This window comes from Thunnus thynnus, chromosome 17, assembly GCF_963924715.1.
Source record: "Thunnus thynnus chromosome 17, fThuThy2.1, whole genome shotgun sequence".
Lineage (NCBI taxonomy): Eukaryota > Metazoa > Chordata > Actinopteri > Scombriformes > Scombridae > Thunnus > Thunnus thynnus.
In genome coordinates, this window is record NC_089533.1 from 1,235,417 (window position 1) to 1,348,073 (window position 112,657).

The 112,657-nt window shown below is 38.6% G+C and overlaps 1 protein-coding gene across 1 annotated transcript; it reads right to left on the reverse strand.

Annotated features, from left to right (window-relative positions):
* Positions 1 to 8,625: 8,625 nt before the first annotated feature.
* LOC137168309 (syntaxin-1B) lies at positions 8,626 to 79,205 on the reverse strand. Its single transcript, XM_067570851.1, has 10 exons — positions 78,546 to 79,205; positions 46,138 to 46,212; positions 41,323 to 41,422; positions 31,547 to 31,621; positions 27,198 to 27,271; positions 24,232 to 24,340; positions 23,167 to 23,240; positions 21,255 to 21,392; positions 21,060 to 21,170; positions 8,626 to 19,419 (listed from the first exon to the last, which is right to left on the reverse strand). The coding sequence occupies exons 1-10, from the start codon at positions 78,573 to 78,575 to the stop codon at positions 19,339 to 19,341; spliced, it is 867 nt and encodes a 288-aa protein (XP_067426952.1). The 5' UTR covers positions 78,576 to 79,205; the 3' UTR covers positions 8,626 to 19,338.
* Between the last annotated feature and the right edge of the window lie 33,452 nt (positions 79,206 to 112,657).

The window sequence follows — 112,657 nt, forward strand, 5'->3', positions numbered from 1 at the left end:
TCATTGTGTGTTTCTTTCAGGGACAAAGCTGATGTCGGGAGCCATGTAGTTTTGTCTCTGAGGAAACTCACTAAAAACAGACTTCAGGTTGGTCATGAAGCAGCCTGCAGACCAGCAACATCCTCATCAGACGAGTTTGTGACGTCAGTGATTTATCTCTCGTCTGTCTTCTTCATCACCTCGTATTTGTTTTAATAATAATAATAATGGATTACATTTATATAGCGCTTTATCTTGATACCCAAAGCGCTTCACAGTGAAGGAGCGAAACTCAACTCAACCATTACCAATGTGTAGCACCCAGCCGGGTGATGCACGGCAGCCATTTTGCGGCAGAAACGCTCACCACAAATCAATATTTGTGTATTCAGTTTGTTTTTTTAAGGCACCTGTATTTTCTGATGCTGTGCCTCTCACAAAAACATAGTTAAAGGGTTGTGGTGCAAACGTAAGAGAAGTAGAATTTTCAAAAAGTAATGATGTGATGATTATGTGTCCTCTCTGCTTTCACACGGTCACAATCTGCAGGAGTTTCCATTTCAAAGGCAGTCATTGTGACGGCCATTTTGTGTCCCTTCCTCAAACCTACATTTGTAAGTAACGCATTCATCAAAGAAAGAAATTCTCATAACTACAACTTACTTCACATAATTACAAGATCTTCATCTTATGAGAAAACAATGTTGTAATTACAAGATATATATCTGATAATTATGAGATGGTTGTGTTGTAATGAGTAATGAGATCTTTTCTCATCATTGTGAAATCCAGATCTCATAATTATGAGAAACTTAAGATCTCATACAATGAAATTTTACCGTAGTTATGAGACAAACAATTCCATAATTATGAAAAACTTTTTTGTAATTATGAGAAAAACAACTTCACAATTATGAGAAAACTTTCTTGTAATTATGAGGAAAAAACTACTTCATAACTATGAGAAAACTAAAACTTCTTGTACTTATAAGAATGATAATTTAATAATTAAAGGAAAACATCAATGTAATTATGGGAAAAATGGTTTCAGAATATAAGAAAACCTTTTTGTAACTATGTGAAAAACTGAAACTTAATTAGCACTATTTCAGAAAACGTTCTCATCATGACAATGAAAAAGATTCATGTATTGTTTCAAATATTTTCTTGTATTCATAAATTTAAAAAAAATCTCATCACAAGATTTTTTCTCATCATTGAGATCCAGATTTTTTCACATAATTATGAGAAAGAATTGTCATAATCATGATATGATGATACAGTTTTAATCATAATTCTAAGTATTTTTATAATTATAATTTTTTCTCATTCCCATAACTACAAAAAAGTATTGTTCTACAAGATACAATAATAATGACAATGTGTTTTTTGTAATTATGGGAAAACCTTCTAACTCTAACTAATAGATGTATTTTATACTTTTTTTATATTCACATCTCATAGATATGAGAAACTAAGTCATAATTGAGACGAAATCTCTCATAAAATCCGTGTCTCATCATCATTTTCTCATAATTATGAGAAATTATAAGAACTTTTTGTCATAATTATCAGGATCTGGCATTTAGGAGTTAACAGCGTTTTAATTAAGATTGTCAATTAATCTCCAATTAATTTCTCTTTGGTGAATTCAATGTGCTTCTGTACATTCATAACATCACAGAATTTGGGATATTGTGGCGAGAAACCAAGAAATTCACAAAGCTCTTTGGCCACAAAAACACAAAGCTTATATTAATTAAAGCACATTTGACTAGATGTATTTAATTAGAGAAACCAGAATCATCTAGTTTGTTTCAGTTGGGGATGCAAAATGGCGCAGAAGAAAGCGATGTGTAGAAACATAGCAGTAGATCCTTGGTGCTGTTTGGTTAGATGAAGTATCGTCATTGTACCTCTGTATCATAACCTCTATATGAGCTTTTATATACAAACAGATAACTGTAGAATGCCTTTGTTTCTATCAGCGTGTAATGAACTGATGTTAGTGAGATGGACAAGCTTTGTGGAAGAAGCTGTTGGTGAGAAATGGTCTGAAAGTGTCGCTGAGAAAGAAAATTTCCAGCCTAAAACATTGAAACATTACTTCCATGTTAAATAAACACCCTTCTTTAGAAAAATCCTCTGCAAATGTTTCCTCTTCTTGGTGGTTGTCAAACCGAACATTCCTGCAGACTCGGAGAAATAAAAGAACAAGTTGTGTGACTTTTACTCAGAAAGTTTTGGCTATTTTAGTGACAAATTTCTGTATTTGTGTTTAAATTCTTTGCTTTTCTCAATAGTTTGAAGTGGGCGGGGCTCAGTCATGAAGTGTGAGCAGCTGCTGGTTCCTGAAATCTTTTTCCTCATTTTATATTCTCATTTCAAATATTTCTGTAATCGATCTCTTCGATGTGACTGAGCAGAGAAACTCAGGACTCTCCCGGATGACGTAACACTCCTACAGGTTTATATTCTGACACTAGATTACATTGTTTACACTCCATTTCTGAGAAATAACGTTTAATCTGTGATTTTGGCAGATGGCTAAGAATACTACAGTTTCCTTGAGCCTCAGCTGCCGTTGCTTTGGAGAAGAAGCCATGGGTGCGAATCAGAGCGTGATGAATACAAAATGCTTTGTTGCTAAAGCTGTAAACAAAAAGTGTCACCATGGTTACTGAATTCACTCAGAGTGACCCAGAAATTGAAAGTGAACTGATTTAATCTGCAGATTGTAAAATCAGTTTTCTCAACATCGTGATCTTTAGCTTCTATCAGCTGTTAGCAGTGCACTTGACCAAATTTTAAGCTCAGTGATTGGCTGTTTCTTGCTGAAATGCACCTTGGGAGTCGTAGTTAATTTCTACCCTGAAATTTTTATGTTCACAGTCTTGTAGCTTTGACTTTCTACAAAAGGACCAGATATTTTCTAACACAGCTGTTCATCTTTTGTTCTGGTGATTCAACCTGGAGATTTTCATGTTGATCAAACTGTAGTCACTGATGTCGTCTATGAAAAACATGGATGGCATTTTTACTCATTTTTACTGAAATATCTCCTCCCACTTCACACTTCTGTTCACATCTAGCAACATCTGAATCTGAATGTTGTGACGTTTTTTTTGGTTGTTGCTTATTCATGTAACATTAACACTATGCAACATGACGTCATGAATATTAACTGTTAAAACAGAAATATATATATACATATATATATATATATATATATGTGTGTATATTTATATATATATATATATATATATATATACATATATACATATATATATATATACATGACACCTTTTCTCATACCCAAAACAAGACAAAAGACAAAACAAAACCCAAATAAAATAATAACAGAAAAATTAAAAGAAATAGCCTAATATTGATAATTATAATTATTATTATAATATGCTAGCTGGTTATTGTTGCTAAGAGTGCTTCATAATAATAATAATAATAACAATAATAATAATAAACCTTATTTATATAGCACTTTCTTAACAATGTTACAAAGTGCTTTACAGAAGAAAATAACCAAACAAGGCCGATAAAAGTAAGGTAAAGAGGAGCACAGAGGTAACAATAGAAGAAGCACTGTAATAGTAATAATAAAACAATAAAATGCAAAGAAGTAAAAAACAATAAAAAGAATAAGACCAGTTAATAGGTGTAAAAACAGTAGTGAAAATATATCAAACATTTCCAAAAGCTTTCACAAAGAAAAAAAGTTTTAAGAGCAGTTTTAATAGAACGTAGAGACTTAGTGTGTCTGAGTTCAGAAGGCAAGGAGTTCCAGAGTGTAGAGGCGCTAACGGCAAAAGCCTGATCACCCTTTGTCACAAGCTGTGACCTGGGAGTGACCAACACGGCTCCATCTGCGGATCTTAAGGGTCGAGGGGGCACATACCAGGTCAATAATGCAGATATGTAACTAGGAGCAAGGCTGTTTAACGCCTTAAAGGTAAGTAATACAATTTTAAAATCAATGTGAAAGCTAACTGGGGACCAGTGTAGGGAGGCAAGCACAGGGGTAACATGCTCCTACCTATTTGTCCCAGTAATGAGATGAGCAGCAGCATTTTGGACCAACAGGAGATGGTGAAGGGAGTCCTGGCTGATACGTGAATAAAGTGTGATGCAGTAATCAAGCCGAGGTAAAAGCATGTATAATTTTTTGAAGATCTGCAAAAGATATAAATGACCTAATTTTAGAGATGATCTTCAACTGGAAGAAACACAACTTGACAACATTTTTGACTTGGTTATCAAAACAGTGGTTAGAATCAAATATTATCTTCAGATTCCCAGCAGCCTGTGTAATGTTGTTTGACAGATCGCCAAGGTTTGCTCCAAAAGAGCTGACAGAATTTGGGGAACCAAACAGAATGACTTCAGACTTGTCATCATTACATTTAAGAAAACTTTGGGACATCCAGGATTTAATGTCAGAGAAGGCAAAATTTAAGTTTGACTAGGCTGCTTGAATCTGAGTGTTTTAATGGTAAGTATAACAACGTGTCATCAGCATAAAAGCACATCATGATTCTGAATAAGTTGGCCAAGGGGCAGCATGTATAAGGAAAACAGAAGGGGGTCAAGAACTGAGCCTTGAGGAACCCCACAGTTAAAGTGAGCCTTTGTGGAGGTGGAGTTACCCAGAAAGACAGAAAGAGATATGTACGTAATAAACTAATAAAGAGCCGGGCCCTTGATGCCAACCTAAGTCCTCCAACCCATGGAGGATACTGTGGTCGACAATGTCAAATGCAGCATTTAAATCTAAAAGGACTAAGGTCAAGCAGTCACCTCTCTCTGCAGCTAGAAGTAGCTCATTAGTTACCTTAACAAGGACTGTCTCGGTACTGTGAAATGCTCTGAAACCAGACTGGAAGCAGTTAAAAACACAAATGCTATTGATAAAAGAAATCCTCTCTCTTCTCCAGAACCTTGGATAAAAAAAGACAGTTTGGAGATGGGTCTGTAGTTGTTTAAGAACTGAGGGTCCAAATTGGGTTTTTTAAGCAGAGGGTGGACAATGGTATGCTTAAAACTATCAGGAAAAGAACCGGAGATCAGGGAATTCTTATAATATGTGCAGGATAACAGGACTAACAGTGGGAAATACCTCCTTAAGCAGCTTGGTGGGGATGGTGTCTAAGGTGCAGGAGGAAGAGTTCATGTTCAACTCTGATATTAAAATGGGTTGAAACTGAGAATGCAGGGGGCAGGCTGGATTTGGGACCTGATATCCCAAATGTAGGGTTTATAACTTAAAGAGAAAGAAAGAAAAGAGAAGAATGAATAAACTAAATATGATAATATTTTTAAAAAAGAAAAAGAAAAAAGTGGTACTGAGGGACCGACAGACAGGCTCTAAACTCATTTATGCCTCATTCACTAACAACAACAACATGAACTTGAGGAAACATCCACCAAGAATAAAAACGTTTTTTATTCCCGTGTGAACAGAGTTGAATTTTTTCGTACAGTTTGCTGTTTCACTAAAAACAAAAAGAGAAACCTGTGAGAGAGGAGCTGTGTACTCAGCTGTTTATTAGAAGCTGCTGTCTGTCTGCTTTTTGTGCTTCTGTCACTTTGCTCTGTGTCTGCGTTTTTATAAATAAATCCTGTTTCTACATCGTCTCCTGCTCTGTGTCCACTGAGTGAATTCTGCTTTGTCACAACTCTGGTCACATAACCAGCAGTGTTGAAGTAACTAAATACATTTACTCAAATACTGTACTTAAGTACAGTATTGAGGTACTTGTGTAACAGAGTTAAAAAAGGCACTTTAATGATCCTTAATTCCACTTTGTGTTTGTAAATTTTATCTTAATGTGTAATTTTTATTTACTGTTTTATTAATGTTTCTTGTGGAAACTGTCTTGCTGCACATCGCCCCTTCTGTCCCTCACGGTCCAGGTATCATCGGATAATTCGTGATTCATTTGTAATTCAAAAACCAAAAAACGGTAAATCTGTTATTTGCAACGGTCGCTGAGGATCATGGGTAGGCTAATGTAGCCGCTTCCGCTATTGTACAAAACTGACAAAAATACTTGATTTCTAAACAAAAATTGCTCGGTCTTTTGAATTTGGTTTTCTGGATTTTCGTTGGGAAACATAAAAGGAATAGATCACGTGATTTTGTTTTTCATTTTTGGTTTAAAATGAAAAAAGGAAAAAACCATGTGACTTCTGTTTTTGGTTTCAAACACAAAGACGAATTGGCTTGATGTCCGCAGACCTGCTGGATATTCAATCCAAAAAGGAAAAACGATAAAACCAATCGGCAAAAACCAAAAACGGGCCGGGTTAGATTGGTTTTTCGTTATTTGATTCTGACACCAAAAATGTTTTCCGTTTTTTGTTTTGAAACAAATAACAGATTTACAGTTTTTCGGTTTTTAAATTACAAATGAATTACGAATTATCCGATGATACCTGGACCCCTCACATTGCTGTTTTGCGTTGCTGAGGGTAAGTTGCTGCTGCTGCTATTTTATTGTTTTCGTTGGAAATTGAACCGTTTATGTTGTAACATTTAATGCATGTTGTTTACTGTCAATACTATTACGTTACCTAGCTGTTTCATGTTGTTTTGACTGCTAATATGAGTTTTGTAGATGTTTCATTTAACTTTCTTGGCGCCATTTGTATCACGGTGGGCTGCCCTGCGTCATGTAGTCAACGTAGCGCTGCAGAGATTTTAGCATCTATTTCCGAGTGTAAATTATTTTGCATGTTTAGGAGCAGATGTGCAGCAGAGAGCAGAAGGCAAATGATATGTGTAACATTGTCTTCTGCAGGTATGTGCCTTGTTTTTTCTCAAATGTTATAATTTTTGTTGTCTCTGTTTAATCACCCGACCCCATGTAGTTGTTTACTTTACCCACCAGGTGGTGCTGTTTGTCTTTCTGTATGTTGTTTTTATTGGTTCAAATTTATGTTGTGAAGAGGAGAAAGTTCAGACTTTGTTGTTATAATTCAGGACAAAGAAAAGGAAGAAAGAAGAGTTTCCTGTCAATTTTAATGGCTCTTGGTTAGACGTTTCCCCATATTACTGTGTTGATCTGTGTAGGTGTGGTAATACCCAATTAACGTATTTTTATACTTTATTTTGGGAAATATAATGAAGTCACACATTGCTGTTTTGCATTGCTGAGGGAGCAGATGTGCAGCAGAGACCAGAAGGCAAATTATGTTACATTATCTTCTGCAGGAGCTAATAAAAAGGCTGGAAAGCAATGAGTCTTCTCATTACCTGCCCAAAGCACATCTGTTACACTTGTACTTTACTTGAGTATTTCCATGTGATGCTACTTTCTACATTTCAGAGGGAAATATTGTACTTTCTACTCCACTACATTTATTTGACAGCTTTAGTTACTTTTCAGATGAAGATTTGACACAATGGATAATATAACAAGCTTTTAAAATACAACACATTGTTAAAGATGAAACCAGTGGTTTCCAACCTTTTTGGCTTTTGACGTCTTACAAAAAGCAGTGTGTAGTCGGGGTCACATTTCACATGTCTATGAGTTGTTAACAGCTCCACCAAATAGTGATTTTTCCCTCTAAACTTCTCACATGCTTTCATTTCAATAAATGTTCAAATGATCCAATATTTCAGCAAAAATCAAAGATTAGAGAAAAAGTCCAAAAACTGAAAACACATTTGTGTATCAGAACTTTGTTTTTTCTTCTTTCCTCTCCCATTAATCATCTCACCACCCCTCAGATTTATCTGCTGACCCTTTGGAGGGGCCCGACCCCTAGGTTGGGAACCACTGGACTAAACTAGCTAACTGTATATAAAGTAGTGTAAACTAGCTCCACCTCCAGCAGCTACAACAGTAACATGCTGCTCTAACACTGATGCTTCACTATTAATAATCTAATGATGTCATATATAATAATATATCAGTCAGAGGGACCAAACCACTACTTTTACTGCAATACTTTAACTACATCAAGCTCATAATACTTATGTACTTTTACTGCAATACTTTAACTACATCAAGCTCATAATACTTATGTACTTTTACTGCAATACTTTAACTACATCAAGCTCATAATACTTATGTACTTTTACTGCAATACTTTAACTACATCAAGCTCATAATACTTATGTACTTTTACTGCAATACTTTAACTACATCAAGTTCATAATACTTATGTACTTTAACTGCAATACTTTAACTACATCAGGCTCATAATACTTATGTACTTTTACTTAAGTAGGATTTTTCATGCAGGACTTTTACTTGTAATGGAGTATTTTTTCATTGCTGTATTGGTATTTTTACTTAAGTAAAGGATCCGAGTACTTCTTCCACCACTGAAGTATCTGCTAGAGGACATCAATCAACAGATCTGGCCTAGGGGGCGCTCTAAGCGAAGTCTGTCAGTGTTCATGTGTTACCACATGTTGTTTTTTATTTGAGAGTTTACTGAAACTAGAAGCAGCAGGAGAAAGACGAGGACTTGATTAGAAAAGAGAATGAGAGTGATTGAAAACACACAAAGCAATAAAGATCCCATCAGGCAAGAAGAGTACACTGAACAATCCTTTTCTTTATTCATTTTTTGTTATCATTTCAATATGTCTGTCAGGGTTTGTTTTTTTTTTTAAAGTTTTTATTTTAAATTAAAATTTTGACACACTTATAAAAGACAGCATCTGCATAGAGTTGTCATCTTAAAGATCCATGAAGAGAGAGAGAGAGGGAGTGGGGAGAGAGAGCAAGAGAGAGAGAAGGGGGGAGAGAGTTGGGGGGGGAGGGGAGAGAAAGGGAGGAAGATGGGTAAAGAAGGGGGTAGGGGGAATACTGGCACGTCACATGAACTAAACAGAACAGCCAACAGCAGTACGAGAGAGGGGGGAGGAGGAGGAGGGAGACGGGGTTGGAGGGGATGGAGGGGGGGGGGGGGATCAGGAGGGGGAGGGTGTTTTTTCTGAGTGGGGGGGGGATGGGAGGGGAGGGGGGGGGACAGATCGCTTTTACATTACACTACGCACACATACACACACACAAAAAAAACGGGACACAAGTTGCATTTCCGGTCAAAGTTGCGTCTGAAGAGCGATGGCTCTGTCCTCTGTGTTTTTAAATTTTGGAAATATTTTTTCTAACCTCACATCTCCTGCCTGCCGTCTCCCCCAGAGACAGCTTCTATCTGTTTTTTTCCCCTGACAAACTTTTAAGGTTTTACTGTTTTTGGGTCTGCAGAAAGTGTCTGTGACCTCGGTTCCTGCAGGAGGTCTGAGCTGGTCGGCCGGGCCTGAACGCCTCTGCATGGAAAGAAAGCCCTTGTTTCTCTGAATATTGCACGCTTTGTTACGGTAGGCCTGTGTGAGGCTAGAGACTGGGCCCAAAATGAGGTGGTGACTCTGGGGTGGGGGGTGTGGGGGGGGTGTTCCTCAAATACATCGAAGATGTAAAACTGCATTCAGACTAAATTCACAGACCTGAGCTACTTCCTGCAGTCTGACCAGGTAAAACTGAGCTTTTGTAGCTCAGATCTGTTTGTTGCAAAGATTTTAAGATCACATTTTTTTTGGTTGACCTTCGACTGTTCTTTTGCACTTCGACACCTTTGAGAAACTAAAGTCAAGACCTCCTCCAGGAACCCGGTGAGGACTAAATGCTGGAAACAGCCACAAAGAAGGAAGACTGTGGTGGCATGTCGAGGTATGTCCGGAGGATGAAGTGGATGCAGTAACACAGAAGGATGATTTAAAAAAAAACAACATTTTAAGGCTAATGATCTTGTTAGGGACTAAGACCATGTTAGCCTTGAGACACCAAAATGGGATCTAGATCTTTCTATGGCTGCATCACCTCTGACGGGTTCAGATTGCAGTTTGGTTGCTGCTGACATGGACACAAAATAAATGAGATCTTGTGTGCTTGTGTCAATTACAGACGAAGACTAAGGCTGATTTTATACCTCTAAAAGCAACTCATTAAAAGATCTCAATTGACCCAAAACCATTTAGTCACAGGGAATCTGACACTTCTTTGTCATGGATATTCAATTTCTGCACCCTGTGAGAACTGCTACTGCCAATCAAACTGTTAGCAGCTAGCAAGTTGATGTTAGTGAAGGCTAATTGGGCGTTTGCATCTCAGGATCTGGCTACTTACTGGTACTGCAAGTCCTTTTTGTAGGACTGGGCGCAGGCTGAACTCTGGGGAAGCAGACGGGTAAACAGATGGAGTTTTAGGTCTGCAGTTTGGCTCGCTAGCTGTGGTTGAGAGACATAGAGTCAAACAGAGAGAGAGAGAGAGTTCGGAAACCGCTAACAGGGCTTCTGAAGTGATCGGGGGGTGTGGCCAAGAAAGCCCTGGAGGCGGGGTTAGTTTTCCTAATATGGAGGGAAGCACTTTCATCAGAGGAGCCAGTGGGTGGAGCCTCTGGAACTGGGGTGATGAACAGAGGTGTGGTTGTGGCCGCGTTTACACCACAAAGACAAAAGGTCTTTTCATTTCCATAGACAGACGTGAAGAGACTCGAGTCACAAAAAAACAGCTACGACGTTGCGTCTTTCAGCGGGTGCATTACTTCTAAGAACAACAGTGCACTTTTTTTTGTGAGATTCAGCCGGCTGGTGTAAACGCAGCGTCTGAACTGAGCATGGTGGACAATGATGCTGGAAGCTATGTTTCTCTTTCTCTCTGTTTTTCACCCACAAGGACAGAATAAAGGACTGTCTGATGGGAGGCGGAGGGGATGGCGGCGGTGGAGGTGAAGACGGCAGATGTCGGGGAAGCGAAAGTGGCAAAAAAAAGGACAGAGATCGAACTACTTGTCAACTTTGACGGGAATAAATATCTCAGTAGATTTATACATAGACATGCAAGTCATTTTTTCTCTCTTTGAAGTTATTTACAATAATTACATAACACAAAGAATCCAGTTTCAGTTTGACAAAATTGCGAGCATTCAATATTCAATATTACTACTATTATTTATGATAACATAACTCCTTTTGTACTTCTTTAAATCATTGCTATTATAGAATCGTCATTACCTCCCTTTTTTAAAGTTTTTATGTTTGATCACTTTGTGTGAAGCCGTTCGTTCTCCCTCTGGGTTTTTGCAAATGTTTTACTGCATTTTTATTCGTCATTTATGGTAGTAATAATAATAATAATAATAATAACAATAATAATGATAACAATGTTATTTAAGTGTCTTTCCTACTTGCTATGGTAGAGACCATGTGGGCATGGTCTATCTTTGTGACCCCTCCCCCTTACTCGTCCCACCTCTCCGACTAGGGAAAAAAACACTGATACAAACCAAATACTGTCTCGTACGATGAAGAGCAGAAAGACAAAGGGGTGGAGCGTCAAATAAATCATCATCAGAAACAACAATTAATATCAAGTCGCAGCTGCTACTGCTGACAAGGGCAGATTGAAGCCACGACAAACAAACAAACAAACATTTTTGTCTTTAACATCATCCAGAATAGGGCACTGAACAGGTTTTGGTTTTTGAAAATTGTTTCAGGAAGACAAAAATCATCGCAGAGAAGAGTTTAATCGTCCGACAACAGAGGAACAAAAAAGGAACGACTAACTTGGATCCTCACTCTTTGAACTTGGTGTCTGCTGAGTACAAACTTGGAAGACAGACACCCGTCTGCAGTCGCTGTGCTGCTGGTTCACACTGAAAAATCAATTTGCAGAAGTAACTGTAGAGCATGTTGTGCACGCACACTTTTTTATGTTTAAAATGACCCCAAACTACAGGAATTACGAGTCATTTTTCTATATGTGTGTGTGTGAAACAACACGCTAATTTACTTCCACATGCAGGCTAATGGCTAACGGCTAACGGTAGGTCAATCTTTGGAGTCTTCGTGTCGCACCCAAACTCTCTCCAGATGATTTTTTCCTGCTTTCCGTACCCCGCTCCGACAAAAACTGTACACAGCCAATAGAAGCAGTAATGGCTACGAAGCCACATACAGTTATAGAAATGCAGTATGTTGGTGTAAGATTTATATATATATATATTCTTGCCTATATATGTGACTTCAGTTGACAAGGCCTCAGTCCTTCCTCACACACCGGAAAATGCTCACTGCAGGTTTATGGCTAGCAAGCGCTAGACTCAGCTAGATGAAGATGATTCGTCACCCCCAATCTTTTCCCTGTCACTGCAAAATATCCATTATCTCTACTGCACATGTACAACGGTAATTTTCAAGCAGAAATGCACATTGGTATTAGAAGAACTATTTCATTATGAATTTACTCATAATCGAGTGCTCACTGACAGCTGATTACCAAAAAACGGACACAAAAATGGTGCCAAGCTGCACAGGTTGTTATAAGTCCACTTACAGAAATAACAACTCTGAAATCGACATATGTCTTTGATTGATGTTACAAATGTTTAGCTAACTGCTCCTAGCAACCGCTAACACAGCTGCTGGGGAAATAACTCCCTCCCAGAACAGAAAACATGAACACAAGTCAGAATAATGAAGTGAAAATGAAACGGCAACAGTTAATGTGAGCTTGCTAGCGATGCAGGTCTGAAGTTTGAGGGATTAAATAAATTAACGTCCCCTTTGATAATCTAGCTATCTAGCTTTTGTTGGCTTTTGTCAAAGTGTAGAGTACAGTAGAGGTAATGAGTCAGAGGGGAAAAAAGTGAGTAGTAATATTTCAGTCAGGATGATCACGGAGAGGAGAATTACAACATGGTTAGCTGGCACTACTTCATAACTCTCCTGACCGTTACTTTTGTGAAAATCATAGTCATTTGCACAGATAAACAAAAACAATTCAGGTTTTGGTTGGTTGGATTTGACCCGTCGGCCAAGATACTTTATGTCTGGCTAGCTAGCAAAACCTTAAAACCTGCAGGGTAGTATTGATCCAGTGGTGTGAACACAGAGACTGGTAAACAAGCTGTACAGAAAATAACGACACCAAAATAAGAAAAACAGCAATTAATAAAAAGAATAAGAAAGCACCACTGTTGTCTCCGTATATGCCTCAAGTGGAAGAGAAGCGTACATATGCTAATTTTTTCACAGATGATTATGCGTCATATTTTTCCACTAATCAGACCACATACATCTAGAGGTGGAAAGGAAAGGAAAGGGTGGTGGAGGCAGACGTTGTTGTGGCTTGAGATAACTATCGGACAGGTTTGACAGTTTGATTGGTGGACAGACCAACATGTAGTGAGGGCTGGTGTTGGTGGGCAGGGGGGCTGGGCTTTTGTTTCAATAGTAACGGTAGCATTTTTTATTTTTACTTTTTTTACCATTTGTGACGAACATCTCAGTGTAAACTCGACTTGCGTTGTGCTCTTTAATATTAGCGGCAAAGAATTTGAGAACACATGAGGGGAGGGCAAAAAACGCTTTGGTTTGAATTTTAATAAATATAATAACAATAACAGTGATCATGGCATCCATAAATATGTCTGATCTCTCATCTCTTCCCATCGGTCACAACTTTCACAAAAAAAACCCCCAAAAAACAAAGTGGAATTTGTCAAACAGCTGCAACCCGTGGACCTGCGATCGGATACTTCGCACATCAAAACACACTCATGCTGCTCCGACTCAAACAAACACACACATTCACACATCTATGCACCAATCTTGTTTCACTGAAGAGGAAGGGAGGCATGCTGCACACACACAAGGCCGGGTGGAGGGGCGACGGGAGGGTAGCCCACAGGTAAAAGTTTTCAGACTTATAGTCTGTGGGGACTGTTCCTTCACTAAAACACAACACTATGCAACCATGAAGGCAAACAAGCACAGAGATCAGTGGATAACGGTGGTGTGCAACCTAGCGGGAGGTTTGGAGGTTGACGTCAGGAGTTGGGGGGGGAAAGCAGGATGTCTGAAGTCGATGGCAGCTTATTTGAAAGTTTTATCTTTCACAGGTTCACATTTGAATATCAACCCGCTCTTTGAACAAAATGCCTTAAAAATCCAGTAACTGCTCCAACAATGTGTTACAAACAAAGCATGTGTGGTTGGCTGTTAATGCCAACAGTTATTTAACTCTTAAAAAAAGTAGGAACGAGTAAATTAGTTAGCTAATGCGCTAACCAAAGACAGGTCCGATGAGCGGTAAAGTGCACAACATGGAGGGCAGATTGGGGGTGGGGTACAAAAAACACCATCATGCAAACTCCACAACGCTTTGCATGCCTTTTTTATTATTATTATTATCATTATTACACACAACGGGATGGGTGGGGTCTGCTGGGGAAGGGACGGAGCAGACTCCCGATGCTCAACGTCGTCTTTTTGTACAACCAAACAACTACAGCACAAACAGGAAGAGGGAAGACGACAAGACGGGGGGGCCGAATATTTGGACAAACCTCATGACGACAATATTTTCCAACTTTAACTAACTGTAACCATTCTGCCTCTGCGGCCACATGGTTTTGTAATGTTTGTCCTCGCTTTCTTTCCAAAGAAGATGGTGGCAGGGCCTTGATGAATGGCTGCCAAACAGGAACAGGAACTTCACAGAAAACACACACACACACACACACACACACACACACACACACACACACATGGCAAATAAACATTGGTGTCAACAAGCAGGCTGGTGCTACGACGGCATCCTCACACCACAATCACCACCGCCTAACCCTTGCAAGACTACCGCAACGACCGTGACGTCACCATCGACCATCGAGAATGTGTAACCGAATGAAATATTGTGTGGTTGACTTGATGATGTAACTGGTAGAGAATGAGCGGAGCATTGTGATTGGTGGAGGTAAAATGTATTGACTTTCAAAGCAGCCAACAGGCAAGTCAGTTTAGTTTCCCAGATGATCAATTCCCTAAACACACATTTGAAATTTCCACAATGAAGCAGAACTTTAAAATAGACCAAAGACTTCTGGGAAATGTAGTTAAGACGAGCACACTTGGGTTTAATGTACAGGGGGGGAAATATCTGATATTTAATCCATTTGTGGACAGATTTGATGTTTGAACTACAATCTAAAAACCACCACTTAGAAATCACCCATAAAGACAGAATGTAGCCATGAACAACACAACAGCAGAGAAAAGTGCTAAAATATTCTAAATCTACTGACAATTCATTTGAACAAACATCTATTGGATTTTGCTGCTTGGAGGGGTTGGGGGTGTTTGCTAAGCTTTGGTGAACACAGAAGTTAGTTTTGGTTTTGGGAAGTCAAAAAATAAAATAACAACTCCCACCTTCATTCTTCTCCAAACCTGAAGCTAAAAATCCTTGCCCCTTTTTTCATCTAGCGACTATACAACATCACAGACATCTACAGCTAACAGTGCTAACTACTACAACGTCAGAGAAAACACACATATTCAACGAAGCAACTTCCTCATGTCTTCTCCTCATCCAGGCAGCCAGAAGTATCGTTACCCGAGACAAAGCAGCTAGCATGATCTGGCATTATGCATATATTGTTAGTCACGCCGTGGGTACGATTGTTGGCTAACGATTCTTGTCAAACACCACGTCATATTAGCTTCTAGTCAGAGTGTAGCCTTCCAGAGCAATAGAGTTGTGAAGTGATATTTCTGTACTGATGATTCAACCAGGTGAGTTTCTTAAAGTGCTAAAACTGTCGGGCACCTAAAGAGAAAAATAAATGACAGGACTTTCACTCACCCAAAGTCACTTTTTCACAACTCTATAGCTTCGAATTGGGGGAAGAATTTAGACACAGCTAGCTAGCGAAACAGTTTTTCTGCCAAATACACTGCACCATAACAAACTGACTGTATTGCTTTGACACCAAGTGTAGTGTAGGCTGATTTTGTGGAGTTAAAGGTGGTTATTTGTGGCTGTTGTTACCCTGACAGTGATTGTAGTATAGCTGTGCAGGATCGTCCAGCGGAGGCCTCAACAGAGGCAGATCTTCCTCCGTATCACAGAGCCTGTACCGACGAACCTTCCCCCTTAAAACCCCCCGATCTAAAGCCAGAGTCACAATACTGCGTAGTAACTTTCAACACATCCGTGTGTCCAGTTTGGAGCAACATACGACACATTAACAGCAACAAAACAAAACATGCTTTCACTAACATATATAGTGTTGAAATGTAACACACATGTACAGTATGTTGCAGTGTTGGGGATAGATAACACATTATTACTTATTTGTTTTTAAAGAGTTTCTAATTCAAGTTAGCATATTATTTATTATCTCTCACAGCAGAAGTACAGTAATAGTTGTGTTCTAACATGTAGACATATTGCTAACTGCTGAAGCTAACACAATTAGAGATACACTACAGTGAGTACATTTTAAAACAACAATCAAGTATAAATTTAGATGATTTACTTTCTGTATATTAAGTGGAAAAGAGCAAAAGAAAAATGCTAAAATCAGCTAGTTTGACAAAATACTAGCAAGCTATTATTACTAGCAATTTCTGAAACTTTTGACCATCATCAGCAGACTGAATTTGCAAAGTAAGCTCATTGAACTAACTCCTTCTGCTGATGAAGACCATGATATGTGGTTGACTGCTCTGGGAAAAGCTAGTAAGTAAACCTTGTTTTAAGATTATTTTGTCAAACCATTATTTCCACAAACTTTCTGTCTGGTTTGATTCTGTCCCCAACACTGAATCTGGACACACGGAAAATGTCTTTCAAATGAAAAATCTCCAACAAGCAGCTTCTACACGGTCTACACGTAAAAACACAAGCTAACATTACTATAGCATGCTAAGCGACGGAGTCTAACAATAGCGCTGGCGTGTAATACAAGAAAGTTAAAAGTGTGCGTTGAGCGGGAATTTCCAGTGTGTCTGTGTGAAACGTTAAATGTAATATATGAGGCGGTCACGCATGTGCTATGTTGTGGATGCAGGTGAATGTGTGTGCGTCACACCATCCACAGAGAAAATCCACCAATAGGAAAAGCCTCTCCTGCTCAGTAGCACCTGTGTAACGCAGGCATTTAAATAGTGTGAATTAAATATCACAATCCTCAAACACACACACACACACACATACACACATACACACTCATACACCTGGACGGATGCAGGGAGGACACAGGCGAATGCATCAGACTAAACAGGAACTGCTAAAAGATGTCCGGCCGATACGTCACAGGACACGTCACGCACGCACTAAAACAGCAGCACCACGAACAACGAAGCAACACACGTTCCCCATTAAAAACCAAAAAGCAACGACATCACTGCAACACTTAGGTAACCAGGGCACGCCAGCGTCTTCAGGGTTTAATACGTTTTCTGTCTCATTTGTTGTCTCGCTTGTTTGTTAGTTTTATAATGTTTTGGTCGATTTTTTCTTCTTTACTTTTTAATGTGTTCTCTTCATTTTTTAGAATCTTCCAGAAGAACAGTTGTGACAGCTTGGAGATGACAGCCGGCCTTGACCAAGATATCTCTACGGAGATCAGTGTGATGAGCCTTTTTGCGAGACTCTCAACAGACCGCTACGACCTACAAGGAGGAGCCGAGCTAGCAATACTGCTAGAGAGCTAATCTGCTCGCATATTTATGACTAGCTGTAGGTTTGACAATCCTGTTTTACAAGTTTTTATTGGAAAAAATGGTACAATGGACACATTTCGGTAGGAAATTATTATCGACAATTACGTTAGTATGAGCTGTGTCCTCTTCGTTATCTGATATTTCTGATATTATGAGCGGCTGGAAGTCTTCAGATGGGCGACAGACCAAGTTCTGTGAGGAAAGATTCTGCAATAACACAGCTGTCATATACTGAAAACATATTTTGGAGGGAGGTTAGCTTGCTACATGTCTGTTACTCTTATAATCATAGTTTTTATATTTTAAAAATTCTTGCATCCTTCAAATAACAATTTGGTTGATTGCCCACTTTACAGCAGTTTTTGTCTTTGCTGCTGAAAGTTTTGCTAATATTAGCTAGCAGGGCTATCAAAAAGTATCGTCTGTCACCTTGCAGGTCGTAGCTGTCCGTCAAGAGTCTTCAGAGTCTTTTGGTGCAGTAACGTGAATCCTCAATCCTCATTGGCTATCTCAGGTGGGGGAGGCGGGACGAGTCGTCTTCCTCTTATCTAAACTGCATAGATTGACTGTCCATCTCCTCCCACCCTACTCCTACCCCACCGTCCTTCCCACCTTTCACCTGTCAGTCAAATGTCACATTTTCTGCCGCTGGCCGATTGAATTCAGCAGGAAAACCAGAGGCCCTCCCTCCCCCTGCTCTTTGGTTGGATGGGTGTGACAAGAAGGGGAGGTTGTTGTCATGGAAACCTGCCACATTGCGAGGATACCCCCCCCCCCCCCCAACCAATCAGCTATCTGTCAACTCAGCAAGTAGCATGTCATGCGCTTTCCTCACTGGTTTATAAACAGCATGTGGCAGGTTGGGCTTGCCGTTCTAAGCTAATTTTAATAGGCTGACTGAGGTGAATGACAGGAGTGAGCAAACCAATGAGAGGTGGTCTAAAGAGGCGGCTGAGCCAAAGGCGAGGGAGGCCCCTCCCTCCCAGAAACAAGGGGACAAAGTTGGTTCTAGAGCGCGAGGGTGCTTGTCCTGTGGGACAGCGTTACCAACAAACGTTCCGGAATCACTGGCAGCGTTCCGGAACGTTCCGGAGTCACTGACAGCGTTCCGGAACCTCCCTCTGTTCTCGTCTGCGCTCCGGAGCCCTTCGGTTCCGGAACGCAACGCTGCAGTTCTAGAGCTGCCGGAATATTCTGGCGGAGCTGTGGTCGGATGATTCCCAGCACGTTTATTAAGAATGTGTTCTTAAGAACCTCTTAACAGGAAATAAATGTAAGAAACTACCGAACAGGATTGGTTCTAGAGCGCTCGCCCCACAGAACTCCCACCCAGCAGCGGTCACCATCACTGTCCTCGGAGACTCCCGAAAAACGAAAGAAACGGTTAAAAAATAAGAAAAAAAGGCAAAACAAACAAACAAACAAACAAACATGTCATATTATAGGTCATAATTTTTTACAGGTAGCTAACCCATGTGTTGCTTCATATGTTCAATACATTTACATGTACATCTGTAATAAATAGTAGGTTTATTTGTACCCTCTTTTTGTATATGTTATGTATTTAAGTCAGCTATATGTGATGGCGTTTTTATTGTGTTTTTTTTTTGTCTTTGTTTTTTGAACCCCACCCAACCCCGTGGTGTTTCCTCTTTTCTGTGATTGGATTGTTATCTCTTCCTAGCTGATTGGTTATCTGTCTTGCATTTGTGTTTCAAGTTTTTGTGTTGTTGTCGTCGTTGGTGTTTGTTTTCTCTGCTGGCTGTCGGTCGGTCGGTGTCAGTCGTCACAGCGGCAGGCGGCGGAGCGTCTTAGAAGCCCAGCGTGCCGCCGATGGTCGACGCCAGGACCACGCCCAGGATGACGCAGCAGATGATGATCATGATCTTCTTCTGCAGGGTGACAGGAGAGACGCACAGGTTGGTAAAGACAGAACAACAGAGCAGAGTTCATCTTATAATTTGACTGTAGTGTCTTAATGTGACCAGTATAGCATCTTTTTACACTTTTACTATGTAATTAGTCAAAAGAATTCAACATTTTGGGAAATACACTTACTGTATATAGTATAGGAAAATCATTTTACACAGAAAAACAAATAAAATAAAAGCAACTTATGCAAAACATTCTTTCTGAATGAGCAGGCATTGTCCAAATACTTGCACAGTTTGTGTTTGCATAATTTAAATGTCTTCCATTAAAAAGTAATCTTTTGAACAATCTCTTTGTGATGTTTTCATACAAAAAAAGAACAAAACAAAATATGTTTCATTTTCTGCTTCTTTTCTGCAACTTTCCAGATGTAATGTAAGATACCACATCTCTGTTGGCACAAAGAGATCTTTTCTTTTTATTTTATAAAAAATGATTTCAAATTGTCGGACAGCTGTGGACTATAAAAGTATGTTTTTATGGAGAAGTCTGTGTATGTGCTTGGTCCAACTAAAGCCCAACAAACTGTTATGCTCTCCATGATTTTTATGGACCAATCTTGGAGATGGAATATGGGAAGACACCCTTAACTTCAGCCAGCAGCATTTAACCAACAGCCAACAACTACTGTATTTTTCATTAAAGAGTGGCTTCATGGCTTTGTTTGGGTGGCAAGACAGAAATTCAATTAAAAGTGCAAATTAAAAATAAAATCAAGAGCAGAACCTAAGTAATCTGTCTGCAGGAATGATTAAATTGAGGGCGGTGTGTGCACGCTATAAAGCTGTTTGACATCAATAATTCTTATTTACACAAAGATTCAGAATTTCACTATTTAATGTGCCTTTAGCATCAGTTTCAATTATAACCCACAAGTCATTAACATTAGCATTAGCTTGGTGTCTTTTGCTCTCATTAGCGGCTAAAGTATTGTTTTTGTCAAAACAAACTTGCAGCACTGATATGCCTCCTACAAAACGGGATGGACATAAGGAGATTTTTTTTACAAAGAGTCAAGAGCTAAATAGTGTCAACAGTAGCTACATGTTTGTTAGCTTTCTTTACTTAAATAATTAACAGTGCTACTAGCTAACCAGCTAATGTTAGCCCTGAGTTTAAAGCCTTTCCACTCACATTTTCTTGTTCAATATTGGTATTAAATTCAATATAGTGTTAACAAGTGTCATTCAGTTATAGTTGTAGATAGTTACTGATAGGGAGGTGGTTTGACCATAAACATAGAAGCCAAAGCAAACGATTATTGCTAGCAACTTGGTTTAGTGTGAACATCAACATATGCATTGTGAAACTTTGCCTGAGTGCACACTAATTATTAAATTGAGAGCACAAATTAAGTGATCTTCTTAATAATACCTCCTGGGCTCCATAGGATTGTGGACCTTGTATCTAAATATCCAAATACGTATCAATTCGTCTGAGTGGAAGTGATAAACACTTATTAATTCAAATATCAGAATAAGTGGTTCAACAAAGATGAACCTCACCCAAATTTTTACAGCAATGCTCTCTGGGAGTTGTATTTCTGGACACAGATCTTTGAATTTATTACCTTTATATTAAAATTTTAACATTTTGTTACCTTGCGAGCCTGGCTCTGGTATTTGACAGCCTTCTTGGTGTCGGAAACGGCTCGCTCCACGTAGTCGACGGAGTGTTCCACGTTGTACTCAATTCTGTCTATCATCTCTCCCTAAAAACCAACGTACATTGTAAAGTTCAACATCAAAACAATCACTACTACTTTCTAATTATTTTCTGTTCTCCCGTCACGTACCTGGCTCTCGACCAGCATGGCCATGTCGACGAACATGTCGTGCAGCTCGCGGATGCTGTTTTCCAGCTTGATGATCTCAGTGTGTCGGGTCTCGATCTCGTTCAGGGCCTGCTTGGTCATCTGAGAGTCCATTTTGATCTGCAGGGGAGGACGGTTTATAACACAAACATTGTTTGACTCGGACAGTTTTGTCATACCCACCACTCTGCTGCTGAGATTTTTTTCTCAAATTTTGCAAAGTTAAACCACCATCAATTAAACTCGACACTTCCTGCAGGGTTTGTGCTATTTGAGCCTCTGAAGGCTCAAAAAATCTTTGCAGAAACTGTTGAGTTTCATTGATGGTAGCTTAACTGCCATCATAAAAAAGCAAAGTGGCAGGAAAATAAATAGCGAATAATGAATGAGAACTTCTCATCTGTCCATTTCTGAACAGGCTTATAAAGGATTTTGGGAGTTGGTTTGAGTTGCTGACAATACCAAAGCCAGAATTTTAGAAAAGAAATACGCAAGTCCCCTTATTTAATAAATGCTTTATAATTCACTATAATGAAGTTGTTAGCAGATATAAGTGTTTATTAACGTATTAACTAAAACTCCTTCTGTGGACAACCAGAAGTGTTTCTGTATAAACAGATAATAAATGAAAATATTGAAAACAGCTAATATTAGCCCTAATGATAGCTGTAATAATATAAAATGTCTTCATAGGAGTCAAATACTTAATAAACCCTTAAAAATGTCAATTATAGTGTGTTATAAGACTTTTATTTAATTGTTATATACTGATTAGAAATACTTAATAGTAAAAACAAAAAGTCCAAATTTCCTAGTGGAATGCCTCCCATCTAAAAAAATTATATTTTAAAAAATTAACTACATTTCATAATTTTGTTATTCATGTAACCGAATTATATTTTTCATACATTTTTACCTCCCTCCATCATAACCTGGTACCAGGTATGTTTTTAGAATATTAAAACTGTCAGCCTTTAAAAACCCAACATGTTAATTTGTAATGTATATAATTGTAATTTTGAGAATAAAGTTGTCATTTAAAAAAAAAAAAAAATTCTAGAGCAAAGTTGTAAGTTTTTAATAAAATATTTTGGGAACAAAGTTGTAACCTTTTGAGTCAAAATATTTCAAGAACAAAGTAACTTTTAGATGAAAAGTTGTCATATTTCGAGAAAAAAAGTATGTTCTTGTCAATGTAAACTCTTCATGTCATTATATTACTGAGGACATGACCTCGCTGTTCTCAATGGTAGCTGTGGCCCTGGTTGCTGATTACCAAAAATAAATACGTCTTAAAGATTAAAACTCAGGTTCATGTTCTGGTGTTTCTGGCTGAAAAGTCTTTTGCCCTTTGACGTCCAGTTTTTACTGAGCGTTGGGAAGTAACTGACTGACTTACCTGCTCACAGAGAGAATTAACACCAGGTGTAAATCGTGTTTTTACTGACCTCCACTGGTTGAAGTGTACTGGTCGGTACACTGTGACATCACAGGTGGGTGTGGTTTCAACCAGAGCAGCTCAGTGAAACATTTTGATTTTCAGCTCAGTGTTAAGTCACAGCACTGACCACAACATCAGGTCACATGACACTCGAGTCATGTGACCTCAGCTTTGGCCAGTGGCAGCGGCGCCCGCAAAATATGTGAGCCTTTAATTTGAAGGACCAGATCATAACGTGAGGTAACTCCTTCAAAATAAAAGCTCCTGTGGCGCAGCGGCTGGTGTCTCACTCCTCCTCCCATCATCCCCCCTTTGGTCATGTGACACTGGCCGTATTCACTTGATGTCTCAGCGCACCTCGTGGCCATTTTGCATCCCACTCATTAACAGATGCAGCATGGCGCAGGTTAAAGTGACCCGTGGCTACAGCCAAGGCTCAGGTGCGGTGCTTACATCATCGGTGAAGATGGCCAGCTTGCCACTCTCCAACATATCCTCCAGCTCCTCGTTGGTGGTGGTTCTTCCAGCTGCAGACAGAACAGACAAACACAGAGATGGTTTAGTGCTGAACACCTGAAGAGTCACCTGAGTGACATGGTACATCATGTGACTAGATTGGAGCTGATGTTGATGATGACACCGACATGGGTTCTTGTCCCTTTAGGATCTGTGGTTATTACATTACAATAATCTAAAATAGTACCCAGACTAGTGGAGGAGATGGACTGGGTGTGTGTGTGTGTACATGTATCCCTCATGTTGTGGGGACTTCAGTTTACACAGTCACATGTGGGGACTCGCCTCCCTTTAGGGGACAAAACTCAAGTCCTCATAATGTAAATAATGAATTTTAGGGTGAAGACTTGGTTTAAAGGTAAGGGTAGGATAAGTCTCCAGGAAATGAATGTAAGTCAGTGTAATGTCCTCTGAAGTGATGGAAACACGACTGTGTGTGTGTGATTTGAAGGTCAGCGCTCCACTGCCGAGAAATAAAAAGCTGCACTGTCTCTGCAGTCGGTCTGCTGGTGTGTGTTTATCTGTCTGCATCAGCTCAATGTGTGTGTTTGTTTGTGTGTATTCTGCCTATTAGTCTAATTTGCTGTGTGTGTGTGTGTTACTACGATGTTTATCTGTCGACTGAGTCAACCTCGTTTATTATTTACAAGATGGACGAGTACAAACTGGAATCAGTTCAGACATTTTCTACCTGACAACCAGGAAAAAGATTGAACAGTTTGTTGTTTTGTATTAGATTCAGTTTGATGTTCTTCAGACTGAACAGGATGAAATCTGCTGGTAATGAATTCAACATGTCTCTAACCCTAAAAATGATGTTTATATACCTCTGATACCGCAGTTTGTAGGTGGAAGCAAAACATTAAGAAAGAAAGAAGAAAAAAAAACCTGCAATATGTCAAAGTTGTAATATTCAGAATAAAAAAAGTCATAAGATTATGAGAACAAGTTGTAATATTTTAAGCTGCTTGGTGTTTGTATGTGGTGTGTTTGTGTACTCACTGATCTCCAGCTGTCTCTGGATGCGGTCCTTGCAGCGGTCGCGGTACTTGGACTGCGTGGTGTTGTACTCAGTCATCACCTCCACAAACTTGCGTGACAGCGTTGAGTGCTGCAGGACGACAAGACGGAGAGAAAACACAAAGAGAGAGAGAGAAGACGTTAAACTCTGTCATCTATCAAGAAGGAAGGAGACTGATGGAGAAGTGTCTTCATATACAGTACAACTCGTTATAAAAAATGATGATTACACTGTGTATGAGTGTTACTATTTAATCTAGATCATGATGAATTGTTCCTGTCTTGTACTGCAACTCTGCAACATCAACAGACTCATCAGCTCAGGTTAAAGGAAGTCCAGTATTATATTTGTAAAGAGGAAGATGTAGAAATTAAAACTCGTTGGAGAAAGGGTGAGACATGTCATCTGGGGGTCAGATGGCTCCTGGACAGGAGAACTGAAAACAGCCATGATGTTATCTATAAGTCTGTATTTGATAGATTAAGAAAAGAACTGCAACGCCCCACTTAAGGTGTATAAAACCCTGTTATAGGTGTTTCTCCACTGGGAGCCTTTTTCTTTGTAACCTGTGAAAGAAAATTAAATAGTAGTTTATCATTTTATAAATCTTTTGTATAGATGTTACAAATGTTTTCAAACTAAAGAGTCAATGTTTGTTATCAACTGAATGTGATGTAATGTCATTGTCATTTTGGGGACACATGTTGGTGAAGAAATCCTGCTCCTAGTCTAGTTGAACTCTTGAACCTGTTTCTATCTGAGGGTTGCTTGCTGACCTCTGGGGTTAACTAGAGATATCTTTGTCTTAAGCCTGCTGTTTTAGAGACCATACTTGTTTGTAAGAAGGTGTAACGGTTTGTGGAAGTGTCCGTTTAGGGACCAGACTGTTTGTAGCTTTGCTTCTGGAGACGTATAAAGCTGTCTAGTTTGAGTTCACAATCTTTAGGGAAAGGACCAGCTGAACAACAAGCTTTCTCTCCAAAAATACAAGATGATTGTGTTTTTGTTTGTGTTTGGACATTTGTATAATTGTTACTGATGATATGATGGACTGTACAGTGTTTACAACTTCAACAAGTAACAATGTTTAATGCTTTCTTTATGTCTCCATGTGCCTCTTTCCACAACAAACCTCATCCTGTGTGTTGTATTGTGAAATTTGTCTCTATTGTTTAATGGTCATTAAGAAGAAATTTATTTAACACAACTAATTTGCTTATTAAGAATTAAACAAACACAAAAAATCAATATAATAACCAGCAAAAACACACACACATACGCAGAGTTCTCCCAAAATCCCAAAACACTACACAACATGAAATTAAATTAATTAACAACTGCCAGACAGAATAAAATGATGTTGATAATATTGCTGATAAACTAAAAAAAAAGGTAGAAGAAAGAATAAATAATTGAGAACAAAAATAGTAAAAAGAGATGAAGGTAAATAAGAGTCCAAAATAAGCAATATTTCAGGTAAACAAGCAAAGAACTGAGTGAGTCTGATGATGTTATGAATATAAAAGCACGTCTCCCAAAGACAAAAAGTTAAAGAAAATACATTAAAAACCAAAAAGCAAACAATAAAAAATGTCTCCTGTTGTTCAGATTAGACTCCCAGAACACATCTACAGAAATGACACATTGAAAGGATGAAACTGATATCAGCATGATGTGTAACAGGAAACAAAAGCTGTGAGACTGTTTTTTAAAACAATTAATTGAGTCTGGAATTAGTTTTATTTATAATAAAATCAATACGAGTCTGAAAGGAGAAGTATTTAAATAGATCAACTGCTATCAAACATGATGTATTTATCTTTTATATTGATAAAAATGGCTCCATGTGTAAATTATTAACGAGCTGATGTGTTTGTGTTGTTATCTCGTTGTGTAAGCTGCCGGAGCTGCAGTTCTCGTCTCCACCACCGAGAGGCAGCAGAGAGCGGAGCGGTGCTGAGGAGAGGCGAGGCAGCAGCCAATGACAGAGCAGAATACTGCAGGGTCACATCAGACAGAAACACGACATGTGTGCATTTTTTTCTGTTCATGTGTGTCCAATCACACGCTGAAGCTCTGCACATGCTCAATAGAGGAAAACAACTCAAAACCTTCAAAATCATTTTTTATAAAAAGAAGCTGTTTGATGTGTTTAATGTTGTCGGGACATTTGAGTTCTTTTGATGATTGATCTGTTGTATCAGTGAGTCAGAAAACTTCAGATGAGCAGTGATAGTTTTAGATTAAAGTGATGAAATATGACAATCAGGTTTTAATTTGTGAAGATTGAATTAATCTTTAAACTGAGACAGAATTATTTTGCACAAAAAAGTACAAAAAACAAGAAATGAAAGTATTTATTTTTCTGTTTTCCTCACAAGAAAATAAGAAATAAGAGAATCAGGTGTTAAAGAGAGATGAACACAAACTAAAGTATCTACTGTATAAACTCTAAACAAAAGAAAGAAAAGGTACAATTTTATTTAAATTAAAAAATATATATAGTAAAATACTAAATGTCAAAAGTTGTTTCTTGTTGTTACTAGATTGTGTTGTGATAATTGATTTAAAGGTTGAGTTTGGGGAATTTAACTTAATTTATATAAACAGTAAAATATAAAAAGGGGACAAGAAAAGAAAAAACTATTGGTATAAAAAAGTCAACACAGAAAAATAATAATTTTAAAAAAGTTGTTTTTAGCTGAGTTGTAAGTCATCATGTTGTGTTGTGATAATTGATTTAAGGGCTGAGTTTCTTCTCCTGTAGCGGCTTTAAAATAAAAACTTTGGTCATGACTGAACATTTAAATGTTCATATTTTTACTGCAACATGATATAAAATAAAAAATGAAACCTTCATGTAGTTGTTAACGAGCAAATATCGTGCAGTAAGATCCAACAAACAGGATCAGAGTCACACAGACAGGAACACCTGGACCGGACTCACCTGTGTCTTGCGGATCCTGAGGTCCGCTGATGATCTGTTGAGACCTTCTTCCTGCTCGATGCTCTGCTCGATTGCTGCAGGAAGACACACAAACACACACAAACACACACAAACACACACAAACACGATCAGTCACATAGAGTCACAGTAAAACATCTGATGTTCATCCACAGAGTGATTATTTAATCTCAGATTGTTTTATTTTAATTCTCTTTTTAGGAGCATGAAGAAAATTTAAATCATCCGGTAAAAAACAACCTTCATCTTGAATCGTAGCTTTGCCTTCACCTCCCTCCTCTGCTTTATATCTCAGTGTTTAACCTGCCTGCCGCCCACCTGCGTCTCCGAGGAGACGACAGATGAAGGTGAAACACAACATCTCATCATCGCACGGCTGAAGCTTTAATACTTTATTATTCAACCAGGGAGATGCAGGTTAATAATGTGAGCGGAGATTCTCGTCTCAGGACCCCTAAAGATCAGCGAGATCACTGCGCTGCTTCAGGAAGACGAGAGTCAGCAGGAAGGACGAAGACGACGCTTTATAAAGTCCAGGAACAACTTCCAGATGAGTTCTGTGTTGTTTTTAAGTTGATATCAGTTCAAGCAAACAAAAAAAAAAGGTCCCTGAACGCCTCCTAAAGGTGCAAACCTTACAACAGTCTCCTGTTTGCTGGAGAGTGAGTAACAGCTCCAACATGAACAGACTCGGACTCTATGGATGAGGGAATAAATCTCCATCAGCAGCCCAGCGAGAGATTTAAAATTCTACTTCCAGCCAATCAAAACTCTAAATTAGACTGAATGACTCCCTTTATAATAACGCTGCGTCCGTCTGAACTCTGACACGTCTGTCGGTACGACTGTGACCTCCTGACCTTTTCTGTAGCGTCGCCATCAGGACAAACTCAGACGGCGGTTATTTGGTCCGACAGCCTCAGACCGAGACGACGAGCGTCTCTGGAAGCTCGTTAAGAAAAGTGTGATATAAATAAAGATTATTAATAAAGTCGACGCTCGGCAGGTGACGTCCTGTGAGGTCAAGCTGAAGAAACTGCTGCTGCTAATGAACTCATCAGCTGGAACTGTGTGTGTGTGTGTGTGTGTGTGTGTGTGTGTGTGTGTGTTGGGTTTGGGTGCCATGGTAACGGGCTGCAGGTCTGTCCTGGTGCGTCACGTGACTCCATGATGTCGGCTTGTCTCCAGTGAGTGATGACATGAACTGAAACGCTTATATAATGTTTTCCACTGTGTATATGTGTGTGTGTGTGTGTGTGTGTGTGTGTGTGTGTTTCCTGGCTCGTGGCCCAGCTGCTCTCTGCTGGATCCACGATGACTCAGCAAAAATCACACAGCAGTGATGGTGTGTGTGTGTGTTTGTGTGACAGTGAGATGAAAACTGGGTGAGTAAGCAACAGATTGCGAGTCCTCATGTGTGTGTGTGTGTGTGTTGTGTGTGTGTGTGTGTGTGTGTGTGTGTGTGTGTGTGTGTGTGTGTGTGTGTGTGTTTGTGTGTGTGTGTGTGTTTGTGTGTGTGTGTGTGTGTGTGTGTCTTCAGCATCTTTAGCTCCAAAAAAACAAACTGATATTTGTTTGTTCTTACATAAAAATCTGTTTGTGAGACCAAGAAGAAGCAACATGCAGCGTCCTGTGTGATACATTTTAAAGGACACATATTTCCAGCTTTATATTTATATTCTGGGGCTCTGCTGGAATATATATATAAATATATGATTAACGATTAAAAACTCCTTATTTATCTTCTACTGGTCCTTTATGCCACCTGCTTCAGATGTTATTGTTCCATTAAATGGCTGTTATCAGTTGTCACTGGGACCAGTAGATTTGAGGTATTACGGCTGTAATCTGCTCAGCAGGCCGTTATCGTCTGTTGGTAAACTGAAGGTCACCTTTGAGTGACAGACGCCATCTAGCGGCCGTAGTAATTACAACGCCGGGAAGTGACGTGGTTCAGATGACATCGATATAAGCTCACTTCCTTATGTGGAGGATACGGGACGGTTGGATGGACAGTTAGAGGAGCGACTGTCGGAGACGACTGTTCACGTCTCGTTTCAACCGGACATTTTTACCACAGACCTGAACCACAGCGCTGTCACACCATAACACCTAATGGTTTTGTAAAGGAGTAGTATGTTACAGTTGATCTCCCACCAGTATCTGCCACGTGGAAGTGATACCAGTCATTTAATGGGCTGTTAACATCTTCTACTGGTCCTTTATGCAGCCCCTCAGTTCAGCCTCTGTCTGAAACAGGCCGTTTTAGCTCCTGTCTCTTTAAGGCCCCGCCTCCTGATGAGCCCACTCTGTTCTGATTGGTCAGCTTCAGGAAGCTTCCTCCGGCTCCGGAGGCTACGTAAACAAACTATAGTAGCAGGATTTCACTTCTTCTTCTCCTTCTTTACTCCAAATGTCAACTTCTCAAATCCATCCGTACATGTTGGAGCTGAATCACATCTGGAAGTTTTTATTTCAAAGTGAATCTCTCAGTTTTTTCCTTCTGCTGCATTTTATCAGCTCAGAGTGAAATTTGACTTTAGTGCAGTGTCGGAGCTAGATATTACTGGCAAGTGTCAACGTAGTTGTGCATGGTGAAAGTTAAACCAAAATCACAAAAATAGTGCATTCTCTACACTTTCCTAATAATCAAACAAAAAATACAATGATAGATCACTTAGCTGTAAATAAAAGCTTGGACAAGCACGTTTTACTGAAACGTTTGAATGAAAACACTGATGAGAGAAAACACATGCTTTTATACAAGTAAGGGGGCACTGCGCCCTGGTGCCCCCTCGTGAAGCCGACTCTGCTTTAGTGTGAAAATGTTTTTACTAATCTGACAGATGGAAAAATGCTGACAGCAACACGTCGGCCTGTTTGAACCAATCAGATGTGGTGCTGTAACGTCGGCTGCAGGTCGTCGGACGTGTTTTAACACCACGTTTGTTCACATTGAGACAAACAGTCTCGATTGAAGTCATGTGAATCAGCTGTTAGCAGTGTAACCGTCATACTGAAGAATCTCTGCAGTTACCGGCAGATTGTAAACGATGACATCATCAAAGAGGAAACTGTGTCACTGGGTGGTAAAGAGTTAATACAGAGATATTGATTATAGATACTTTAAATGAATCAATCAGTACGTCTTCTTATCTCCACAGATTAAACTCGGACCTGGTGAAAACCACTTTTTTAAGAATGTAAACGCGCCCTCGGTACTGTGGGCGGAGCCTGTCTGCCCCCCCCACCACCCCTACAGTAGACACACTGCAGCTTGCGTGTGAGTGTGTGTGTGAGTGTGTGTGAGTGTGTGTGTGTGTGAGAGGACAATAACAGTCGTGCCTCGTGGGGATTCCAATTATAGCTTTATCTCCACCATCACCACTATTCTCAGACTGCATATGTACAGTGTGTGTGTGTGTGTGTGTGTGTGTGTGTGTGTGTGTGTGTGTGTGTGTTCACCCTTTCACACACGTGTATTAACATAATGTGTGTATGTACATGTGTCTGCAGGCCTGTTAGCGTGTGTGTGTGTGTGTGTGTGTGTAGTCCAACCTCTGGCTGTTCACATTAAAGCAGTGATGTCCTTGAACCCTCAGCATGAACCACCGCTGCTGCACGACTGTGTGTGTGTGTGTGTGTGTGTGTGTGTGTGTGTGTGCGTGACGCTGTCGCAGCGATTACAGCTTGATAAATCACTGGGACTGTTTTTCTGAATATTTTTCTTGTTCTGAAGGTCGACGTGCGTTCTCGTCCCGTCACAGGAATACCGTAAATCCTCTAATAAAAGTCAGATCAAAATAAACACCCTGAGGGAGGCGGAGTCACCTGCGCCGTGATGTCAAACTCACCGCCGGCGGCGCTGTAGTGACGAGGACGGAGCGGCTACGTTACCCTCAGAGAGACGGGAGTGAAACGATTGTTTTTACCTACAATTTTGAAATTTTACATCATAATTAAAGTATGAATTATTGCTGGCTGATCAATAGTTGTATTTATTTAAAGGTGCACATGGTTTGCATTGTCTTTGTACAAGGCAGGATTAATGTACACACATATTTACAAATATAAAAATATTTTAATTAGAATAAAAAAAATCAATTTGGTAATAAAATAGAACAAGCTACATAGATTTCTGTGAAGAAAACAACCACATTTTATTGTTATTTTTAAAGTTTATATCTTTTTCTATCTATTTATTTTTCAGTTTTCCTCTTTTAACTGTCCAGACAGGTATGAACAGTGAGTTGGATAAAATGTGGATCTATTAGACGTTCAGTCGTACTGTTGAATCGTCAGTGAGACGCGTTTAGGTGCGTCGATGTTACCTTTTAATTTTGAGCGAACTTTATTGGCTGTCTTCTTGATGTCAGCTGTGAGGTCCTCCAGCTCCTGCTTGGTCTCTGGAAAAAAAGGGAAAAATAAAACGAGTCAGTTAACAAGCTGGAAAAACGTTTACCGTAAGTTCTCTAATAGAGGCCTTTATTTGAGGACAGGCTTCTATTAGAGACATCTCCACTTCCTGATGTGCGTTTCTCCATCAGTGCAACGAGATTCATGTCAGACCCTGAAACGCTTCCTCGAAATGATCAAAGTCGTTTCATTGATACTTTTCTGATCTTGACGGTGTGAAGAGTCGATGCAGTAAAATACAGAATAATTCACATTATTAGTCACTATAGTACAAATAAAAATAAACAATCAGGTAAAAGTTTGGATTATTTTCATTATCAATTAATCTATCGATTATTTCCTCGATTAATCATAAAATATCAATTACAGTTCGTCAGAATCAACAGAGACATCAGACAAAACACAAAATATATTCAGTTTGCTGTAATTTATCACAAATAAAAGCTTCAAATTATCACATTTTAGAAGTTGAAACCAGCAAATTTTCAGTATTTCTGATTAAAAAATGACTAAAACAACTATCAGATAATCAAAAAAGCTGCTGATTAATTTCCTGTTGATCAACTAAATGTTGCAGCTCATTAAAATAACAATATAACTACATCAAGCTCATAATACTGATGTACTTTTACTGTAGTAGGATTTTTCATGCAGGACTTTTACTGGTAATAGAGTATTTTTACTTGCTGTATTAGTATTTTTACTGCAGTAAAGCATCTGTTTATCTCCTAATATTCAACAATCATAGATGGAAACCAACATTCACGTTTTCTTTTGACCATTTTCTAGTAATTCAGATAAATTTTAGCAACATTTTGCTGCATAAAAAACTAAAGGAGACGACGATGACTGGACTTTAATATGAAAATGAAATAAAAGCAGAGGAATGAGGACGATGTGGTGATTATAAATGAAGAAGAGAAGCGATGTGAGGTGCGTGTTTGATGATGTGTGTGTGTGCAGGAACAAGTAACATCACATCATGTCAGCCATGTTGGAGGAGGAGGGGTGAGTGTGCTGCTGCAGTAGTGCAGCTCAGATTTACGAGCGCTGCAGTGCCATTCAGACGCTGCAATCAGCCTTTCTACCTCTGACTCACCCTGCTCTCTCCGTCTGACCGCCTCCTTCATCCTCTCTTCCCCTCACAGCACGCTCTGTTAGCATGCTAAAGCTCAGTCATGATACCACAACGGAAATAACAAAAATAGATTTTATTCCAGGGAACATGAGTTAGTTGAGTTTTTTGTTTTAGTATTTTTTAAATTTATATATATATTTTTTGAAATTCTTGGGATTTTTGTCCCTTCATGTCACCATTACTGAAGGGATTTAAGAAAGTGTTAAATACAACACAGTTTACTGGTCCTGGTTATATGATGTCTTCTGTGGCCTGATGATGTCATAGTGATGTCATCAGCAGTGGTGGAGGAAGTATAAGTACAAATACAGCAATGTAAAAATACTCCATTACAAGTACAAGTCCTGCATGAAAAATCCTCCTACAGTAAAAGTACATAAGTATTATGAGCTTGATGTAGTTAAAGTATTGCAGTAAAAGTACATAAGTATTATGAGCTTGATGTAGTTAAAGTATTGCAGTAAAAGTACATAAGTATTATGAGCTTGATGTAGTTAAAGTATTGCAGTAAAAGTACATAAGTATTATGAGCTTGATGTAGTTAAAGTATTGCAGTAAAAGTACATAAGTATTATGAGCTTGATGTAGTTAAAGTATTGCAGTAAAAGTAGTGGTTTGGTCCCTCTGACTGATATATTATTATATATGACATCATTAGATTATTAATAGTGAAGCATCAGTGTTAGAGCAGCATGTTACTGTTGTAGCTGCTGGAGGTGGAGCTAGTTTACACTACTTTATATACAGTTAGCTAGTTTAGTCCAGTGGTTCCCAACCTAGGGGTCGGGCCCCTCCAAAGGGTCAGCAGATAAATCTGAGGGGTGGTGAGATGATTAATGGGAGAGGAAAGAAGAAAAAACAAAGTTCTGATACACAAATCTGTTTTCAGTTTTTGGACTTTTTCTCTAATCTTTGATTTTTGCTGAAATATTGGATCATTTGAACATTTATTGAAATGAAAGCATGTGAGAAGTTTAGAGGGAAAAATCACTATTTGGTGGAGCTGTTAACAACTCATAGACATGTGAAATGTGACCCCGACTACACACTGCTTTTTGTAAGACGTCAAAAGACAAAAAGGTTGGAAACCACTGGTTTCATCTTTAACAATGTGTTGTATTTTAAAAGCTTGTTATATTATCCATTGTGTCAAATCTTCATCTGAAAAGTAACTAAAGCTGTCAAATAAATGTAGTGGAGTAGAAAGTACAATATTTCCCTCTGAAATGTAGAAAGTAGCATCACATGGAAATACTCAAGTAAAGTACAAGTACCTCAAAACTGTACTTTAAGTGCAGTACTTGAGTAAATGTACTTAGTTACTTTCCAGCACTGGTCATCATGCATGGAGAAAACTAATTTATAACAGAAAGTTTGTGTTACAGACTGGAGGTTTGGAGTCGACAGATGTTGAAAGACACTATTCAGGTGCATTATGGGAAATGTAGGATCCAGTGTTTTTGACCCAAACTACAGCCTAAAAATCAGAATCCCTCCATCTCTGCTTCATAGATGATCTTTGTGAGTCCTTCCTTCTTCCTTTTTTATTTTTATTTTACTAAACAAGTAGCAGTGGTAGCTAGCATGTTCTCCCTCTTTGCTAAAATGAATCCACAGTGTTGTTTCCACCAGCTCCGCCCAGCTAATTTGCATATTGATCACAATCACAGTGTGGGCATAACTGAGATAATGAGAACACAGTGTAACAGTGTAAATGTAAAGACTCGGATGTCTTTATCAGATACTGATCACATGATGACACCAGGTGGAGACGAAAGCCTCAGACTCTGTTCAGGTTGTTGATGTTCATCACAGCCAGACCTGATGATTTGATTGGTGGAACGCCTCCGTTAACCAATTAGCATTAATAAGCTGATAATGAACGATGCAATTTCACCTGATATCAACACACACACACACACACACACACACACTCACACACACTCTCTCTCTCTCTCTCTCTGCTTAATGTGGGACTGACAGTGAGGCAGATTTAGTATTTGTGAGAGATTTATGAGTATTTTAATTTTTGTAATTTCTAATTTTTTAAATTTTTTAATACTGATGTTATTTTCCTAATGCTAACATTACTTTTTATGCTGCTGACGTTACATTTTTATTGCTAACATTACTTCTTTTTAATACTGATGTAACGTTTCTAATGATAACATTAGTTTTTAAATGCTAACATTACTTTTTTCAGTGCTAATGTTACTTTTTTAATGCTAACATTACTTCTTTAACGCTAACTTTCCTTTGTTTGCTAACATTACTCTTTATAGTGCTAACATTAGTTTTTTTTAATGCTAACATAACTTTTAATGGTAACATTACTTTTTAAAATGCTAATATTGTTTCTTTGATGCTACCTTTCCTTTTAACGCTAACATAACTTTTCTTCAATGCTAACATAACCTTTTAACGCTAACATTCCATCTTTAATGCTAACTTTCCTATATTTTGCTAACATTACTTTTTTAATGCTAACATTACTTTTTTTTTTTTAAAAATGCTAATGTAGCTTGGAGCTGCTAGCCTCAGCAGAGATGAGGAGCAGACTGCAGTATTTGTGTATTTTGTTTTATGTCTGTGAAGCACTTAAACTAGTAAACTTGTTTTTGAAAAGTGCAATATAAATAAAGTTTATTATTATTATTATTACTATTACAGAGATCTGGTGACCTCACTTCTTTCACTCCAGCGTTTTGTCTATTTTTCCTCTTCCTGATGAAAATGGAAATCTTGTTTATTGACTTCTGTGAAACCATTGAAAGGTTTGGCTGCTGACATGATGAACAGCCGATGAGATAAAGAGTCGGTGAAATATAATGAGGCCATGGATGTATAAAGAGAAGAGAAGAAGATGTATAAAGAGAAGAGAAGAAGATGTATAAAGAGAAGTTCTCTTTATACATCCATGAATGAAGCGAGGATGAAGAGGAGAGTCTTCATGAATGGCTGTGGTTTGGAAGCAGAGCTACAGCTCTCACTACAACTCCCATCATGCATTATTCAGGCAGGAATACTGGGATGCATTTTGTATGACGGTCGGAGAGCGAGTCGACCCAGAACTGAGGAGAAGAAGAAGAAGAAGAAGAAGAAGAGACAGCTTTTCAGCAGGAGGAGGAAGAAGAGTCTGAATGTCGACTCAGATCCTCATGAAGAGACGTTTTTACACAGAAAGATTTGTTGCTTTTTTATCATAGTTTCATCTCACATTTTTAATTTAATCTCCTCTGAATTTCATTATTTTTCTCTTTAAATCTGATTTAATCTCGACTGATTTCTTTTAATCTGATGTCATTTCATGTTAATGTTTCATCACATTCTTTGTGTCTTTGAACATTTTAGCTTTCATTTTAGTTTTTCATGATCATATTTTGTATTTTGAAACTGTTTTTATGTGCGTGTGAATGAATCATTCGTATTTCCAACCTGCCTCAGATGTTCTGAGGGATGATTAACATTTTATTTACACATTCAGAAACAGACAGACGTCACTCACATGTCCTCAGTGGTTAACCTCCTCGTTAACTGGGCTTCATGCAGATTAAATACGTCAACCAGACGAGGACGGACTTCAGTTTCAGCATGCAACAGAAAAACACCACGACAAAGGAGGGAGAGGAGGTGAAAGAAAAGATGGAGAAAGAAAAGAGAGAGGAAGGAAGGAAGCGGAGGGCGAGAGGAATAAAGACAAAGATAAAAGGAAAACATCGGAGAAAAAACAAAAAGAAAAAATAAACATCATATGTCATGCAACAGAAGAGAAAACATCATGCAGGAACGTCAAATCAAATCCTGACATCATGCAGAACAAACAGAAAACTGTCTGACAATAAAATCAAATGACAGACGACAACAGAGAAACTCCTCGGGTCTCAGATTCCAGTCTGAAGGATTATGATGTGGTGACACCTGACAAAAATACCATAAAAATAATCTTAAACCAAAACAGCGCAGAGAAAAACGTCCAAATGTGACGACTGTGGTGTCAAACTAATGTGATGTTATGAGGAGCGTTTTTTCATCTTTAAGAGGATTTATGGACGTTTCATCCATGATGGACGTCAGAGATATTGTCGGAAAGTCTAAATCATACATCAGTGTGATGTTTGTTGTTGATTTGATCATCAGGCCGATATCGTGTAGTCTGACCCGACATTAGCGCCACTTAATGCCGATCCGATGAACTGCAGCTCATTTACATTTCTAGTCTCAGTAAATACCACGTTAAATTAAAAAAACTGCAGTAATGCAAAATTTTGGCCCTGATGGTAAATTGTGAAAGATTTGATAAATATTCCCAGAACTTCTACTTTACTTTCTAAATGCTAACATTATTTTTTTACACTAACATTACTTCCATGTTAATGTTACTTTTCTAATGCTAATGTTACTTTTTTAAGCTAACATTACTTTTTTAAGCTAACATTACTTTTTTAAGCTAACATTACTTTTTCAAGCTAACATTATTTTTTTACACTAACATTACTTCCATGCTAATGTTACTTTTCTAATGCTAATGTTACTTTTTTAAGCTAACATTACTTTTTTTAAGCTACCATTATTTTTAAAATGCTAATGTTAGTTACTGTTCATGCTCATGTTGACATCACTTTTTGTAAAGAAACACTGAATGTAAACAGAACTTTTGTTTGTCTGTCCAGTGAATCCTGTGTGTTTACAACAGTCAACTATTTCCTAATTAATGTTGCTGTAATGTTTATGTTATGTAATCTTGGTTTCAGTTCACTGTCATACGCTCTCAAATCAACTCACAGATAAATATTTATTTGACAACAATAAAAGTTAATTTAAGACTGCAGCGAGTCCTCACATACAATGAAACTGTGGAGGATAAAAACACAATAAGGCTAAAAGTTTATTTCCATTGTGCTTCTCTCACATGAAATAACAAAACTCCTCAGTCTGCTGCTTCAGAGATCCTGGACTCTGTGTTGCTAATTTAACTCTTTAATGTAAAAGGAAAAACATTTATAAACTACTTGAGACTTTAATGAAACACGTGTCTGTGCTGGTTTTAGAGTTTTATTGGTGTTTTGCGGTCTGTGAATCCTTCCTGCCGGAGCTTCAGTGACACTGAAGAAGGCTGCTGCTGACACATCATGTCACTAACGTACGAGTGGTTGTCACTGAATGAAATGTGGAATCTTCATTTAGTGCCAAGTATAGTGCAGTCTTAAAGGTCATTCATCACTACAGTCAAAACGATTTAGACACAACAGCCGACTGATTAAATAGATATAAATAAAAAGCAAAGTTTAACCATTTAACCTCATTTCAGCTTAACTTGGTACAAAATTACACAACAGAATATTTATGAAAACTCTAATTCATCAATTCAATATAATTATCGTCAAATAAATTCAAAATCATGATTACTACAAATTATAAATACGTATGTTTTGGTGAGTGAAGGTTAAAAAATTCTGCAAATTACTACGAAAGCTGAAATATGGCTGCATGTGTTTGGGGAGCGACTGCAGATAAACATGTAAAAACACAGGTCTGCTCCTTTAAAGTGACCGTAAAGTGAGTTTTAAAGGCTTTAAACTTTTTGCAGCGTGGTGTTCCTGTCAGCTCAGACTTGGCTTCAGGCTTCAGCGGTGACATTGAGTCATTATTGCTGAGTCACGGTGTGTCGGGTCACACTCTCAAACTGGAGACTTTTTCACTGATCTGTCAGGAGGCTGCGACTGAAGAGACCGATGATGATGGACGTTTGCCAGCGGGCTCATCAGTGAGCCGTTAACAGGATTAGATTTCACTCCGAGGTTCAGGGTCGTGTTACTGGCAGAATATTCAACACTTTTATCTTTATTTATAGTCTGAAAGTGTCTCAGATCAGCGCACGTCTCTACAATCACAGATCTACATGTAATCTGGACGGTTCACCAACATCTGGCGTTACCATGGAGATTCTACCTTCAGGGTTGGATGTAAACAAATGTAAATATACAATAAAAGCAGGTTTGATCCCAACAAACACTGTAAGACAATAGTGACAAAAACAGATGTTACTTTGAATGTTTGCAGTTTTGGAACCATTTTGATCATTTTTACTTTCTTTTTGTTTCTATTTTGACAATTTTGTTTTATCAATAAATCATAAACCACCACCTGTTGTCATGTGTTAGGGCCCTATTTTAACCATCTAAAGTGCATGGTCTGAACTGCATTGAGGGTGCACGGTTCAAAGGGGTTGTCCTTAGTCTCCTAATTAATCATGGGTGTGTTTTAACATGCAATAAACCAATCAGAGTGTCATCTCCCATTCCCTTTAGGAGCCAGGTGTGCTTACACCTTGGCGGATTGCTATTATGACGGCGCATTTGCCGAGTAGTACGAAGGAAGCTTCTCTGCAGAGGAAACGGATCCATAACGAGCACACTGCTGCTCCTGGACCCGCCCGTGGCCCCAGACCACCAGTTTAAGGTCCTGTTCATTAATTTGTTGCAAATTTTAGTTGGATCATTGTTTTCACTTCATTTATTTCCTCATGTGTTCTTCATGTCATCATGTATTAATGTAGCAGGAAAGTCGATCTGTGTTTGATCCGTCTGATTAAATACCAACGATTTGCAGCAGGTGTAAGATAAAGTTAAAGGAGCTGTGTGTAGTTTTTTTTGTCCTCTAGTGTTGCTGTGGAGACTGCAGCCTCGTAAACATGGACGTAAACAATACAGGAACCAAACTTTTAACAAAAATGTGCTTTGCAAATGTTTTATGAGGAAGGAAATGCGTCCAACACATTTCTTAGACGTCAGTGATCAATGTTCACATCGAGGTTTTACGCTGGTAACACGGAAGAAAAGCAGCACTGCAGGGAAAGTAAATTCATAAAAACATCAGCGCAGACTGAAGACTGCAGCAGGAAACTGATGCTGCGTCTCAAATCTCTTCACTTCTGTACTTACACTGAACATTTTGAGTGCGTAGGTGCGTTCACACTGAGAATTATGGGAAATGCACTGTGAGAACCCGGATGGTGCACTCAAAACGGTCAAAAAGTCGAGTGTGGAACTATGGACACTTCTCGCTCTCAATGGTCGCCATCTTGGCTACGTAGCGGAAGGGGAGGGACCACTTTTCAAACTGGAAATGACGGCCGAGGACGTTGTAACTACGGTGAACATCACCACATTATATAAATGTGAGTTATACATGTGTGTTTTTAAAGATATAAGCCGTCAGTATGTTTTTGGGTTAATTTAGCAGTCTGAAATGATTTGGTTGCGCGAATGATAATGCTAATGCTAACGCTAGCTAATGCTAATTTGCGATCGTCATTTCCGGTAAGTGCACAGCAGCTGTGTTTGATTGGAGACGACACTACACCAGTAATATATAGTGCACACAGTGTACTACATGAAAGTGTACTAACAGAAGTATTTGGTTTGAGACGCAGCGAACGTCTGAATGTTAGCATCTTCTGTTCTCTCGGTGTGATCTGAGTTATAGTTATTAACATTATTTATCATCTGTTTACTAAAACAATCTCGTTAAAGGAGTTTAAAGGTTTGATCTGATGTTTCAGAACTCATCCGATCACTGATGTTGTTGTTGAGCGACATCATCGACACGTTTAACTCAGATTTCCTGACATAAAACACGCTGCAGGTCCGAGTTTCTGCTCTTCATCCAGGATTCTGTCACTTCCTGCCGGGACTTTTTCTGTTATGTTTGGACTCTTTGTGTATTTGGCCCTGGACTAACCCTGGTTAGCCCAGTTCTGCTCCCAGTGTCTTCCCCAGTTTATCTGCTCCCAGTCTGCTCGTGTGTTGTGTCACTTGTTGTCTGTTTACTTTAGTTCCTGTTTTATTTTGAAATATTTTCCCCTTGTGTCTAGTTTGCGATCACCCTGTGTATTTATAGTCCAGTTGGTCTTCGTCAAGTCGTCTGCTGTTTGTACTGCGTTTGTTCCCGTAGTTACGGTCAGTGTTCCTGTGTTCCTGTGTCTCAGTGTCTCAGAGTCTCCTGTGACTTTTGAGTTCATTCATTAAATATTCTGCATCCTGCCTGCTGTCTCTTGCATTTGGATGCACCTGCTCCACAACAGTTCAACAGCAGTAAAAACACTTTTCTTTGCGCTTCGTTCCTTTCACACATCGTTTCCAGTGAGATGATGAGTCCTTGACAAAGTCTTCAGGATGAAGGTTAGTTAGCGACTGTGGAAGCAACTAGTGATGGAAATCTCTCAAGACTATATATACTTATACTCGGGGTGCGCCTGAATACAAATACGTTATTCGGCAAAGCACAAATAGTGGGTTTTTATATGAATATTTGTTTCATACAAATATTTCAAAAATTATTTGTTTTCAGGAAGAAAAATAAACCAGCGTGCAGGTCGGTTACATCACTATCTCAGTGTCTCTCCTCTGCTCCGCTGTGACGTCTTTCCACTTATATTCAAATACAAATACAAATACTGGACTCTCTGCACATCCCTAACTTATACTATATATATATATGTGTATATGTGTGTGTGTGTGTGTGTGCGTGTGCGTGTGCGTGTGTGAGTCTTACTTTCGTCAGGGTTGGGTGCGGCCAGGATGGCGCTGTGCTGCTTCTTGACCTGCTCCACATCCTCCGACAGCTTTTCTATACAGCCTCTGATCTCCTCAACCTGGAACACACACACACACACAGGAAACGCATCACAGTGATGTCATCAGAGGAAACACACAGGCAGAGTATCTGAGTGCTGATTTCAAACAAACACAAGGTGACGGATGAAGCTTCTCCCCTCAGGTGGAGATCAGCAGATCTCTGTCGGTCGATAACCGTCGGCCGGCGGCTTCAAGGTCACCGTTCTCCCACAACACACACACAACACACACACAACACACACACAACACACACACAACACACACTCTTCATCTTCTATCCATCAAATCATTTAAACCTCCTCAATTAAAGTTTATCAGGCTGCTGCACTTTATTAATGTGTCCAGTTATTGTTTCTGCTATAAAGAGTTTAAATGTTTAATTTATAAGCTTTAGTGAATCCTTATTTATTTCAGAATATCTTAATTATTAGTTTAGCCTAGTTCATCTTCTTTATCTTATTAAACCCTGGTAAGAATAATAGTAATATGACATAAATAAATACAGATATGTGTGTTTTTATATATAAATATAAGTTTCTCCTTCATCAAATTAATTTTCTCTCGTTAACGAGTCAGCGTTAAACTGCTCACGTTTACTTCATGTCTAATTATTTTATTTCTTCTTTTCTTTTTTTTATGATCTTTGTCAGCTGTTTGGTCTGTTTTGTTTTGTTCTCATATTTAACGATGAAAACTTAATAAAAGGAACAATCGAACGCTTTTATGTAGCTGAACTTTCAACATGTGACGAGTTTCTGATGTCACATTATTTGATCTTTTATTATCACACTGCAGCTTTCTTTTGCTTTTATATTGTGAATTATCCTGTTTGAATGTTAGATGACATTATATTTAGTGATTTATGTGGAATTATGTGTTTGGTCTCTGATTGGCTGATGTCAGTCAGGTAACTTTTTATTATTATTTTATTCTAATAAGTATAATAATAATACATTAGAGTTATGAGTGTGAAGCTTCACCAGTTTTTTTTTTTCCATTTTCTTTTAAAAATCTGTACAAACAAAAAAAACACTCAACCAGAAGACATGGAGACGCTGTGTGTGTGTGTGTGTGTGTGTGTGTGTGTGTGTGTGTGTGTGTGTAGAAGCATAAAGAGGATTCACATACACTAATCAATGAGATAATTAATTTCTATTCAGTTTAAATCGTCCAATTATCAGCAGCAGGTGGCTGTAAATGATACTTTCATTCACAGGATTATATAGATTATTATATGGATTATTCTAAAGAATCATTTCCAACCACTATAGACAACAATGGAAAACATATATCAGGGTGGCCACCATGATATTTTCATTGTAATATCAGATGAAACTGGGTTTTATTCTCCATAATGTGTTTCTGAGTGATACAGAATGAAACTTCAGCTCCGTTTTTGGTGCTTGACAGTAACAGAACATATAATAAATTCAACAGGCCGTCAGTTCTTTTTATACAACAAACAAACTGCCTGTAAACCTTCAACAGCAGCTGCATCCGTCCATGTAAAAGTCTGATCACCATAAATTTGAATCCAGGACTTTCTTCCTCTTTAACGGGCTCGTTTCAAGGTTAATGCAGCTTCCTATAATTTATAACGAGCTTATCAAGATTCAGTCCGACTCCGATGGAGGCTGTAAACTTTGCTGTCTGAGTAAAACGGTTTGACAGGTTTGTCCTAAACCCTCGACACTCCCCCAACTCCCCGAACTCCCCAAGGACGCCGGCATCCTCGGCTGACGTTACTGAGTAGTAGCGACTCTTTAAAGCTGCAGTGAAGATACTGGTGTCATATGAGACCAGACGCATCCATTGGTACCAGAAAAACTGGTCTGGCCATTTTCAAAGGGGCCCTTTGACTTCTCAGCTCCAGGTATCTGAATGAAAATGGTTGCTATGGTTACCCTCGAGTCTCCTCTTTACAGACATGCCCTCTTTATGCTGATCCTGTGCAGTATTTGCATGCAGTATAAACGGTGTATCTGAATATTTCTGCATACTGGGGAACTGCATAACTGTATTCATGTGTGATGATGTTTGTCCCCATGGTAACCGTTTCATTGTAGTGAGACCGTTGTTTGAAACTTGACCTCACTGTATAAAATGACCTATAGTGACCTCTAGGATGATCACAGCTTCATGAACCTTTACAACCACAAACTAGAGACCGATGGTGTTCAGAGGATGTTAGACTGTCCCAGGTATACTGACAATAAGGAGCAATTTCCAGAACCATCCACCATCCAATTGCCAAAAAATGCACAGAAATCTCCAAATGTGAAAAGTTTTCAACATTTTCACAGCATGAATTTTTCTGGTGTTCCTCGAGGTCTTGGTGTCTTAATGTGGTATTTTGGAGGGAATTTTTGACAATTTTTTATCAATTCTCAAGTGGTCAATAATGGTTCAATTTTGCACCAAAACAGCCTCATGAAACTTTACAACCACAAACTAGAGACTGATGGTGTTCAGAGGATGTTTGGCTTTAGGTTTACTTACAGTAAACGGACTCGCCATCCTTACAGAAATCTACAAATGTCGAAAGTTTTTGAAACCAAATCGCAGCATGAAGTTTTCTATGATGTTTCTTGAGGTCCTGGTGTGTTCATGTGGTATTTTTGGGGATTCTTGACCATTTTTATTAATTCTCAAGTGATCAACTTATGAGACATAACTGATCACGTGAATGTCCATCATATACTTCCATCATAATGTTCTGAGCCTTTATACCAGTGGTCCCCAACCCCCGGGCCTCGGACCACTACCGGTCCGTAGGTCATCTGGTACCGGGCCGGATCTGTGTGACGGAGCAGACTGGACATAAGCGACATGTTACCGCTAGACGGGACGTCATCAGGGCTCCCACTGATTCAGCGTTATGTCCAGTTGTATTTTTCATGCTTTTTATATTTGTTTTTGTGGTGTATCTTATTTTGAAGGCATGTTTAAACGTTACCATAGTGACCAGAGAGTGTTAGGGGGGCAGAGAGGATTATGTTATGTTGTTGGACGCTGCTAATAAAGTTGCGTACGAGTACACAGTGGATTCAGGTTTATTATTATATTTAGAAAATATCACAGTTTTTATGCCGGTCGTATCATTTTAGTTTGATGTATTTATCCGCCGCAGCTCAGAGGAAAATACTGTCTGACATTAAAGCGGTCCGTGGCGTCTGCTTTATACACTCTAAACCTTCAACATCTGGATTTATGAGGAGAAAACCTCGACACACACTGCTGAGCTGCATCTCACATGAATCTTCAGGTTCCAGCTGTCAGAAGATGAATCATCACTTCTATGTTGCAGATACTGTTGACCTGCTGACCCCCCCTGAAGACCCCCCCCCCCCCCCCCCCCCAAAAGAGACAAACATGGCTCTGTGGTGGGGGGGGGGGGGTCAGAGGTTAAAGTATAACTCTGGTGATATTCTGGGTCACATGTTCCTTCATCACCATGAACACACTGTAGTTTATTTTGGCTCAGTCTCACACACACACCGTCCTCACTAGAGAGCCAAATGTGGATTCATCCGCCGCTGAAAATAGTCCCCAACAAATGTTCTATTTCCTCCTGTTTGTTGGTTAAAAACTGCAGCAGCCGAAATAAAACTAAACATTTGACTTTCTCTGTTTCTAAATACTCGCAGGTGATTTTTCACTGGTTTTCTTATTTATTTATGATGAGAGAGATGTTTCTATGTAAAAGTTCACCGGCAAAAATGTCAAATCAAAAGTATTTAGTGAACAAATTTCAGACAATTCTGCTAAATGTTTCACTAACGTTAAACACCAAGAAATGAGCTGCTGATGAGACAACAAACCAACAGCTGGTCCAGTTTTTAATCATGTAAATAATAAAACTTCCTGTCTCCTGCTGCAGGCTACATGTCTGTAGCTATGTATCAGCATGTTGACGTTTTACTGCCGTTCTTTAGGTTTTTTATAGAAGAGATCAAAGATGTAAAAAAAATAATGTAACAGGTTGAATCTGAATCTTATTAAGAATGTTTGAATGTTTGTGTGTCGTTTTTAAACTTTAGTGATATTTTGTGTTTTTTAATGAGATGCTCTAAAAAATGTCCTTTATGTAAAAGGACATGATGGAAACATCCATCTGAGCGTCACAGTGCCTGATGTTACAGGTTAATAGATAAGATATAATATAATATAATATAATATAATATAATATAACAGGCTGTTAAATTCATGGTCTGTAATATAATTATGTGATGAAGTTAAAAAGATCAAACATTCATGAGAAATAATTAATGATGTGTTTAAAACTAAAACATTATGTTTAAAAATAGTAAAAACTCATAATAGTTCAAATAGTTCAAATGTTTAATTCATTGTGTTCTTTATTGTTAAAGTGAAACTAAATCGTTGTATTTTCATCATCAACCTTCGTCGTCTGTGTTTTGCTCTGAAGACGTTCGTTATGCTCAGCGAACGTTTCAGGTGTTTGTGTTGTGAGTGAGTTCAGGTAAAGTGTGTTTGGAGTCTTCGTTTGTTAACTGAGTAAAAGCTGCAGCGACTGCGAGCGCGTCCGCCATTTTGTGTCTTCTGTGAATTCACTTGTACACATATGTAAATGTATTTTGCACACTTGTTTGTATGTTGTGAATTTTTAGCAATTTTGTGAGTTTACTGAGTCACATGACCTGCTGCTTCCAGCGCTGCTACTGGTTGGAACTGGTCTGCATGCAGCTGTGTGAGTGTTTTCATGTCTCACCTGTTCGAAGAACTCATCCATGAAGTGGTCCCTGTCGACCTGCACCACCTCTTCATCATCATCGCTGTCCTTAGCCTGCAGACACACAGACGGAGAGATTCTGTCAAACAACACGACACCGAGTCAAAGCGTCTCAGTGTTTGATGGATGAAGACAGACAGACGGAGACGTCATCACTCATTTACACTAAAATCACATTTTAAAAGCCAACAAACACTTTTACAGTTTGATGCTTCTCTGATGATATGAACCAGTCAGTGTTAGAAACATGTTTTAACTTCCTCCTGATGTCCTGATGTTCGGTGGTTCTGTGGTGAACCACAGATGAAGCTGAGAGGATGACCAACCTCCATCCTCAGATCATCCATTCAGATAAACAAGAATAAACGACAGTCAGTCTCTCATAAAACCTTTAAAAGGTTTGATATAAAACAAACAGGGAAGCGTTTCTTGTATCTGACGGTGATGTGACAACAAACAGGTGGTTTTAATGCACAAGTAAACAATCAAAGTCCACAAAAACAATGAAAAGACCTTTAATTTAATACAAGTCAGCGTTTTAATCTCACTTTTAATCTTTTGTGCTTTGAGTATTTTATTCATATTTTACTGGTGCAGACAGACAGACAGACAGACAGACAGACAGACAGACAGGTGTGATTAGTGAGGTCAGCAGGTGAGTCAGACTGAATGAGTCGCTCAATGACAGTAAACGGTTTCCAATTACACTGATTGGATTTCTGTTGCCATTGAGACGAGTGTGTGTTCACATCTGATATGTTGATTGCAGATAATGAAAAACTCCTCGGTATCGACAGTCTGTGATGTCGTTTCTAACAGACCAGTTCAGCAAACTGGGAGAAAAAGAAAACAAACACTACTGGTTTCCACAGGCTGAACACCTGATGGAGACAGACAGGTGGAGACAGACAGGTGGAGGGAGACAGCAGAGGAATAAAGACAGAACATAAGACGGGTAGAAAGAGATAAATAAAGGCTAACATCTCCTCCTCTCATCCTCAACATCTCACAGCCAAGATTTAAAAGCACAGGTGGAGCTAATAAAGTTTACCATGAAAACGGTCTAAACACTTTTATTTTCGTGTTCTTCCAACTTTGTATCAACAGTTTCAACATGACCCCCTGTTGACCTGGAGGTTATAATTAATATCATGATTGTAGAATCTTAATTAGCAGCTTTGTTGGATGATAAAGCTTCACATACAGTCTGTCACGATGCCATAAATCTGGCGTTTCAGTGTGTGTTTGTCCTTCCCTCCGTCTCTGTTTCTGTTTTTGTTTCTGTCTCCTCTGCAGAGTCAGTGTGACGCAGGGTGGGGGGGGCAGGGGGGGTGGGGGGGGGGGTGGAGGAGGCATGATAGCTGCAGTCTGACCAGAAAGATGCAGAACAGGAGCCACAGACGGAGAGAAAGAGATGGATGCTACTCCATGCTAACCGGCTAGCTGCTATGCTAACCTTCATTGCAGTTTGACCTGGAAGAGGCTGAACGGACGCCTCAGTTACATCTGGTTCACGTTTACGAGCAAACTGAGAGGCAGCAGCCAGTGGAGGAAATACTGATTGTTCATATTCTTCAAAACATGGTGAAATTTATACAAACAGCAAAGAGAAGACGTTAGCATGCTGCTATGCTAACTCCCACAGTTTATTATGTTTATTTCCTGTCCTGCCTGTTTTTCACCTCATCACACGAGTAAATTTCACCTGGTGAAATCTAGTCTGCACCATAACTTGTGAACAAGACCCAGAAAAATAAAAAAACTTAAAAATTCTTCTCTTTTCTAATCCTGTCGCTCATGTTTCACTCACACCTGACCTCTGACCCGACGTCCACATACATGAGGCCCACAGCTGGACCCTACAGCTCATCCATGTAAAACATATTTTGGTTGTTGAGATTTAAAAAACACCAAAGAAAGAATTCACTTCCTGAAAAAAGAAGTAATTTAATGGCCCATTAATCTGAATGGAGATGATCTAAAATACATTCTTCCCTTCACACTCTGAAAACACACAGATTAAGTGTGAAGCAGGCGAACTGCGGCGTGCACGTACAGTAACCTGGTGTCATGAATAATGTGGAGGGGATCTGAACGAGGAGCCACAGTGTTTTTCCAGCTCAGCTGTGCAGAAAATTCACCTTCGTAGACGTTGATTGGCTCCTGGACTGATCTGAGAGCAGCCATCTTCCTCTCAGCAGGTCAAATAAAAGCTAAACAAACGTTATAAAACTGCAGATATAAATAGCAGCCGGTGACGCCATGACGCTGCAGGAGGAGCTCCAGACCCATCTGCACCGCTGCTGCAGCTGAGCAGCTAGCACCTGAGGCATCATGGGAGCTGTAGTTCAGCTGCTGTTGAACCTGGTGATGCTGTGCAGAGTTACGCTGTAGGTATGTTTCAAGCCTCCTACAGTATTTCAAATCGTAGTTTACCTGTAAATACAGCTGCAAACCAGCAGCAATAAAATAAAATAAAATAGAAAATAAAAAAATAAAATATACTTGTAGTCAGGATTTGAGATGAAAAGTGGATTTTAGAGAAACACATAAACAAATCTGAAGCTTTTTTCTCTTTAGAAACTTCAGTAACACTGTATTTAAAATGTGTTTGTTTATAACTGGATGTTATCGTGTCTGTTCATTGGTCGACTTCTCCTCTGCAGCTCTCAGAGATCCGATCAGATCAATACAGACAGAAATAGACAGATATCAGCCTCACTGTTGTTTATGTGTGACAGCCCCGTCCTCTGAGCTACTACACACAAACTACACACATCCAACTACACACAAACTACACACATCGAACTACACACATCCAACTACACACAAACTACACACATCCAACTACACACAAACTACACACATCTAACTACACACAAACTACACACATCTAACTACACACAAACTACACACATCCAACTACACACAAACTACACACATCCAACTACACACAAACTACACACATCCAACTACACACAAACTACACACATCTAACTACACACAAACTACACACATCTAACTACACACAAACTACACACATCCAACTACACACAAACTACACACATCCAACTACACACAAACTACACACATCTAACTACACACAAACTACACACATCCAACTACACACAAACTACACACATCTAACTACACACAAACTACACACATCCAACTACACACAAACTACACACATCCAACTACACACAAACTACACACATCTAACTACACACAAAGTACACACATCTAACTACACACAAAGTACACACATCTAACTACACACAAAGTACACACATCCAACTACACACATCTGACTACACACAAAGTACACACATCTAACTACACACATCTAACTACACACAAACTACACACATCTAACTACACACATCTAACTACACACAAACTACACACATCTAACTACACACATCTAACTACACACAAAATACACACATCTAACTACACACAAACTACACACATCTAACTACACACATCTAACTACACACAAACTACACACATCTAACTACACACATCTGACTACACACAAAGTACACACATCTGACTACACACAAAGTACACACATCTAACTACACACAAACTACACACATCTAACTACACACATCTAACTACACACAAACTACACACATCTAACTACACACATCTAACTACACACAAAATACACACATCTAACTACACACATCTAACTACACACAAACTACACACATCTAACTACACACAAACTACACACAAACTACACACATCTAACTACACACAAATTACACACATCTAACTACACACATCTAACTACACACATCTAACTTCACACATCTAACTACACACATCTAACTACACACATCTAACTACACACAAACTACACACATCTAACTACACACAAACTACACACAAACTACACACATCTAACTACACACAAACTACACACATCTAACTACACACATCTAACTACACACAAACTACACACAAACTACACACATCTAACTACACACAAACTACACACATCTAACTACACACATCTAACTACACACAAACTACACACATCTAACTACACACATCTAACTACACACAAACTACACACATCTAACTACACACATCTAACTACACACAAACTACACACATCTAACTACACACATCTAACTACACACATCTAACTACACACAAACTACACACATCTAACTACACACATCTAACTACACACAAACTACACACATCTAACTACACACATCTAACTACACACAAACTACACACATCTAACTACACACATCTAACTACACACAAACTACACACATCTAACTACACACATCTAACTACACACAAACTACACACATCTAACTACACACATCTAACTACACACATCTAACTACACACAAACTACACACATCTAACTACACACATCTAACTACACACAAACTACACACATCTAACTACACACATCTAACTACACACAAACTACACACATCTAACTACACACATCTAACTACACACAAACTACACACATCTAACTACACACATCTAACTACACACATCTAACTACACACAAACTACACACAAACTACACACAAACTACACACATCTAACTACACACATCTAACTACACACAACCTACACACATCTAACTACACACATCTAACTACACACATCTAACTACACACATCTAACTACACACAAACTACACACATCTAACTACACACAACCTACACACATCTAACTACACACAACCTACACACATCTAACTACACACAAACTACACACATCTAACTACACACATCTAACTACACACAAACTACACACATCTAACTACACACAACCTACACACATCTAACTACACACATCTAACTACACACATCTAACTACACACAAACTACACACAAACTACACACATCTAACTACACACATCTAACAACACACAAACTACACACATCTAACTACACATATCTAACTACACACATCTAACTACACACATCTAACTACACACAAACTACACACATCTAACTACACACATCTAACTACACACATCTAACTACACACAAACTACACACATCTAACTACACACATCTAACTACACACAATCTACACACATCTAACTACACACATCTAACTACGATCAGCTAAACATGAAATGTAATTAGGTTGTTGTTGTTGTTTTATTGTTATTTTTGTTGGGATTTTGAAGGGATCTACTGTTGTTTATTTTTATTTTAATCTACAATAACATGTGAGATAAATGATAAATGTAAAGGAGTAAAAAGTTCAACATTTCCCTTCTTGAAGTAGCTTGAAATGGAAACACAAGTAGCTCATATTTGTTCTTATAATGTTTACAGTTCTGTACGTTGTTGTTTCCACTGCGGTGCTTCATGTACAGACAGCACTGATACTGATACCATCAATCACAATATGTATAATCAATAATTAAAACATTCAAGAAAAGTTACCTGACTGTGTGTTGAGACAGTTAAATGTGTTTATTTTCAGGACTGAAGCAGCTTCATGTTCACATGAAACTGGTGTTTCTGTGGAGTTTGTTTGTTTGATGTTCAGGCTGCAACTAACAATTATTTCCATTTATCAATGAACCACTAAGTCTGTGATAAATGTCTCACCAACCGTCCAAAACATAAATAAATTCAATTTACTGTCATGTAAAACAAAGAAAAACAGCAAATCCTCGTATTTATTACATAAAAAACTATTAAAATACTTTGTAAACACAAAAATCCAACTTATGATCAGTTTCTTTGACAGAAACCTGCTGATAATGTTTGTTAAAGTGATGTTTGAATCGTATTATCAGGAGAATATTAACAGTAGTGCAGCTCAGAGCAAAAACAAAGAAGCTTTAAATGGTTTTAATTCTTCTTCAGGTGTTAATATGAAACGTTTCATAAACGACCTCCAGGTGAGTCTCTGGGTCTCAGCTGGACTAAAATCCTCTCTGTCCTGCTCAGGTGTCTCCACCTGGATCCGGAGTCTCCCACAGAGACCGATGGCAGCCTGTCCTGCCAACAACGCATGTGTGTGTGTGTGTGTGTATGTGTGTGTGTGTGTGTGTGTGATGCTAATGATGTCATGCTCACAGTCCAACAATGCCAGAAAATTCCACCATCCCTCACACACACACACACACACACACACACACACACACACACACACACACACACACCAGATATGACTTCTCACATGCTTTCATTTCAATAAATGTTCAAATGATCCAATATTTCAGCAAAAATCAAAGATTAGAGAAAAAGTCCAAAAACTGAAAACAGATTTGTGTATCAGAACTTTGTTTTTTCTTCTTTCCTCTCCCATTAATCATCTCACCACCCCTCAGATTTATCTGCTGACCCTTTGGAGGGGCCCGACCCCTAGGTTGGGAACCACTGGACTAAACTAGCTAACTGTATATAAAGTAGTGTAAACTAGCTCCACCTCCAGCAGCTACAACAGTAACATGCTGCTCTAACACTGATGCTTCCACTACGTTTCGCTGCCGTCTGAGCTCATGATGGTTCAACTTTTACAACTTCCTGCCGCGTGACCATGGCAACCAAAGAAACTACAGCGAGGGGAACGATTCAAGACCTGGTTTTACAGGTATCTGAGTTCACAGGTGCTGAAAACAGCTTCAGAGGGTCTAGCAGGGTCACCTGACAGGTCTCCCCTCCACCTCTGCTGCAGATGAACTCTCAGATGAACAGATGGCGTTCTGTACGTTTTGCCGCTGAGGCTCATGGGAGATGGAAACAAGAACATGTCTGCTGGCAGCAGATAAGCTCCGTGACAAAGAGACGCCTCCGCTGACCAATCAGCTGCTGCCATCAACAACACACAGCGAACCGCCACTCCGTCTGTCATCTGTCATCGGCGGACACGTCTCTAAAGCGCTCGCCACCTCTGGAGCGAAGCAGGGGCTGATGGGAAACAACAAAAACTCCTCTTTACGTCCCCTCTGCCTCTGTGTTCAATCATTTCACCGAGACAAGAATATTTGTCACACTGTGTCCTTTATCAGGTCGTGACCTTTGAACTCTTCTGTTTAGTCCACATTAATCAGACTTTTACTGCAGGAACCTTAAAGGACCAGTTCAGTGTTTCCAGTGTTTCCAGTTCAACCAGCAGCCAGCAGTATGAACAGGAGGAATGATTACAGCAAGATAAACAGCTTTGATGTTGATTTGAAGACTGACTGTTGTTCTCAGACAGACTCGTAAATATAAAATAGATAAAATATGCAGATGTGTGTGTTTGAGGAGGAAGAGGAGGAGGGAGGAAGCAGCAGTGTGTGTTTGAGGAGGAAGAGGAGGGAGGAAGCAGCAGTGTGTGTGTTTGAGGAGGAAGAGGAGGAGGGAGGAAGCAGCAGTGTGTGTTTGAGGAGGAAGAGGAGGAGGGAGGAAGCAGCAGTGTGTGTGTTTGAGGAGGAAGAGGAGGAGGGAGGAAGCAGCAGTGTGTGTTTGAGGAGGAAGAGGAGGGAGGAAGCAGCAGTGTGTGTGTTTGAACGTGCAGACAGCCTCCCTGAAGGCGTCTCTCTGCTCCTCCCGGTGGAAATCTTCCACTGAGGTTTTGTTTTTTTGCGTCTGTGCCGATGTGACAGCCGAGGACTCGGTGACCCTCAGAGAACAAACGCAGAGAAGAAGAAGAAGACGATGATGATGATGATGATACCGTCGCCGCGATACGCTCAGACTGCAACTGTTCTCTCAACTAATCAATCGATAGTTTGATCTGTAACGACTATCAGGTCCTCCGTTGGATTTGATTTGAGGAAAAATCATCATATCTTTTGATAATTGTAATAATAATTGTTGTAATTGTTCCGTAAATAGTTAAAGTGTAAAGAAACAAGATTTCAGCTCAGCAGAGTCGACTTCTTCTTCTTCTTCTTCTTCCTCTTCCTCAGCGTGAGACGGAGGGCGGGCCTGACTAATATCTGAACACTGTTACATAACAGCAGAGGCTGAGAGCCCATCTCTTCATCCAACGATCTGAAGACGAGATGGAGAGATAAACTGAGGAGGAGGAGGAGGAGGAGGAGGGAGAAGAGGAAGAGGAGGACTGATCACACGCTGCTGCTGCTGTTGCTGTCTTTTAACAAAAGAAGAAAAAACACGACTGCAGAGGAAGAAGAGGAGGAGGAAGAGGAGAGATGAAGACTTCCATTAACAACCACTCAGACTGTCTGCAATGGAAAAGCATCAATAAATATGATTCTATATTATTAGAAATAATTCAATAAATACAATATAAACGTTTTTATTTTTATTTTTTATATCTATTTTGTGTGTTTTAAATTTATACATTTATTTTTATTAGTATTTTGTTATTATTGTATTTATGATGTCATCAGCATTCAACAACTACAGGCAAAGAATTATGGGAGATGTAGTAGAACTTTAATACTAATAACATGAAAACAAATGCATAATTATAAAACATATATAATATAAAATCAAATATTAATAAAAATAATAAAATACAACATACAATTCAAAACAAAACAAATAAAATAAAGACTATAAAATCTAAATGAAATTAAAAAACTAAAATGATTCAATAAAATACAAATAATATGTAAATACAAAACAACATTTGAAATGAAATAAGTCTGATTCACGACTCAATAAATCAACAACAAATCTATTTAATTCTATTTATATGAAAAAAATGATACAAATATAAAAAATAAAATAAAAATTAACGGTTAAAACTGAAATAAGTATAAAATAATAAAATAAAAAGAGAGCATGAATCAATACATAAATAATGTGCTGTAGTTGTCTGTAGCTGCCGTTAACACACCTGTATGACATCGACCGGCCGACGTCGTCCGGGACGCGTTTGACCACGAATCATTTACAGAGTAAACGCCAACGTGTCCTGATGCGTCTCCGACGGCAACGTAACAGGAAAACACATCATCAGCGCAGGATGCACTTTGGAATAAATGAGTGTAGTTATTAGAAACATTTATGTTTTCTTGGCAGCAAATCAAATGTGATGTCATCACTGTGGGCGGAGCTCTTTGACCTTGAAGTCTGAACACAAGTGGTCAGCTGACGCCTCGGAGACGCCTGACGGTGTGAACGGCGACGAGGTCAGATCACGAAACACATTTAAAACCAACAGCCTCAGTGTGTGTGTGTGTGTGTGTGTGTGTGTGTGTGTGTGTATGTGTGTGTGTGTGTGTGTGTGTGTGCGTGTAGCAGGTTTACAGTGTTGCATGTAAATCCACCAACACACACACACACACACACACACACACACACTAATCAGTTCCTCTTCCAGCAGCTGTAAAAACATCCATCAGTGTGAGAGCCTGATACCAACATGGCCGCCACGCTCACACACACACACACACACTGACACACACACACACACTCACACACACACACTCACACACACACACACACACACACACACACACACACACACACAGAGTTTGATTAACTAGCCGTTGCACTGTGATTGATCTGTTGCAGTTTGATTGATTATCTGTTGATGGTTGATCTGATCAATAAGAGGTCAGTGTGATTCTTCACATACAGGCAGGAAACTGATAATCAGAATATTACAATATTTATTATTGATATAGTTTGATGTTACTACGATTTAAACATTATTTCTAATAATAACTAGAGAAATAAACAAAACAACAAACTACAAAATCAACGTCTCGTATAAATATAAAGAAACATAAAACGCATCTTAAAGTACATTAACTACAGTATTAAATATTGTATTTGAGTAAATGTGGAGAGTTTTGATGACTAGACTGAATATATGAAATCATAACTGTGGATCAGTTATTGGTCAGAGCAGGTTGAAGCCCTGAGTTTTGACTTGCAGGCAGCGTTTCTACACACGTTCACCTTCTGAACTTTGATCACATTTAACATCAGAACAGAAATAAATAAAAGACGAATATGAAGCCTTTAAGTCTGGAAGTGTTTGACACTTTGACGATGATGATTACATCATTTATCCAATTATCTGTTTATTTAGCTAATTGAGCTGTTTAGCTAACGTGTGGACCAACAGAACTAATAAAGAAACAACAAACGACACGAACACGTCTCGTCCTCACAGCTGAACGACGTCTGGAGGAAATTTGGAAACGAGGTCAGGAGGTCAGAGACGGAGAAGACGAGTATGACATGAACTTATTATTAATTATAATAAACAGAGAGCTGATGATGATAAAAAAAGCATTTTCTGTTGGTTTAGTTAATTTAAGAACACATACGTGTACACGTGTGTGTGTGTGTGTGTGTGTGTGTGTTTATGACCAAATTAATCTGATTAACGCGACTGAGTGAACAGTGACGCCCTGCAGCCTCAACAGAGAGAGAGGAAGGAGGATGAAGAAGAGGAGGCCCGAAAGGAAACCGAGAGAGGAAGGAGGATGAAGAGGACGAGCGAGAGGAGAGAAATGGTGGATGATGAGGATGAGGAGGTGGGGGAGGGGAGGAGGAGGACGGGGGGATGGGTGGTGATGGAGAGAGCAGGACGGGGGGAGGGGAGAGAAACGACTGCACTGCACTGTAAAAAATCACTGCTGCACCAACTGACACTGAAAAACACTACAAATACATGAAAAACACTGTTTATATTTATGATAATTATTATGAGCAGCTGTGTTTTATGTTTTAGTCTTCAGCCTGTTGAAACTACATTTTGCTGCTAATATTTATGCATTTTTACTTAAATAAAGGATCTGAATTCACCAAACCGTCTGTTGCTCAAACGTAAACTCATACTTTTGATTTTCTCCAAAAACACAATATTAGTTTATAAATCTGACTGATTTTATGTTATTTTTACCTCCAGAAGAAGACGACTGTTTATTTCTTTTAATTTGCTCGTAGCAGTTTTGCAAAAATGTCAGAAAACAAACAAATAAATAAACAGAAAACAACAGAAAAAGAAAAAAAACACACAGAGGAAGAGATTTAACGGAGTGATTTTTTACAGCGTGTTTGATGGACTGCAGGTTAAATTTCCCCCGTTACCACCTCGACCCAAATCTCATCCATCCCTCTATCCATCCATCCATCCATCCTTCCATCCATCCATCCCTCTATCCATCCATCCATCCATCCATCCATCCATCCCTCCATCCATCCATCCATCCTTCTATCCATCCATCCATCCATCCATCCATCCATCCATCCATCCATCCCTCTATCCATCCATCCATCCATCCATCCATCCCTCCATCCATCCATCCATCCTTCTATCCATCCATCCATCCCTCCATCCATCCATCCATCCATCCATCCATCCCTCTATCCATCCATCCATCCCTCCATCCCTCCATCCATCCCTCTATCCATCCATCCATCCATCTTGATCTTTTATTCACTTCCTTTCCTGTCTTTTCTTTCCCTCCATCCTTCCTTTCATTTTTATTAATTTCCTTCTTATTTGCCTTCTTTCTTTTCTGTCATGTCCTCTCCTTTTATCCTTTTATCCTTTTATCCTTTTCTTTCCTTTCTTTTTTTGTCCTTGTCTTTTATTTTCTCCTTTCCTTCCATTTCAGTCCTTTTCATCTTTTCTTTTTATTATTATTCCTGTCCTTCCTTTTCTTTCTTTCTTATTTTCTCTTGTTCTTTCTCTCTTTTTTCCTTCCCTTTCCTTTCTTGTCCTCACTTGCCTTTTTCATTTTCCTTTTTTATTTATTTCCTTTCCTTTCTTTTTATTCCTTTAATTTATTTTATATTTCCGTATATCTTTCCTTACTTCCTGACCCTCCCTTCCTTTTCTCTCTCGTGTCACGCAGACTTAAATCAGGACGTTGACCTCAGGTGTCAGAGTGTGTTCGGATGCCAGCAGAGTGTGTGTGTGTGTTTATTTGCATGCATGAATACACACTCTGTTTGTGTGTGTTTGCGTGTGTGTGTGTGTGTGTGTGTGTATGTTGTAAATCATGCCAGCAGCGAGCTGTGTTACCCACAATCCACTGGGATCTCTGGCTCTACCCAGAGTCCATCTGTGCTCTCTGTGACTGGTTAAACAACATTTTCTACTTTTCAGGAATATTCTGTCAGATTCACATTCTGCTTTAAATACGTCCACAACAAAAAAAATAAACGTGTTCAGCAACAGACGCTCAGATTTCAGACACTCTTATCGGCACATAAACGCACCATAACTCTGCTGTAGAGCTTCTAGTCTGAAAATCCAACATTATACAGATAAATGATGATGAATGAACTGTCCCACTGTTATTACAGACACCTGAACTAACCACAGACACTAGGGCTTATGGGTAATGCTGTTTGTTAAAGGCTGCTGATATGTACTCTGGATTTTTAGTTATTTAAATCATTAAAAATGTCAGAAAGCAGCAGTTTCTTCTAATTAACAACTCTGTAATTCAACCACCAGCTGTGTTAATTAACCAAACTTCCTTCCTGACCACAGAGAGAGAGAGTAGACACACAGTAGACACACAGTAGAAACACAGTAGTGACACAGTAGTGACACAGTAGACAGACACTAGAGTCGTCTGTCTACTTTCTTTGCTTCTATAAATACACAGTCAGACGGCTGTCGACTTGTTGTCCTCTGCTGAGGAGACGCCAGAGGGACACATGGAGGAAATAAAGAGACAGAGGAGATAAGAAAAGGAAGAAAAGGGGCTTTTATAGCGGGGGGGGGGGGGGGGGGGGGGTAGGGGGTTAATGGAGGGAGGAGGGGTTGATGGAGGTGACAGAGGAGGAGGCAGATAAATATTTGAGCAAAGAGGAGAAAAGAAAGAGGAAGAGGAGGGAAGACAAGATGGAGGAAATGAGAGAGAAGCAAAGGAGGAGAATGATGAAAGGAACAACAAGATGGAGGAGAAAAAGGAGGAAAGAAGGAGAAGATAAGAGTCTGCTATTAAAAACATTAACTAATGTAATCTCTGCCTGACTGTGTTTGTTCTAATGAATGAAGCTACATCTCTGTATCTGACTACAGTGGCGGGTCAGAGGTCAGAGGTCAGAGGTCAGAGTGGATGGTGGATGTTGAGTCCCGTGTGTGTTCAGGTTTAGATATGAAAGCTGTTTTTCTTGCTGTAATCATTCATACTGACCAGTAGAAGATCCTTCATAATGACCTTACAATGAAAACCCACAGCTTCAGCATCCAAATGAGTCAAATCAAGTAGATATCTTTCAACGTTACAGTCTTTTTAGTGCCAAAGTTCCTCTTTTTGTTACTATACTTCCACCTGCAGCTCAACAGGGAAACACTGTCCGAGGAAACACAAAGAGGGAATTTGATGCTAAAAAGACTGTAAATGTGTCAGATATCCACTTGATATGACTTTCACTGTTCATATGGACGCCTGACTGCTGGTTTAACACACTGGAGAGATCACAATAACCTGAACCAAGACTCTGAACACGACCGTGAAACAGTTTCATTACGCTGTAGCAGCTGATTTTGTGTTGCAAGATCAGATGTTTTGGCAAAAAAACACAAATTTCTAATCAAAATTTTACTGATATGTACGAATGCCAGTTGAGAGACGAGAGTTAAGTTCCTGAAGAGTTGCAGAAGAAGCTCTTTTATCTAATTCAGTCAATAGTGAATACTGAGAGCAGAGCTGTTTACACACTTTAGTTGTATGAACTTACATAAATGAGGTAGTTGTAACCCGATATCTTTGCATGATTTCCAGTTAAAAACTCCTTATTTATCTTCTACTGGTCCTTTATGCAGCCCCTCAGTTCAGCCTCTGTCTGAAACAGGCCGTTTTAGCTCCTGTCTCTTTAAGGCCCGCCTCCTGATGAGCTCACTCTGTTCTGATTGGTCAGCTTCAGGAAGCTTCCTCCGGCTCCGGAGGCTACGTAAACAAACTATAGTAGCAGGATTTCACTTCTTTTTCTCTTATGAGAGTGGACAACGTGACCAACACATGGAAACACCTTAGCAACCACCTTAGCAACCAAAGCTACAGAACAGATGGCCGTTTATGAGCATGTGCAACGAGACAATGTCAGCTCGTTAGCAAGGTTGATAAAAAATGAGGCAACCAAAGAGTTGAGAGCAGATTGAAGTCCTGACTTTTGACTTGCAGGCAACATTTCTACACACGGATGTTTAACATCCGACATCAGAACAGAATGTAAATAACAGAAACCACTAAAAGCAGAATATGAACCCTTAAAGAGGAGTAGCCGAGTGTGAGAGCTGCATGATACGTTATATATACATTATATATATACTGAGAAGTTGCATGTTTATACAGGATGTCCTCATGAAAGGAAGGAACGCAGCAGAAACAAACCTCTTTAAAGACGAGCGTCTTTGTTTTGGAAATAAAATCAATTTCATCTTTTGTTTCAGTTTAACAATTAAAACTGAAGCATCAGTGTGTCAGCAGCGTTTTACTGTTGTAGCTGCCTCCTCTTCCTCCTCCTCCTCCTCCTCCTCCTCCAGTGAGAGATGAAGGACAGCACTGAGGCACTCTGGGTAATCTAACCGTTTTCCCAGGATGCAATGAGTCATGGAATCAATAGATAATCCTCTTCTTTTAGTCGGGTGGCGGCTGTTAGGCGGCCTGAGAAAGAGAGAGAGAGTGTGTGTGTGTGTGTGTGTGTGTGTGTGTCTGTGTGTGTGTGTGTGTGTGTCTGTGTGTGTGTGTGTGTGTGTCTGTGTGTGTCCTCATACCAGCACACTCCCTGTGGTTTGGAAACCTCGTAACCTACCGGCTCCTCTCTGCTCCTACATGAGGTTTTTCTTCTGAACCAATCAGGTTAAACGTTTTACCTGCACTGAGGTGAAGCTGTCAGCTGATTTATAAAACATCATGTTAAAAAGAAAGAATCTGGTTTCTGTAATTAGGATTCAAGGAGCAGAGAAACTCTACAGAACATCTTATTACGTCATTCCTTCATAAAATATTAAGTTAACTGGAAAAAGTAGAAAAAATCTGCTGGTTCAGAGAGTATTTTAATCAGTTTTCAGAACAAATCATCTTGTTTAAATGTTTTGTTGTAAATAAATTAGTGTCTGTATCTTGAAACAAGACAGAAGAAGACAGTTTGCAGCTTTAGAATCAACAACAATGTTTAAAAATAAGAAAATATTTGAACAAGTGGATTTTTATCAGAAAGAGGTTGAAATAATCTGAGCTACACTGTTTTAATATCTGGGTCCCCATTGGTTCACATAGCCTGTTGTTCATTTCTCACATATTTGAGGAGGTCATGTGACCTCATAATATTTCATTATTATATCATATTCATTACTATTAATGATCACTAAACCATCAGCTTTTTAAAATGTATTTAACAACATGAATTCAAACCTTTAATCCTAATCTGTCATATAATCTGTTTTAAATACTATAATTCAGAATAATCAGCTTGTTCCACAGTAATAACTGGTAAACTGGACTGTGTGACTGAGTCTCCATTTGCACTGTGTTTCTGTTATCATGTTGTTATAAACGTAATAAAACGCAAACACATTGTGAGCAGTCACCATGACTGTTATTGCACTACGGTACATTAAGTATAACGCTGTACGTTTTGCAGGCGCAAGCAAGCAGTCAACCGACACAACGCCACACATTCATACTTCCTGTGTAGGCAGGAAGTTAAAAGACAAAATAAGTGAGTCAGTACGATCAATCCACTGAATGACTGATGGAGAAAGAAAGGAAATCACATCTATGCATCCGGACACACCAACATGACGTGGAGTTCCCCAAGGCTCAATCCTGGGTCCTCCTGTTTTTTTCATTTTTAATTGTCTAGCATTTCTTTCTCTCATTTTTTAAAAATCTTTTTTATTTCTATGATTTTATGAAGAGCTCTTTGAAGTGTATTTGTGTGTGAAATGTGCTGTAAAATGCCATTTTTCAGGAAATTTGAATATGAAGTTGTAAAAATGTGGAAAAACATTGAGCTCACTCAGCATGAACCAGTCATCCCCAAACTAGAAACCCCAAGATATCCACTAACACAACCTAACAACAAATAAAATAAGAGACCATGTGTTTCACTGGCTTTAGAAGCTGCTAAATTCCACCGGCAGCATGCTTGACAAGGCTCCAATAAAGTATTGATCAAGTATTGATGAAGCACACCAATAAGCATCAAGGCTGCACTTCACAATCAGGGCTCCTCCACTGAGTATTGATTGGTGAATGTGGTTATATCTGTGATTTATTTAAAGCTATAAACCTGTTTAGTTTGCATTGTTTAGTGTTTTGGTTTTCTTGTAATGTTCTTCATAATGATGTTCTAGATGAGAATATTTGATTAAAGAAGATAAAAGGTTTAAATTTGACACAAACATTTTCCTCCAATGCTGTATAATTAAAATGTTGCTATATTTTCCAAAATGCATTTATGTCATATCTACTAAAGTGGGTAAAGTGATTTTATCAGCGTTGACTCTTCATCACCTCCTTCATGATGATCATAATGACACCAAACAAACCCTAAAAAAACCCCCAAATATTCATTTAACTTACTACTTAAATCCTCATTTAACTAATTATTCATTTCATTTGAATGCTGAAAAAGCAGCAGACAGAAACAGTGAAGATGAATTAAACTCGAGTGTGTGTCTGTTTCTAACAGAGAGCAAATGGCTAATTAACAAGATGAAGCTGTATTGGTTTATTGACTAACAGGATCTCTGCACACAAAACACACACACACACACACAAAAGACACAGCTTATAAAAACACAGCAATACACAAAGATGCACAAAAACACGCCTGTTCTACACTTGTGGGCTCAGATATATTGATAATTAGTTGATATTTGCATGAATGAAAAATGATAAACAAGTTCAACAACTCCTCTAAAACTGTAACGAGTCACTGTTACCTCACAATACATTTAAAGATGTCTTTAAGACATTTAAAGATGTCTTTAAGGAAATTTTACCTAGAATTTTTCACTATTTTCTGACATTTTATAGAACGACTGATGAGGATTCATCTCTTCACCAATATGACATGTGGAGTTCCCCAAGGCTCCATCTTGAGGCCTCTGTTTGTTTTTAATTTTTATAATGTTGCATTTCTCTTTTGGTTTTTCTCATTTGAATTGTTTTAAAAACAGTTTCCAAGCTTTTGACTCATATTTTAGTGTTTTATACTGTATTTCCTGTTTTTTTATGCAATACGCACTTTGAATTGCCTTTGTGTATAAAATTAACTGTACAAATACCTCAAATGTTTATCAGGAATTATAAACATGAAATGGTGAAAATGTGGAGAAACACTGTCTATAAACAGTCCTCCCCTAATTGTTAAAGTTAAAGAAATGGTTAAAGGTTAAAGAAGAGAATATTTACTTTATTTCAAATCACTGGTTATTACTGTAACCATGACGACACAAAGTAGTAATTTTACCCCAAACCTAACCAGGCTGTTTTTGTGCCTAAACCAAACTAAATCTTAATCATATCATAAAACATTTATTTTTCAGCAATCGATCCTAAGGATCATCAAAGCATATTTAGTATATTTTAAGGATCTGGGCGTATTTCAATGGCTTGTATCAGCTAAATGTAAACGGAAATCCTCCTCAGACTGCTGAAAATTGACATCCTGATTGCCAAAATACACAGATTCACTAAATTCAGACTGTAACTCTCTCCTTCTTAGTGTAGCAAAGCTTCAGCTAGCAGCGTCTCGTGCTCAGCCGCACTGAGCATCACTTTTACCAGTTAAAACGTCACTAATTCATTCTGTGAGCAGAGTCGGAAGCACCGAGAGGAATCCCGGTCGACAAATCGCTATGTGAGGAAGAACAAGTGTTGCTGCTGGAGCCCGTTACACGAAAACAAGAGCGAGAAAGATGCATCATGAGATCATTTGTGAGGGAAGAAGCTCCACTCTGTTACACCACCGAACAATCAGAGTGTTTTCTGTAGTTCCAACATCTCCAACAGAGTGAGACATCTTCGCTTCAGTTTCAGGAATCAATCAGTCGTCTTGAATCAGAACCTTGTTACTTGTGAAAAGTCATAAAGTTGCATTTGTTATATAAATATCAAATCACACTCAATATGGGTAGATAATCAATAGAAAAGGAATCAAATCAGGGCCAGAAAAACTTGATCAAACATCCCTAATTTTGTTGTAATATTCCAAAATCGGAGAAATGTTTTTTTACCGGCAGATTTATTGTTCTTGACAGATAAGCGTTATTATTCACGCTACCACTAGAGGTCACTGTCAAGACAAAACATAAACATTGTGAAGTGAGTCAACTTCCTGTTGTTTTAGTCTCAGACTCTGTGTTTCTCGTTATCACTCCCTTGTCGCTGCATCAACCCAGTCGCCAGAATAAAACGTTGACTATGTACGTTTCAACACGTGTAAAACGTATCATATCAACATTTCTACAAACGTAGCATATTAACATTTCTACCCATTGAATAATGATGTTTTATGGTGTGACAACGCTGTGGTTAAGGTCTGGTTAGGTTTCGGTCAGGGTTAGGGGAAAGATCATGGTTTGGGTTAAAATAAAAATAAAACATAAAATAAAAACAGCCGATGTCTCACTAAGAAAAGCCGGTTTTCTCACCAGAAAAACGGCTGCAAATGTCCTGACGTCTCCTTAAAACACCAAGAAACCAACAAAGAAACCAAGAAACTTACTAACCATCTACCTGCTCCTCCTCCTCCTCCTATATAGGAAACATCAACTCATGTAGATCACATGTGAACAACGTCACTTTAGAAATGTTAATATGCTTCGTATTTCACTGTTGTTGAAACGTAGATATTCAACATTTCTGTGGTTTGCAGAAATGTACAGTAACAACATTTTATTCTGGCGAGCAGGCTGGCTGCATTCAGGCCTGGATGAAGTCAGGTGATGAAGATAAATGACTCACTTCCTGTCTACCTGCTCTGCCTCTCTCTCTCTCTCTGTCCGTCTCTGTGTTGAAACGTGTGCGTAAAGTGTTAATGTTCATTCATCTGAGCCTCTAAACAGGCCTCACCTCGCTAACTGGGTCACCTGATTTCCACTCCATTAACTCATTCATCCTCTGCTCCTCTTCGCTCTTCTTTCATTTCTCTGGCCTCCATCTGTCTGTAGAACAAAGATGAACTCGGCATCCAACTTGGCATCTGTTTTATTATAAAAGAGGTTTTGAAAAAAACACGCAAGCTGCTCTCAGATGCAACAAAGAACAAGCTTCGGCCAAAGAGCGGGAACTGCTTTTATTTATTTATGTTTGAAATGACGTCAACGTCAACATCTGTCAAATCCTTCATTAAATCTTTCTAAATTAAATTTTATATTTGCAAGTAACTAAAGGTTAAACAACTAAACTCAAAATTTAAATATCAAAAATATATTATTATTATTGTTGAAAAAAATATGGTGATGAAATGTTCTAAGATAAAGTCACTTGTGTTTAATATGATTTAATATTATTTAAATTATTATCATGGATTATTATTATTATTATTATTATTGTTATTATTATTATTATTGTTATTATTATTATTATTATTATTGTTATGATTTTATTATTGGAGGTTTCTTTAACCTTAGAACATTTTAAGACTCTGTTGGATGTTTTATGTTGTGAACGCTCCTGTTTTTCTTCCTGTAATTGTATTATTATTCTTTTTGTATTTGATGTCATTTGTCTTGTGTTTGTGTTGTATTTATGTTTGGTATAAGATTATTGGTTTTACACTTTTTACACTTTTGTTATATGACTTGTTTTTGTTGTGTATTTGCAGAGTAAATTAAAGTTATTTATCTACATTATTATTGAAAACATTTGATTTCTATTGGAAGCAGATTTTTTTTTCTTCCTGTTTCAAAAAATAAAGTTTTTAAGAATCTGTTATAAAACAACACAAAATAATTTAGATTATGGAGATTATAAAATGTTTTTTAATCTAATTTGTGTTTTCAGTTTGGTGGAGAAAGCAGCAAGTGACCAAATGTCCTTCAGGATCAATTTACTGTGTTCCTGAAACATTCAGTCGTCCTGATTCCACTTCCTGTTCCCCAGAGAGAGCGAACATGTTACTGAGTGTGTGCGTGTGTGTTTTCAGGCTGCACATGACAGTGACCCAAATCTGAGTTTTCTATATGACACAGATTGCATTTGGCTTAAAGAAAGAAGTGAATCTGACGTTAAAATTATAATTTCATCAGGTTTTTTTTTTTTGCATAAACTCTGATCTGATTTGGTGCGTTGTGACCTCAGAGGTGCGTTGTGACCTCAGAGGTGCAGTGTGACCTCAGAGGTGCAGTGTGACCTCAGAGGTGCAGTGTGACCTCAGAGGTGCAGTGTGACCTCATTGTGCATATATGGGAATTCATGCAGTGATCTGCCCTCTTTTTCAGCCAATAGGAGAGCTGCTGCTTCACTGTGTTTGATCATTTTAACTGCAATGTGTTTTGTTCTGAAGTAACATTTTGCACAAAAAATGTCTAACTGGAAATTTCCAGTAGTAAATTTTAATTAAACCGTCCTTTGTTGTCAAACTCAACATGTTTTTCTCTCCCTCACTTTTTGTCTTTGAAATGGTTATAAATATATACGGTCCAAGTCACTCGTAACAAGAGTCCTAAGTCGTTCATTATAAGTCCAAGTCAAGTCTCAAGCAAGTTTAAATAAATCCAAATCAAGTCTTGTCTCACTGAAGGGAGATCAGTCCAAGTAGAGTCTCAAATCATTTAAAAGTCCAGTCATATAAAGCTAGTCTACGTCAATCCCTGCATCATCTGAAACACGTCCAATTCAGTTAAAATCTGAGTCAAGTCTCAATTCAATCAGAAACAAATCCAGGTCCCGTCTCAGTTCCTTTGAAAACAAATCCAAAGACTAATTCAAGTCTCAGGTGATTCATAATAAGTCAAGTCTAATGAGTACTTTCACTTTAATTAAATTTGAACGCAGTATTTTTTCTTGTAATGACGTGTTTTTATATTGAGGTATCTTAATTTAAAATTAGTACATCGTCCATCAGTTGTGTTGTTTCATTTACTTCACAGTCGTGTTTTTCCTTGAACTCTGAGTATGAGGTAACGGTAGCACACAGCTTGGCTTCCTGTCAGACATGAGCTGCAGGAACCTATTTAAAGGAAGGACATACTCCGAGGCTGAGGGAAGTCAGGCACAGTTAGTGCTTCTTGGTTCAGCCATCTTCTAACCTTTTAATGCCTTAATTCAATTCAATAACTGTCTGTAATGACTTTGGCTCAGGACTATTTATGCTGCACTTCTTCCACTGGATCTGATACAGAACAGTAGAGAAGCAGAGGTTTCAAACCCAAACAATCATCTGTTTATCTACTCAGTGTTTGTTTCTCTGGATGAGAGCAATGCAAGCAAAAAGAGTCTCTACTTAATACACAATGTGATGCAAAATATATGTGAAATTACATTAAGTAGTACAGCTGCACCTGTTGAGAATGGGGCTGATTGTTTGGCCTCCTCCATATAAAAATTAATACAGTTGAATCAAGGTGTGAATGAACATGAAATGTTCTATTATACACAGATGTTAAGTGCTCTAATAGTAAATCTTTTCTCATTTCAAGTATGAATGAAGGCTGCATTTCAAAATAAAACACATAACAGAGAGCTTTTGGAAAAAAATGTGCATCCTAAAATAAAGTGGATCGATCAGATTGTTTATTTGGAAATAGTTGCTCAGAAGATTTGAGCTTATATGAGACAAACCGGTTTTGAACCGCTGAAGGGAAGTAGCTTGATTAAAAGCTGTGTTTTCTCTTTTTAGAGCACGCCATGTGAAAAAAACTTTCCTCCGACTCGCTGTACAGCTCTGATCATGATTCTATAATTATGAAGTACAAAACAACTCATGCAGGGCTTTGAGGGTTTGATCAACACTCACGCTCAATATTTTCAGTAGTTTTGTCGTTATTTGACTGTTACGTACGTCATTTAGCCATTTCCAGTTCGGCCGTATGCAATTTGAAAAACTGCATAAAGGACTTTTACTTGTAATGGAGTATTTTTACGTTGCTGTATTGGCACATTTTACTGCAGTAAAGGATGTGAATACGTCTTCCATCTCTTTAGATAAGTGACAAATAATAAATTAAACTGAAAGTAACAATGGAAACTGATGTTTTACCTTTTACCACTGCGGTTTTAGCTAATAAAATTATTTCTGCCTGGACACTAAGTTTTTCACCAAAACCTTCTTTAATAATCATTTTCTGACTTATTAAAACAGTTTAGCTAAATATCAAAAATGTTGATTAAAACTGCAAATTTTGTATTTCTCAAAAAAACATTCTGGTGTCTTAAAAGACTATAAACATGTCCGCCTCACATTCTGTCAAGTCCATCATTCAAGATCATTGAAACAAATGTAATGCTGTTTAATAAGGAGATGAGATGATTAAGTGAATCTTTTCCATCCCGACATGACGGACGTGACTCAGACGATGACGGCGGGCTTGTTTTCCCATCAGACCTGTGACATCAGCATGACATCACCACCGCACCTGTCACTCTGCGACCGCACCGAAACCGAGACGAGGACAAATCTGATTAACCCGCTGAAAAACCCACCTCGCTTTCCCAGTACCTGTCAGACGGGACAAGCTGTTATCTGACTGGTCGAGCTCATCAATTAATATCTTGGCGTTGAATGACAGGAAATAAATCAGCATCAGAGGTTCAGTGGATAAGAAGAGGAGGAGGAGGAGGATGTTTGCTGCTCTTACAAGGGTGCTCGCTGAGCTGTGGTGGGGGGAGGGGCATATCTATAATACATGAGGACACACACACACACACATACACACACACACACACACACACACACACACACACACACACACACACACACACACGAGGCGAGTGACGATTTCAGGGCCATTAAATGGAGATGCTGCTATAAATCACATGACCAGCCTCCTACTGGCCAATCTGCCCACACACACAGATATAACACACACACACATAAAACACACCCACACACACACATATATAACACACACACACATACACACACACACAGGATTGTCTTCAGTCAGCAGATATTGTCCAATATTACGTAGGAGGTGTGTGTGTGTGTTCTTATATTTCTGTCTTTGTGAGGACCTGTTGTTAGCGGGGACATTGTGCGTTTTGGGGACATTTTTGTTACGTGAGAACATTTCTGGAAAACAACATGACAACATTTGTGAGGACATTTCCAAAAAGCAAGGACAAATTTGGAAAGGTTAGGACATTTTGGAAAGTGAGACCATTTTTCACATTTTTTAATTTGGGGACATTTTGGAAAAGGTGAGGGTATTTTGGTGAAAGTGACAACGTTTTTGAAAAGCAACATCATATTTGTAAAGCAAAGACATTTTTGGAAATTAAAGATATTTTTCAAAGCTGAGAACATTTTGGGAAAGTAAGGACATGTTTGTGTTTTGGAATTTGAGGAAAATTTTCACAACTGGGGGACAGTTTTTGGACAGTGAAGATATTTCTTGAAAGTGGAGACATCTTTCAAAATGACATTTTGAAAGCTCTCAGAATGTGGACTGTTGGGACGTGAGGACATTTTTAGTAACTATAACGTGGTATTATTCATTGTTCATGTCTTATAGCTGTGTTGCAACGCAAACATCTAATCAGCCAATAACTTGGCAGCAACTCAATGCATTTAGGCTTGTAGACATGGTCAAGACAATCTGCTGAAGTTCAAACCAAGCATCAGAACGGGGGAGAAAGGTGATTTTGAATGTGGCATGGTTGTTGGTGCCAGACAGGCTGGTCTGAGTATTTCACAAACTGCTGATCTACTGGGATTTTAACGCACAACCATCTCTAGAGTTTACAGAGAATGGTCCAGAAAAGAGAAAATATCCAGCAAAAATGCCTTGTTGATGGCCGAGGTCAGAGGAGAACGGCAACAGTAACTCAAATAACCACTCATTACAACCAACTTATGCAGAAGAGCATCTCTGAACGCACAACGCGTGGAACCTTGAAGCAGATGGACTACAGCAGAAGAGGACCACACCAGGCGCCACTTCTGTCAGCTAAGAACAGGAAACTGAAGCTACAGTTCACATGGAGTCACCAAAATTGGACAATAGAAGATTGGAAAAACGTTTTTCTGGTTTGATGAGTCTCGATTTCTGCTGCGACATTCAGTTTGTCGGGTCCGACTTTGGTGTAAACAAGATGAAAGCCTGGATCCGTCCTGCCTTGTATCAATGGTTCAGGGCTGCTGCTGCTGCTGGTGGTTTAGTGGTGTGGGGGATGTTTTCTTGGCAAACTTTGGGCCTGTTAGTACCTATTGAGCATCATTTTAACACCGCAGCCTACCAGAGTATTGTTGCTGACCATGTCCATCCCTTTATAACCACATTATACCCATCTTCTAATGGCTGCTTCCAGCAGGATAAGGCACCATGTCACAAAGCTCAAATCATCTCAAACTGGTTTCTTGATCTGTGGAAACTACGTGATGTTATCATGTCAATATGGACCAAAATCTCGGAGGAATGTTTCCAGGACCTTGTTGAATCTTTGCCACAAAGAATTAAGGCAGTTCTGAGGGCAAAAGGAGGTCTATATATTGTCTGGTCCCCACTGCTTCAAAGACTGGTTTGAGGGTGAAGACTTCAGGGTTTTAGGGTTTAGGTAAAAATTGTTTTTTTGGTTTCTTTGGGACTCAGGCGTGTATTCTAACCATGAGAGTCCTCACAAGAACAGAAATACAAACGTGTGTTTGTGTGTGTGGACTAATAGGACGAGGAAGTGGTTAATCTAATCTGACCACAATCGAATCTAAATCAACTGTATCTCACTTCTGGCAGAGTGAAAGCATGTGAGCCAGACTGAAAACCATCAACCAGAAACATGTTGAGGTTTAAACAGCAGCTGCAGAAACACCACACAGTGGATTTAATGGAAACAGGGATATAAAACATCCTAATGAAGCTGAAGCAGATGCAGAACACGAGAGAATATATCAGTAGAGAATAACGTCAGGATGTGAAAGTGACCTCATGTGTGCCGGCAGTAATGGAGGGTTTGCCCTTGTCTTGGCTGAAGGATGGCCACAGGCACACACACACACTACAGACCTTCAGACTGATGAGCTAGCTATCATTAGCATTCAGCCTGTAGCCAGAAACATATTTTCAAAGTGAACACCAAAAGTTAATTTTATATTCTGTCATTTAAATGTAAAGATGTTTAAACAGTACAAATATAGTCTGACGTCATAACACTGTTCATTTATTCCTGATGTGTCCAAACGTCAACGAGGGAAAGTCAAAGATCTGCAGGTGATTCACTGAAGGAGAACTGAACAGCGAGTGGGTGGAGACTTGGTTTTGGACCCTGGTTTACTCTGTTCATCTTATTTTCTGTCAGAAAACATCCTGAACTTTCTGTGAGAGTCACAAGCTGCGTCCCAAATCCAGACTGCACACTCAGTCTCAGCAGGTTTTTGAGGCTTTTGTGTGTTCACACTAAAAAAACTGACAAGATAAAGTATTTTCAAAGCCGTCACACATGACAAAACACATGCTGTGTCCCAAATACTGCTTTCTAATTCTATACACTATGTACCAGCACTATGTACTACTGATCACAGTACAGTGTTATTGCAGACTGAGAGCATGAACAAAGAATAATAACAGTGGAGACAAAATCCATTAATATGAACTATATTTACGACATCACTAATGCTCAGAATCTTATATTCCGTGAACACTCACATTTGTCATTTTACCTTTTTTTTGATGACTCATGTCTTGCTAACAAGAAAATAGTAAACATGGCAACTGCAAAGTTAGGGACTCAGCACAGAATGCTAACAGAAGCTAACAGGAGCTAACATGGTGGAAAAAAATTATTAACTTACTAATAATTAATCATCTTTTTCCAGGGTTTCCGATAGTTTAGTTTAAATGTTCAACAGTAATATAAAGTTTATAGAAATGGTGGTAAACTGGCTAAAACACTGAGATATTGCTTTCTGCTTTAGTGTGAAGAACAAAATATTTCAACCAAAAAAAAAAACAACAAAGAAGAAAGAAAAAGCTCAGTGCAACTTTAATTTTAAAAAGTCAAACTGCACCAGCTTGGAGTAACTTTAATTTGAAAGTGTTAGACAGCAGGAAGTGTCAGACCGCTGCTGTCAAGGTGCCCTTGAGCAAGTCACTACTGAGTGGGACGAGATGACAGCAGCAGGTGTGTGTGTGTGTGAGAGAGAGTACAGGTATTCCTGATATTATGGGGACATAAATCTGTTCACACATTGTGGGGACTCGCTTCCCTTCTGGGGACAAAACTCAAGTCCCCGTAATGTAAATCATTAATTTTAGATTGAAGACTCTGTTTAACCTGATAAACGACACTTTAGCCTTGGTAGCATTATTTTCAGGATCACTTACACTCATTCTGACTTTTTGGTTGTAAAATAGAAAGAGTCACGTTTTTCAGCTCGTGCACAAAAATGGAGGTGCCTGGTAAGAGGCTGAGGTAAGTCTCCAGGAAATTAATGTAAGTCAGTGTGATGTCCTCTGAAGTATGTGTGTGTGTGTGTGTGTGTGTGTGTGTGTGTGTGTGTTCTGGGTAAACAAACACTAAACCAAACACACACCCACCTGGTGCTTCCAGGAGGACAAAACAAACCACACCGGCTGTCAGGCACAAACACACACACCCTATTCTATTCTATTCTATTCTATTCTATTCTATTATGCATTTGTTTGCATTGCGGTGACAGCGTCTTCTAGCGACCGTAGTAATTATGACGGTACCAAAATGAGGTAATCAGGTGACATTATTTTAGAGCGACAAAAGTCCACGTAGGTCGCAGCGGATGAACAGGTCAACAAAACATCAGACTGTAAAGGATCCAAACCAACAATGAACAAGTATTGTGTGTGTATCGGAAGCCTGATAGATCTTACTCCTCTATCTAGATCTATTCGTGAGGACCAGTTTAACTTTTAGAACTTTGACAGACATTTTTACATTGTGAGGACATTTTGGTTGGTCCTCACTTTGGGACAGACCGTCAACAGGCAGGTTGAGGGTTCAGACTTGGTTTTAAAGTTACGGTTGGTGTTTGTATTTAGTTGTGATGGTTGAGGTTGGTATCAGTGTCAGTGAAAGTCCTCCCAAATATAGACGAGCTGCAGTGACACATGGCTTTTTAAAAAAATCATCCATCAAGAGTGAATGATGTCCCTGCTTACCCCTTTGCCCTCCCTCACAGCCTTCTGTTATAATCAATAAGATTGGAATTGGATATGGTGCCACACACACACACACACACACACAGTTTATCACCCGGCAGTCTTCTCCCTCTCTTTCTATTTTGTCTCTCCATTTGCAAAATAAAAAATATACGACTGCAATTAAAGGTTATTTCCTCAATTAATTGATTAATTATTCGGTCAATAAAATGTCAGAAAACAGAGAAGAATATCCACCACAGTTTCCTAGAATTTAACAACAGTCCAAAACACAATAACACTCAGTTAACTGGCACATAAAAAGCAGTAAATCCTCACAAATGAGACGCTGTAACCAGCTGACTGAAACAATTAATCGATTAACAAAATGATTGCTAGAAAAATAGATTATTTTTTTCTGTCATCGACTAATCGTTGCATCTCTAACTTTTAAAAATAATGTTTACTAAGAACAGACAACACAGATCACCAACACTGGTAAATATTCACATGTGAGCTGCTAACAGAGAATTTTTGGCATTTTTGTGTTAAAATTGTTGTGAAATAATCGATTATTAAGGCTGTCACTAACAATTATTTTCGTTATCAATTAAGCTGCAGATTATTTTCTCAATTAGTTGATGGATTAACAGTCCAAAACCTTCAAACATCCAGTTTACAGCAGACTGTCACATTTGAGAAGCTAAAACCAGAAAATTTGGGGCATTTTTGCTTCAAATGTGCTGAATAATTTTCAGGTAATGGATTCATCGTTGCAGCTCCACCACATTTATGTAAACTTTTCAACCAAAAAGAATCACAGAGCCTCCGTTATTCATGACAAGAATCAGAAAATAAATGAGATTTCTGTTTTTTCTGATCCAATTTTTTCAAAAAATTATTAAAATCAGATTTACAGACAGACCTGAACTCACTCGTGTTGCATTTAAAGACTAAAGATAGAGATTCTGCAGTAATTTAACAGTGTTTCTAAGAATATCTTACATTATAATCATGTTAAAGGAGCATTTCTGAGTATTATTTGCAGCCTGCAGTGTCACCGTAGTGTTAATAATACGACTCCACACACACTCACAGCGTTCGATCAGACTCGTGTGCAGTCGGAGCTGCTCGGCGGTGAAGCAGCAGCAGCGATGAGGAGGAGGAGGAGGAGGAGGAGGTGGAGGAGGAGGAGGAGGAGGAGGAGGCAGCGTCACTGTGATGTGGACGATTACATAAAAATATAATTATTACTACCGAGCTGCCGCCGCCGCCACCGCATGATACAGCAGCATCTGTTACCGGCAGGATTACATGAGCGAGACGTTCTCCAGGCCGGATTTTACTCCTCCATCCAACATGGTGGACGGGAGGATGGATTCATTCATGACCAGAAAATAAAAAATAAAAAAAAAGAGAGAAGAGGATGCTCTTCATGCTCTGGTTTCTGTTTCACACTGAGGAAAGACAGAATAAATGTCTGCAGAGGAGGAAGAGATGAGAGAGGAAGGATAGAAAAATGGGATGAAAGGATGAAGGATGGGAAGTGGGAAAATGGAAGTAGAAGGATTGAGGAGAGGAAACTGAAATAAGAGATGAAATAAAGGATGGGGGGAAAAGGGGAGAAAAAGGAGAGGGAGAGGATGGATGGAGGGTGGGGAGAAGGAGGAAACGAAGGGATAGAAGACGGAGACAAGAAGTGATGGGTGGACGAGAGAAACGTGAAGCAGTGACGGTGGAATGGATGGAGGGATGATAGAGGAAATAAAAAGATGAAAAAGTGGACGAGGAAACGATGGTGGAACGATGGAGATATGGAGGAAAAGAAGTGGTGAAAGGATGGATGGATGGAAGGAGGGAAGTAGTCAAGTTTCCATCCAAATGTAGCTCCAATTTTAACCAAATTTCCAGAAAATTGTGTGAATATCAGCAGATAAACTGATCCTCCAGTCGCTGCCGTTAAACCGTCGCAGAAGAAGAAGAAACAACGAGATGACGTCATTAAAAGAGTCAAACGATGGAAAACACGATGGAAATATGACGTTTCTGTTAGTTTCATGTATTGATGTGAGGAAGGTTACAGTCTCCTCATCATCATCGCTCCACACAGATCTGATGTCTTCAGCTCCTCAGTGACGTTTAGGTCACATGATTCACGCACGTCGTCATTTATTCACTCAGTCTGTTCGCAACAGTTCAACTACTTTTATTCAGACGACAGAAAACTCTTTAAATATATTTACACTTTTTTTTCAAATTTCAGATGTTTCCACTCAAAATTTGAAAATGAGCATAAAAACAGGCGGTTAGTGCCTGGAGAAAGAATGGATGGATGGATGGATGGATGGATGGATGGATGGATGGATAGATGGATGGATGATGGATGGATGATGGATGGATGGATGGATGGATAGATGGATGGATGGATGGATGGATGGATGGATGGATGGATGGATAGATGGATGGATGGATGGATGGATGGATGGATGGATGGATAGATGGATGGATGATGGATGGATGATGGATGGATGATGGTTGGATGGATGATGGATGATATGATGGATGGATGGATGGATGGATGATGGTTGGATGGATGGATGGATGGATGGATGGATGGATGGATGGATGGAAGAAGGAGGAGGAAAGAAGAGATAAAGATGGAGGAATGTATGATAGAAGTATGGAGGGATGTGAAGAAGAAATATAAGAGAACATGGGAAACACTGATGATGGGAAGGATATTGGAGGGATGAAGGGAGGAAAGGATGGAGGATGGGGTGATGGTAGGATGATGGAGGGATGTAAAAAGAGGGCAGGCAGCTGAAATAAGAGATAGAATTAGAAAAATGAGGCAGCGGAGATGGAAGGATGAAAGGATGCATAGATGGGGGAAAAATAGAAGTGAAGAATAGGAAACAGTGATGATGGAGGGATATATGGATGGAGGAAAGAGGGAAACTGAAATAAGAAGATGGAAGAAAGACAAGAAAAGTGAAATAAAGGATGGAGATAGAAGAGAAAAAAGGCAGTGAAGATGGATTGATGGATGGGTAAAAGGAGAAAAAGGATAAAGGGGAGGAAGGGAGGAATGATGGAGGGATGAGGATGACAAGGAGAAGAGGATGATGGAAGGATGAAGATATTTGGGGGATGGATGGGTGAAAGGAGGAAGGGCATTGAGGATGGGATGATGGACGGATGAGGATGGCAAAAAAGAGAAAGGAAACAAGATGGGAGGAAAGTTGAAATAAGATGAAAAAAGAGGGATGGAAACAAAAAGTGATGAAAGGAAGGATGGATGGATGAAGAATGGAGGACAGATGCAGGAAAAAAGGATAAAGAGTGATGGAAGGAGGGATGGAGACATGAAGCGATGATAAAAGGGGGGAGGAAGTGATGGAGGAAAAAGGTGTAAAGATGGAAATAAGAAGAGAGGGATGGATGGAGGGATGGAGGGATGGCGAGGGAGGAAGGAGTGGAGGATGGAGGGATGGCGGGATGACGGAGGGGTGGAGAAGGAGGAGAAGAAGGAGGAAAGATGGATGGACAGCAGTGCGGTAAACTCCCGGCGCTGCTGAGCCTGTCACTTTTTTAATGCAAATTAGCTGCACACACACACACACACACACCATTCAACTGCTGAATTATTGATCAGGTATTGATCAGCTTCTGACCAACCCCCAAAATATATCTGTAACACACACAGACAGACAGACACACACACACACACACACACACACACACACACACACACACACACACACGCGCACGCACACACACACACACACACTGAGGAAACAACTGCAAAAAAACAATTAAATAAAAATAAAACAAGCATTGATATATTAAATATGAATATTAGATTAATAGATTTGTTTATTGATTGATATATTGATATATTGATGTATTAATAGACACAGTGTTTCAGGTTGTATCAGATGTTCTCAGTTCGTCTCTCCCTGACGCGAACCCGGTTGAACCCGGGTGGTGGCGGCGGCGGAGGCGCGTGGGGTTGCTGCAGAGTTTGAGCAGCTGATGTGACCCTCCCCTCCTCCCCCACCAAAAAATCCCCCCCTCCCCCCTCCCCCCCTCCACCCATCCCAAAAATCCCACCACAACCCGCCCAGTATCAGCTGTTCGCTCGAAGACATAAAGAAGCAGCGCCGCATCGCTCCGCATACCGCACGCGTAAAACCTCCAGTCTCACCCGGTGCAGAGCCACAGTCATAAAATGGGTGAGGCTTTGGTACAATGAAGGGACCCCCGCCCTCCTCCCCCCCCCAACTCCCCCTCCTCCCTCCACTATCACCCACTCAGGAGGCGGAGGAGCGGCAGGAAACGCGGAAAAGGAGCAGATAAAGCTGCATCCTGATTCATCCATCCAGCCGCGTATCGATCCTCTCTCCGCCTGATCGGGACTGATGCTCCCACATTCACGCGGCTCTCTATCAGGGAGGAGGCGCGCGCTGGCTGCAGGATGCGGCCTTGGAAAAAAAAAATCACTGCATTTAGGTCCGCGGCTCATTTCAGTGTCAGCTCTCCTCCTCCTCCTCCTCCTCCTCCTCCTCCTCTCCATCAGGTCATCCAGGCACGCATGCATGGGCATGCACGGCCAAATTAGCATGGATGGCAGCGTTTTCATTTATTATTTTTTTAAAGCCTAACCCTCTTTCCCATCATGCATGCAGCGCTGCATGAGGAAAGAAAAACGCGATGGAAAACCTGAGCAGGGCCTCTGCGTCTAAACCTGCCGAGACGCGCTCAAATATCCGTCATACAGGCGCAAAATAAAGAAAATAAAATGTGTCCGGACTGTTACCGTGACCTCCAGCCGGTGATCACCGCAACACAAACCAAACATCCCCTCATACTCGGGAAAAATCAATCAAATGTCTAAGAAAAGCCTCAATTTCAGGCTCACACAACTCTGACTGCAGCTACTTTCACATCACTCTGTATTCACAGCATGAAGAGCTCAGAGCTGCAGCCAAACCTCCGCTGCAGACTCCGCCGCTACACCAGCGCAAATGTGTCTTTTAACAGGTTCACCGCCCCGCTTCTCTGCGCTCCGCTCGCATCCGGATGCAGCGCAGGAAAGGCGGCAAGGCCGTGAGGCTGCGGCTGCTACAGCAGGAGGTTAGAGGAGAGGAGGAGAGGAAGAGGTGGGAACATGGAGGGTAACATGGATGGAAATAAAGAGGAAAATTTCAGCTTACACTTCGCAGTTCCGCCGTACGGTCCTTCATGGTGTCGCCGCGCCGATCTGGCTGCTATAAAACGGAGAATCGGCCCTGGTCCGGGAGGGGAGGGGGGGAGGTGTCCAACGCCGCGTCGCTCGTCGTTTTGCGCTCCGAGAATCCCAAACCAGATTTTTTTTCCTATTTGTCCTCCTCTTCGTTTTTAACCTCTTCTTCAGTTCCCCTGAAAAGCGGAGACAGAGATGGAGGGAGGAACAGCGCGGTGTGACGCGTCTCCGCCTTCTGCTGCTGCTGCTTCTGTGAGGTATTTTTTATCCGTGCGGTGACGGTGCGATCAAACCCTCCTCCTCTGGGTTTTTATGTTTTTTTTAAAAAAAAAAATCGTGCCTCTCTGCCGCTCTGGCTCAGGCTGCCCCCCCTTTCGGTCCGCGGCTTCCTCCTCTTCCTCCTCGGTGCGGTCGCAGTGTGGCCCCGCAGCGCGCAAAGCAGCAGCAGCAGCCCGGCAGGAAACCGACCGAGAGAGAGAGAGAGAGAGAGAGAGAGGGAGAGAGAGAGAGAGAGAGAGAGAGAGAGTGGAGGGGGGAGGAGGAGGGAGTGTGGTACTGATGCTGCAGAAAAGAGAGAGGAGGGAAGGAGAGGGGGGGCGATGCGGAGGGGATGGAGAGCCAGCGCGCAGGCGCCAACTCCCCCTCCCTCCTTCCTCCCTCTACCTGCTGCTGCTGCCTCGCCCCTCCCCCCCTCCTCTCCTCTCCACCGCCCTGTTCCCTCCCCCCTCCTCCCCCCTCCTCCCCCTCCTCCCTCTCTCCGCAGCAGCAGGGAGGTGTGCCTGGTTTCAGGTGAATGAAGATGGGGGGGGGGGGGGGGGGGGAGCATATTGTTTCTTATATCACTCAGAGTTTATTATTAGGTTCAAATTAGGATGTTTCTCACATTTTCTTTTTCAATAGATGGACTTTGACCGATTATGATCAAACGGTCAGATGTCTTCATTCATCTGTTGCACAAGAGTAAAATCAGCAGTGGAAAGGAACTAAATACATTTACTCAAGAAGTATTTTAGATACTTGTGCTTTCCATTTTATGCTATACTTCCACTCCTCTCTTGTATAATCTATCAAATGGACCCTACTTGGTTAGAAAGCTTAATGAACTAACTAGCAGACTAGATTAGAACACACATATCTGTTTTTATTGAACTATAGCTCCTGGACTATGAAGCTAAGTGTTTTAGCATCGTCAATTCACTTACATGAAACAGTTAGCATTAGCTTTGCTATGCTACAGGTTTGAGCTACTTATCAACTCTGTGATTAATACAGATGTTGGTGGTGCACCCCCGTCTGCTAATTAGCTTAACACAGTAGCTTTCAAACCATATGAGGCTAATTTTAATTCTCAGTCTAGCTAAAAAGCAAAGAAAAGTGCAGTGCACTGTTTTCCCATGGGGGAGATGATAGGAAGTGTTGTGAAGTCAGCTTGGCAAGAAAGCCACACATCTCTCTCCTATATATGATTGGGCAGACAATTATCATGTAATTAATGCATTTGCTTAGCCGCACTGGACTGCAAGCCAGTAACAAGTAGAGACAATAAAGGATCTGAGTACTTCTTCCACCACTGAGAAGAACTAATTTGTAATGAAATCTGGATAAGTACTAAAAAACATGGCTGATTGAGTGGCTGCTTTACTCCAACAGAAAATATTTGCCCTCTGGACGAGTTCAACAGTTACAGAGACGTTTAACTGGGAAAATTAAGCTGCATGTAACAATACAAAAGAAAAAGACACTCCAGTAAAGAGTATTAATCCCACAGTCGACGAGGATCAAAGAAGATTAGAAAAGATATGAAAACATGGAAGCAGATGCAAAGAAATACTATATCTATCAATCAATCAATCAATCAGTCAAGTTTATTTGTCACATTTAATCATAGGAGGAACAATTAGTGAAATGTAATCCAATCAGTTCTCTCAATTTGTGCATTAAAAAGAGTTTAAATAAAATATAAATGGTAATAAATAAATATATCTATATGAACGGAGAGATGATGAACAAAAACAAGACTCTTCTTCTTCTCGTTTCTTACTTGATGTACCGTTTACCTCGGAGGCCAGAGGATACTAGCACATGGCCCCCCGGAGGAGGACAGTCTTTCCACTGCCTCATTCAGCATCTTGGAGGAGACAGACCTTGGTGACGGGCCTATCTAACTATCTTTATCTTGATCTTGACCTGGCGCACCATGACCCAGGATTTGCCGGGGGTGGCGGGTGGAGCAGTCTTAGGCAGTGCCCTCATTTAGGATCCTAGTGGCCTGAGTGTAGAAGCTCTTCCTGAGCCTCTCAGTCCGGTACCTTCTTCCTGACTGCAGCAGGGAGAAAAGGCCGTTATCCAGGTGGTTGTGATCTTTAATGTTTCTCCCAGCCTTATTCTTGCAGAATAGAGTGCCGCCTATTGTATGTTCAGTCAAACGAACCAGTCAGGCCTTGCAGTCCTGTTTGGTGCCCCATCAGGACACTCTTGATGGTGCAGGAGTAGAAATTCCTCAATATTTGAGAGGATACCCGGAATTTCCTCAAGCGTCTGAGGTAAAACAGTCTCTGCTTTGCCGTCCTCACCACTGAGTGAGTATGCAGCACCCACGTCAGGCCCTCGTGATGTGGACACCGAGGTACTTGGAGCTGTCCATCCTCTCCACTGAGGACCTGTTGATATTAAGAGGGGGCGTAGATCCTTCCCTGCTTCTTCCCAAAGTCCACTATCAGCTCCTTAGTCTTGATGACATTCAGGAGTAGGTTGTTGTCCTGACACCGGCGGGTCAGGTCCTCTACATCCTTCTGGTAGGCCTTTTCGTTGTTATCTGCGATCAGGTCCACCGCAGCTGTGTCTTCAGCAAGCTTGACAATGGTGTTGGAGTCGAAAGTGGCTACTGAGTCACGTGTGTACAGGAAGTACAACAGGGGGCTCAAAACACAGCCCTGGTTGTGCTCTGGGTGTTGACGAAGAGGGTAGAGGAGGTGTGTCCATCTACTGTCACCACCTGGGGTCTGCCTGTCAGGAAGTCAAGGATCCATATGCACAGTGAGGTGTTTAATCCTAGATCCTTGAGCTTTGTGGTGAGCCTGGAGGGAAATATAGTTTGAGGGCCTGCCCACTGATACCGTCTGGTCCTGCTGTTTTCTTGGTGTTCACGCTTGAAAGCCCTCCTGTCATCATGCACAGAAAGGGTGATAGATGTGAAAGGTGTACCCATCCATCCATTAACCTCTGATTCTGTTGATGCTGTTTTTATATTTCTATAGGCTTCGAAAAAGTACATCTTTATGTTTTTTAAACTGTCTAACTTCCATCAGACTAACCTTACAGTAAAATCAAAACTGGCCTAAAACTACAGACCAGTCTAAAGTATTTTTGTGAAACTGGCTCCAAGTCCCTGTTTCCCAAAAGCAGCATAAAGGAAAATTCCGTATTGTCCAATGGCTCTATGAGTAATGCTAACTTTTCACTCTCAACGTTATTATAGAGATTTGGGGAAACAGGGACTCGCACAAATAATGTATAGTATAAAAAGAAAATGGTATAAGAATCATATTAGGATTATTGCGAAAATGTCCCACCAGACAGAAGACATGAACTGAATATGTGAGGAGAGAAGAGAAACTGGCCGATCAATTGTTGAATTTATTTGTTTCAGTTTAGTTTAAACATCATTTGACATCAAACATCACTTAACAAAGAACATTGTTATTAATGATAAAAGTACAAATTTAAAAATGTCCAAAAACAGTAAAAACTTGTACAAAACATGTGGCAATATTTTATATTACATTTTACTATAATTTTATATGAATTTTCTTGGAAATTTGCAATTTTCATGTAATTTGCAGGTATTTAATGGTTATTTTTTGAGACATTTCATAGATAGGGTGATGCCCTTTGGAGCCATTTTTTAAAGAGTTAATTGATTGAATTGGTCATTATATTTGGGTTCATAGTTGTTAATTGGGAAAATTATTAATGAATTAGAGTCTTACCAGCGAAACCAACTTTATGCAATTACAACTCTTTATATGACAGAAAAAAAACATACTTTTCAGTGTGTAGTAGTAGTTGTAGGGTAAAGTCCCTGCATGTTTTTAAGGCAGACAGCACAAGCCTCAAATAACAGACCAGCTCTTTCTTCAACCCCCAGGAATGCTGGCCAATAAAATATATAAGCGAAAGTCCCAAACTCCTCACTGACAAAACCATCTAAACAGCCTCCTGCAAACAGAAAGGATCAGATAGGGAACCCCATCTCCTACATTGTCACCAAACCAGACCACTGACCCAAACGCCAGCAAGATGGGAAGACCAGTTCACACCATACCATTTGGATAAAAGACCCCCACCACTGGTTATCATAACTCACCTCTAAGAGCCAGTCACACACAGAGACGAGCTGCCACCAACTTGAATCCTGCTGTGGTTTCAGGACTGGAGTGACCAACCCAAGAACTGATCACTTGGCAATCTAGCATAAGGCACAAGACATGCTGCACAATATGCCATGCTCCATTCACACACAAACACAAACACACACACACACACACACACACGCACACACACCCTAAAATGGCATGGACCCCTGCCCAGAGGACTGTAAAACCCACTTACAGATGTAGTCTTAGATCTTCTCTCAGATCTGGGACAATTGTAGTGTGTTGATATGTGTGTATATCATATGTGTGTCGTTATGTGCTTTAGTTAGACTTTTATTCCACTGCCTTTAAGCCAAGAAATGTAACACTAACATAATCCCATCATCCATGATAACACTATCATGTTTAGTACCGTTCTGCTTGTTTCACTCTCAGAGCACTGAAGATACTATCCAAATTGCAAAATTAGGAATTATGCAATTGTTAAATTGTAAATACTTTGATTAATGGAGTAACTGGATTCAGGAACTGTACTGCCTGTCCATGAACAGGGGGGGAATGACTTTGGTCCCCCAGAACTCTGCAACCTCTGGGACTGGCCAGGATGCACCTTCTGGGCAGGCAGACTGAAACTTTAAAACAGTGTCTTATCTGAGACTCTGGGCTTTTTAGGCTTTTGGGCTGCTTGATGCTGGTTGCTGGTTCTTCTTGCTTTCTGCCATGCTGGTGGAAAGCTTGCAGTTTGCTAGTCTGAAGATGTGATTCAGAGCAACAGAAGGTGAAACCTCAGAATGTAGAGTCATGAGTTGAGGGTCAAGCCTAGGAGAGCATAAACCAGGAGCTTACTCCCAATGGAAACTTTTCAAGTCTGGACGGGCCGACTCACTCATCATTACAAGATCCAGACTCCAGCTCCTCACCCCAGTACAACGGACTCCATTCTCTACAAGAAACCACCAGAGGGAGCAAGCAAGTATTCCTACAAAACCTTCATCAACTTGCTTAAACCCTGGTGACTTCATGATTTGTAATTTCAATTGGCAATTCAGAACTAAGCTGTTGTACCGTTGATTTGACTCACTGCTTCTCAGGTAACAGTCATCTCATCTGTTTATCAGGTCTCTCATACCAACTACAAAAATACACAACTCTGCACCATGCATTCAACTCATTCACTAGCCATAGCTTTGTGTACCAGTTTCCCTCTTGTGTCTTGTTTGTAAAATGTTGCTGTGTTTAGTACTTGTAGCTGTAGTATTAGTAATAAATGTTTATGTAACTAAAGTGAACTTGTTTGTGTTTTCTTGTGCTTGCATCTCAGTCACTTAACCTTAAAAGACCTAAACCCTTGCAGAATCATAATTAAGATTAATAACAATCATAATTCATATTGACCTGTCTTGTATGGCCAACAAGGAGGATCATTTCTCTGTTATTTTATCTACTCTAATATGTTAGTGAGTTATGTTGCTGGACAAATAATTTTATGTTGGAGTTGTGCACAATAATAACTCATAATTCTCCCATATAATCATAAAGATATCTGAGTGCACAAAGTCCAGTAGTGTGTCAAATTTATTAGCATAGCACGATTTATTAGCATACTAGGTTGTTTCTTAAAAACACAATAATAAGTGAGCATCTATCAACAATCTCAGTAACACTTTATTTTACAGCACCCTTAAACTCCTGCAGGAGAGTTTTTAGAAAGAGAGAATAGAGCTTTTAATAAAGAATCTAATATGCTAATATTTAGTTTGACACACAAATCTACACAATGAAAACTAAAAAAAACTATTTTCAGTCAGTTGAAGAACTCTCAAGGGTCTAATTTATTAATAATTTTATTTATTTTTATTAGCAAATTAACAACTATGAGCCCAAATATAATGAGTGGGCACCTACCAGCTAAACCATTTTAACACTCTATGTTTTTGTTTTTTTTAAATAATTAATTTGCACCAAATGGCACCACTTTTTATGTAAAAGGTCCTTAAAGTTACCCGTGAAATACCTGCAAATTACTCAGAACATTTCCAGGAAATTAGCATAAAGTTAAGGGATCTGTAAAATAAAGCACTTACCCAACAGAGTCACTCCTTAATCTACAATCATTTCAAAGAGTGTTGTCAGTTGTCAGCTCTTCAGCTTAAGAAGGTTTGTAAAACTGCATTTACGCTCATATAAGACTTAAAGTAGAATCCTACGGTGGCAAATTTACTATTAATTTACTATTCACTATTTGCATGTCTTTCTTAAATTGCAGTGTATTTGCCCCTGTGAGCCACCGTATAATTCTGGTTTATGTCAACCTGATATGTTTCACATAAAAGTGTTTATTGTGACTCTGTGTTTCATATAAACTGTATGAAATAATCTATGAATATATGTATATGTTTATTTATATTTAAACAATGATCCCTGATGAGCCTTTGATAAAAAATAAAAAAAAGCATCACTGCAGGGAAGCAGCGAAGGAGCCGTTGACACACAAATACACACGTTAAATGATTCTGTTCAGCGTGTCAGAGGTCAAAGGTCAGAGGTCAGCAGGATGGATTATCACCCTGTTAACTCGGATTTATTTCACCACAGCGGCTCAATGAAGGACAAAGCTTTGTTGATAACTTTATTTAAAAATGAAAAACAAACACAACAAGACACAACACACATTTATTATCATGAATAAAATTATTTGTTTAATTTTCTATATAACTTTATTTTATAGCTTTTTGTTTCCTAAAATAAAATAAATCTAATAATAATAATAACAAAATAAAATCTATGGACAGGAAACATTTTTCATTGTAAAAAAAAAACAGGAATCTGGTCATGTGTTTATTTTACTTTATTTTTTTATTTTATTCTTTATTGTTCATGTATATATTATTTCTTTCTATATGTTGTCAAAACATATTGAAAACAATTTTAATACATTTTAAAAAGGAAGTTCTGCATCTTCTGTATCTGATCTCCACACACTGCTGACGTGTGTGTGTGTGTGTGTGTGTGTGTGTGTGTGTGTGTGTGTGTGTGTGTGTGTGTGTGTGTGTGCAGGTATTCCTCATGTTGTGGGGACTCGTCTCCCTTATGAGGCCAAAAAGCAAAAGTCCCTTTAACATAAATCATTAATTTTGGGGTGAAAACTTGGTTTAAAGTTATATTAAGGTTGGGGTAAGGGTTATATGAAGGTAACTTTAGGGTTTTATTGAGGTTAGGATAAATCTCCAGGAAATTAAGTCAATGTAATGTCCTCTGAAGTGATTGAAACGTGACTGTGTGCGTGCACGTGTGTGTGTGTGTGTGTGCATGCGTGTGTGTGTGTGTGTCTGTGTGGCAGCAGTGATATATGAGACCGGCTGCTATTAAACGCAGCCTTGAGATTTTAAAATGGAGTTTTAATGGTTGAGATGACCTGCAGGTTGGCCGGACGCCCAGAGGAAACTCCACGTCTCTCTCCTTCTTTACATTCTAAAATCATTATTAAAATCTTTTTTTTGCTCGAGATGGAAAAATGACCTCTTAAACAACATTGAAATGATCTTTCTGTGTTGTGAACAGATCGGCGTTGATGAGGAGGAGGGATTCTCTGGAGCTCTTTGAAACGCTCTTGAAGGAAATGAGAGATCCTGTCCATCAATAATGCACCATGTCTGCTCTGTCCGTGAACATTTAACAGTCAGAATTATTATCAGACATTTTGTAAGAGCAGATGTCTCTTTTATTTAGGTTTTAAACTCTTATGTCTTCTCATTACTCTGTCAAATAGAAAAAGTTGAGACAGGATGAACGTCACAGGAGGAAATATGCCGGATGACATTTCAACCACAGACAGGGACATTCAGCAGGACAACACTGTTATCGTGTCTCTCTCAAAGAGAAGTCTCATTCTGAAATCTTGCAAGAATTGAGTTGTTGTCAAAATCAGCTAAATATCAAAGCTAAATATTCAGCCATGACTTTGAACATCTTTTAGATAAGACTAAGCTGTGCTCTCTGTTCTACGACACAACAGACTCCTCCCGGCATTCCTCTCTCCAACTCTCTCTCACGTTTCCACCGTTGTCTTCCTGCAACAACTCTCACGGGATTTCAGAATGAGACTTCTCCTTGAGCGAGACTTGGTTAGACACAATAGCAAACAGTCCAGATCAAGCGAAAGGTAAAGACAAACATTTTATCTCTCAGACACTTTAATAATAATCTGAGCCTGTCAGTGGCAAAAACACTTTTAGTAGACATATATGAATGGGTGCTATTGCCCCAAAGGATGAAATTACAGCCCGTTTCTCTGCTGCAGTGCTCTCATTCAATACTGGACCAGTTTCATTAGTCACTTAGACACAAAATGGTGGGAAAATAGGGTTCAGGTTAAATAAATACTGAAGTTTCCCCTTAACACTGTTACTGCTATTATTATTAGATGCAGAGTAAGGGTCTCTGGCACAACTTCACCTACTTCCAAGGTGCACGGAGAGGGGAAAGAAGTCTAGAGAGATGAGAACTCCAGCAATACTTGTAGTATGAAGAACAACTTGGCCTGGTCCCACAGCAGTGTGTGACCAGGCTGGTGACCAGCATGAGGAGGAGGTGCCAGGCTGTTGTGGCTGTGTATGGTTCTTCCACACGCTACTAAGGCTCCTGTTTGTTAAATTAATAAATTGTTAAATTGCCAATATGTCTTATGTGTTTCTTCAAACTTCAATCATCCAATCCACCAAACACCAAACAAGAGTCAATGGCAGAATAAGCTGTTTGGCATTGGCAGAGGAGATTTGGCAAATTTTTCATGAGCGCAACCCACATACTCAGCTCTGCTGCTCATCCCACAAATGCATGTTCCTTACAAATGTGGCTCCATTTAAAAGGGAAATAAACAGGCTTTCCAACGGTATAAGATTTATTTCCTTACTTTTTGTGCTAAGTTTATACATATAGTCATCCCAAGTCATCCCATTTTAATCTTTTTTTCAATCTCCTACTAAAGCAGAGATCCATCGATTAAATGAATGAGGGGAACAGATCGTTCTGTACGTTTCAATGAACTTATACCTCAGCAGTTTCTTATCTTCACACACAATGTCATTTATAAACCAAACATCATGATCAAATACATTCTTCCAAAGTATTGGTTTCCCTTCAGTCAATATTTCAGAGTTTAACCACCTGCTGTGGGATGGCGTCCCATTCTTCAACCAGCATTTGTCGCAATTCAGCCAACGTGGTTGTGTTGGTCACTCTGGCACAAACAGCACGCCCAAGCTGATCCCACAAGTGTTCAATGGGGTTGAGGTCAGGACTGCTGGCAGGCCGTTCCATCCTCTCCACTCCCAAATTCTGGAGATAGTCTGATAAACCCTGCTCTGTGGGGGCGAGCGTTGTCATCTTGGAGGATAGAGTTCGGTCCCAGACTGTGGAGATATGGGAGATACGGCCACTGGTCGTGGAATCTCATCTCCATATCTCTCTGCATTGAAATTGCTTCCAATGATGACAAGCCTTGTTTTTCCAGTGAGGGAGATGCTGCCCCACACCATCACACTGCCTCCACCAACAGATGTTACTCTATCGGTGCAGCAATCAGCATAGCGTTCTCCGGGTCTTCTCGACACTTTGACACTATGATCCAACTGCTGTAGGCAGAATCTGGACTCATCGCTGAACATAACGTTCATCCACATGTTCAGGTTCCAGTGCACGTGTTGCCGACACCAGCGCAAACGGGCCTGACGGTGAAGGGCAGTCATGGCAGGCCTCCTGGCAGCCCTATGAGACCGGAGATTGGCTGCATGCAGTCTGTTCCGGATTGTTTATCCGGATTGTCGGCCAAATCATCCTGCAAACCTTGACTGCAAATCTGTAGAAAACAGCCTACGGTACCTAAGTGCTGACAGGGTGAGGAAACGGTCTTCTTGGGGTGTCGTCTTCTTGGGACGCCCACTTTGCGGCCTGTCTCTGACATCCCGTTATATAGAACTTGGCCTTCACTTTGGAGATGGTACTAGGGCTCACTCCAAATAATGCCGCAACTTGGTTTTGCGGAACACCAGCTTGAAGTTGCCCTATCGCACGGGTCCTATCCAGATCAGTCAAACATGGCATGCTGATTCTTGGAGCAGACACCTACTGACCACTGTAGCAGGGCCCATGCTCACAGGTGCTGCCTGGAGGTACCAGAAGCTCAAAACAAGAGTCAGTAGCAACAGCAAAATAAACTTTTTGGCATTGGCAGAGAAGATTTGGCAAATTTTTCATGGGCGCAACCCACATACTCAGCTCTGCTGCTCATCTCACAAATGAATGTTCCTTACAAATGTGGCGCCATTTAAAAGGGAAATAAACAGGCTTTCCAACAGCATAAGATTTATTGCCAAGAAGCATCGTCACAACAAAGAAATAATCTACCAAATTGAGGATGAGACTGAAGCACTGACCTGCGTCCTTTAAAAACATGAATACATTTATTCACAAAGTGTAAATGAGCTGGTTTCATCTGTTTTGAAACTATGGATGGTAACTTACATGAATATCAGTCTTCATTCAAGTATAATTTTTGAACAAAGGAGGCTTTCAAAGAGCAACATAGAGCCTCTAAATTTAATAGTTTTAACCCACCATGTTCATAATTATTAAGATTTTTTTGGTTTGTTGCTCCAAATAAACTCGAAACTCTTCTGTTCAGTTGGGAGGGACATAAAAAGTTAATAAATTGCGGTACAGCCAAGAAATTAACTAAACTAACTAACTAAACTCTCTTCCCAAAGAGTGTTTATGTTTTTCCCTTCTTATCTATCTTTCTCAACTTATTATTGTGATTCACTGTACAAAAGGTCTTCTACGTCCTCTGGAATCACAATACTTAAAACATTAAGTGGCCCATCGAGATCCAGATAATCAGTAATTTACATGACATTTTATAATTTGTACCTTTCAGCCCCCCAATCCTAAGAATTTTACATTTTTCATAATTGGGTTTCAAACCAGAAGACTGTGAAAAAATTTCCAAAAGTTCAAGAAGAGTTCAAGAAGGTTTTGGAAACTAGTGTCATCTGCATACAGTGACTTTTTTTTTTTTTGCACATTCCCAACTTCAAGCCCCTCTGTGTCCACGTTAGACTTCATTTTAATGCAACTAATTATCTTAGCAATTATAAATGAATATGGTGACAAAGGGCATCCTTCTTTAACTAGAAATATAACCATTATTAATAATCCTACAGCTAGTGTCATTAAATAATAATCTAACCCAATTAATTACAGATTTACCAAAATTTTAAAAAAGCATAAACTTTTAAAAATAAAATCTAAACAAACCTTATCAAAGGTTTTCTCCAAATCAGCAATAAAAATTAACCCAGTTTTGTTATTCAACTCATAATTTTCAATAATCTCCAACAACTGTCTGATATTATTATCAATAACAACCCTGCAGAAATCCGGATTGATCTTGATGAGTAATGTTTTACATTTAGCATTAGCAAACATTTAGCAAGTATCGTAGCATCATAACATTGGATTGTTAGTGGTCCTGGGTTCCTGCTTGAGTAAGAAGAACATAAGACCTTTTTTTCTGACAATCAGACAAATACTCAGCAGCATAATAAGAGAAATTAAAACGACAACGCAATAGTTCTTTAACCAAATCAAAGAACTTTTGATAGACCTCAGTGAGTATTCCACCAATTCCAAAAGACATTACAGCAGAAAAAAGTTCTATCTCTGTAATCAAACCCTCACATGGCTCATTCTGCAGATTACTTAACTTTCATAAGAGCTGAGCAGAGGTGATGACTGAAATGAAAATATCTTGACAAAATAATTTTCTATCTCATTTAAATATCTTTATAATGATTTCTATGTTGAAGGCTCCAGAAAAGTTTTCAACATTTTCCCCTTTTCTCCATCCACTCTGCCCTTTTATAATCATAACTTCTTAACAGTCGATTTTCCCACTCAATAAATATAATATTTAGAATCAGCTGCTCAACCTCTGCTGTTGAAGTTTGTTCTTTCAACTTCATTTGTTTTTGTTTTTTTTCTAAGAAGACTAAGTGATTGCATGTCCTCTAAAACTACATTTGGATGTTTCCCAGACTAATGAAGGATTTGCTGAACCAGTATTGTGGCCAAAAAATCATTAATGAATCTTAGTCTAGCCAACAAATTCCTCATCTTGGAGAGGATTAAATAAACCAATATCCTGGTCCACATACATTTTCAAATACTGAAAGATTTAATCCAACAGAGTTATAGTCAGACTGTAATTTATGTTCTATTGATACACCAATTACTTTGGATGTAAGAGAAAAAGAGAAGAATCAATTCTACTCGCCTGGGTTTGCCTTCTCCAAGTGTATCTTATCAAATTTTGACTTTTAAATCTCCAAATATCAACTAAATCTAAAACATTCATAAGATTATAAATCTTCATGAGGGCATGCGGGTGAGAGTTAATTGGAGGACTTCCTTTTAGAGTAATGTTAAAGTCGCCCATCGTAATAATTTCCCCATTTATATCCTGCAACTTATTAAATATTTCATCAAAAAATGTGTAGTCATCTGTATTAGCTCCACACAAGCTCAAAATGCACAGATTTTCTCCTTGAATAATTACATTAAAAGTAACCATCATATACTGAATCTGTGCATGTGGAACACAACTGAAAATTAAATTGCTTCTTGAAAAGAATTATAACAGCTTTTGAATTTTTCTGAGTGTCATCAGGGTCATCTGTGAGCCCGATGAAGGCCACAAGCTGAAATGTTTTGGTCTAACAATAAAATTGTTCTATATACTACAAGTGATGCAGGAGTTTTGACCTCTTTCAATCTTTTTCCCTCCTCTGTGCACCTTGGAAGTAGGTAAAGTTGTGCCAGAAACCCCAACTCTGCTTCCTTTATGCAGCCCCTCAGTTCAGCCTCTGTCTGAAACAGGCCGTTTTAGCTCCTGTCTCTTTAAGGCCCCGCCTCCTGATGAGCCCACTCTGTTCTGATTGGTCAGCTTCAGGAAGCGTCCTCCGGAGACTATGTAAATAAACTATAGAAGCAGGATTTCACCTCTTTTTCTCCTTCTTTACTCCAAATGTCAACTTCTCAAATCCATCCGTACATGTTGGAGCTGAATCACATCTGAAATATGAGACACATGGAAACACCTTAGCAACCACCTTAGCAACCAAGGCTACATAACAGGCGGCCGTTTATGAGCATGAGCAATGAGCCGACGTCAGCTCATCAGCAAGGTAGAAAAAAACATTGCAAACAAAGCGTTCAGAGCAGGTTGAAGCCCTGAGTTTTGACTTGCAGGCAGCATTTCTACATACGTTCACCTCCAGTTTTGGAACTTTGACCATGTTTAACATCCGACATCATAACAAGATATAAATAACAGAAAAGTACTAAAAGCTGAATATGAACCCTTTTAATACTGATTAGAAGGAAAGAAAAACAAAGTCAGTACACATCTTAATTTACAAGAGAAAAATGTAATTTTACTACAATAAGACAACAATATTTCAAGAATAAAGTGATAATATTTAGATAAAAAGTCTTAAATTTTAATCTATGGGGAAAAAGTTGCAATAATGCAACAAAAAAGTTGTGAAATTTTCAAGCATTTAAAAGAAAAAGTCTTAATTTTATGAAAAAGTAAAAATTATTTCAATACAGTTGGAATATTTTGACAAAATAATTTGTAATACAATGAGAATATTTTTTTTGTAAATCATGTGGCCCTCAAAAAAGAAATCATAACATTTCAAGATAAAGTGGAGTAAATAAAGTTGTAATTTTTCATGAAAGAAGTGATGATGTTTTGAGAATTAAATATCATGAATCTACGAGAAAAATAACAAATATTTCAAGAAAAAGTTGTCATGTTCTGAGCATCAAGTCATAATATTTTCAGAAAAAAGTCAAAATATTACTAGATTTAAGTCTTAATACTATAAAAAGTCATAATATTTTGAGAAAAACTGAAAAAAGTCTCTTTTTTTTAAGAATTAAAATTGCAATATTCTGAGAAAGAGATGCTCTTAGAATTAAATCATAATATGTTATGGAAAGAAAAACAAAACATGTTTTGAATACCATCTTAATACTGCAAGAAAATGGTTGTAAAATTTTGAGAGTAAAGTTGCAATTTTGTCCGTTAAAAAACATTAACTTTTCTTGAAGTTAATGTTTCAAGAAAAAATATGAATATCAGGAGAATTAAGTTGAAACTGTACAAGACAAAAGCTGCAATATTTCAATAAAATGTTGTAAAGTTCTGAGAACATTTTTATATATAATATAAATAAAAGCAGATCATATATTTTAAGGAAAAAGTCAAAATATTTGTAGAATAAAGTATTAATACAACAAAAGAAAGAAAGAAATGGTAACATTTTGAAAAAAATCCTAATTTTACGAGAGCAGTCGTGTGTGTGTGTGTGTGTGTGTGTGTGTACAGGTATTCCTCACGTTGTGGGGACCCGCCTCCCTTATTGGAACAAAAAGCGAGTTCCTTTAACATAAAATCATTAATTTTTGGGGTGAAGACTTGATTTAAAGTTAAGGTTAGTTTAGTTATGTAAAGGTTAGGGTAAGGGTTATATTAAGGTTAGTTTAGAGTTATGTAAAGGTTAGGGTAAGGGTTATATTAAGGTTAGTTTAGGGTTATGTTAAGGTTAAGGTTAGGCATGTGGTCCTCTGAAGTGATAGAAACATGACTGTGTGTTTGTGCAGGAAGCTGACAAACAAACTGACTCAGCAGAAGTTTCACACGGTTGTCAAGACTCTGCGACCACGACTTCTGCTCTCAAAGAAAAAGAAAAAATATACAAAAAATGTTACAAACAAATAATTAGGAAATAAAAAACATAATAACCAAAATAGCCTAAAGTAAATTACATTGCAAACAAATAATTACAAAAACAAAACAAGATCATTTAAAATGTATTACGGGAAAATAAATAAACAATGTAATATAATAAAAGAAAAACAATTTTCTTTCTTTTTTCTTTTGTCTTTAAATTATTTAAAAAACTAAAATGTAATAATAGCAGAAACATATATAGATATAATATCTAAATTATATATAATAATAATTATCATTTTCTTTCTCAGCTTCCTTCTTCCTGTTTCTGTCTTTCTCTCAGTTCTCTGCTTCTTTCTTTCACCTTTTCCAGAATCTTAGTATCATCAATATTTGTCTTTTGCATTTCCTGTACGGGAGTCGTCTTCCTCCTTTTCCTCATCATCCCTCCATCCTCTCTCTGTCTGTTGTCTCTTCCTCCCCCTGCAGGTCAACTCGGACTCTGCAGCTGCAGCTGATGGACAGTTTCACCTTCAGCCTGAGGTTGAAGGGCAGGAGGAAAGATATGTGTGTGAGTGTGTGTGTGTGTTTGTGAGTGTGTGCGTGTGTGTGAGTGTGTGTGTGTTTGTGAGTGTGTGTGTGATTTATGAGGCGTTTGGTGCATCAAAGTGTCAGATTTGTGTTTGAAATCATAGGATTTTCTGTTTTCAGTGAAGGTTTTTACTTCTTCTGTCTGCACACACACACACACACACACACAAACACACACACACAGACACACACTCACACACACACACACACACACACACACACTGCTGTAGGTTATCATAGATGACAGTGATGGCCCTGTTTGTCTCCGCGGCGACGTTATGAGATTAAATGATGCCTCGGTGATAACACTGATGTATTTGGCTGCACACACACACACACACACACACACACACACACACACACACACACACACCAGAGGCAGACGAGCTTTTCCATTTTGGGATTAGGAAAATGTTGCCCCGTGAGCCAAAACAAGAAGAACAAGATCCACAAAGCACCTGTTACCACGTCAATACGACTCCATGATGTTTAGTTTCCATCAGAAACACGTAGTGAACACGACTCCGTCATATTATCATCTTATAAAGTAGTTGTTGCTAACTTGTTAGCAAACAGTTGCTTATTTCCACATCCAGCAGTTATGGAGCAACATTATCATTCATGTGGAGTCGTGTTACTGTCCACCTGGTGAATGTAAGTCCAATGTTCACTCTCTTTTAGCTCTGTTTTTACTCTCTACCAACTTCTGAGGGAAATATCTGGCTCTTTAGCTGCTAAATGCTCCACTATGTTCACCAGCTAGTCTACAGCTAACTGTGTCTGTTTGCTGTTTGTAGTGTACAGCGGCTTTTTACAGCTTTTTCTCTGTAAACAGCTGCCTGCTGCGACCCAAAACGACACCATGAGACGCTGAGAGTGAACCAGAACAGTAAAGTTGCAGCCGGACAGATAAACAACGAGCTGAAACTCACTATAAAGCTCCGTAAAGCCGAGAGGAGCTGCAGAGTCTCTGATGATTCTCTGTAGGTTCATCACTACGAGCCACAACCAACACTGTCACTGTATAGATCAGACTGTGGAGCAACAGAAATATGTTATTATAGAAACATATGTTATAGACGCTTTAAAGTGAAACGTTGGGACAAAGTTGAACTTACAGTGACTTTATTTCTTCACTTTAAAGGACGAGTTCACAATTTTTTACGTCTGTCTTAAAACAACAGTCCAGATGAACATGTTTTAAACACGTTTTAAACACGTTTTAAACATGTTTTTCTTGCTGTAATCATTCCTCTTTATATCTTGATAATTCACATCCAGCACTTTGTATAAGAACCGTGTTCAGCGGTAAAATAAGACAAGCAGTATATTTATAAGTGTCCATGTTTTTATCACTTTCCTCACAGCAACATTAGAAACAGAACCAGTCGACCTTCAGTTCGTCGCTGCAGGATAATCTGATGTTGAGCCGCAGCGTCACTCAGACTGATCAATTGATCTGCTGATTAACTGATTGTCCTCCGTTGATAAAGTGGAAGATAAAGACACACTTCAGTGTTTCAGTCACTCAGCTGAGGTGGATTAATGTAAACACGAACAACAATCCCAAAATCCCCAAAATCCTAAAATCCCACATTCAACGACCAAAACTATGACAAAAAATATGAACTGACTATTGATTAAATAAAAAGTGACCTTCAGCACCACAACACTCATCACATGGACACTGTGTGTTTTATCTTTTTGGGTTTATTCATCAAATAACAGTAAAAAAGTAAATGTTAATAGGGTTAGGGTTAGTGATAACAACAAAATAAATGAAATGAGAGACAAACAATATTCAAAAGAGGTAAAAATTTTTTTTTATTATTTAACAATAATAATAATAAATTGTAATAATATTAATAAGGAAAACCTTCTAGGGTTTTATCAAATATAAAATAAGAACCTGATGCTTTTGTAGGAAGAAGAGAATTAAACTGAAAAGAATTTTCCATAAAAAAATAAAAAAACATACGTAGTTTGTTCAGATTTGTTACTTATATGAAAAATTAAAACAGTGAAAAACATGAAAACATGAATAAATTGTTATTTCACACTGAAAGAATAAATGTTTCATCAGCACATAAAGAAAAAGACTCAACATTTATATCAGAAGATCTTTACCTCTCAGTTCGTTTGTTTAATGTGACGAATATGTTTATTTCTTTATTTCTTGTCATACGTGTTGATGCCAGTGAAAAGCAGAGCAGATGTTTCCTCCACTGAAACAGAAGTGACTCTTTAAAGGGAATCAGGAAGTTGTTATAAAAAGCTTAGTATGAGGTCATCAAAAATAGACAAAGTGTTGACGTTATAGTCTTATAATCAATATTCCATAAGAAAGTTTTATGGGCAGAAAAATTGTGGATGAAGCAAAACTTCCAGGCAAGAAGGAATCAAAGTTCGTTGGTGAATAATTAGATAATAAACCGAGCGAGAGAGACTAATGACCAGATGAACATCATTTTAGACGATTAATTAAAAAGTCTTCAATGAAATGTAAAACTTCAACACCTCCACCTGGTTTAACTTTGTGAGTTAAACCAGTCACCTGGACAACGTAAGTAAACACTGCCTGTAACCATGGTAACCGCACACAACAAAGATGGAGCCTCAAAATGTTCCAGTAATGTACAGAGAACTGACACACACACACACACACATATATATACAATATACAATCTCATATACAGTCAGTATAAACAAAGTCAACAGTTTATGTGTTATAGTGACTGTAAAGGCAGAAGCATAATGCTGATATGTGCCTCCAGAAATATAAAAAATAATAATAAAATAAAAATCATTCACACTTGAAACCCTCAAAAAGAGCTTTATAAACCTTTATTTTGAAAAGCAAAAGTGAGTTAAACATTCTTAAATGTATATTAACATTGTTCCATAATTAAACCCTGTAACTTAACTTACTGTACATTAAAATTACAAACATCATATTCTCTCTCCTGTATCGAAAAAAACCTTTGTACACAGTCTTTAATCGACTTTGTTTTAGTTTTGAACGTTATTGGCATTATTTTATAATATAGTAAATCATTAAATTGAATTAAACAGTGGATTAGTATGATCATAGTAACCAGGCTTATTAATAATACATAGTGAATTATATACAAGGCCTTATAATTTAATATATTCCTACATTCATACAGGATTGCTGTTGACATTGACATTTTTCCTTTAATATCGTTAATATTGTTTCCATGTTCATTTATGATCAATCACATTTTCCTCAAAAACTCTTTCAAGTTCAACATCACAGAGTTTTAATTCCTCCATCGATTTCTTTTCTTTATATTGAGAGACAATTTATTTACATCAAACCAAGTTTTGAGGATTTTCATCTTTCAGTAAAAAAACAAAATAAAGCAAAATAAATTTGTAGCGTCTGCAAACATCACAAACATTGAAAATATAATAAAGCATAAAGATGTTTTGGACCAATCAGTGATCCCTGAGGTTCTCCAGTGACCTTCCTAAATCCTCACACAGCGTCTATTTCCCAGTAGCCTTCCAGTCAATAACTGGCTGTGATCTATAGTATCAGAAACCTTCTGCAGATCAATATAAACACCAACAGAACGTTCATCATTTTCATCTCCATTACTGCAAAAATCCATACCGGTGTTCACTCAATAATTCATATTTATCAATGAAGAGATTCAGTAGTTTCACAAATAATTTCTCTAATATTTGTGAAAATGAAGGAAGAAGTGATACCGATCAATAATTATCCATGTGGTGTTTATCTCCATTTATAAATATCAGCATTATCTTTGCTGATTTCATATTATTAGGACAAATATCTATGTGTCTTATAATACAATCAATTATCATGTCAATAGAGTTTATATCAGTTTATATGATTAATTGTGCTGTTATTTATTTATATTTTTCCCTTTTCTCTTCTTGTTTTTCTTTCGTCTGAACTCTGTCATTGTGTTTCTCTTCGTTTATCTTCCTGCTCGAGCGTCTGTTCACAATTAAACTTTTGAATTCAAAAGTTTAATTGGGGAAAACTTAAATGTCTCCAGTTTCTGTAGTTTTTTGTCTAAAATGAATCATATCATATATCAGAGTTAACGCTGGAATGATGCAACGTCAAAATAAAGTCTGCAAATGATCAGAAACATGAAACTGTTGCATCTTTTTCTCCTAAATTAATTTTTTTAAAAAGTGACACTAATCAAAACATCTGGTCCGCAGACCGCCGACAGCCAGAGGACAGAGATCAATATTGAATTTTTTTAAATGTGCAAACAAACCAATAAATTAATACACACATAAATAAAGAAGACAAAACCATTAAGAATGTCACTGAGGAAAACTAGACTTCTGTTTCTGTGACTAAAACTAACAAAACAATGACGTGATGTGAAAATACTTTCTGAACAGCAGATGACGTCACGTCGTCTTTATAAACTATGAAATGTTTTCTGTCTCCAGGATGAATAAAAACAACTCAGAGAGACGCTTCTTTACTCTCTAAATGTGTTCAGGACGTCTGTCAGATTCATCTCTATTCATTTATGTAAATCTCTTCTTCCTCCTCATCTGTCTCTTCTCCATCACTTCCTTCCTCTCCGTCTCTCCTCATCATTCATAAACAACACTGCAGCCTTTTATCCTGATGTGTTTACTGACTTCAACAGAGGAAGAATCCGGAGGTGTAAAGAATAAACGTCAGGATTCACTCTCAGAAACTAAAAAAGAAGCTTCAGTTTGGTTGAAGGAAGAAAAAAAGATCATAACTTGAACATGTTCAGACACTTGAGAGGCTGCTCTCCTGTCACATGTTACCTGCTGACTTTTAGAGGCAGTTTGTTGTAAAAGAAAATCATGAAACTCATATTTTGTAGGAACTGAGAAAAGGAAGCTGCCCAGTACAACCACAGTCTGATCCTGCTGGTCCGGGGACGGATGAACCGACGACCTTCCAGTTACCAGTTTGTTTCTCTAACCTTCAGGCCACCGCTGCCTTTGTTTAAGATTGTTTGTTTTGTTCATGCTTAATATCTTTTCAGTTGTATCATTTTGTTTTTTGTTTTCAATCCAGTTGACACTTTAGATTTGGGTGCAAGTTGTTGAGCGTAACCCAAACTGATCAACTGTTTATTAATTATAATTACAGGCTGGAAGAGTCAATAACATTTACATTCAGTGATTCAGCATTGACTAAATATTTAGTAAACAAACTCTGTTTTAGAAAGTTTTAACTTTATTATCGACCCAAGACTCTTCCTCTTTGTCTGTGTTTTGGTTCATTTTGTAAAAATAAAAATTACAAGAAGAGTTTAATGAAATCTTAAAGAAGTCAAATGAAACACGAAAGTATAGTTTACATTTGACATCATTTCAAGTGTTAAATGTAAAACATATTCAGATAACTTTGTTTCACCAACAGAAACACAAAGATGTTGCATTTACTGTCATGGAAAACTGGAAAACTAGCAAATCTTCACATGTGAGAAGCTTCTATCAGAGAATTTTTTTCCCGCACTTATCAAAAATCAAAAATGCTGCCATTTAATTTTCTGTCAATCAACTAATCAGCGAGTCGTTCCAGCTGTGGAGTCCTGCCACGTAAACATCTGGCCCACAGACTGCTGGCAGATTATTTACATCTCAAAGAACAGTCAGATGTAAATCATGATGTGACACCGAGCGTTGATCCAGCTTTCTGAACCTCGGGAGTGTCTGTTTCTGCTAACAGATCACTTCATTGAATGGAATGTGCCGACCTCCGGTGATGGCGGTGTGACAGACGCTCGCCACATGCTCTCACGAAATTTCTGACCCTTAAATAAATCTTAACTCTTCTGGGAGCATTAAAAAAAAACCTGATAGAATATTTCGGGGTCTATTATAAACCACTGCGGAGATGAGCTGTGCCAAAAAAACAGACAAGAGGGAAATTAGACGCCCCGCTGGTTACATGATCTGTGCAAACTAGCAATCTGGCTCTAATGGCTTCTCTTGTGGAACACAGCCGACAATTTTGAGAAAACCCAGGAAGCGATGCGAGAGGCCGTCGGATGCCTGAAGACTGAGAGTTTGACCCCTCATGATGAAGTGGTGGAGGGGATAGCTGGCGTTAAAGCCGACCAGCTGAAACCCGTATCGATACTACAAGACAAATTCAGAACAAAAGGTAAAAGATCTGGAAAGAAATGTAAAATCAGTTTCTGAGGAGAGTGAAGACCTGGAAAACTGATCCTGCTGCTCCAACCTTCACCTTACCGGCCTCCTGGAGAATGTAGAAGGGAAAGACGTGGATACCTGAGGTCTAGAACGGGGCCCCGGCGGCCCACTATATCCTTCAAACCTAGGATCCCCACCATCCCCAACCCATAATCATGAAGTTTTTGAACTTCAGCGATGAGGTCCGAGTGATGAAAGCTGCACACGAGCGAGAGGTGAAGTCATGTATGGAAACAAACAACTTCTCTCTGGAAGGAACACAGGAAGGAAAAGCTACGACGCCGTAAAACAAAAGCTCCGCTCAGAGGTCGTCTGGTACGGCCTGAACCTTCCTGCTCCGCGTCAACTATGATGGTAAGAACTTCAAATTCCAAAATCCCCCAAGAAGGAACTCGAGAGGAGAGAAATATATAATAATATGGACTTTTTTTAGTTTATTTTTTTCCTTTTGCATTGTTTGTTTTCTCAGTGTTAACCTTTAGTTAAAGAGGAATAGATCATTATTCTTCATTTCTTATTTTCTTCAACTGAAAGATGATGTATTTTTCATGATTGGAACTTTATATGGAGAGGAGACCTGTACTCCCTATAATATAATATAATATAATATAATATAATATAATATAATATAATATAATATAATATAATATAATATAATATAATATAATATAATATAATATCCACTGAGAACTATTATTTCCATTCAAATGATTAATGGAAAAGAAAAAATAGAATAACGGAAACTTTGTTTATATCTGTAAACGGCTCATTTCAATTATATTTTAAAGTGCTTTTCCTGCTAGTTATTCAGAATGTATTAAATTGTCCATAGTTTAGTTTAATTTATTTGCACATTTATATAAAAAGACAGTAAGAATTTTAAAAAGTTTGTGCAGGAGATGCTGGAAGCCAGAAATGTCTTATGAAGATTCCTCACCTACATAAATATCAATAGTCATACTTAAAAAAGAAAAAAGATAAAAACAATTATGTGTATCATCATCATCATATTGTATCATCAAAGTTTCAAGACTAAGCAGTGATACAAAATTGACAGAAATGTACAAATTACACAGAAGTTCATGTTTATAAGTTGTGACGCATTACAATGATGTGAGTACAATCACAGCATAAACAGCTTGTTTGTTACTGTAACGGTCAGAGACAAAGGACAGTGAGGTGCGGTGAACTATTTATAATTGTATTAATGTTTATTAAAATGTTTATTAATATTAATATTTCATTTCTGTTTTTACTGCTCCTTCAACGAGGATCAGTAAGAGCCAAAGAAGCATTAAAGGCAGTCAGAGTAGCAGGGAAGAGATTTATGTTTATTAAGTTTATTACTTGTACAATATTTCTGAAAACATTTCATTTTTTTTAATCTTGTCTGTTATACATATATATATATTGTTATATATATATATATTGTTATATATATATATATATTGTTATATATATATATTGTTATATATTTTTTATATATATATATATAGTATATTTTTTTTGTTTTGTTTTTGTTTTGTTTTACTTTTACATGTGTAAAAATATAGAAACCAATAAATATATTCATGCAAAAAAGATCACTTCATTAATAATTCATAAAACAAAAATATTTCCTGTTCTCTGTTATGATGAAACCTCCAAGTAAAAATAATTTCCTCTCTGAAGACGTCAGTAGCGTCCAGCTGTGACTTTTAAAAAGCAATGTTTTGACTGTCAAACCATGTTCAGTAAATTACATTTCAGCAAACAGCAAATAATATGTATATTTATTGTTTTCATAAACGTATCCTCTTTACTATTTTTGAATGACCTCTAACTGTCTTAAATTGAATCACATGATGCAACTTTGAATGTCATACTTTTAGATTTTTATGATAATCATCGTTTGCATTTAATATTTAGGAAATAAGATAACGCTAGTTTATATAAAAGCCAACTTTGAAATCTAAGTAAGTAATGATTTTTTGGAATAAATTCTTTTGAGGAAACATGGTTTATTTTCATAACTAAAATCTCCATCTGACATTGATGACATTATGTATAAGAAACAGAAAAAAATACACTTTATGGTATTCAAAATGATCATTTAACATTTTTTTTAAAGAGGACACATATTCTGCATATTTCCAGCTCTATATTTATATTCTGGGGCTCTACTGGAATATCTTATCCTTATTGATCTTCTACTGGTCCTTTATGCAGCCCCTCAGTTCAGCCTCTGTCTGAAACAGACTCTTCCCTGAGCCGCCATCCCAGTACCATCCCAGTACCATCCCAAAACCAACCCAACACCATCCCAATACCATCCCAATACCATCCCAACACCATCCCAACACCAACCCAATACCATCCCAGTGCCATCCCATTACCATCCCAATACCATCCCAGTACCATTCCAATATCATCCCAATACCATCCCAATACCATCCCAGTACCATCCCAATATCATCCCAGTACCATCCCAACACCATCCCAATACCATCCCAGTACCATCCCAATACCATCCTAATACCATCCCAGTACCATCCCAACACCATCCCAATACCATCCCAGTACCATCCCAATACCATCCTAATACCATCCCAGTACCATCCCAACACCATCCCAATACCATCCCAGTACCATCCCAATACCATCCCAATACCACCCCAGTGCCATCACAAAACCATCCCAATACCATCCCAGTGCTATCCCAGCGGTAAGGCCTGGTGGTGGCAGCATCATGTGGGGTGTTTTTCAGCAGCAGGGACTGGGGTTACTGGTCAGGGCTGAGAGAAAACTGAACGGAACAAACCACAGAGATATCATTCATGAAAACCTGGTCCAGAGCGTTCAGAACCTCAGACTGGACCGAAAGTCCACTTTCCAACAGGACAATGACCCTCAAAAAAAGTTGGTGAGACACTGTCCAGTAACATGAAGTGTTCCACAAGGGTCAGTGTTAGGTCCCTTATTATTTAGCCTATATATTAATGATCTCCCTCAACAGTGTCATGATGCAGAACTACAAATGTATGCAGATGACACCGTTGTGTACACACATGCAAAAAGAGCTGAGTTAGCTGCTGCTAAGCTAACAATTGCATTGGAAAGGATCACACACTGGCTTGATCAATCATGTCTGAGTCTAAATGTAAACAAGACAAAGGGTATGTTTTTCTCTAAGACTATGGTACAACATCCTAACGCTGATATTCTCATCAAAGGTGAAAAAATTGACATAGTTACTGATTTTAAATATCTTGGTGTGACACTGGATCCAAATTTGAACTTAAAGAAACATATTAAATGGTTTAAACCATGAAGTTCAACTTGGCAAATTTTAGACATATTAGAAACTGCCTCTCTTTGGACGCTGCAGATATTTACAGCAAATAATATGTATATTTATTGTTTTCATAAACGTATCCTCTTTACTATTTTTGAATGACCTCTAATTGTCAGCTATGATTCTTTCCCATGTGTCTTATTGCATCACATGTTGGGGGCAGGCTGGAGAAACAGCCATAAAACCTCTTGAGTCCTTATACAAACAAACTCTAAAAACTCAATGCGTTTCCATCACTGTAGGTTTCTGGAGAAATACAAGTTACTGAGCTTTGACAATGTTAGATTATTCTCAAATTTGTGCCTTGTTTATAAAATGTTAAATGGTTTGTCCTCCTCCACTATGTGACTTTGTGTTCACTCGCTCAGTAAGTTCTATTAGATCCTCCAGAATATCCTCTATAGATTGAACCATTTCATCTCACTGCATCTTGACACTCAGCTTTCTCTGTGAAAACCACAACTCAGTGGAACGTCCTACCTGATGATATGAAGATCTGCAGTTCCATCAATACATTCAAGACCAAATTATAAAGTCTACTAAAGACCAATCAGCTGTGTGACCACTGAGTCTGTTCTGTGTGTTTTTTGTATGTTTTGTTTGTTTTTTTGTTTTTCTTGTTTTACTTTGTACTGTTTGTTGTTGTGCTGTTGTATGTTTTGATTGTTGGGGACTACAGATGTACATTAGCTTCGAGCTAACTCCGGTGCATCTTTAATGTTTAAAACTGCACACTGTCCCAATCAATAAATCAAATAAAACTAAGTACTGAGTAAAGGATCTAAATATTTATGTCGATGTGATATTTCAGTTTTTCCTCTTTAATAAATTTGCAAAAGTTTCCAAAATTCTGTCGTCACTTTTTCATTATGGGGTTTTATTGAGTGTAGACTGATGAGGGTAAAATGAATTTAAATGATTTTAGCATAAAGCTGCAACATAACAAAATGTGAAAAAAGTGAAGAGTCTGAATACTTTCTGAATGCACTGTGTGTATACATGTGTGTGTATATACACATATGTATTGTGTATTTGATTATTCTGCACCTTTCAAGGTTGTAATGTCCCAGAATCCCTTGGATGTTTGAGTTTCCCAGCAGCATCTAAACACATCAGAGCGGCATGTGTTTCATGTTAATTCCTGTTATGTAACTTCACTCTGAAGGTGTAGCTGCAGGTGCAGAGAGAGTCAGGAACAGACACGCTCTCTCTCAACCTGATATTTTTACCTGCGAAGCCTGCAGGAGTTCACCTGAAACACAGACTTCCTCTTCATGTGTCGGTGCCGCCTGTAGCGACACGTCAACGTCAGGCTTCATTCAGCTGCTGTCGACTTCATATAGAATCTATAGGACGACTTCCTCAAACGCAGGATTCACTGACTCACACATCACTGTCATCAGCTTCTCCACAGATGGATCCCTGCTGCACGAACTAATGTTGAGGTTTTACCAACCAAAACTCTCCTGACCAAAATATACTTCTGCATCCAGCAGTGGAAGAAGTTTCAGATCCTTTCCTGCAGTAAAAATACCAATACAGCAACGTACAAATACTCCATTACAAGTAAAAGTCCTGCATGAAAAATCCTACTACAGTTAAAGTACATAAGTATTATGAGCTTGATGTAGTTAAAGTATTGCAGTAAAAGTACATAAGTATTATGAGCTTGATGTAGTTAAAGTATTGCAGTAAAAGTACATAAGTATTATGAGCTTGATGTAGTTAAAGTATTGCAGTAAAAGTAGTGGTTTGGTCCCTCTGACTGATATATTATTATATATGACATCATTAGATTATTAATAGTGAAGCATCAGTGTTAGAGCAGCATGTTACTGTTGTAGCTGCTGGAGGTGGAGCTAGTTTACACTACTTTATATACAGTTAGCTAGTTTAGTCCAGTGGTTCCCAACCTAGGGGTGGGGCCCCTCCAAAGGGTCAGCAGATAAATCTGAGGGGTGGTGAGATGATTAATGGGAGAGGAAAGAAGAAAAAACAAAGTTCTGAAATGTGACCCCGACTACACACTGCTTTTTGTAAGACGTCAAAAGCCAAAAAGGTTGGAAACCACTGGTTTCATCTTTAACAATGTGTTGTATTTTAAAAGCTTGTTATATTATCCATTGTGTCAAATCTTCATCTGAAAAGTAACTAAAGCTGTCAAATAAATGTAGTGGAGTAGAAAGTACAATATTTCCCTCTGAAATGTAGAAAGTAGCATCACATGGAAATACTCAAGTAAAGTACAAGTATGTCAAAACTGCACTTTAATGCAGTACTTGAGTAAATGTACTTTCCACCACAGCAAATTAAAATTTCACCAGATGAAAAGTCAGAGGATCAAAGTTATTATAATTCATCCTGATGGGAACATGAATGATGATAATAAAAATAATGAACTTCATTTTTATTGCACCTTTTAAATCAGTGTTACAAAATGTTTCACAAAGGCAGAACAACATTAAAACTACGCAGCAACACAATTAAATGACATCCAGCAAATGAAAGTACAGAGAATAAAATAGGATAAAATACTAAAAATAAAATAAAATAAGATAAAAAAAACAGTAAAATAAACAAATAAAACACACTGTGGAACTGGAAACATAAAACTCTGAGCGAAGATTAATAAAAGGCTTTTTTTTTCAAATATATTTGAACTGTTAAGAAGTGATTTAAAGACGTCTCTGAGTCTGCGCCTTCAGATGTTCAGACAGGAAGTTCAGAGCCGTGGAGTCCTGGTCTCCTTCATTCCTGAATCAGGACTTAGGAAGAACCAGAAGGATCCTGACTGAAGATCTGAGGCTCTGACTAGTAGCAGAGCAGCAAAGTGCTTTAAAGGACGAGTTCACAACGTTTCCAGTTTATCTTAAAACAACAGTCAGGAGCCCAAATCAACATGAAACCTGTTTTTCTTGCTGTAATCATTCCTCCTGTTCATACTGACCATTAGAAGATCCCTTCATAATGACCTTACAATGGAAGTGATGGAGGACAAAATCCACAGTCCTCCTTCTGAAGCTAATATGAAGCTTCAGCGTCCAAATGAGTCAAATCAAGTAGATATCTTTCAACGTTACAGTCTTTTTAGTGCCAAAGTTCCTCTTTTTGTTACTATACTTCCACCTGCAGCTCAACAGGGAAACACTGTCCGAGGAAACACAAAGAGGGAATTTGATGCTAAAAAGACTGTAAATGTGTCAGATATCCACTTGATATGACTAACTCAGACTGCTGAAGCTGAATAGAAGCTTCACACAGACTTTTAAATGCATTGAAAGCACATTTGAAGGATCTTTTTAATATCCAGTATGAACAGGAGGAATGATTACAGACACCTGACTGCTGGTTTAACTGGAAACACTGGGAACCGTCAGTTAAACTCTGATGTTTTTGATCCCTTTGTGGATTTTGTTGTTCTGTAATAACGTCAGCAGATTTCCTCCTTTGCTTCTGTCATAATTACTGCAACACCAGAAGACGCTGACACTTGAACATGAACAAACGACTGATTCTCTTCATGTCTGGAGGATCATCTCCATAAACTTTGTATTAACATTTCAGCCGAAGCTGTAAATTATTTTTTATAAACACCAAATGTCAAAAAAAAGACCCTAAAATAATGTTTGTACCATGATGGTTTTTATTTCAGGAAAACTCATCAAAAGCAACATAACAGAAGATGTTTTGGGTCTTTTACTAAAACGACTGATCCTGTCGTTTTTAATGGGAGGACAGTGTGCAGATGGTTGAATGCTCCAGAAAAAAACTAGTAAGTGAACCTTGAGAAAAGCTGCTGATTTAACTGCTGTGTAACCTGGTTTTGGTTTGTGTTCCCTGCAGGTCTGAATGTTGGTATTTAGCTCACCTGCGTACAGACTGAATCCTCTCTGACAGCAGGAAGAAGCTTCGGTTTCTTCATCCAGACTCGACTCGCTCGCAGCCTGTCAGCACAAAGTGTTCTTATCGACCCGCAAGGAATAAATCAAGGTGAAATAAATATGCCGGTGCTTTGATGGGTTTCACTTCAGCAAAACAAAACAGCAGAAACTCATGAAGCGACGATAAATCTGCAACATGATGAGACATTAAGCGACAGAGCAGACATAAACTAATCTGGAGCCAGCAGCAGTTTGTATAAACTGAGTAAACAGTGCGAGCAGCTTTCGGGTGTGAACATGTCGACGGGTTGGTGAGACGCTAAAAACAGCATCATGTGGGAAACTCAACTTTGAAAACTTGTTATTGATTTTGTCTCAATGCCCAGTTTCTCCTCAACAGATTCAAACTTCTACTTTTAGAACATTTACAGCTTTCAGTTCAGAAAGATTCATTCATTCATCTACTAACAAGTATTATGATTTAACCGCAGTAACACTATGAGGCTTTTTAAAACATGAAACTAAATATTTATGAGCTGATTTTAATTTAACAGTGCTGCTGCTGCAACCATGACAAACAAAACATGTTCAGTTTCTCGTTATAAGGTGAAATGTTTTCTTCATGTTACTGATGTATTTTCATGCTATTAGAAACTAGATTATTACATTTTCACAAGAAAAAAATCTTGTTGTGTTAGAAAAAATCTCATTATACCAACATTGTACGGAGGCCCTGAGAGGTCACAGACAGACTAGAACAACAAATGTGGATTCATCCGCCACTGAAAATAATCCCCAACAGATGCACTATTTCCTCCTGTTTGTTTGTGAGCAGCTGCTTTGGAGACAATTTTTAAAACATGAAACTAAATATTTGAGCTGTTTTTTATTTGAGCTGCCACCATGACACAAGAAAATGCTCAGTTCCTCGTTATAATGTGGACATGTTTTCATTTTAATTAGATATTTTACATGTTATTATTTTCACAAAACTTTATTGTCATTTCACAAAACTAACAAATCTCATTATGACGACATTGTACGGAGGCCCTGAAGGTCACAGAGGGATTTTTTTTTTCTCACTGGACACCAAATGTTGAAAATAGTTCCAAACAAATGCAACATCTCTCCTGTTTGTCTGTTGAAAACAATCCATCTGTTTTTGTTTTCTTTTGAACATGAAACTACATATTTGTGTGTTGTTTTTAAAGTGCAACCAGCATCTGTCAGTTGGAAAATAACCAGAGAACTCAGCACGTATGCGAACATGAAACTTGCTGAGGCAGATCTAACGAAGCAGCAGCCTTCAGTGTCTCTGATCCCCACCTGTTCCTAAATACCTGAGATCTGCCAAAACTGTCAACTCATTCAAATCAGACCTCAAAACATTATTGTTTACTGCATATTTCTAGTAAATTAGATATGTACCATCTTGTCAGTCTTTAATTACCTTTCTGCTTGTTTTGTTTTTATTGTTTTTTTTAATTGCAATAGTAATCTTTTTGTCTTTTTAATGTCTTATTTTCAATGTATTTTTGTGCCTTTGTAAAGCACTCTGACAGCATTGTGTCTGCATGTTGCTACATAAATAAAAAGGCCTAGAAAATACCCTGCCACCCCAGTTCTGAACAATCTAATTCAAATATATATATATATATATATATATATATATATGAGATGTTGTGTCTGGTTGAAAATTTACAAGAGTGAACCTCTGATGTCGGAGTGTAAGTGAATGCAGCGAGAGCTGCAGCTAGCTGTCCCTGCAGCTAGCTGTCCCTGCAGCTAGCCGTCCCTGCAGCGGGCAGCAGCAGCTCTGGACTGCTGATGGCTTCTTTCCTGCTAAACGTGTGTCGAGTTGCCGACTTCCACTCATAGAAATAGAGAACGGCTGCAGACGGGAAGCGGTGGAGTAGTTTGGTTGAAGCGTGTTTTGTTTAGTAATAGTAGCTCGTGTTTGATTGTCTGAGGGATCCCAAATATTCACGGCTGTTTACGAGTGTCTCCGGATCGCCTGCAGCTACCAACATCTCTGAAACTGCTCATTCAGCAGACAAACATGTCGAAATTTCGGATGAGTCATGCAAGTGCAACATACAAAAGCTGCCAGTGTAAAAAAAGCACTAAATCAGTCCCTGCAGGCCCCAAACAAGAAGCCACATTAGTCAGCAATGCAGCGACAGTTCATTCAAAGCTTTTACCTCCGAGTTCACACTTTCACCACATTTTCACATCCAAGCTCAGAGAAAATGATTTGTTGCCGTTTAATCAGCGTCACTGGATAAACTCTGGACATCCTGGATGGTTGGATGAGTGTTGGGTTCATGTTTAATTATTTAAAAAACTGTTCTGGTCACATTTAGGCCACGTGACGGATATATGTTCAATGAAAACTATGAAAAAATGGAAAAATGAAACAGTTTATTGATGTCAACTTTAGATATTTCTATGCAGTGCTTCACTTATGTGCCACAATAATGTTTTTGAGTTCAAATATCTTCATTTGGGGGATTTTTTCCAAGCAAATATTGATATATTTGATTAATATTTCTCTGGATCCGCCCCAGGAAACCTGCCTGTTTATTCTTTTAACATTAAACACAATTATTTTTCATAAAACGCTTGTATGTGTTGTTCTTGTGTGAGTGGACCAACAGCAGAAGAGGGTGGGAACATTAGACAAAGGGAGAGTTTGTGTTTTAATAAATCTGAAAATAACTCAGATGAATTCTTGCATTTTATGAGCTGATTGTCAGTTTCATAACAACAATCTGTAATAAGTCATCAGTCTTCATAGATGAACCTCAGTGAAGGAGCTTTAACTTTATCCACGTTCATGACCTCACAGTATGAAGCCTCGCGCTCTTTTCCTCCACTCAACCGACCTCTTAAAAACAAGCGTTCCTACAGGAAGGGCTGGTATCCAAGGCAGAGACAATAAAATCTCTGTAGGAGCAGCCTATAGGATTAGCCACAGTGTATACAGGCCTATAAGGGCACACATGCCTCGTAAAAACCGAGCCAGGGCCCCTCTGCTGCTGCTTGTCTCATCCACGTCAGCCAAAAACCTCAGCGCTGAAAAGCACGACTCAAGGTCAGCTCAGCGAGTCGGCTTTCTCTCTCAAAGGAAGATAAAACTACTGAGCGTCCCTGTGGGGAAGCAGCAGAGAGTAAAAACGCAGCAGGAATAACATGTAAACACACAAAACTCTCTGATTCGACAGCAGATGAATGAAAACTGAGATATGTGGGACGAAACTGCAGCAGCAGAAGCAGCAAAGGAAATAAAACAGAATATAAAAACAGAGACTGAATGTTTGACTCATGAACAAACTGAAATCACGAAAAACTCTGGTTAACAGCGAAATCTAACTGACATTTATACGGAAGCCCATTTAAGCCAAGTTCAAAAAAAATGGATGAAATATTTTTTAAAAGTTAAAATTATAACATTTTAATAAAAAGCATTACTTTTAAAGTTGGAATTATAGTAAAATTATAATTATGGCTTTATCATATTTTTTTTTACTTATAATTTAACTTAAAGTCAGAATTTTTATTTATGTCATAATTTGGACTCAAAACATCATAAATTTTATCTTATAAGGTTATAAATTAAACTCAAAATCGCATCGTTTAAAGTTTTTGGTCATCATTTTTACTTTTTCTCTCAAAATGCCATAATTTTGACTTTAAGAGATATTATCTCACAATTTGATTTACAACATGCTAATTTAAAATACTAATTTTTTCAATTTGGACACAAAATGTAATAATCTGGATTTATCTCATAATTTTGCCATCATTTTTTTATCTTTTACACATAATTTTGACATTTTGTCTCCATTTGGACTCAAAATATTATAATATTAAAATAATCATTTTAATTTTGACTTATCTCAGAACTTGGATTTATAAAATTGTGATGGTGACTTAATAATTTATCATCTTGACTCAAGATTTGGACTTAAAACATCATATTTCTGACTCTGTAAATCATAATTTTGACTCATTTTCTGAATTTGTCATAATAATGTCATAATTTCTTCTTTATAAGTTGTCATTCTGACTGATCTTGTAATTTGTACTCACACAGAATGCCATCATTTTTAATCAACTTTCGGTCTCATTTTGGATTCAAAACTTAATAACTCAAAGTTATATTCATAAAGTCAAAATAATTATCTCATAATCTGGACTAAAAACACAATTTTGAATTAATGATTGATCATTTTGATTTATTGTCTCATAATTTGTACTGGTTTATCATAATTTTGATTTCATGAGTCATTATTTTGATGTATTTCTCTCTTTTTTAACCAAAAAATCATGTTTTGTGGTGTTTAGTGTCAAGTTTTGATCATTAGAAAAGGCTCACGCCACTTATTTTACACATAAAGCTGTTTAGTGCAAACAGTTTAAAATGTCTGTGAGAGGAAATAACCCTGATGATGTCATAGTGATGTCATCAGGGTTGTTTGCGTTACAAACTGGAGTTGTGGAGTTTGAAAGACGAGGCTGTTTACCTCATAAAAGACACAATTCAAGTGCATTATGGGAAATGTCAGATACTCATTTTGACTTGAAAAGTCAGAATTTTGGCTCGTTTTTTGATCCTGATATAAGAGAGTCTGAAAAATCTGATGATAGTGATGTTTTTCCATGAACACATAATATAAACAAACATTTTTGATAAGGAACTATGACCAACATATGTACTGACTGGGACGTAACCTTTATCTATACTGTATATAAATGATCTTGGTCAATTTATTGATCTAGCTCTACAACTGTTGGCTTAAAAAAAACCTTCATTATACCTTAAATGTTGACTTAAAGGCCTTAAAGTGAACTCAGGTTCATCCTACCAGTGTGTGGGTTTGGTTG

Excerpts from the sequence above, each read along its gene's own strand:
- LOC137168309 (XM_067570851.1), bottom strand. The coding sequence starts at position 78,575 with ATGAAGGACCGTACGGCGGAACTGCGAAGT. Across the intron at positions 23,241-24,231 it reads CCAGAGACAGCTGGAGATCA|CTGGAAGAACCACCACCAAC; the intron begins GTGAGTACACAA and ends TTCTGTCTGCAG. Across the intron at positions 21,171-21,254 it reads CCATGCTGGTCGAGAGCCAG|GGAGAGATGATAGACAGAAT; the intron begins GTACGTGACGGG and ends GTTGGTTTTTAG.